This window comes from Oncorhynchus nerka, linkage group LG11 (genome assembly GCF_034236695.1).
Source record: "Oncorhynchus nerka isolate Pitt River linkage group LG11, Oner_Uvic_2.0, whole genome shotgun sequence".
Classification (NCBI taxonomy): Eukaryota; Metazoa; Chordata; class Actinopteri; order Salmoniformes; family Salmonidae; genus Oncorhynchus; species Oncorhynchus nerka.
This window is the reverse complement of record NC_088406.1, coordinates 67,393,364-67,537,542: the sequence shown is the minus strand read 5'-3', so window position 1 is coordinate 67,537,542 and position 144,179 is coordinate 67,393,364. Positions and strand designations below refer to the sequence as shown.

The 144,179-nt window shown below is 42.5% G+C and overlaps 7 protein-coding genes and 3 long non-coding RNA genes across 19 annotated transcripts in view; 8 read left to right on the top strand and 2 right to left on the bottom strand.

Moving 5' to 3' along the window:
- LOC115137380 (zinc finger protein 777-like) overlaps nt 1-8,978 on the top strand; it is a 9,198-nt gene extending 220 nt beyond the window's left edge. Inside the window, exons 1-7 of one of the 2 annotated variants that reach the window (XM_065024859.1) lie at nt 1-63; nt 575-705; nt 885-1,046; nt 3,479-3,640; nt 5,016-5,127; nt 5,358-5,485; nt 7,023-8,978. The exon at nt 1-63 is cut by the window's left edge and continues 220 nt beyond it. In XM_065024859.1, coding sequence (XP_064880931.1) covers nt 1-63; nt 575-705; nt 885-1,046; nt 3,479-3,640; nt 5,016-5,127; nt 5,358-5,485; nt 7,023-8,045 — 1,781 coding nt within the window. In that variant the 3' untranslated portion in view covers nt 8,046-8,978. Of the gene's footprint in view, nt 64-574; nt 706-884; nt 1,047-3,478; nt 3,641-5,015; nt 5,128-5,357; nt 6,788-7,022 lie in introns of those variants that run through there. The other variant, XM_029673681.2, reaches the window with a different exon arrangement.
- Nucleotides 8,979-24,006: 15,028 nt separating this feature from the next.
- Nucleotides 24,007-32,509, top strand: LOC135574051 (gastrula zinc finger protein XlCGF48.2-like). The gene is made up of 3 exons (XM_065024860.1): nt 24,007-24,496; nt 25,978-26,102; nt 26,308-32,509. Exons 1-3 carry the CDS (start codon nt 24,217-24,219, stop codon nt 27,445-27,447), a joined length of 1,545 nt encoding a protein of 514 aa, XP_064880932.1. The 5' UTR covers nt 24,007-24,216; the 3' UTR covers nt 27,448-32,509.
- A 1,431-nt stretch (nt 32,510-33,940) lies between these two features.
- On the top strand, nt 33,941-36,021 carry LOC135574052 (uncharacterized). Its single transcript, XR_010465160.1, has 3 exons — nt 33,941-34,198; nt 34,303-34,404; nt 34,529-36,021. It is a non-coding gene; the product is annotated as an uncharacterized LOC135574052 (long non-coding RNA).
- A 14,241-nt stretch (nt 36,022-50,262) lies between these two features.
- LOC135574053 (uncharacterized) lies at nt 50,263-53,738 on the bottom strand. Its single transcript, XR_010465161.1, has 2 exons — nt 53,650-53,738; nt 50,263-51,236 (listed from the first exon to the last, which is right to left on the bottom strand). It is a non-coding gene; the product is annotated as an uncharacterized LOC135574053 (long non-coding RNA).
- Nucleotides 53,722-73,170, top strand: LOC115137390 (neurotrophin receptor-interacting factor homolog). The gene is made up of 6 exons (XM_029673695.2): nt 53,722-53,968; nt 58,475-58,605; nt 58,763-58,936; nt 66,541-66,699; nt 67,218-67,329; nt 70,890-73,170. Exons 1-6 carry the CDS (start codon nt 53,722-53,724, stop codon nt 71,849-71,851), a joined length of 1,785 nt encoding a protein of 594 aa, XP_029529555.2. The 3' UTR covers nt 71,852-73,170.
- Nucleotides 73,171-86,588: 13,418 nt separating this feature from the next.
- LOC115137381 (neurotrophin receptor-interacting factor homolog) lies at nt 86,589-100,339 on the top strand. 5 transcript variants are annotated; one of them, XM_029673683.2, is made up of 6 exons: nt 86,593-87,088; nt 90,331-90,461; nt 90,668-90,835; nt 97,783-97,947; nt 98,527-98,638; nt 98,779-100,339. In XM_029673683.2, exons 1-6 carry the CDS (start codon nt 86,812-86,814, stop codon nt 99,804-99,806), a joined length of 1,881 nt encoding a protein of 626 aa, XP_029529543.2. In that variant the 5' UTR covers nt 86,593-86,811; the 3' UTR covers nt 99,807-100,339. The 5 variants fall into 5 exon arrangements, 2 of the variants coding, with proteins under 2 accessions (XP_029529543.2, XP_029529542.2); XM_029673682.2 differs by lacking the exon at nt 86,593-87,088 and adding an exon at nt 87,096-87,308; XR_010465158.1 differs by lacking the exons at nt 97,783-97,947; nt 98,527-98,638; nt 98,779-100,339 and adding exons at nt 93,757-93,915; nt 94,123-97,049 and having other exon boundaries at nt 86,589-87,088; nt 90,668-93,170.
- Nucleotides 99,844-107,207, bottom strand: LOC115137462 (uncharacterized). The gene is made up of 2 exons (XR_003864805.2): nt 107,120-107,207; nt 99,844-100,921 (listed from the first exon to the last, which is right to left on the bottom strand). It is a non-coding gene; the product is annotated as an uncharacterized LOC115137462 (long non-coding RNA).
- Nucleotides 107,208-111,982, top strand: LOC115137398 (zinc finger protein with KRAB and SCAN domains 1-like). Of its 2 annotated transcripts, none has more exons than XM_029673712.2 (3): nt 107,208-107,469; nt 108,264-108,394; nt 110,124-111,982. In XM_029673712.2, the coding sequence occupies exons 1-3, from the start codon at nt 107,208-107,210 to the stop codon at nt 111,291-111,293; spliced, it is 1,563 nt and encodes a 520-aa protein (XP_029529572.2). In that variant the 3' UTR covers nt 111,294-111,982. The 2 variants fall into 2 exon arrangements, with proteins under 2 accessions (XP_029529572.2, XP_029529570.2); XM_029673710.2 differs by lacking the exon at nt 107,208-107,469 and adding an exon at nt 107,841-107,929.
- Nucleotides 111,983-115,784: 3,802 nt separating this feature from the next.
- On the top strand, nt 115,785-124,589 carry LOC115137424 (protein glass-like). Its single transcript, XM_065024857.1, has 3 exons — nt 115,785-119,228; nt 121,137-121,276; nt 121,482-124,589. Exons 1-3 carry the CDS (start codon nt 118,961-118,963, stop codon nt 122,541-122,543), a joined length of 1,470 nt encoding a protein of 489 aa, XP_064880929.1. The 5' UTR covers nt 115,785-118,960; the 3' UTR covers nt 122,544-124,589.
- A 10,937-nt stretch (nt 124,590-135,526) lies between these two features.
- LOC115137408 (zinc finger and BTB domain-containing protein 18-like) overlaps nt 135,527-144,179 on the top strand; it is a 16,802-nt gene continuing 8,149 nt past the window's right edge. For 3 of the 4 annotated variants that reach the window (XM_065024856.1, XM_065024855.1, XM_065024854.1), the window contains exons 1-4: nt 135,527-136,024; nt 136,414-136,544; nt 136,748-136,933; nt 141,484-141,633. In XM_065024856.1, the coding sequence (XP_064880928.1) occupies nt 135,742-136,024; nt 136,414-136,544; nt 136,748-136,933; nt 141,484-141,633 (750 nt within the window). In that variant the 5' untranslated portion in view covers nt 135,527-135,741. Of the gene's footprint in view, nt 136,025-136,413; nt 136,545-136,747; nt 138,670-141,483; nt 141,634-144,179 lie in introns of those variants that run through there. The other variant, XM_029673725.2, reaches the window with a different exon arrangement.

The window sequence follows — 144,179 nt, the reverse complement described above, 5'->3', positions numbered from 1 at the left end:
GCGTCGTCGCCAGTCGTCCCAGTAGTGTCAAGATCCTCGACCGATACAGAGGAATCGCAAGAGGTAAATCAGTGGAGGCTGCTGAGGGGAGGATGGCTCATTATAATGTCTGGAACGGTGCAAATGGAATGACATCAAACACATTGATACCATTCTGCTCCAGCCATTACCACGAGCCCGTCCTCCCCAATTAAGCTGCCACCAACCTCCTGTGATGTTCATATATAGCTCAGTACAGTAGCCCCATTCCCCTCTGTACATGTGTTCAGATGTGTTACCCAGAATTTGGTCTTGGTCAGTTTTTGGACAGTATGCAATAATTCCCCTGATTACTTATCCATCATATTCTAACCAGATTCTTGATTTACTGCATTTCCTATTATTTACTCAACAATGTGATACATGGAACATAATACATACATCAATAAATAGTATATCAATAAGTTATGAGAAGTGTTACCTTACATCCTTGCCAATTCTAAATCTTGTTAAAACTGTCAATAGTCTACAACATAGAGGTAAGCATTGACAGTACCTAATTTAACCACCTCTTTTCCCCCAATCACTCTCTCAGGTGAAGGAAATCTCACTGGAGGCCACAGGAGCTTTGTGAAGCCAGCGGGACATAATACATGGAGAGATGACCAACCAATCACTGTTGATGAGGGGAGTGGAACCTCAACCCAGCATGTTATCATGATAGAGGTTAGTGTAATAGTATTACATCAAAATTACAGTACATCAAATGTGGCCAGTTTATTTCAGAAAGGCTCCCTCAGCTATTTACTTGCTTACATGTACATCCTAATTTATCTGCCATAGAGGAGCTTGTGAGACTTCCCTATGACATTGTTATCCAATAGCCTCCTCTCTTCTTGTGTCAGTCTGCAGAGGCTGAAAGTCCTGGGGTCAAGCTGGATAGGTCTGAAGTAGAAGAAGACCCACGGCACAGCAGAGACATCAAGACTGGAGGGACTGGAGCGCTCCCTGTAGCCACGGAGGACCCCGCCCCAGCGCAGCCCAGGACCCGACACAGCATCACGGAGGTCAGTGGAACGCTGAACACCGTCCTCAAGTCAGAGACCAACACAGAGACTTTAACAGTAACACAAAGGCTTTTACACACAGGATCTGACCACAGGTCAGACTCGGAGAGACTGGGGCTTGGGGGACTGGGGTGTCCTCCTGCTCCAAGGTCAGAATATTTACTTTACAGTAACCCGAGCCCGAGGACGGTTCATTCCAATCCAGATTCAGGTGATGTGTTAAATGCTGGCGATGATCCGTGTTGTTCTTACACTACAGAGATGGACCCTGGCAACATGCCCTTGGGTTTAGAGACACAGACTGATCAATCTAGAGGAGACTGGAATCGGTACAGTAGTAGTGTGTACTCTGAAGGGTGCCTAGATAAGAAAAGGAAGGGTCTAGTTGTAGATGAAGTGACCGTGAAAGTGGAGGGCGACACTCCTCCCACATGGAATGCAGATAGTCACCTAGGCGATGGACACTCACAGGGCAGAGATTTCTTAGATTACAGGGAAAGCTTAGTGTCCACGTCGATGGGGCCTTCTGATTCACACGGGCGTATCCTTTTCGATCAGGTATTGAACTCAAACGACAGGACTGGAGCCCAGACTCAGGGAGGGGGAGCCACATCAGGCAATAGTAAAGAGAAACGGTTCCTCTGCATGTTCTGTAACAAAGGCTTCAGCTGCGCCCAGAAGGTGGAGATCCACCAGAGGGTCCACACAGGAGAGAAACCATACAGCTGCCCCCAGTGTCACATGCGCTTCGCCCAGTCTGGCAGCCTGAAGAGGCACCAGAAGGTCCACACAGGGGAGAAACCCTTCAGCTGCCCTCAGTGTGATAAGAGGTTCTCCCGTCAGCACCTGCTGAAGACGCACCTGAAGGTCCACACAGGAGAGAGGCCGTTCGCCTGTACACAATGTGGGAAGAGGTTCTCAGAGAGGAGCTACCTCAAGATACACCAGAAGAAAAACCATTCCACTCTATAGCTTCTGAAGTGTTGATCACCTCCTGCATTAAAAACTACCATTAATTGTCATTGTTGTCAGCAGAAAAGATCCACAGATGCATTTGGATTAACAAGAGTAACAGATTTCAGTGTTGAATATTCCTGGGTAGAATATTCAACACTACGTAAAGGTAGACTCAGCGAGATGATGTAGATCCGTGTTCACCAACTGGCGGCTCGCGGTTCAGTTATCTAAGCAATTTAAAACGAATACATTCGTATTTGTTTTTGTTGTTGGACATAAAACACCAGCAAATCAGTTCCAATTGATTTTCATTTTGGAAATCTGTTCCTGAGTTTTCCCATGTTTAATAGAAAGATATGTGATCGTATACAAATTTAAGCAAGTTTTGAAATTATTATATTTTTGTCAAATATTATATCTGTTTGGGCTTCTTGCCTTCAATTTTCAGTCTACAAATTATAATTATGTTCCGGCCCCTTGACCATCTGCAAGAAAGATATCGGCCCACAGCTGAATCTAGTTGATGATCTCTGACTTCGATGCACAAAGTAAACAGCAGTAGTGGGTCAATTTCCGCAATAACTAAGAGTGTTGAAGCATGAGGCTGAACAAGGAATAATGAGAGTAACAGATTTCAGTGTTGAATATTCCTTGGTATAATATAGTATCCAGACATTGTGTGATATATAAGGCATATATAAGCCTAATGAGTCAGTTTCATATTGTGTTTGTACCGTACATTTGATGTTAAATCCATTACCTCCTTTCAACTACCCAAAAATTCCCAAGACACTTTTAATGAGAAAAGAAATGCAGTTTATCGAGTAAATACAGATTTGTTCCTGTGACATGTGTATGTGTGGTTTTCATATGGTGTATTTAGAACTCGTTTATGTTTAATAAACACAAAATGTGACTTTTCATTCCAAGACTGTCATTGAGACTCTTTAGTATACATCACTTCTGATCTCACCATATTCTGCATAAACATGACGTTTTACCCAATATACATTTTGCACCTACTAAATATACCTACATATACCTACCACAGCAGACTGCTGAGAGGAGAATGGCAAATGGAATGACGTCAAACACCTGGAAACCATGTGTTTGATGTATTTTATACCATTCCACCTATTCCGCTCAAGTCATTAACACAAGCCCGTTCTCCCCAATTAAGGTGCCACCAAACTTCTGTGATACCCACACACCAACAAACACCTACTGTACACATCAGAATAGTTTTGTCAGGTTTGTCTGACTTTTGACTTATCATAGCTGACTTATTTTTACCCACATCATATTTATGTCCACCATGATGGGTTTAAAAACAATGAAGTCATTCTGTAACTACAGTACAGGACTCAAATGTAGTGGGGATGGGTAAACCCTCCATGTTGAAAGTGTGTTTATTATCTGTGTGTACATACCTGAGGGAGTGTATGTCTGTGTAATCTGTATCACCTCTCATCCAGGAGGAGGAGGGTCCAGAGGTGCTGCTGGTGAAGGAGGAGGGGTGGGAGGAGGGTCTGGGGAACCCTGAGGGGACCATGGTCATGGAGGACAACCAGACTACACCTCCTGAACCCACAGAGGAACCAGCTGAGCAGCACAGGACCACACACAGTCTCACTGAGGTGAGCCCACTGAACTACTGTCTGAATGGTTTTAGGTCAGCGGCATAGCCACAAAGCCACTCAGAGTATGAGTGCTGATCTAGGATCAGTTTAGTCTTTTAGAGCATAGTTAATAAGATTTATATGGAAGGATCCTAGATCAGCAATCCTACTCTGAGACTTTGTGGATACAGGCCCAGGTTTTAATAATTGTGTCTTACGTGTGGCACCATGCCTTTGAATTGTCAAACCATTAAAGTATGTCATGGAAATTCTACACATGGGACACTCAAAGTCAATCTTAAATTAATCATTGTTTATTACCAGCATGCTGAGAGGTCAGTCAAACTTAGATGCATAAGGTATCAGTCTGAAGTGAGCTCTACCGGGGCAGTCCCGTTAGTTGTCTTAAATATTTATGCAGGCAAGTTATATTAGCATGATTTAGCTTATTCATCATTCATAATTAATTCCTCATTAACGTTTGGTTCATGCATGTGACAGACAAATACCTCACGAGGCTTCTTCTGTACAAGCTGAGACCTTGAAACTGAGATATCCTTTCGTTCTCAAAACAAAGTTCTGAGTGTACTGCCAAATTGCAGATACTGACAGTGAGGATTTGTTCAGCCAGTCACTTGTATGAACACAGAAATTGGTTATTAGAAATGCACAAACATCTCTTCAGAGTGGCGCAGTTGTCTAAGGCACTGCATGGCAGTGCTAGCTTTCCCACTAGAGATCCTGGGTTCGAGTCCAGAGTCTGTCGCAGTCGGCCGCGACCGGGAGACCCATGGGGCGGCGCACAATTGGCCCGGTGTCGTCCAGGTTAGGGGAGGGTTTGGCCGACAGGGATGTCCTTGTCCTAGCGACTCCTGTGGCGGGCCAGGCAAAGTACATGCTGACACGGTTGTCAGCTGCACAGTGTTTCGTCCAACACATTGGTGCGGCTGGCTTCCGGGTTAAATGGGCATTGTGTCAAGAAGCAGTGCAGGTTGGTTGGGTTGTGTTTCGGAGGACACACGGCTCTCGACCTTCACCACTCCCATGTCCATAAGGGAGTTGCAGCAATGAGACAAGACTGTAACTACCAATTGGATACCACGAAATTTGGGTATAAAAAAAAAATCCATCTCAACTGTCAAGTAATCAAATGAACTAATGAGGTCTTGATGAATTTTGTCTTAAGTGTGGGACCATGCCTTTTAAATGATCAAACTGTTAAAGAGTGTCAAGTAATCAAATCAACTAACACGTTTGCATAGTATCAAATAAATTGACCTGTTTGCATAGTACTCACAGCAATCCCTAATTGCCCAATCAGAAAATGCTCCATAGCAGGGTGCTCATATCAGATTTCTTGATCCAATATCCTCTCACTCTGTATCTCTTACAGCCAGTAGACATGGAGGATTGGAAGCCTGATCTGCTGCTGGTCAAAGAGGAGACAATAGAAGACGGACCAGATAGTATTGACCTGCCGAGTGGACTAAAGATGGGGGAGCAAGGTAAGGGAGAAATACATATAGCCTACATACAGTAATAGATCTACACTGGGAATAGTGATGCACCTGGCTATTCTTTTTTTTCTTCATTCATAAATACAATTTATGTTTACATATAAAAACACACATTATAATGTATATAATGTATAACCAGGTGATTGACCAGGTAAAAAAACAACATACGTAAAGTTTTCTATGCCATGTAAAGTCTATTTTGTACCCTCTTCCTGCAGGTGGTTGGCTGGAGGCTAACAGAGGAGACTGGGCTCCCATCTTGGATTCCCAGACCCAGACCAGTGCAGTCAAGCGCCCAGGGAACAACATCACTGAGCAGGCCAGGACCAGAGGTGACATAGTGGAGGTCAGTGGATGGGACAGCGTCCTCAACTCTGGGCTGGGGAACAACACTGTTAACCAGAAACAGATAGTGGGACACAAAACAACAACCAATCTTAGTCTCCATGACAACAGACTGGCTGTGACCAGGGAGAGGCGTAGATTTGGTCTGCGGGGACGGGGAGGTGTCCATATGAGGCGGGAGAGAACAGACACAGACTCGGGTAGGGATGCTCCGTCCTGCTCCAATAGTTGTGATTCAGAGAGACTGATGCCTCAGGTTAACCCCCTAACAGGTGCTGCCTTCAGCCTGCCTTCTATAGGATCTATCAACTGGAACATGGACCCTGCGACAACACAGACACTCCCTGGCCTTCATCCTCCTCACACTTTCCTAATGTTAAACCAGACCTCAGACAATGCCAGTGCCTCAAAACTAAATGGCAGCACCAGCCCATTGACAAATGACATTAGTAGTGACGTTATCAGTAGATCCGGTGGAAAAGAGAAGCGCTTCCCGTGTTCATTCTGTGGGAAAGCCTTCAGTTTCCCCAAACAGGTGGAAATCCACCAGAGGATGCACACGGGGGAGAAACCATTCGGCTGCCAACTGTGTGAGAAGAGGTTCTCCCATCAGCACCACCTGAAGAGACACCAGAGGGTCCACACAGGGGAGAAACCTTTCAGCTGCCCCCAGTGTGAGAAGAGGTTCTCCCACCAGCACCAACTGAAGATGCACCTGAAGGTCCACACGGGAGAGAGGCCGTTCGCCTGTATGCACTGCGGGAAGAGGTTCTCCGAGAGGAGCTACCTTAGGATACATCAGCAGAAAATGCACATGGCCCATGTATAGAGTATAGTAACATGTTATGTAGTACTAGATAGTATGTTTGTAGTTATTTCTGTTGGTTTTGGATGTAGGAGGGAACTGGATGAGGTGAACTGAAAAAAAATGAATATGAGGAGGCAGAGTAGATGATATGGTGATGGTTGGTGTGATGGTGTCTGTACAAATGCTTCACTGATGAAGAGTGACACATTTTCCCCCTTTAGGTTGATACTGGTGTTTTATAGTGAGATAATTATGGTGCCTTAATTAATGTTTACTTTATGTGAAGTTGTGTGTTATGTCATGTTGAGCCTTTTCCAATGTATTCAAAAAATAATAATTTAAAGTGGGGTACCAGATTTACAGAAAAGGTCAAGTGTTACCATAGTGAAAAAGTTATTATATTTGTCACGTATCGTTTTGTGCAATAAAAGTACTATACTTCAAGTTGTCTTAGTGTATGATCATTTTGTGAAATTAAATACAAAATTGACTCTGTGCTGACTGACTTGGTTATTTTTGTATCATTGCAGGGACTGAGTTTCCCTTATCTCAGTCTAACCAGAACATTATACTTCATTCTTGATTCAACACATACGGAATAGTTTTAGGCTCCATATTGTTAGGTACTTCAATCACAGTGGTTTTACATTTTATAATATCGTGTTTCTGTGTGTACAGCAGAGTTTCTTACATAAACTTTTATGCTTTTCTGTACAATTTGTGTTTACAGTCTGCTGTCCATGAGGACCTGCTGATATCCGGTGTTGCTGGCTGGAGACACTGGACCTCTGAGGCGGCTGGGAACACACCCTGGCCCCGGATCAGTACCCTGGATCAGGAGCCGTCGCTCTTCCTTCCCGAGTCGGAACCAGGACCCAACCCCGAGGGACAGAGACTCCACCACCACACAGAAGACAACCAGTGGACAGGTGGATTGAATAACCTCAATACTGGTGGTCATCAGAGAGACAGAGGGTCCAGTCAGGGATCCAGTCTGCAGCCCAGACCCTTCTCTCCACAGTCTCAGTGCAGGGATGAAGCAGGGCCTGGGGCTGATAGAGATAGAGATAGACCTTCCTGTTCCTATGATACAAACACCACAGTGTCCATGATGAACAGAGAAGGTCACCCTGGGCTTCAGCCTTCACAAACAGTGGTGAGTGAACCCCTTGGGGGTAGTCTAACAGGAAGTCTGTCTTCTCCTTCAGGGTCTCATCTAATGCCTAATGACTGGGTTCATAGGAGGCCTGGGTCTAGCCTTCCTCAGTTACCTCATGGTTACCCCACCAATACAGACAAGGTCAGGATGGGTGTTCACCACAAGAGGTACCTAGCCTATAACACGGCACCCAATCTCAACAACACCCAAACAATGGCTAGAGGTCAAGGAGGGAGCTCAAAGACTAACGACCTGAGGGTGGTGGCTCCTGCTTCTACCTCCTCTGGGTCACAACGTGGGAAGCAATGCGTTAGGACGGACGCCGACAAACCGTATGCCTGTCCCACGTGTGGGAAGCGCTTCTCTGAGGCAAACTATGTGAAGCAACACCAGACCGTTCACACCAAGGAGAGGCCCTTCAAGTGTAAGCTGTGTTACAAGAGCTTCTCCTTCCTGAGTAACCTTATCAGGCATAGGGGTGTCCACAATGAGGAGGAACCCTTCAGCTGTACCCAGTGTCACATGCACTTTGCCCATGCTGGCAACCTGAAGAGGCACCAGAGAGTCCACACAAGGGAGAAATCCTCCAGCTGACCCCATTGTGAGAAGAGATTCTCCAGCCAGCACCAGCTGAAGATGCACCTCAAGGTCCACACGGGAGAGTGGCTGTTCGCCTGTACACACTGTGGGAAGAGATTCTCAGAGAGGAGCTACCTCAGGACACACCAATAGAAAACCATTCCACTCTATAACATAGAAAGTAACCATACCACTCAAACCCTGAATTAAAGACAAACATGAATTGTCATTTTTGTCAGCTGATGCATTTGGAATAATGAGAGTAATAGTGTTGAATATTCCTAGGTAGAATATTGCATCCAGACATTTATAAGTCTAAAAAGTCTGTTACATATTGTGTTTGTACTGCGTTGGATATATGATGTTCACAAATGCCATTCAACTACTTAATTTCTTTCCAAAGACACTTAATGAGAAAATAAATGTAGTTTATCATACAGATTTGTAGTTGAGACAGGTGTATGTTGGTGTATTTAACACTTTAACACACACTTTAACACAAAATGGGACTTTTCATTCTAAGACTTTCATTGAGACTAGTATACATCACATCTGACCTCATCACACCAGTGGAGGTTCCTCAGAGGAGGAAGGGGAGGACTTTAATTTCTTTTTTTTTAAATAGTAAAAAAGTTATCCTTTTTAGACAAGACTACTAAATATATTTACGCAATCAAATCATTGATTAAAACACACTGTTTTCTAATGGAATACAACTTGGCCGCTATGAAAGTGAACTGTGTTTACTGGTGATACGGGGTGTATTCATTCTGACCATTCTGTTGAAAAACGTTTCTTAAACGGAAGCAAATGGAACGAAACGGGGATAAACATACCTGAATTTGTCCAATGGAAACTCTCGTTTGCAACTGTTGGACGAATGATTACACATTAGATCAGCTAGATGCAGGGAAGAGTGTGCAAGGCGGTATTAAATGTGTCACTCACTGTCTGTCCATGTGTAACTGTCTGTCACCTCAAATAATTCTGTCGACCTGTGTACACCTACTTTGTAAACTTTCATTCATAGGCTAGGTGGTAGCAACCTCATAATGGGTATAGGGAACATTTGAGTATCATGTAGTAGCCTAAACCTATCAATGTTACATTGAACTGGGTGAATGGAATATGAATGAAAGTCATCCAATATGCTGTAATAGAAATAAGGCCATGCTCATGAAGAAAAAAAGACATTCTGAAGCCCACTCCCAACCCTAACCCTATAGTTCATATAGAAAATGCGCTATTTGCTACAGTCAAAGACTGCAGAACGATTTTTTTGACAGGGGGTGCAGGGTTTTATTTTTTGTTGCCTGATATAGATAGGTTTCAACTTATAACGTCCGACGTTTTGGTATGCTATTAATCAACTTGTTTATAATTAGATACAATGTAGCTTCTCTTTTGCCATTATGTTGCCCCAGAATACTAACTATACCCTAGCTCAGTAGAATAACGTAATAGATCGATATAATGAATGCTTCGATTTAGTTGACATTGGTGAAGACGTTTAGGTACTTGGGAAAAAAATACAATAAATAAATAACAGGACAGATTTTCTGTGTAAAATCTTCAAATGACATCAGTTTGACAGGTTGTCAGGAAAAATAAACCTGTGAAAACGGCCCAACGTGTTTCTGATAAGATTTCATTTCGGCTTCGATGCATATTTGATGTGGTTAAAATACTATCAGTTTTTATGAGGCTTTTATGATGAAGACAGCGCCTCTACATATGGTATCTAATTGAGCATTGCATTATCTCAAGATGCAGAAAGAAATTGCCTACGTTTGGTGTATCATTTTAGTGCAATACATACTTAATTCTGCAGGAGTTATTATGAAGGCTATAGCCCTATTCTAACGGGACTAGTATTACTAGAGAACCTCGGTTATGTATTTATTATTTATTTATGTCCGTTATCCCGGTGGACGATTCAGACCGGATTCGTTTTTTGCCCCCTGTGATGCTTTCTTTTTTTTCTTCTATAAATTGACAGTTATGACGGAAGCCTATAGGTTTTTTTCTAGTCGTGAAGATTATTCAAGAAATCCAGGCGATGACAGGCTAGGCTGATAACTTGAGCTTGGTTCCCAAGTTTCTAAACCATACCAAACCATCTTTGGTAAAGTGTCGCCCTAATATTTGAATTGAGGAAGTGTGATCATAATCATTCGGATATTTTAGCTATCCGCAGTAGAATACGTCCTAAATGCCCCCAGCCTTCAGGTGTGAGCTAAACAGATAACTTGTGCTTGACATGCGTTTTTAGGCTATGGATGAGAAAGTGAACTTGTTCCAAAAGTTTAGCTCAGATGTATGCTACTTTGCGATATATTAACAGCAAGTGTGGCATTAAATAGTCGCCATATTTTCCAATGATGGATTTTGTGATTTTCAATTCATTCGCACTAAACGTATAAACAAAGGCATTCACTGTAAAAGTCGATACATGTAGACCCTTCATATATAGGCCATGAGCAGCACTTTGCTCAATTTATCGAATCAGTTATTGTTTTCTTGCTCAAATCGCGAGAAACAACTGTCAAACTCAGACATTAATCTAAAAACACGGGGATGTTGATTCGCACGGGACGACCATTATTGGAGTTTGCAAAAAAACAGATTGTTCTGGTTAGTCAATGTCCAGATTTTAGTTTCCATTTACAATTGAAGTCGGAAGTTTACATACACCTTAGCCAAATACATTTAAACTTTGTTTTTCACAATTCCTGACATTTTATCCTAGTAAAAATTCCCTGTTTTAGGTCAGTTAGGATCACAACTTTATTTTAGGAATGTGAAATGTCCAAATAATAGTAGAGAGAATTATTTATTTCAGCTTTTATTTCTTTCATCACATTCCCAGTGGGTTAGAAGTTTACATACACTCATTAGTATTTGGTAGCATTGCCTTTAAATGGTTTAACTTGGGTCAAACATTTCAGGTGGCCTTCCACAAGCTTCCCACATTAATAAATTGGGTGAATTTTGGCCCATTTCTCCTGACAGAGCTGGTGTAACTGAGTCAGGTTTGTAGGCCTCCTTGCTCGCACATGCTTTTTCAGTTCTGGCCACAAATTTTAGATGGGATTGAGGTCAGGGCTTGGCCACTCCAATACCTTGACTTTGTTGTCCTTAAGTCATTTTGCCACAACTTTGGAAGTATGCTTGGGGTCATTGTCCATTTGGAAGACCCATTTGCGACCAAGCTTTAACTTCCTGACTGATGTCTTGAGATGTTGCTTCAATATATCCACATAATTTCCCCTCATGATGCCATCTATTTTGTGACGTGCACCAGTCCCTCCTGCAGCAAAGCACCCCCACAACATGATGCTGCCACCCCGGTGCTTCACGGTTGGGATGGCGTTCTTCGGCTTGCAAGCCTCCCACTTTTTCCTCCAAACATAACAATGGTCATTTTGGCTATTTTTGTTACATTTCTCCAAAAAGTACGATCTTTGTCCCCATGTGCAGTTGCAAACTGTCTGGCTTTTTTATGGCGGGTATGGAGCAGTGGCTTCTTCCTTGCTGAGCGGCCTTTCAGGTTATGTCGATATAGGACTTGTTTTACTGTGGATATAGATACTTTTTTACCTGTTTCCTCCAACATCTTCACAAGGTCCTTTGCTGTTGTTCTGGGATTGATTTGCACTTTTCACACCAAAGTACGTTCATCTCTAGGAGACAGAACGCGTCTCCTTCCTGAGCGGTATGACGGCTGCATGGTCCTATGGTGTTTATACTTGCTTACTATTGTTTGTACAGATGAACGTGGTACCTTCAGGCATTTGGAAATTGCTCCCAAGGATGAACCAGACTAGTGGAGGTCTACAATTTTCTTTCTGAGGTCTTGGCTGATTTCTTTTGATTTTCCCATGATGTCAAGCAAAGAGGCACTGAATTTGAAGGTAGGCCTTGAAATACATCCACAGGTACACCTCCAATTGACTCAAATTATGTTTATTAGCCTATCAGAAACTTCTAAAGCCATTACATAATTTTCTGGAATTTTCCAAGCTGTTTAAAGGGACAGTCAACTTAATGTATGTAAACTTCTTGTGCTACTTGTGCTAAACTTCTTGTGATATAGTGAATTATAAGTGAAATAATATGTCCCTAAACAATTGTTGGAAAAATGACTTGTGTCATGCACAAAGTAGATGTCCTAACCTATTTGCCAAAACTATAGTTTGTTAAATCAAGAAATTTGTGGAGTGGTTGAAAAACAAGTTTTAATGACTCCAACCTAAGTGTAAACTTCCGACTTCAACTGTAACTAATCTAAACAGTAGGCCACAGTTCCCTTGACATGCCATAGGCCTATTTGAAGTCCAGTTTTGTGACTGTCAGATTTGTATTCTTCACAATCATCACACATAATATAGCTGACACTGCTATCATCCTCTTTTACCACTTCACCAAATATTTTCAGAAGATTACTTTTCTGGCCCTCCCGTCTCTTTATTTTCAACTCTTCTTTCACAGCTTTTGTCTTCTTGAATTACAATGTCCTTTTTTCAACCCACCCGCCACCCACCCAACAATATTTAATGACCCTAAATGATGTGCCGATTAGGAGTCAATCCACGCATCACTAGTGGTTATGATATGAAGGTTTGTTTGGCTTGGAAATGTTTTTTTTTGCCTGGTCACAGACAGCTGATGTGTTGTGCACTGAAGTCCACAAGCGGGAAAAGGTGAGAGGAGGAGAGCGTAGTGTTAAGTTGGCTGTATGTCCTTTGGGTGGTGGATCATTCTTGATACACATGGGAAACTGTTGAGTGTGAAAAACTCAGCAGCTTTGCCGTTCTTGACACACTCAAACAGATGCACCTGGCAACTGCTACCATACCCTATTCAAAGGCACTTAAATCTTTTGTCTTGCCCTTTCACCCTCTAAATGGCACACATATACAATCCATGTCTCAGGCTGAGTTCCTAATGTTTAGTACACTCAGTGTATGTATATACACTGCTCAAAAAAATAAAGGGAACACTTAAACAACATAATGTAACTCCAAGTCAATCACACTTCTATGAAATCAAACTGTCCACTTAGGAAGCAACACTGATTGACAATAAATTTCACATGCTGTTGTGCAAATGGAATAGACAACAGGTGGAAATGATAGGCAATTAGCAAGACACCCCCAATAAAGGAGTGGTTCTGCAGGTGGTGACCACAGACCACTTCTCAGTTCCTATGCTTCCTGGCTGATGTTTTGGTCACTTTTGAATGCTGGCGGTGCTTTCACTCTAGTGGTAGCATGAGACGGAGTCTACAACCCACACAAGTGGCTCAGGTAGTGCAGCTCATCCAGGATGGCACATCAATGCGAGCTGTGACAAGAAGGTTTGCTGTGTCTGTCTGCGTAGTGTCCAGAGCATGGAGGCTCTACCAGGAGACAGGCCAGTACATCAGGAGACGTGGAGGAGGCCGTAGGAGGGCAACAACCCAGCAGCAGGACCGCTACCTCTGCCTTTGTGCAAGGAGGAGCAGGAGGAGCACTGCCAGAGCCCTGCAAAATGACCTCCAGCAGGCCACAAATGTGCATGTGTCTGCTCAAACGGTCAGAAACAGACTTCTTGAGGGTGGTATGAGGGCCCGACGTCCACAGGTGGGGGTTGTGCTTACAGCCCAATACCGTGCAGGACGTTTGGCATTTACCAGAGAACACCAAGATTGGCGCCCTGTGCTCTTCACAGATGAAACCAGGTTCACACTGAGCACATGAGACAGATGTGACAGAGTCTGAAGACGCTGTGGAGAACGTTCTGCTGCCTGCAACATCCTCCAGCATGACCGGTTTGGTGGTGGGTCAGTCATGGTGTGGGGTGGCATTTCTTTGGGGGGCCGCACAGCCCTCCATGTTCTCTCCATAGGTAGCCTGACTGCCATTAGGTTGGGTTGTGCAGTGGGGGAGAACTTTGTGGGCTATACTCGGCCTTGTCTCAGGATGGTAAGTTGGTGGTTGAAGATATCCCTCTAGTAGTGTGGGGGCTGTGCTTTGGCAAATTGGGTGGGGTTATATCCTTCCTGTTTGGCCCTGTCCGGGGGTGTCCCCGGATGGGACCACAGTGTCTCCTGACCCCTCCTGTCTCAGCCTCCAGTATTTATGCTGCAGTAGTTTATGTGTCGGGGGCTAGGGTCAGTTTGTTATATCTGGAGTACTTCTCCTGTCCTATTCGGTGTCCTGTGTGAATTTAAGCGTGCTCTCTCTAATTATATATTTCTCTCTTTCTTTCTCTCTCTCTCGGAGGACCTGAGCCCTAGGACCATGCCTCAGGACTACCTGACATGATGACTCCTTGCTGTCCCCAGTCAACTGTTCTGCCATATTATTATTTGACCATGCTGGTCATTTATGAACATTTGAACATCTTGGCCATGTTCTGTTATAATCTCCACCCGGCACAGCCAGAAGAGGACTGGCCGAGATGAGATCCTCAGACCCCTTGTGAGACCATATGCTGGTGCGGTTGGCCCTGGGTTCCTCCTAATGCAAGACAATGCTAAACCTCATGTGGCTGGAGTGTGTCAGCAGTTCCTGCAAGAGGAATGCATTGATGCTATGGAAGGCATTGATGCTAAGCATGAGGGTGGCAGCATCCTGTTGTGGGGGTGCTTTGCTGCAGGAGGGACTGGTGCACGTCACAAAATAGATGGCTTCATGAGAAAGGACAATTGCGTGGATATATTGAAGCAACATCCCAAGACATCAGTCAGGAAGTTAAAGCTTGGTTGCAAATGAGTCTTCCAAATGGACAATGACCCCAAGCATACTTCCAAAGTTGTGGCAAAATGGCTTAAGGACAATAAAGTCAAGGTTTTGGAGTGGCCATCACAAAGCTGGCATCATTAAACTGAAGACATATTTAGTTTATCAAATCAAATCTCTGTAATTATTATTACGTGATTAACTAATCAGGTAGATGTAATTAACTAGGAAGTCGGGGCACCAAGGAAAATATTCAGATTACAAAGTTATAATTTTCCTAATATAACTTTCAGATATTTTAATATCTGATCAATTAGTCTTCTAATTGGGGGACAAAATGGCGCCGTAGAGAGAACACCGTGTTTCAGCGAGCTCCCGTGGCATTCGTAAATTTATATTTTTACATTAATCTCCTAGCTTGAAAAAGTGGTAGAATTGGCTAAATAAGTTATCCTACAATGAGTCTTGACGGGTATTTCTCAAAAATTTCCGACAACATGCCGAACAGACATACTAAGAACTCAACCAAAACCACCACCCCTGTAGATGTGCAGGAGGAGCTAGCTAACGTTAGTAAAGCTAACACCATTGCGGATCCAGGCACAATGGACCTGGTGATTCAAAAGATGACTGATAACATTACTAAAGTGATCGATGTTAAGATAAGAACGGTCTTGGAATCAATAGCAGGCCAATCAGCTGAACTACAGAGGGTTGTGAAACGTTTTGATGAGGCGGAAGGAAGAATTGCTGCAGTGGAAACTTCAACTACATCTATAGACGCTAAGATAAAAGCACTTGAGAAACAAGTGCGTGAAATGGCGGAGCACATTGACGACTTGGATAATCGAGGACTTAGATGCAATATTCGTGTTGTGGGACTCCCGGAAAATTCTGAAGGGACACGTTCAGTAAAATTCTTTGAGGAATGGATCCCTGGCTACCTACAAATGGACACTAAGGCTGGTCGTGTGAAGCTGGACAGAGCCCATCACTCTCAAGCACCGATACCCGATCCCAACCAGCGCCCACGACCAGTGGTAATAAAGTTCCACAACTTCACCGACAAGCAGCGCGTCATGGATGCGGCTAGAAACAAAGGCTCTGATGGTAGTCAACGTAAAGGTCCAAAGGTCTAATTCTTCAATGATTATTCCACAGCGGTTGTACGAAAACACAAAGCGTTTGATGAGGCGAAGGCTCGACTCAAGAGAATGAAAGATGGACTACGCACTGCTGTACCCGGCCACATTGAAGATTATGGTCAACGGATCGCCTAAAAAACTCTACACACCTGAAGAGGCTTCTGCGTTTGTTGACTTTCTCGGGTAAATAACTTTAAGCTACACCACCGCAGCATTGGATAACGTTTTTATTTTTGGTTGAATCTGATCATGAAACAGTGGTGTGAGTTCTCACGTACTCCGGTTCAGTAATATTCGTATCTTTATTATTTTTTCTTGCTAAAGTAACTGCCACTATAGCTCAGGCTGAGATATGTGTGAATCCATATCGGTGCCCAGGCTTGGTTTTAGGTGGAAGAGCCTCAATATTCTTCTATTGATTTTCATTTCCATATATATAAAGGATGAGGCTATTGAGTGGCAATGCGGACTTAAGAGTCTACATTGGAAAGTTGAAATCCCCTGCATGTTAGCTAGTGTGAAACCCCCTTTTGGATCTTTACATGTTTATTTTGGGGTATAGTTCGAGTTCAGGGTTCATATCGTTTGTTTATGCTCGGTGAGATAGAAGAGAGTTCAACACATGGAAAAAGGTACCACCCCACTTTTACAGTAGGATTCAGTCTGGATATTGAATGGTCAAGGTGCAATGGCAGGTAACAGACTGTGTGTATGTACATGGAACATTAGAGGGAGCCATAACCCCATTAAAAGGAAAATGTGATATTGCCCTGTTGCAAGAAACTCATTTGGATGATAAGGAGCACCTGAAATTACAACAAGTGTTTTTCTCATCATTTACATCCAGGATTAGAGGTGTAACAATTCTTGTGAAAAAGAACTTGCCACTTAAGGTTTTGAATTGTGTGAAAGATAAATTTGGTCGCTTTGTTATAATTAATGGTACTTTACAAGGGCAGAACATTTCCATAATGAATATTTACTTTATTTACTTACTAAGGTATTTCTAGACTTTTCAGAATTAAACTCAGACATTGGGGCGGCAGGGTAGCCTAGTGGTTAGAGCATTGGACTAGTAACCAAAAAGTTGCAAGTTCATATCCCCGAGCTGACAAGGTACAAATCTGTCGTTCTGCCCCTGAACAGGCAGTTAACCCACTGTTCCTAGGCCGTCATTGAAAATAAGAATCTGTTCTTGACTGACTTGCCTAGTTAAATAAAGGTAAAAAATCAAATAAAAACACTGCAGTGGTTGGAGGAGATTTTAATTGTTTGTTGAACCCCCTTATTGATAGGTTTCCCAGCGGTATAGCTTCACTCTCTCCTCAAGCTAAGTCACTTAAAGCTTAAAGCTATTTGTGATGATCTGGGGTATGCGGATGTCTGGAGAAATTTTCATCCCTCCAACAGAGAGTTCACTTTTTTCTCTGCACCTCATGGATGTCAGACTAGAATAGATTACTTTTTTATGCCCAGGACGTCTTTGCAGTCTGTTTTATCCGCTAGGATAGGAAGCATAGTCATATCTGATCATGCGGAGGTGATCCTGGACATAAAACTCAATGGGGCATTCAATCGGTCAAGACATTGGAGGTTGAATACAACCATTCTTAAAGACCATACATTCACATCATATTTTATTACAGAGTTTAAAGCATTTTTATCTATTAACTCTCAATCAACAGATAACCCCTTGCTCCTTTGGGAAACCTGTAAAGCGTATGCCAGGGGTCTGATTATGTCGTACACAGCCACTAAGAGACGGAAAAAGTGTGGAAAGCAAAAGGGTGAATTTGAGAACTACAGAGAAGGACTACATTAAAACTCCCACTCCTGCCCTATTAAAGGAAATATCAGTCCTTAGATCAACGTTGGACTCTCTCCTAACACAGGATGCTGAAAAGAAAATTAGATTTGTCAGGCAAAAGCTATATGAACATGGCGATAGGCCAGGAAAGTACTTGGCATACCTAGCTAAAAAGAGAGCTGTCTCTCAGTCAATTGCTACTATTGCTGATTCTGATGGCAAACATTTATATAAAAATAAATTGATAAATGACTAATTTAACAAATTTTATACAAACCTTTATGCCTCAGAACTGACAAAGGATGCACCCAAATTAATGGAGAACTTATTTTCTAAGATTGAGCAAAATGGTAAGGCCCCAGGACCAGAAGGGTTTTGCAGTGAGTTCTATAAAGAGTTCCATGGCCTGATCCTTGAGCCATTGCATGATATGTTTAACCACTTATTTTCAAATGACCAGCTCCCTCAAACGCCGAGAGAAGCCAACATATCACTTATTCTCAAAAAGGGAAATGTCCAGAGTCTTGTTCCTCGTACAGACCAATTTCCCTTCTGAATGTGGATAGAAAATTGCTTTCTAAAATTCTAGCCACAAGATTAGAGGACTCACTGCCACTAATTGTGAAAGGAGACCAAACTGGCTTCATTAAGGGCCGTAAGTCATGCAACAATGTCAGGCGGCTTCTTAATGTAATTCAAGCCTACCAACTAAGTGCTATGGATGGTCTTGTGCTCTCCCTAGATGCTGAGAAAGCATTTGATCGTGTGGAGTGGTCTTACCTATTCTTTGCTCTAAATAAATTTGGTCTCGGGGACAACTTTATAAAATGGGTGAAAGTTTTATATGATGATCCTCAGGCTGCTGTACTTACTAATGGGCTAAGGTCAAATAGTTTCTCTATATGCAGAGGTACCAGACAGGGCTGTCCTTTGTCCCCTCTCCTATTTGCACTCGTTATGGAACCACTGGCCGAGGCCATCAGGGTAACTCCTGCTATACAGGGGCTGCTCATTGGTGATGTTCACCATAATATAAGCTTGTATGCTGATGATGTCCTGATATTCATCTCTAGTCCCGAGACTTCAATTACATCTCTTATTAATATTATTGAATTATTCAGCGAATTCTCAGGCTACAAGATTAACTTAACTAAATCAGAGGCTATGCCACTTGGTAACCTACACTCTGTACCTAATACTTCTCCCCCCTTCCCTTTTAAATGGTCTCCCTCAGGTTTCATGTATCTGGGTATATTTGTAACTCCTAAATTTCAGCAAATGTACAAAGCCAATTCTGTTCCCTTGTTTGATACAATAAGACAGGATCTGGAGCGCTGGAACTCTCTCCCGATTTCTTGATTGGGTAGAATATCCCTCTTGAAAATGAACGTTTTACCTAGACTACTTTACCCAATCCAAATGATCCCAGTATTACTCTCCAATAAGGTAATAAAGGATGTAAATGGATGGCTAAGTTCCTTTATATGGAGTAAACGCAAGCCAAGACTTAAGATGGCAATATTGCAGCTGCCAAGTTCTATGGGAGGCTTGGACCTGCCCAATATCAGGTTCTATCAGTGGTGTGCCCACCTATGTTATATTTCTGACTGGATCACAAATTATGACTTCTCTATTTGGTTAGACATTGAGACTTCTTTTCAAAATACCCCTTACAGGATATTTTATTTTTCAGAAGTTTCAAGTCTGTAGAAGATCACTGCAAAAATCCCATTACACTTAACACACTCAAAGTATGGAGGTCAGTTCAACGCTTCCTGAGAAGGTCCAAACTAACCTCTGCTCTTACCCCAATTCTTAACAACCCAGATTTTAGTCCAGGATTGCTGGATGCTGGCTTTAACTTTTGGCTTAATAAGGGCATACGCAAACTAAATGACTTATTTTCTGATAAGATTTTATTGTCATTTGAGCAGATGGTCGAGAAATATCGACTCCCAAAGCAGGACTTTTTCCGCTTCCTACAAGTAAGACATTATATTCTGAAGAGCACCACCTTAATTGGTAACCCTGATATGCCTGTCATTGAAATAATGCTTTTTTTCCCCACAAAGGAAAATGTCTGTAAGTCTGTTTTATGATGCTTTAAGGTCCTTTTCTGCTGTCAACACACAGAGGGTGAATAATAAATACTGCTGTGAAAAAGAGAAAAAAAGTCAACATAAACAATATGGGGATGAGGTAGGTAGTTGGATGGGCTATTTACAGATGGGCTGTGTACAGGTGCAGCGATCGGAAGCTGCTCAGATAGCTGATGCTTAAAGTTAGTGAGGGAGATATAAGTCTCCAACTTCAGCGATTTTTGTAATTCGTTTCAGTCATTGGCAGCAGAGAACTGGAAGGAAAGGCGGCCAAAGTAGGCGTTGGCACTGGGGATGACCAGTGAGATATACCTACTGGAGCGCGTGCTACGGGTGGGTGTTGCTATGGTGACCAGTGAGCTGAGATAAGGTGGAGCTTACCAAGCAAAGCCTTATAGATGACCTAGAGCCAGAGTGTTTGGCGACAAATATGTAGCGAGGGCCAGCCGACGAGAGCATACAGGTCGCAGGTATATGGGGCTTTGGTGACAAAACAGATGGCACTGTGATAGACTGCATCCAGTTTGCTGAGTAGAGTATTGGACACTATTTTGTAAATGACATCGAGGATCGGTAGGATAGTCAGTTTTACGAGGGTATGTTTGGCAGCGTGAGTGAAGGAGGCTTTGTTTTGCGAAATAGGAAGCTGATTCTAGATTTCATTTTGGATTGGAGATGCTTGATATGAGTCTGGAAGGAGAGTTTACAGTCTAGCCAGACACCTAGGTATTTGTAGTTGTCCACATATTCTAAGTCAGAACCGTCCAGAGTAGTGATGCTAGTCGGGCGGGTGGGTGCGTGCAGTGATCGGTTGAAGAGCATGCATTTACTTTTACTAGCATTTAAGAGCAGTTGGAGGCCACAGAAGGAGTGTTGTATGGCATTGAAGCTCGTTTGGAGGTTTGTTAACACAGTGTCCAAAGAAGGGCCAGAAGTATACAGAATGGTGTCGTATGCGTAGAGGTGGATCAAGGAATCACTCGCAGCAAGAGCGACATCGTTGATATATACAGAGAAAAGCCAGAGAATTGAACCCTGTAGAGACCATAGAGACTGCCATAGATCCGGACAACAGGCCCTCTGATTTGACATACTGAACTCTATCTGAGAAGTAGTTTGTGAACCAGGCGAGGCCATCATTTGAGAAACCAAGGCTGTTGAGTCTGCCGATAACAATACGGTGATTGACAGAGTCAAAAGCCTTGGCCAGGTCGATGAAGACGGCTGCACAGTACTTTTATCGATGGCGGTTATGAAATTGTTTAGTACCTTGAGCGTGTCTGAGGTGCACCCGTGACCAGCTCGAAAACTGGATTACACAGTGGAGAAGGTACGTTGGGATTCGAAATGGTCAGTGATCTGTTTGTTAACTTGGCTTTCGAAGACTTTAGAAAGGCAGGGCAGGATGGATATAGGTCAGTAACAGTTTGGATCTAGAGTGTCACCCCCTTTGAAGAGGGGCAGCTTTCCAATCTTTAGGAATAATAGGGGTTGCAACAATGGCGGCGGATAATTTTAGAAAGAGAGGGTCCAGATTGTCTAGCCCAGCTGATTTGTACTGGTCCAGGTTTTGCAGCTCTTTCAGAACATCTATCTGGATTTGGGTGAAGGAGAAGCTGGAAGGCTTGGGCAAGTAGCTGCGGGGGGTACAGAGCTGTTGGCCGGGGTTGGGGTAGCCAGGTGGAAAACATGGCCAGCCGTAGAGAAATGCTTCTTGACATTCTCGAATGTCGTGGATTAATCGGTGGTGACAGTGTTTCCTATCCTCAGTGCAGTGGGTAGCTGGGAGGAGGTGCTCTTATTCTCCATGGACTTTACAGTGTCCCAAAACTTTTTGGAGTTAGAGCTACAGGATGCAAATTTCTGTTTGAAAAAGCTAGCCTTTGCTTTCCTAACTCACTGTGTGTATTGGTTCCTGACTTCCCGAGAAAAGTTGCATATTCACGGGGACTATTCAATGCTAGTGCAGTATGCCACATGATGTTTTTGTGCTGGTCGAGGGCAGTCAGGTCTGGAGTGAACCAAGGGCTATAGTTCTACATTTAGTTCTACATTTTTTGAAAGGGGCATGCTTATTTAAGATGGTGAGGAAATTACTTTTAAAGAACTACCAGGCATCCTCTACTGACGGGATGAGGTCAATATCCTTCCAGGATATCCGGGCCAGGTCGATTAGAAAGGCCTGCTCGCAGAAGTGTTTTAGGGAGAGTTTGACAGTGATGAGGGGTGGTCGTTTAACCGTGGACCCATAACGGATGCAGGCAATGAGGTAGTGAATGCTGAGATCCTGATTGAAAACAGCAGAGGTGTATTTGGAGGTCAATCTGGTCAGGATAATATCTATGAGGGTGCCCATGTTTACAGATTTAGGGTTGTACCTGGTGGGTTCCTTAAAACTTCTTGCGTCAAGCCATCCCGGATCCGGGATTGTGAATACAGCCTCAAGCTCATTACAATAACGCAACGTTAACTATTCATGAAAATCGCAAATGAAATGAAATAAATATGCTAGCTCTCAAACTTAGCCTTTTGTTAACAACACTGTCATCTCAGATTTTCAAAAATATGCTTCTCAACCATAGCAAAACAAGCATTTGTGTAACAGCATTGATAGTTAGCATAGCATTTAGCGTTAGCATTCAGCAGGCAACATTTTCACAAAAACCAGAAAACCATTCAAATAAAATAATTTACCTTTGAAGAACTTCTGATGTTTTCAATGAGGAGACTCTCAGTTAGATAGTATTCATAAAGTTAGCAGGCCGGGGCTAGCAGAAGCGTCTTCACCGACGTCCGGCAAAGGCCGGTTGAGGGCACATCAGACAGAATTACCTCGGCAGACCAGACGTGATGGATCGGCGGGGCTCAGTCTCGACAAAGGGTCCAGGCCAATTGGCAAAAGAGTTATTGTAGCTGGAGTAATTTTGTTTGCTAACAGGGAGATGCGCTTGGCTCGAGGCTAACTGGTGTTAGCTTCGGGACAACAGCGTTAGCCACTATAGCCACTCAGTAGCAGCTAGCTATCTGCGATGATCCGTTGCAAAGGTCCAGAGCTTACTGCAGGAATCCGGTGATGTAGTGGCTTCTAGTCGTGTTAGTGAAGAGTCCGGGAGACATCAGCTGTGTAGCCGAGTGATCATAGGGTCCACTGAGCAGTCCGGGAGATGGGCCTGGCTCAAGGCTTGCTTCAGGGTTGGGCCACTCGGTAGCAGCTAGTTAGCCGCGATGATCCGGTGTAATGGTCCAGAGCTTACGGCAGGAATCTGGTGATGTAGTGGAGAAAAGCAGTCCGATATGCTTAGTGTTGATATTGCGCTGTGAAGACTGACAGGTATTATCCAGGCTAAAAGCGGCTGGTGTCTGAGCTAAAGGTAAAGGCCGCTAGCAGTGGCTAACAATGACTAAATAGCTATTAGCTAATTAGCTGGTTAGCTTCTGATGGCTAGCTTCTGATGGAGGTTCTAGCTATAAGGTCTAAAAATAGCAGATCCGTATCACATTGCGTGATGCAGGTTGCCGGAAGGTATATTTAATTTAAAAATGAAAAAAAGTGATTGAAATACATTGAAATAAATACAAAAAAGATGGAGAGAAAACATAACATTTACACAGGACAACAATAAACACTTCCTCACATACTGGAATGGGCAGGAATGTAATAGTAGACCACATAGCCAAAAGGGCTTTAAAACTATATATAATTGATATTCCCACTCCAATGGGTAGAGGTGAAGCCGCATGCGGTGGAGGCTGGTGGGAGGAGCTATTGGAGATCAAGCTCATTGTAATGGCTGGAATGGAATAAATGGAACAGAGTCAAACATGTGGTTTCCATTTGTTTGATACCCTCAAATCATTACATTCCAACCATTACAATGAGCCCGTCCTTCTATTGCTCCCCCCACCAGCCTTCACTGGCCAAATGTAAGATTAGAGACATTGTGATATATGTGTGGCAGAACAGGTGGGACAGCGAGTCCAAGGCCGTCTAAAAGTGGGTGGACCAAGATCATGTATGGCTCTTTTTTATTTTCTTAGTAGTACAGGATAAGGTAGGACGGTTTAGTTTTTTATTAATGTTTGTTTATTTATTATTTTGGTTTGTAAACTGTGATTGACTACACACTCCAGTACAGTAGGTGGCGGCATGCACCTCTAATGGTTGTTTGTGGACCGCCATAACACCATAAACGAAGAAACCGTAGTAAAAAAAAAGTGTCGTCACCAAGAGCAATTTCCATGTTAGCTTTTTAAAATTGTTGTTAGATGTTTAACACCCTGGAACTCAAAATAAGATTAATTTAACCGCATAGCATCACATGCTTACTCCAGCTATTCTTTAAATTTCATTGGAGACAGGACTTGGATGTGAACTAGGTAACGCTAGCTAGCTGCTAACGTTAGCTAAAAATGGCTAACTGTATGGCTTTTCACAGTCAAATGGCATCCATCATGGAGGTGCTAGCGAATGCAGCCGTGGCAGAGATCTGTAAACTCGTAGACGACGACTATGCAGTGTTTCGTTTGGAAATAACTCAAAGCCAGAAAGAAAACAAGGCATTGCGGAGGAAACTACAGCAACTGGAAATTAAGGTGGCACGGGACCGCGCAGAGAGGACAATGCGAGAGCGCGTCCTCGCCAGTCCCAGTAGTGTCAAGATCCTCGACCGATACAGAGGAAAGGCAAAAGGTACATTTTGGCGGAGGCTGCGCGGGGTGTCTCCTTTTATATAGAGCTCAGTGCCTGTCGCCCCGTTCCCCTGTGCATATGTGTTGGGTCTTGGTCAGTTTTTGGATAGTATGCAACAATTCACCTGATTTAAAAATCAAATCAAATGTATTTGTCACATACACATGGTTAGCAGATGTTAAAGCGAGTGTAGGGAAATGCTTGTGCTTCTAGTTCCGACAATGCAGTAATAACCAACGAGTAATCTAACTTAACAATTCCAAAACTACTACCTTAGACACACAAGTATAAAGGGATAAAGAATATGTACATAAAGATATATGAATGAGTGATGGTACAGAACGGCATAGGCAAGATGCAGTAGATGGTATTGAGTACAGTATATACATATGAGATGAGTAATGTAGGGTATGTAAACAAAGTGGCATAGTTTAAAGTGGCAAGTGATACATGTATTACATAAAGATGCAGTAGATGATATAGAGTACAGTATATACATATACATATGAGATGAGTAATGTAGGGTGTGTAAACATTATATTAAGTAGCATTGTTTAAAGTGGTTAGTGATATTTTACATCAATTTTCATCAATTCCCATTATTAAAGTGGCTGGAGTTGAGTCAGTGTGTTGGCAGCAGCCACTCAATGTTAGTGGTGGCTGTTTAACAGTCTGATTGCCTTGAGATAGAAGCTGTTTTTTCAGTCTCTCGGTCCCTGCTTTGATGCACCTGTACTGACCTCGCCTTCTGGATGATAGCGGGGTGAACAGGCAGTGGCTCGGGTGGTTGTTGTCCTTGATGATCTTTATGGCCTTCCTGTGACATCGGGTGGTGTGGGTGTCCTGGAGGGCAGGTAGTTTGCCCCCGGTGATGCGTTGGGCAGACCTCACTACCCTCTGGAGAGCCTTACGGTTGTGGGCGGAGCAGTTGCTGTACCAGGCGGTGATACAGCCCGACAGGATGCTCTCGATTGTGCATCTGTAGAAGTTTGTGAGTGCTTTTGGTGACAAGCTGAATTTCTTCAGCCTCCTGAGGTTGAAGAGGCGCTGCTGCGCCTTCTTCACGATGCTGTCTGTGTGGGTGGACCAATTCAGTTTGTCTGTGATGTGTACGCCAAGGAACTTACTTACTACCCTCTCCACTACTGTCCCATCGATGTGGATAGGGGGGTGCTCCCTCTGCTGTTTCCTGAAGTCCACAATCATCTCCTTTGTTTTGTTGATGTTGAGTGTGAGGTTATTTTCCTGACACCACACTCTGAGGGCTATCTTGCGCATAGACACTATCATATTCTAACCAGATTATTGATTTACTGCATTTCCGGTTATTTACTAAATGAAAACAATGTGATGCATGGAACACAATTCATACAATTCATATTAAGAAGTTGTGAAGTGTTACCTTACATCCATGCCAATTCTAGACAGTGTCAATAGTATACAATATACCTAACCACCTCTTTTCCCCCAATCACTCTCAGGTGAAGGACATCACACTGGAGGCCACAGGAACTTTGTGAAGCCAGCAGGACACAATACATGGAGAGATGACCAACCAATCACTGTTGATGAGGGGATGGGAAACACAACCCATCATGTTATAGAGGTTATAATAATAGTGTTACATCAAGATCAGTTACTTTGTAAATCAAATGTGGCCAGTTTATTTCAGAAAAGCTCCCCTCAGCTATTCACTTGCTTACATGTACATCCTTATTTATCTGCCATAGGGAGCTTGTGAGACTTCCCTATGACATTGTTATCCAATTCAACCTATGTACCGGTAATAACCTCCTTTCTTCTTATGTCAGTCTGCAGAGGCTGAAGGTCCTGGGGTCAAGCAGGAAAAGTCTGAAGGAGAGGTGGACCCACGGCACAGTAGAAACATCCAGACTGGAGCAGCTGGAGCGCCCCCTGTAGCCACGGAGAACCCCACCACCGCCCAAGAGCAGTCCAGGACCCGACGCAGTATCATGGTCAGTGGAACGCTGAACGCCATCCTCAAGTCAGAGACAGACACCAAGACCTTAACGGGGCTGAACCGACTGGGCTGTCCTCCTGCTCCACGCTCAGAGTATTTACTTTATGGTAATACAAGCCCGAGAACTGTTCTGTCCCATCGGGACTCAGGTGACACTTTACAGACTGTCAATGACCCATCCTGTTCATACACTACAGAGATGATACCTGGTGACATGCCTGTGGTATTAGATGCACAGACTAATCCAATGAAAGTGGACTGGAACGAGTACAGTAGTAGTGGATACACTGAAGGGTGCCTAGATAAGAAAGGGGAGAGCCTGGTCGTAGATGAGGTGACTGTGAAAGTGGAGGGCGACGCTCCTCTGACATGGAATGCATACGAAAATCACTTAGGAGAAGGACACTCACAAGGCAACACCATTGACTTCTTAGACTACAGGGAAAGCTTAGAGACAAATCTAAATGTCATGACCCACTCCCCTTTACACACGTTTACACACGATCCATTATCCATGTCGATGGGGCCCTCCGATTCACACAGGGAACAAATGGCCAAGGCGCGGGGAGAGGGAGCCACATCGGGCAATGGTAAAGAGAAACGGTTCCTTTGCATGTTCTGTAACAAAGGCTTCAGCTGCCCCCAGAAGGTGGACATCCACCAGAGGGTCCACACAGGGGTGAAACCCTTCAGTTGTACCCAGTGTCACATGCGCTTCGCCCAGGCATGCACCCTGAAGAGGCACCAGAGGGTCCACACAGGGGAGAAACCCTTCAGCTGTACCCAGTGCCACATGCGCTTTGCCCAGGCTGGTGACCTGAAGAGGCACCAGAGGGTCCACACGGGAGAGAGGCCTTTCGCCTGTGCACACTGTGGGAAGAGGTTCTCAGAGAAGAGCTACCTCAGGTTACACCAGCAGAAAAAACACTCCACTCTAACAAACACTTTTATATCAAAAGACAAAGATTAATTTTAGTTGTCATCAGAAAATATCCAAAGATGCATTTGGATATTCCTGGGTAGAATATTATATCCAGATATTGTGTGATATATAAGGCATAGTATGTATAAACAGTGCCTACGGAAGGTATTCAGACCCCTTGACTTTTCCACATTTTGTTACGTTACAGCCTTATTCTAAAATTGATTAAATTGTTGTTTTCCCTCAATCTACACACAATACCCCACAATGACAAAGCAAAAACAGGTTTATAAATGTTTGTATATGTATTAAAAATCAACTGAAATTTCACATTTACATAAGTATTCAGACCCTTTTTACTCAGTACTTTGTTGAACACCTTTGGCAGAAATGACAGCCTCAAGTCTTCTTGGGTATGACTCTACAAGCTTGGCACACCTGTATTTGGGGAGTTTCTCAGATTCTTCTCTGCAGATCCACTCAAGCTTTGTCAGGTTGGATGGGGAGCGTTGCTGCACAGCTATTTTCAGGTCTCCAGAGATGTTCGACGGGTTCAAGTCCGGGCTCTGGCTGGGCCACTCAATGACATTCAGAGACTTGTCCCAAAGCCACTCCTGCGTTGTCTTGGCTGTGTGCTTAGGGTCATTGTCCTGTTGGAAGGTGAACCGTCGCCCGAGTCTGAGGTCCTGAGCAGGTTTTCATAATCTCTGTACTTTTCTCTTTTCATCATTCCCCCGATCCTGACTAGTCTCCCAGTCCCTGCTGCTGAAAAATGCTGCCAGGTTTCCTCCAGATGTGACACTTGGCATTCAGGACAAAGAGTTCAATCTTGGTTTCATCAGACCAGAAAATCTTGTTTCTCATTGTGTGAGAGTCCATTCGATGCTTTTTGGAAACTCCAAGTGGGCTGTCATGTGCCTTTTACTAAGGAGTGGCTTCCTTCTGGTCACTCTACCATAAAAGGCCTGATTGGTGGAGTTCTGCACAGATGGTTGTCCTTTTGGAAGGTTATCCCATCTCCACAGAGGAACTCTGTCAGAGTGACTATCAGGTTCCTGGTCACCTCCCTGATGAAGGCCCTTCTCCACTGATTGCTCAGTTTGGCCGGGCGGCCAACTCTAGGAAGAGTCTTGGTGGTTCCAAACTTCTACCATTTAAGAATGATGGAGGCCACTGTGTTCTTGGGGACCTTCAATGCTGCAGACATTTTTTTGGTACCCTTCCCCAGATCTGTGCCTCGACACAATCCTGTCTCGGAGCTCTTACGGCCAATTCCTTCGACCTCGTGGCTTGGTTTTCGCTCTGACATGCACTGTCAACTGTGGGACCTTACAGTCGTATGAAAAAGTTTGGGCACCCCTGACAATTTCCATGATTTCCATTTATAAATAATTGGGTGTTTGGATCAGCAATTTCATTTTGATCTATCAAATAACTGAGGGGGACAGTAATATTTCTGTAGTGAAATGAGGTTTATTGGATTAACAGAAAATGGGCAATATGCATCAAAACAAAATTAAAATAACAGCCTCTAGATGCTTCCCATAGCCTCTAATGAGTGTCTGGATTCTGGATGAAGGTATTTTGGACCATTCCTCCTTACAAAACATCTCCAGTTCAGTTAGTTTTGATGGTTGCCGAGCATGGACAGCCTGCTTCAAATCATCCCACAGATTCTCAATGATATTCAGGTCTGGGGACTGGGATGGCCATTTCAGAACATTGTACTTGTTCCTCTGCATAAATGCCCGGGTAGATTTTGAGCAGTGTTTTGGGTCGTTCTCTTGTTGAAATATCCAGCCCTGGTGTAACTTCAACTTTGTGACTGATTCTTCAACATTATTCCCAAGAATTTGCTGATATTGAGTAGGATCCATGCGACCCTCAACTTTAACAAGATTCCCAGTATCGGCACTGGCCACACAGCCCCACAGCATGATGGAACCCCCACCAAATTTTACTGTGGGTAGCAAGTGTTTTTCTTGGAACGATGTGTTCTTTTGCCGCCATGCATAAAGTCCCTTGTTATGACCAAATAACTCAATCTTTGTTTCATCAGTCCACAGCACCTTATTTCAAAATGAAGCTGGCTTGTCCAAATGTGCGTTTGCATACCTCAAGCGACTCTGTTTGTGGTGTGTGTGCAGAAAAGGCTTCTTCCGCATCACTCTCCCATACAGCTTCTCCTTGTGCAAAGTGCGCTGAATTGTTGAACGATGCACAGTGACACCATCTGCAGCAAGATGATGTTGTAGGTCTTTGGAGGTGGTCTGTTGGCTGATTTTGACCGTTCTCGCCATCCTTCGCCTTTGCCTCTCCAATATTTTACTTGGCCTGCCACTTCTGGCCTTAAGAACTGTGCCTGTGGTCTTCCATTTCCTCACTATGTTCCTCACAGTGGACACTGACAGCCTAAATCTCTGCGATAGCTTTTTGTAGCCATCCTCGAAACCATAATGTTGAACAATCTTTGTTTTCAAGTCATTTGAGAGTTGTTTTGAGGCCCCCATGTTGCAACTCTTCAGAGGAGAGTCAAAGAGAACAACAACTTGCAATTGGCCACCTTAAATACCTTTTCTCATGATTGGATGCACTTGTCTATGAAGTTCAAGGCTTAATGAGCTCACCAAACCAATTGTGTGTTCCAATTAATCAGTGCTAAGTAGTTACAGGTATTCAAATCAACAGAATGATAAGGGTGCCCACATTTTTGCATAGCCTATTTTTCACATCTGATTTAATATCATACAACTTAATATTGCTACACTAAAAATCTTTGTCTGGACAATATCCCAGTACTCAGCTTTTATTAGAAAATTAATGGCATGCCACTGTGATCATTTTTTGTGACGACAGAGTAAATTATTATGCAGCCTCAGAGGGGTGCCCAAACCTTTTCATACGACTGTATATAGACAGGCGTGTGCCTTTCCAAATCATGCCCAATCAATTGAATTTACCACAGGTCGACTCCAATCAAGTTGTAGAAACATCTCAAGGATGATCAATGGAAACAGGATGCAACTGAGCTCAATTTCGAGTCTCATAGCAAAGGGTCTGAATACTTGTGTAAATAAGGTATTTTTTTATTTTAATACATTTGCAATAATAAAAAAAAACGTTTTTCACTTCATCATTATGGAGTATTGAGTATTGTAATCCATTTTAGAATAAGGCTGTGAGGTAACGACGTGTAAAGTCAAGGGGTCTGAATACTTTCCAAAGGCACTGTAGCTCCTTTCATATTTGTTTTGATCCTGACCAGTGGTGGAAAAAGTAAAGATACTTTCATAGAAAATGACTCAAGTAAAATTGAGTCACCCAGTAAAATAATACTTGAGTAAAAGTATAAAAGTATTTGGTTTTAAATGTACTTAAGTATCAAAAGTAAAAGTGTTCATTTCTAATTCACACATTCTTGTTTATTTATTTATAGGGAGACAGGGGCTTACTACAAACAAAGCATTTGTGTTTAATGAGTGCGCCCAATCAGAGGCTGTAGGGATGACCAGGGATGTTCTCTTGATAAGTGTGTGAATTGGACCATTTTCCTGTCAAAATGTAACAAGTACTTTTGGGTGTTAAGGAAAATGTATGGAGTAAAAAGTACATTATTTTCTTTACGATTGTAGTAAAAGTTGTCAAATATAAATACTAAAGTACAGATACCCAAAAAAACTACTTAACTAGTACTTTAAAGTATTTTTACTTAAGTACTTTACACCACTGATCCTGACAAACTCCCCAGTCCCTACCAATGACAAGCATACCCATAACATGATGCTGCCACCACAATACTTAAATAGAGAGGGCTTCACTCTGTTGTATTGGATTTGAGACAACCCTCTTTTTTTTAAAATCCAGGCCAAAAATGTAATGTAAGTGCAATGTTGTTGATCTCTTTGTATTCAAGTATTGTGATGGCAGCATCATGTTATGGTTATGTCACCGGCAGGGACTAGGGAATTTATGATAAAAAAGAAATATGAAACGAGCAAAGAAACTCACCTCAGTCTTCTGAAAACCCTGGGATAGGGTTTTATTTTTCTGTGGGACAATTACACAGAGGTGTTGAGAGTTCCTGAGTGATCTAGTCTCAGTAGTGACTTAAATCAGCTTTAAAAAAATCGGAGACAAGGTTTGAATATGGCTGTCCAATGATTCCCAATTTTGACAACAATGGATATAGTGTTGTGCGAAGTCGGTAGAATCTTATTCCAAGTTATTCACAGCTATAATTGCTGCCAAAATGTGCTTCCACTAAGTATTAACTGGAGACTTATCCATTTTTTTCTTAATTTGGTAAATGTTCTATAACTTTATTTTACTTGAACATTTGGAGAAGGTTGTGTAGATCTGCAGGAAAATGTAATTTAATTCCTTTTTATATTTATTTAATTTTGAGGCAGCAAAATGTGAAAAGAAGTTAAAGGTGGTGTTGACTTTCGATATGCACTGTACGCCTAAAAAGTCTGTTACATATTGTGTTTGTACTGTGTAGGCTATAATGATGTTCACAAATGCCTTTTTTATTACTTCTGTTCAACTACTTGTTTTTTTCCCCCAGGACATCTTTTATTGAAAACATTTATGCAGTTTATCATGCAGATTATCATGCAGATTTGTAGTAAAGACATATGTATGTGTCGTTTTCATATGGTCTGTTTAAAACTTGTTTATGTTTAATAAACACAAAATGGGACTTAATTCAAATACTTTTCTCATTGAGACTCTTTAGTGTACATCACATCTGATCTCATCCTATTCTGCATAAATATGACAGTTATAACCAATACATATTGAACAAACATATTAACACAACATGTAAAGTGTTGGTTTCATGAGCTGAAATAAAAGACCCCAGAAATGTAACATATGCACAAAAAGCTTATTTCTCTAAAATGTTGTGCAAGAGAGTAATAGGATACGGCATGTGTCAAAATTGATTGATTGCTGACCTTATGACCTGATGACATGTCCATGGGGTATACCCCGGACTCCAGAGTGACAATTTTAGCATGTGAACAATTTGACAGGTCAAATGCTACGAAAACGGTCAGTCCATATGTATCCTCCAAAGCATGCAAGGATGTAAATTTTTTTCAAATAATGTTCAGTTTTAAATGGCGCGATTACCACATTTTCCCAACCCTGATGAATAAGCTGGACAGTCTTTTCGAAAATCGTGAACAATTACGGCGATGGCCTAGGTTATCGTTGAGACATACCCCGGAACAACAACAAGTTCGAAGGCGGATGCGCGGAAAAGACTTTGTGATGGGGAATTGGAAACGGATAATGTTCAGGGCTAACAGGACCCCATATATCTGTAAGAAATAGTTTAAATAAATGTTGAATTATAACGTGTGTTAAAATGTAGGTGTTAATTTTTGAAAATGTATACCCCCCCCATTTAACTAAGGGGTAGCGCTCTTTTCTCTCAAGCTAGGGTCTGGCGCAGACAACTGTAAGATCTGAAAAAAAACATGTATTATTTTATAGTCTATTCCTACATTGGGTATGTTATGAACATTACGTTTTATTAAAGTTTGTAATAATGTACAAAGACCTGCATCCAAGGTTTATTTTTTATTTTTACATAAAACACGTGTGCTGCATGTTTAAATATTATTCAAATGGGTTACTTAATTCAAACATGTCTTAAAGGTTGTACGAAATATTTTGGAATTCAATAAAAGGAATGTTTAAAAACGGTATCTCACCCTTTAACTATGGGAAAACCCTATTTAACAACGTCTTCCAGCTCTGTCGCGAAGTAAAATAGAATCAGAGTGTTTGTGTGTGTGTGGGGAGGGGTCTTGAGGCGGAGCAACAGGCGTGTGCAGCGGGGGTTAAACATAGATATCTCTAATCTGCGGCCCCCACACACCCCGTTTGCAGACAGAATGTCACGACATCCCCTCCTGTTGTTTGAATTCACAGCCTGTGTTCTCTAAACCAGACATACATGGGTTGGGGTGTAGCATACATCTCTCAAAAAAACTCATTCCGAACTTTTAGATAGTTAGGGACAGAACTATTTTTTAACGTTGTCAGCATTGCTTTAGCGCAAACATAAAGGCCCGAATATTGAGCTGCACGGACAGATTAAAATAATAATAATAATATTCGGAATAAGGGAATCTCGCATAATGGATATTTCTGGAGGTGAGTAAATGAAAAAAACATATTTTAAGATTTGTTTGAATATTATTGGAATATTAAACCCTAATTATTTGGGTATTTCAGGCCAAAAGCCCAATATAGGTAAAAAAAAAAAAAAAAGTGTAGATATAGCGTATAACTGTTAACATTGTCTAATGGAATCTAGGATCCCCGACATTTACGCAGCTTTTACGCGATTTACCTGATCTGGAACATGATGGGGGTTCGCAGGAGCAAAAGTCTGGCAGACAATCACCAACGGCCTTTTTCGTTGTAAGTCCTTATAATTAAACACATACCCAAGAAATATTTATATATAAACATTTTAAAAATAGGTTGTACTATTTTTTTAAACTATTTTATGTATTTACAGCCGACATACAGCCCTTTATGATAAAGGATGCGTTATGGACAGCTGACACGCAGGACTTTGATGCAATTCTACTGTTCTGTACGAGCGCTTTTTCAAACTCACCGCGAATCCAGGGAACATCGACCCCCTCCCGACATATTCCAGACCCCAACAGGCAACGATCAACTGTGGCCCAAGTACACTGCTCAGAATCAAGCCCACCCGAAAACTACTGTTGGGCCGGGAACTTGCTGCTTCACGAGCCGGCGCTCCAGGGACAAGGTATGGGACCATTATACAGTTTTGTTATTAGTTATCAGCCTTTTTATTAGTTATAGATCTGTTGATAGCCTATGTTAAAACAAGGACAAATAATGTTTTTTCAGACTGCCCGGAGACAGACCCAGCAGAATCTGGAACGCTAGAGGGAAAAAGTCACACACCCCCGGTTTCGGCGATTCGTCACAACAAGCGCCAAAAAAGCCGAGGTATTTTAACTATGTACTGTTAATATATATTATTATAACGGAAAGGTATTTGACATTTGTATGTAGCTAACATATATATTTTTATATCTAATAACGTAATTATGTATGTATTATTTTCATTCAGACTCCGCACCGGCGAAAAACGGCACAGACGACCACATAAATCTAGAGCTGGGGGATTCCGGCGCCCCGAGCATTCCGAATGAAACACCCAAGAGACCTGTTTTTAATGACATGTCAGATGTTGATGACCAGCTATTCTGTGATGCGGCCAACCTTATAGACCCAGTCAATTCTACGGCCTCAATACCTGCAGCCGAACAAGAAAGGTTTTTCACATTATTTTCCAGGGCTTTGAAATCGAGGAATGTTTTGCTATACAAACGACTGGGGGATTTAATTGAGAGACAGTACAGAGACAATATGTTATTCTGGCATAGAACAATTCCACGCATGTTAAACAGCAACCCCATTAAAAAACGCAAATACAGACGCTAAAATCATACATGTAACACCAACCATTACAGAAAGAAAAAAAAAACGAACACTCTTAATTATCCAAAAATGGCAGAACTAACGCAACACGGGGAGACAGTTGAAAGCCTCTTATCCCAGATTCCAGACGAACTCCTAGAAGTTATAAGACGTATGAACGATTCAGGAACGTTAGATGAAAGCATATTAACACAGATTCCAGCCGAACTCTTAGAAATGATTAATCGTATGAACCAGTCAGGGGGGGTTGAGAAAAACATGTTATCCCAGATTCCCGAACCCCTCATAACCTTAATTAATCGTATGAACGAGAGTCAGACAATTTCGGCCCCGACAACCCCGACAGCGATAGAACAACCCGTAACGCCTAGGACCGTAGAGTCTGAAACGCCACAAGATGTTTTTGGGGAATTGGACAATTATCTAATAAATCTGGTAGCAGATGTTCATGATAGACGTGTCAGGGTTGTGTACAGGAATAAATTCAACAATACAGAGATTCGACAGTTTTTCAATTTCCTATGTGTGAATCAGAATCTTGACTATGCTGTATTTTACATGATGATAATGGACACTCTGAATGACCTGTTAGAAACAGCAAGAGATTATGGCGAACCTCGTGATGTCTTACAGTTGGAAATATGTGGAGATAGCCTGCATAATTCAGTATCTCTTATTTTACCCAATGGCGAAGCAGATCTTGAACAATTTACAGCGCTGGTAGAACGCCTTGTTCAGTCAAATTTAGCCATCATAGCCGATCGAACCCTAGAGCTTGTAGTGCAAATAATACGTCAACCACAGGGGGGCGGTGGGCAGAGAAGGAAGCTTGATAGCCTAATGCAGTCAGAAATCATAAGCAATAAAAGGGCCTACCTCATAAACGTTCACAATCCCGATAATAAGCTATGTTTTGCAATAGGCCTAGCGCATTTACTTAACCCCGGATGTACTGATCTGACGGCATTGCAAAAGGCTAGAGAGATCCAAACGGCGGTGGGTCTCGGGATCCATGAAGGCGTGGCATTCTCAGACATTGTCAAATTTGAAAACCTTCTGAATATCAAGATTGTGGTTTTGTACCACAGTAGAGCTAATGCAGCTCTCTTGAAGTTCCAAAACACCCCCAACCGCACCCCAGATTCTGTACTTTTATGTGCAAAACGAACATTACTATGCCGTTACAAACGTCACGGCGTTCCTAGGGGCAACCTATGTGTGTAGATCCTGCCATACCGGCTACAGCCGAAAGGGGGGGCACTCGTGCCGTTATAACTGTTCTGTATGTCAGGATGCCGAGTGCCCTATGCAGACCCTAAACTTGACACCATGTGAGGATTGCCATCGCACATGTCGTTCGACCTACTGTTACGATAAACACAAAATTGAAACATGGCACCCTAAGGCCTGTAAATCTGTAAGCATTTGTGCCATTAACAAGAAATGCCCAAAATGTCATTGCAATTACAGCCTTAAAATAGATAGCCCTAAACCACATGTTTGTGGAATCCTACAGTGTCCAATCTGTAAAGGGGGTCTGAAAAGCAGAAATGCTGAAGTGGTTCAAGAAGTGCCACACGAGTGTTATATTCAGCCCTTGGCTGAAGATGAACCTTCAGAGAAATATGTGTTCTATGATTTTGAGACAAATCAACAATCGGGGGATCATTTGCCTATTTTTGTATCTACCATGACATTCACGGGGGAAAAGTGGTCTGCAGAAGGATCCAATTGTGCACTACTCTTTCTAAAACATTTTAGAAAACCACAGTACCGAAACTTTACGTTCATAGCGCACAATGCTAGAGCCTACGACTCGTACCTTCTTCTGAACCCCTTGATACAGCAAGGCATAGCGCCGAGGGTCCTAGCGCAAGGGAGTAAAATCCTGTGTTTTGTAGATCCCGCCTTCAACCAGAGATACATTGACAGTTTAAGCTTCTTACCCATGAGATTGGCTCAAATGCCAGAGGCCTTGGGTTTTGAAAACTCTGTGAAAGGCTGGTTCCCCCACTTCTTCACATCTGAGGAGAATCTACACTATATAGGATCATATCCCAGCCCAGAAATGTATGGGTGTGATCAAATGTCTCCCAAAGAGCGAGAGAGATTCATGACTTGGTATGAGACAGTAAGACATGGCACCTTTGATTTCCATAAAGAGATGGAATCATACTGTGACAATGATGTGGTTATACTTCGTGAAGGATGCCTCAGATTCAGAGAAGAGGTAATCAAAGATGCAGGTATTGACCCTTGGAGTTGTACAACGATTGCATCGGCATGCATGAAAACATACCGTACGCCGACATATGCCGACATCCTCTATAGCGATCCCCTCGCCTGACAACTACCGACGCCAGTTCAAGGCCTACTCTAGTGGGTCCATTCAATGGCTAGAGTATATGGCCCAGGATAAAGACATTTTTATTCAACATGCTTTGAATCGAGGGGAGAAGGCGTTTGGCTCTTACCATGTAGATGGCTACACCAAGATTGACGGGGTTGAGACCGTGTATGAGTACAACGGTTGTTTCTTCCATGGTTGCAAATCTTGCTTTGTGCCCCAGAACATATGTGTCCTAACCCAAAAGACTTTTGGGGAAATGTACCAAGAGTTTCAAGACAAAGTTGATTCGTTACAGGCTACTTACGGTCTAAAAGTGGTTGTTTTGTGGGAGCACGAATGGACAGCCCTCAAAAAGTCTGATCCTCATGTTCAAGCATTCCTTTCCAGCTTTGACATCCCAGAACCTCTGGAGCCAAGACAGGCCTTGTATGGCGGCCGTACCAATGCTTTGACATTGAGGTATGTAGCGCAACCCGACGAGACAATAGGCTATGTGGATTTTACATCCCTTTATCCGCATGTAATGAGTTCCTCATGCTATCCTATAGGTCATCCTGAAATTATTCATCGTGATTTTGACTTACCTCAAAACTATTTTGGTCTGATCAAAGCAACAGTCTACCCTCCAAGGGGTTTGTTTATACCTGTGTTGCCTTACAGGGGCCCTCAAGGAAAACTTTTCTTTCCCCTTTGTCGCACCTGCAGTGAAAACATACAACAAACCCCATGTGATCACACCGATCAAGAAAGAGCACTGACAGGTGTATGGGTCACAGCTGAATTCTCTAAGGCTTTAGAGATGGGGTATCGTGTGGCCAAAATCTTTGAAGTATGGAACTTTCCAAAGAAATCAGACACTCTTTTTAAAGAGTACATCAAGACCTTCTTGAGATGTAAGCAAATGGCTTCAGGCTATCCTGCATCGGTCACAGATCAAGAAAGTAAAGACAGGTACATTCAAGACTATCATGACAGAGAAGGCATCCTTCTTGACCCTGACAGAATAGAGGTCAACAAAACCAAACGAAATGTGTCGAAATTGTACCTAAATTCGCTTTGGGGCAAATTAGCGCAGAGGTGTAATATGTTGACAACGTCGATTATACATTTACATTTAAGTCATTTAGCAGACGCTCTTATCCAGAGCGACTTACAAATTGGTGCGTTCACCTTAAGACATCCAGTGGAACAGCCACTTTACAATAGTGCATCTAAATCTTTTAAGGGGGGTGAGAAGGATTACTTTATCCTATCCTAGGTATTCCTGAAAGAGGTGGGGTTTCAGGTGTCTCCGGAAGGTGGTGATTGACTCCTGGCGTCGTGAGGGAGTTTGTTCCACCATTGGGGGGCCAGAGCAGCGAACAGTTTTGACTGGGCTGCGCGGGAACTGTACTTCCTCAGTGGTAGGGAGGCGAGCAGGCCAGAGGTGGATGAACGCAGTGCCCTTGTTTGGGTGTAGGGCCTGATCAGAGCCTGGAGGTACTGAGGTGCCGTTCCCCTCACAGCTCCGTAGGCAAGCACCATGGTCTTGTAGCGGATGCGAGCTTCAACTGGAAGCCAGTGGAGAGAGCGGAGGAGCGGGGTGACGTGATTATTAAAGACCCTGAAGAATTTTTGGAATTCATTTTTTCGGACCAATACGAAATTTCACATTTTTCATTCTTGAGTCAAGACATTGCCTTGGTGCAATGGCGACGTAACAAGAAGTGGGTTCTACCCCCGGGTAATGTAAATGTGTTTCTTGCAGCATTTACCACGGCCTATGGCCGACTTGAACTGTACAAGCTCATGGAGCAGCTTCAGAGGCGGGTACTTTACCACGACACAGACTCTGTGGTCTATGTAAGCAAACCAGGGGATTGGAGCCCCCCACTCAGCAACTATCTGGGTGGCTTAACGAGCGAACTCGCAGAGGGTGACCATATCACAGAATGGTCATCCTGTGGGCCCAAAAGCTATGCTTTTAGAACGCTAAAGAATCACGTGGTATTGAAAGCCAAAGGAGTGACTCAAAACTATGAAAATGCCCAGCGTGTAAACTTGGAATCAATCACACGCTTGGTTGAGGGGTTCCTAAATGACAGGAATAGTGACTTGGAGATTTTGAGCTCCTACAAAAGATTGTTAGGGATAAAAAGGGCTTCCATCTGAGGAATGCCCCACTCATTAAAAGATTCAGGGTTGTCTATGACAAGAGAGTGCTTTTGCCTGACGGGACTACATTGCCCTATGGCTACTGACATATGCTACAAGCTACAGGGGTCTTAAAGCTTAAGATATAATGACTGCTGTAGAAGGTTTTGACCCCCGGTTGCAACTACCATTTTCGGCCTTAATCGCAGGGCCTTCGAATAGTGGTAAAACTTGTTTTGTAAAAAGTATTTTAGAGAATTCTGAACATGTGTTATCTCAAAAGCCTGATAATGTTGTGTGGTGTTATTCATGTTATCAACCTCTGTATGATGAATTGTTGAAGACAATAAAAATCAAGTTTGTTGAAGGAATACCTGATACCCTGTCTGATGATGAACTTTTACCTCCTCATAAAAACAATCTGTTGGTTTTGGACGATATGCTATTTGCAGGTAGCGAACATCCCGAAATTGCCCGAGTGTTTACCCAATATACTCATCATAGAAACCTGTCCGTGCTTTACTTGGTGCAGAATGTGTTTCACCAAGGTAAAAATAGCCGCACCATCAGTTTGAACGCCAATTACATGGTTTTGTTCAAAAATCCTAGAGACAAACTACAAATTAACACTCTAGCTCAGCAGATGTACCCGGGAAGGAAATCCTACTTTATGGAGAGCTACGAGGACGCAACCCAAGCGCCATTTTCTTATTTAATCGTGGATTTAAAAGCAAATACTCCAGAACACCTGAGGCTACGAACCGGTCTGTTCCCGTGGGAGTGGCCGGCTGCGTACATTCCTAAAAAAAAAAAAGTAGCCGCTATGTCTCTGCGTTTAAAAAGAAACTTGCCCCTCTTGAGAAGCCTAGTTGGGGCTACATCTAATGAACGGAAGGCCATCTTGGGTCACTGTTCTTCAGATCTCATATTATCCCTATGTGAGATTGCTTTGAATCTTCTCAAAGGACGCATTCCACTCACCCTGACACAATTGAAAAATTAAAGAGACAAAAGACCTCGATCAAGCTCTTTGCCAATAAAAGGGTCAGTCTTCAAAAGAAACGACATAGCATACAACAGTCTGGCGGTTTTATTCTACCTTTACTAAGTATAGCCGTGCCCTTCATCACCAGCCTTATTGCAGCCCGACGTGGTGGTTGAACACATAGGGTGATGGCCAATAAAATGTATCTCGTGCCACAACAAGAGTTGGATAGACTTAAAAAAACAAATGCAGGGGCCCCCGAAAATATCAGACAAACAGCGGAAAATGATTTGGATACGGCCATGAAGGATATTTTGAATCAAAAAGGATTGAACCCCTATGATAAGGTCCAAAAATACACAAACCTCTTGCAAAGGTATTTGTCCTTGGTGAAACAAGGGGGAGAGAGAGACAGGCCATTTAACTATTTCCCTACAGGACCCTTTAAAAGATGACGAGCCTCACGAGAGCCACGCCCCTGTAAGGTCTGTACCTGCGAGCTTACCATCTGAAGATCAAATGCCTGTTGAAGATAAAGTTATGCATGACTTGTTAACCCATGTTCCGGCACGTAACAGGAAAAATGTTAGCTACATTATGAACAAGCTAAAAGACTCAAATGGGGCAGCTACTTGGAATGACAAAGGAGAGTTTATCCTTCAGGGGGCTGTTGTCAAGGGTTCACATATACTTGACTTGCTTAAAAGTACCACATCTGCCCACAAGGTGGCTGATGACCGAAGACCTCCAGGGTGGCTTCAGTTTCTTAAGGCCCTGGCCATCCTCAACATACCCCTCTCGGGTGTACCCAACTATAAGATTCGGCAACAGATTCACTCTTTAAAACACAAACCGTCACCGAGATACAGCACCCCTAAAGATGCCCCAAAACCCTCGCATCCTTATGAAATGAATGACGATAACCCATTTACCCCCCTGAACGCCTCTGGACCTTTCCCTAATCCCGATCTCTCTGGGTGGTTAGCCTTTTGAATGACTTTTGAATGACTATGATTAAATTCAATAAATTTTATTTGAAAAATAAGCAATTTAACATTTGTGGCATTCTTGAAACATTTGGCGTGAGCATACGCCTTGATTACACGTTCTTAGAGGATACACATTTGAACACTTTTGATATTTTCTAACAAAACAAGCTACAACTTTATCATTACTTCTTAAATCATCCTTATAAAGAGACATAACATCTTCAAAAGAAACTCCCCGGGCTCTTTGGCATAGGTAGAATACACAGTGTTGACCGCATGTCGTTGAAAGGGTATCTTGCACCTGTTTGATATTGTAGTATATCTTTGAGCCATTTTTGGTCAGAAATTCTTTAATAGATTTGGGGAAATGTGAAAAACCGGGTGGGAAACCATAGGAATCAAAAAAAGTTGAGATTTTTCTTCCTCCTTCCTCTTCTAAGGTCACAGCTAGCCAATGTTCACCCGGCATGTTTTTAGGATGGGTATTGACAATAAACATTGCAGGCCGCACCTTCCATTTCTCCATAGGTAATTCATCACAAGCCAACACTCCGCAAAATTGTTTTCCAATCAGTCGGCTCATCAGCCCTTCCAACTCTTGGGTATTCATGTCTTTTGCTCAACGATCCTTAATAATAATCTACTAAAACCTGTCTTCGGCTATTCACCTCCAAGATTGAATCAGAGCAGGCATAAACAATCATGCTAACCGTACAGGCTAAAGGTGTACGGAAACGCATTTCCAGCCTGAGGTTACCTTGGGACACCACAGAAAGATTTCCTGAGGTGTCATCATCTGGGGATAAATTGAAAGCATACATTGTGTAACCCTCGGCAAAATCATTTCTGTCAATAGGTAAAGAGAGATCTTTTAGATGCCTCCCGGTAGCCAGGAATAGATTGTAAAATTCTCGCACAGATATGTTGTTATTAAATTGCGGTTGGAAAGCCTTAGCAGGGACCTGACGTCCGTCCTGACACAGAGCGACATACTCTGCATTGAAGTGTTGAAAATTAAAGTTTTTTTATTTAAGCTGCCCGTATTGGAGGCGTGATCAACCAAACCTATAACTACGTATCGCGGTAAAGGGCCTAGAAATAGGTTTTCTTGACTGCAGATTCTGCTGCCCACAGGTATGCTAAAGGTTTTCATGGTAATTCTTTGGAGAGGGTAAAGGGCATTTCCTTTCAGCAAAGCCTGTGAGTGACCCAGACGAACTGCCGGAGATACCGATACTTTTTTAATAAAAAGCGTGGCCCCCAACACTTTTAAGCTAAAGTCCCCATCCGTTGCAGACATTAGGCAAAACTCATCCTTGGCCCTGGTTAATTTTAGTCTTAAATCAACCGCATTTAAGAGTAAACGTTCTTGAAAGAAAATGTCAGAGTGTATAGGGCCTAGCAGATGAAACTCTCGAGATTCTGCACAGTAGCGAGCCCGGGCGGCCAGGCCTTTATTTGCACCTGTGGATGGGTCTGTCGATTCCATAGAGCCTCCTGCAGTATCCTTGCTAAAAAGCCCTGCGCTGAATTGGGTCTTGAGAGTGTCTTCAGAGTAGTTGAGTAAGCATTCCATGATGGCACGGTAGGGGTATGTGGCACTGCTTTGACTGATTAGCCGTTCCCCCAAAGTCACATCCACTTGGGAGAAGATGGTGGCCACTGGGTAATTAATGAGACTCACTTTGGCATCGTTTGCAATATCAGTACCATCTCTTTTGGTTACTTTTAGACGCAAATGCACCAAGGTGTTGTTGAGGTCCAGATAGTTGTCACCGTGGCCTGGTATGAAAAACTCTATGGGGCCGTTGTCTGTAATGGCAGAGAGTGGGGCTATCTCCACATAACTGGACCTCTCTACTGAATGTTGGGTTAAGGGGGCCGTGAAAAGATCGAGCTCTGTTTTTATAGCTTCAGAGGACATGCGGTGTAAAAGAGCCATGGTGCTTGTTCTTTTAGAAAATACTTCCGAGTATTCTTTTTACCGTTTTTGGTCCAGACCTCCTCACTTTACCCAGTCTTTGACTAACTGAGTTTCTTTTAACCGTTAACCTCCGTTTTTTAGGCTCAAGTCTTCGCCTTATACCGGGCGGTCTCTTTTTCGGTCTTCGAGACAACATCATCAACCCCGAGCCTTCTTGACTCTCGACATCTGGTGACGCCCTTCTGGTTATCGCATTGGCGACAACCTCACTTACTATATTTTTTGCTGCTGATTTTAAATGCGGTTTGGCTATGCTGAAGCCTCTCTTCATAAACGGTAAAACCATCCTAAAGAGATTACGAAATATCCCTCCGATCCCGAACCATACATGGTGGGCGATCCATAATATCCTGGTAACCCATTACCCACTTGATCCACATAGTATGTGACATACCGGTTAGGGTCGAGATGTCGGTGTTCCATAATTTTAATTTAGATGTATTATGTATATAAAATATATAATACTAATATTATATATGTAGAGAGGTTTTGGTGGGTCTAAAGTGGAGTTTTACAATCGTTTTACCATAAGTAAATTCAATGTTTTCGTTCTGATCCGTTTTAAGCTCAACAAGAATGTTTTCAATATATTTCTTGCTTACAGGTACGTAGTGTGGCTTGTCGTAGGTGACAGTGACGATGTCCCCATCCTTTCCATCTATATGAACCGTTCTCAGGAGTGGCACACAGCTGTCTCCGACCCTTTGATATGATATGATGTCGGTATACACAAATATGTTGTAAAATCCTGCATGTATATCCGCGGGGAATGGGAATAATTTATCTCTCACATACGTCCATGTATTGGGCCCCATCCCTAACATGTAGGCTAAATTACCACTGGTCTTTATCCCCCCGGAAGCATCTCCTGAGATTTGTACCCTTTTATGTATAGGGTTGTACATCAGGAATATTTCCATACTGTTCTGCGATAGCCGTTCATTCAACTCGGAGACGAGCCTTTCGACGGTTCTATAGAACCCTTTTTTAACCTTAATAAATTTAGCAGGTTCCGTTAACTTTTGAAATAAAATTCCCGGTCCTTATCTTTGATATTATACCAGCTATGGGGGTATGTAATCTCGCTGAGCCCTACTTCCCAGGCCTCTGATAACTCTATAGGCTTTGGAAAATTGGTTGTATAATTAGAACTCTGATTATTACGATATATGTGTGCGGACGCATTACTGGGGAGAGTCAGGTAGAAGCCGCTGTGTTCCATTATGCCCTCCGGTGTACACCCGAATGAGGATGTATTTTATCATGCATGGGGGTTTAAATTAACCCCTGATGCCTCCACTACATCCTTCTCTAATACCCAGCTGTTGAATTTTAGCGGCCAGTTTTTCCAGCGGACCAGCACCCATTTTTGACCTTTCTCTCTCTTTTGATCTAGAATCTCATCTACGTGAAACACCTTGTCTTTACCAACCGTTACCTTCTGTAATTCCTGCTCATAAAAAGATCCCGTTATAAGTTCCCCGTCATAATCTTTTAATATGTAGACCGGGGGTATGCGCGGCAGACATTCTGTAACCGTGAAAAGCTCATCACTGTATCCTTGCACGTATTTTTTATCGAAAACACCCCTCAACTTGGATATACGAACCAAGTCCCCCACAATAAATTTAAAATGTATTTTTTTCTTACGGCGAAGAGGGAGCAAACCATACAGATTTTTAAAGACTTGAAAAGAGTTTTCCGAAGAGACTTCGGAGGGTTTCATCCTTATACTTTTATGATAACTATTGTTATACGCAATTACTAAATCTTGAACTATATCGATATATCTATGCGTGTTGTGCGCTGTAAAATAGCGCCACATCCTCTCCTTCAGAGTCCTGTTAAAGCGTTCAACCACAGAAGCTTTCAAATCCGATCCTGTAGCAAAATGTACTATATTGTGCTTTTTCATTAGTTTCTGAAAGGTCTTATTAAAAAATTATTTTCCGCCATCGGTCTGCACTTTCTTGGGGGCGCCTCCTTCCTTCAAGATAGAGGCAAATGCCCTGGTCACCTCAGCGCCGCCTTATTCTTTAAGACCCGGACAAAAGCTATTTTAGAGAAAATATCTATGACCGTTAGCATGTAGCGGTTTCCTTCATTTTTATCTGCAAGGGCCTGCATGTCACATAGATCCGCCTGAAATTGGGACAATGGGTGTGTAGAAAAAACTCTATTTCTAGGAAAATGTTTTCTCACGGGTTTATGTAGAGTGTGCGCATCTTGTTCGGATAGCCACTCAGTGACTTTAGCATCGCTTAACCTGTGACCTGTTTCTTCGGCTAAAGCGCGCTGTAAACGCTCCTTACCACCATAAGACCCCGGGTTAGAGGGATTATAATAAATGTTTTTCAAAATCTGCTCTGCCATCCTTGTTGCCTCTCTGAGGTACAATAATGTTAATGAGCCACTTTCAAATAACAACAACATTTCATTTTCATTTTTGGGATTTTTATTTTCATGAAAACATTAGGTATTACGTATACAGACAATCCCTAATTCGTTGCAGGATACATGCCCCCCCCTTTCTCTATGATCGAATCATGTAAAACCTTGTATATTTGGGTTAGATTAACAGGTTTGTTTCGCTGAATTTTTACAACAGACACATCCGCTATAAAAGTATATAAACAACAAATATGATACATGGTACAATTAAAGGGTGTTTCAAACAAATAAAGTAAAATCTTAGACAAGGTTGTTTCTAGTTCTTCAGAATCACCACCAAGCCGGGTTACCATTTGTGTCCATTGTAGAACCTCGCCAGCATGGCGTACATGAGTCATGATTTGGTCCATTTTCAAAACACGCTCTACATTAGCCCCGGAATTGGGGGTTTTGTAGAACGAGACATTGTTCACTTTATTTTCAATAATTTGATGCATAACACTTGTAAGTTCTCTCAAAAGAAAAAATGTATTTATTCTATCTAACATCGTATACATATAGTTACCCATTGCTCTACATCTAAATAACAAAAATGTCACTCGGGCTCTTGGGGTTTATTGAGCCAGAAAGCCAACACATCCGACACCACAGCCTCCCTGTATTTGTTATCCTCCACCAGGGTGTGTCGGATTTCTTTGAGTTTCTAGTGTATGTGAATCGCCTCCTTCAGCTCGTGTAGGAATGCTTCGGTTACCCCGTAAACTCTGGGGATAGACGGCACAAGGCCCATAGCCTCCAGGGCTCTGACCAGCGATGGTATAAACCGGCGGGACCAAAGTCTTTTCACCAGCGCCTCAAAATTGTTGAAGAAGTAGTATCTTGGGGATCGTATAGGCAGGGGTGCCTTCGCTGGCTGGGGTGATTAATCTCACAACCGATGCATTTTTCTCGTATATATTCTCCAATCACCACGTCTAAAAGCGCGGCTACTGAGGCCTTGATTGTGTCAACAAAAATAGTACTGACCACCCCATCAAACACGTCCTCAGGTTGTGTACAGGTAGGGGGTGTCGAGGGTCTTGCCAGGGGGGAGTAGAATGGAGGGCTGCGAGGCATACAATCCTTAGTGTCGGGAGCCCAGGCCGTTTCGGTTCGGGAAATATCCATGGTCAATGCGTAGGTTAAGAACTGTAGGTTTTAAGAACCAGCCTTTTATTCTTGAACCAACCCTCGGGGTATCTGGGCGGGGTTAACAACACAGCTTACCTCGCTTTCTTTGGGGGCTGCCTCTCCTGACGTTGTATCTTCTTGGGGTTGCTTTGAGTCGTAATCCTCAGGATTCGTATATATTATGCACTTCTTTATCCGTACAATGCTCTGGCGCTTTTGGCTCTGTACAAACAGAGCGTCCAACAGCTCCAACATTTGCAATTCCATTAAAGGCCAGCTTTTAAGGGGTATAAGCATTCGAAGCCGGAAATCCCCGTCCGAACCGCCAGCCCTGATGTTTTGGTTTCGGATTTCCGCGGTGCTGACGTAAAATTCCACGCACCCGCAAAGCCGTCCATTTATACGTTGTAATTTAACTCTGTGAAATACTCTTCCTGAGGTGTCCGGGGTACCTTCCCAACGGGTCTCGTAGCCTGTGAACAAGCTGTAACCCTTGGTGATACGGCTCAGTTCGGGACACAAAACCTGTCGAAAAACCGCCCAGTCTTCAACATCATAAGTCACGCCTAATTTCTGGTCGGTATATTCTTCTCCTTCGGCTAACGTATAGAGTTTCACGCTACAGGCCAAGTAATCAAACAGATGCCCCCAATGCTGTCCGTTAGACATCAACACTTCATCTTTCAGCGCCGTTGCGGGCGGTATTTGGGTTCTATACACGTTTAAAAAACGCTTTTTTGGTGCATCGTATATTGCGGCTGTATACTTTGCCCTTTCTCGATGTTTCAGACGCGGTCCTGCCTCCGAGGCTACAGTCATCACAGCTTTGCCACTGATCGCAAAATCCATGTTTAAAAAATAGGGTTTACGGTTCTGGGTTTCGCAAGCCTTGTTCTGGACATTTATAATGCTGAGCCCCCAGCGCTATCTATAGCCCCAGACATTCCTGCTTCATAGATAACAACCATAAGGGAGATAAAACTGGGGGGTGGAGGGGGGCATGGGCCCCAAAAGTTCAAACACCCTCTAACACATGACCACACGAACAGGGGGGGGGGGGGGCGGGGCGGGGGCACATATTCTGTACATGTCATCAGGTCATAAGGTCAGCAATCAATCAATTTTGACACATGCCATATCCTATTACTCTCTTGTGCACAAATTTCTTTACATCCCTGTTATTGAGCATTTCTCCTTTGCCAAGATAATCCAACATCCAACTGGCAGGTGTGGCATATCAAGAAGCTGATTAAACAAAAACCATTCCACAGGTGCACCTTGTGATTGGGAACAAAAGGCCACTAAAATGTGTGATTTTGTCACACAACACAATGCCACAGATGTCTCAAGTTGAGGGAGCGTGCAATTGGCATGCTGACTGCAGGAATGTCCTCGAGCGCTGTTGCCAGTGAATTGAATGTTAATTTCTCTACCATAAGCCGTCTCCAATGTCGTTTTTAGAGAATTTGGCAGTTCGTCCAAACGGTTCACAACCGCAGACCACATGTATGGCGTCGTGTTGGCGAACGGTTTGCTGATGTCAACATTGTGAATAGAGTGCACCATGGTGGCGGTGGGGTTGTGGTATTGCCAGTCATAAGTTAGGAACACAATTGCATTTTATCGATGGCAATTTGAATGCACAGATATACTTTGACAAGCTCCTGAGACAAGCTCCATTGTCGTGCCATTCGTCAGCCACCATCATCTCATGTTTCAGCATGATAATGCACTGCCCCATGTTGCAAGGATCTGTACACAATTCCTGGAAGCTGAAAATGTCCCAGGTCTTCCATGGCCTGCATACGCACCAGACACGTCACCCATTGAGCATGTTTGGGATGCTCTGGATTGATGCGTATGATAGCGTGTTCCAGTTCCCGCCAATATCCAGCAACTTCGCACAGTATTTGAAGAGGAGTGGAACAACCTTCCACAGGCCACAATAAACAGTCTGATCAACTCTATGCGAAGGAGATGTATAAACTGCATGAGGCAAATGGTGGTCACACCAGATACGGACTGGTTTTCTGATCCATGCCCTTACCTTTTTTTTTGTCATTGCCCAATGAGAAGATGCTCCATAGCAGGGTGCTCATAACAGATTTCTTGATCCAACATCCTCTCACTCTGTACCTCTTACAGTCAGTAGACTTGGAGGATGGGAAGCCTGATCTGCTGCTAGTCAAAGAGGAGACAATGGACAACAGACCAGAGAGCATTGATCTGCTGAGTGGACTAAAGATGGAGGAGCTAGGTAAGGGAGACATACATATACAGAACATAATAGATATACTTCAATGGGAATAGTGATGCACCTGGCTATTTTTTTCCAATAAAACTCCATATGTAGACTTTTCACTGCCATGCTTATAAAGTCTATTTTGGAATCTCTTCCTGCAGGTGGTTGGCTGGAGGCTAACAGAGGACACTGGGTGGCTATCTTGGATTCCTAGACGGGTTTAGCCAAGATCCAAGGGGGACAACATTACTGAGCAGGCCAGGATCAGAGGCTAAATTAGTAGAGGTCAATGGATGGGAAATAGTTCCAATCATTTTTCCACCATTAATTTTTGATTTTAGAAACACTTAAAATAAGGGCTGTGTCGTGTAGGCTTACCGTGGGGTGACGTTTTGATAACCATGTAAATCTCTCTCGGACAAGGTGAATTTTATCAATATATTCAGCCCTATTTACTCTCAGATTCTAAAATGCTAATTAGCATCAAAGTAGACATCATGCAAGACTACAAATCCCTGCAAAGCCTTCTCTATCTGACACCTTTGCTAACTGGTTTGTGTCCATTTAAAACTTGCAGAAGACAGTGCACAGAATTGTAAATTTAAAGAAATGTAGCCAATTTATTCATGACTAAATTTAGCTAACATTAGATAGTTGATCCATAGATTCTTACCTTTGCCTCAATTCAGCAGTCTCGTCCAGATCATCATGGCATTTGTAGGTCTTTATGATAGCCACATTAGCAATTTATTTTGGGGGGTTAAATACTGGCAAAAATATTAAGTCACCTTGTCCGAGAGAGATGTACAGTTATCAAAACGTCACGTCAGGGTAAGTCTACACGAAACACAGCCCTTATTTGTAGTGTTTCTTATATCCCCTATGGGGAAAAACAACTGGAAAAATGTACTTGTTTGACCGCTAGGTTATATGGGTATTATGACTCATACTGTGGTACTCTATATGGAACTGGATGAGGTGAACTGAAGAAAGAATGAGTATGATGAGGCAGAGTAGATGATATGGTGATGAATGGTGTCTGTAAAAATGCTTCACTGATGAAAGTGACATCCTTGTCCTGTTGTTTGATGCTGGTGTTTTATAATGAGGAAATTATAGTGCCTTAATTCACGTTTAATTGATATGAAGTACTGAAGATGTATGTAATGTTAAACCTTCTCCAAAGTATTCAAAAATGTATTTTATCAAAGGGAGGGTACCAGATTTACAGAAAATGTAAAGTGTTACCATAGTGAGAAAAGTTATTCTACTTGCCACAGGTATAGTTTTGTGCAGTAAAAGTACATTGATGAAATTAAATACAAAATTGACTCTGTGCTGACTGACTTGGTTATTTTTGCGTCATTGCTGTGACTGAGTTCTGTATATCAGTTGAACCAACACATTATACACTGCTCAAAAAAATAAAGGGAACACTTAAACAACACAATGTAACTCCAAGTCAATCACACTTCTATGAAATCAAACTGTCCACTTAGGAAGCAACACTGATTGACAATAAATGTCACATGCTGTTGTGCAAATGGAATAGACAACAGGTGGAAATTATAGGCAATTAGCAAGACACCCCCAATAAAGGAGTGGTTCTGCCTTAATTTTGCTGGACTCCAGCTAATGGGGATCCATAATAAATAAAAATACAAACCACAAGGGATAAAAACTCCATCACCACCACACAAAACAATGGACAGGTGGACTGAACAACCTCAGTCCTGGTGGTCATCAGAGAGACAGAGGCTCCAGTCAGGGATCCAGTCTGCAACCCAGACCCTTCTCTTCACTGTCTCAGTGCAGGGATGAAGCAGGGCCTGGGGCTGATAGAGATAGACCCTCCTGTTCCTATGATGCAAACACCACAGTATCCATGATGAACAGAGCAGGTCACCCTGGGCTTCAGCCTTCACAGAGGGTGGTGGGAGACCCCTGGTGGTAGGCTTTCAGGAGGTGCCTAGTGTCTCAGTTCATAGAAAGCCTGGGCCTGGACCTGGGTCTAGCTTTCCTCAGCTACCTCATGGTTACCGCACCGATACAGACCAGGTCAGGATGGGCGTTCACCAGGAGAGGTACCTAGCCTAGAACACAACACACAATCCCAACAACATCCAAACAATGGCAAGAGGTCAAGGAGGGAGCTGAAAGACTAACCACCTGAGGGTGGTGACTCCTGCTTCTACCTCTGGTGTAATTGGGTCTCAACGTTGGAGTCGAGCATTAGGACGGACGCAGACAAGCCGTACAGCTGCCCCACGTGTGGGAAGAGCTTTACTTAGGCGACCTATGTGAAGAAGCAACAGACCGTTCACACCAAGGGCAGGCCCTTCAAGTGCAAACTATGTTACAAGAGCTTCTCCTAGCTGACTAAGCTTACCAGACATAAGTGTCCACAATGGGGAGAAATCGTAGCATTGTGGCTTTAGCTGACATATTATAGTCATCATGTGAAGTGTCTTGGAGTAAGAGTTTTTTGGATGACTAAATCCCTCAGTTGAGCATCTGGGCATGCCGTCTTTCTCACATTATACATACTTGTTTGGTGTGCTGGCATAGCCAAAACCCTGTAATTGAAGTGGAACACTATATTTCCCCTCTAAATTTAGTTTTGCCTGTTCTTTTCATAACAAATATGATGTCCCTCTTTTTAAAAGTATTTTTAGGTAATTTATGGTAATCTTTCTAAACAACTCTGCTCGGAGTTGAAAAGATACCAGAGGCTAAATCTGTTCACGAAAATAAGCCCACAAAGTGAGACATTTTTGTATGGAGGTAAATTATTTTTATTCCTCGTGTTACTATTTTATTTTTAAACTCTGCATCGTTGGGAAGGGCTCATAAGCAAGCATTTCACAGTAAAGTATACACCAGTTGTATTCGGCGAATGCCACAAATAACATTTGATTTTTAGATTTTACGAGTGTTGAATTCAGTTAACAAAAATGTAATTGCTAATTTGCTACATGAGGCTTATTTGACTGAATATCAGTCTCGTAATTGTTAGGTTACGAATGCACTGATGGGTGGACCCAAGTGGCATTTCGTCAACTTATGCAAAAATATGTTAAATTAGAGTTGTGCCTGTTGTCAGAAATAGAGGACTCATCATGGATATAATCCGTTTTAGCATGGACATTGAAGGCTTCCACCATTTTTAAAGTAGTCAACTGGGTAGGGATTCCTATGGGTGGGGATTCCTAGGAGTTGGGAGCAATCAGCCAATTAAGAAGAAAATGTACTACTTTAAAATGGAGATAGCCTCAATGGCGCTGGCATAGACTAAAAACATGCCCATACTGTCACATACGCTATAATAGCACAGATACCAAGATGACGCCACGTTCAAAACAACTGGGAACTCGGAAATCTCAGACTTCACACTTCAGAGCGTTCAAGAAGACTGTGAACTCAAAATAAAATGAGCTCAGACTGGGAAAAATCGTTTTGAGCGGTCATCCAACTTGGAATTCCAAGTCTGGGAACTCGGGCCTCTTCTAGTGCTCTGACTTTTTAACCTTTAGATCACTAACATCATGATTTGAGTTTTTTCCCCAGTTGTCTTGAAAGCACCACCAGTCCTCTATTTAGCTTTTTATTCTATTATTTGTGTACTTGTTTGACATTTTACTGCATTGTTAGGAGCTAATAACATAAGCATTTTGATGCGCTCGCTATATCATTGGCTAAATTGTGTACACAAACCAATAAACTTTGATCTCCTATTGTTCGCACTTGCATCTGCCTTCACATTAGCTAGAATGTTCCCACCTGATCTCGCCTCCTCTCATCTATGGACAAGTCTTTCCATTTTTAGTAAGACTATCTTGAATATCTTGTCAATATAATACACAATCGTTGAAGAGTTTGAATGTGTAATGTATTAAGCAGTACCCCATTTCCAGTGCTGTAAAGTAAACACGTTTTTTAAAATACTATAAAGTACTACTTGAGTCGTTCTTCTCTGTACTTTACAATTTAAATTTGACAACTTTTACTCCACTACATTACTAAAGAAAATATGTACTGTTTTACTCCCATATTTCATGACGTCAAAAAGTACTCCTTAAATTTAGAATGCTCAGACAGGACAGCAATATCGTCCAATTCATGCACATATCAATACAAGGGTTTGACATCCCTACTGCCTCTGACCTGGCGGAATCACTAAACACAAATACTGCATTTGTAAATTATGTCTGAGTGTCGGAGTACTGTCTGGTTTGCTTAATATAAGGAATTTGATGTATAGCATTTACTTTTACTAAAGTATGGCAATTGAGTACTTTTTCCATCAGTGTATATTTTAAAGAACAGCGCAAATACCGTTTTTATTTAGCCACACCCTTTGACCTATGACGCCAACCAATAACAACTTATATTCCGTGTAAACAATGACCAAGAACTATTTCCACGTTAGCGTTTTTCTTTAGACGTTTATGAACACAATGGAAGTCAAAATATGACTAATTTAACTGCACATCATTGCATATTTACCCCAAGTAGTGTTTAATTCGCGCTGGAGACTGGACTTAGTTGATAGATGTTATCTAGGTAGGGCTAGCTGCTATGGTTTTTCACACTCAAATAGCCTCCATCATGGAGGTGCTAGCGAATGCAGCCGTGGCAGAGGTCTGTAAACTCGTCGACGACGACTATGCAGTGTTTCGTTTGGAAATAACTAAAAGCCAGAAAGAAAACAGGGCATTGCGGAGGAAACTACAGCTACTGGAACTGAAGGTGGTACGGGAGCGCGTACTCGTCAGCCGTCCCAGTAGTGTCAAGATCCTCGACCGATACAGAGGAATGGCAAGAGGTACATTTTGTAGAAGGTCGAGGCTGCGGGGCCTGTCGCCCCATTCCCCTCTGCGCATGTGTGACCTTAGATGCATTAACCGAGAGAGGAAGCGGCGAAACGATAATTTTTCTCAACCCCAAATCTGTCCACGAAAATGAGCCCAGGAAGGCTTATTTTTGTATGGAGGTAAATGAGTGTCAAATTTGGTCAACAAAAAATGTAATGGCTAATTTGCTACTTGAGGCATATTTGATCAATATAAGTTTCATAATGGTGAGGTTGTTACCGAAGCACTGATAGTGTCATTTCTGCAAATTTGGAAAAAAATGCCTTTATATCAGAGTTTTGCCTGTTGTCATTGAGATAGAGGACTCCTCATGGACATTGCCATTGAGGGTTTCCACCATTTTAAAGTAGTCAACGGGGTGGCGATTCCTATGAGTTGGGCGCAATCAGCCAAAGAGGAAGAAAAAAAATGGACTACTTTCAAATGAAAGGAAAGGGGGATACCTAGTAGAGGTCGACCGATTATGATTTTTCAACGCCGATACCAATACCGATTATTGGAGGGCCAAAAAAGCCGATACCGATTAATCGGACGATTTAAAAAATTTACAAAAGTGTATTTATTTGTAATAATGACAATTACAACAATACTGAATGAACACTTATTTTAACTTCATATAATACATCAATAAAAATCCATTTAGCCTCAAATAAATTATGAAACATGTTAAATTTGGTTTAAATAATGCAAAAACAAAGTGTTGGAGAAGTAAAAGTGCAATATGTGCCATGTAAAAAAGCTAACGTTTGAGTTCCTTGCTCAGAACATGAGAACATATGAAAATTGGTGGTTCCTTTTAACATGAGACTTCAATATTCCAAGGTAAGAGGTTTTAGGTTGTAGTTAGTATGGTATTTATAGGACTATTTCTCTCTATACCATTTGTATTTCATATACCTTTGACTATTGGATGTTCTTATAGGCACTATAGTATTGCCAGTGTAACAGTATAGCTTCCGTCCCTCTCCTCGCCCCTACCTGGGCTCGAACCAGGAACACATCGACAACAGCCACACTCGAAGCAGCATTACCCATCGCTCCACAAAAGCCGCGGCCCTTGCAGAGCAAGGGGAATAACTACTCCAAGTCTCAGAGCGAGTGACGTTTGAAACGCTATTAGCGCACACCCAGCTAACTAGCTAGCCATTTCACATCGGTTACACCAGCCATTAGGCTGATAGGCTTGAAGTCATAAACAGCGCTGTGCTTGCGAAGAGCTGCTGGCAAAATGCATGAAAGTGCTGTTTGAATGAATGCTTACGAGCATGCTGCTGCCTACCATCGCTCAGTCAGACTGCTCTATCAAATCATAGACTTAATTATAACATAATAACACACAGAAATACGAGCCTTTGGTCATTAATATGGTCGAATCCGGAAACTATCATTTCGAAAACAAAATGTTTATTATTTCAGTGAAATACGGAATCGTTCGGTATTTTATCTAACGGGTGGCATCCCTAAGTCTAAATATTCTTGTTACATTGCACAACCTTTAATGTTATGTCATAATTACTTAAAATTATGGCAAATTAGTTCGCAATGAGCCAGGTTGCCCAAACTGTTGCATATACCCTGACTCTGCGTGCAATGAACGCAGAAATTACAGGGTCCATCTCAAATTACACAATTTCACCTGGTTAATATTGCCTGCTAACCTGGATTTCTTTTAGCCAAATATGCAGTTTTAAAAATATATACTTCTGTGTATTGATTTTAAGAAAGGCATTGGTGTTTATGGTTAGGTACAGTCGTCCAACGATTGTGCTTTTTTCGCAAATGCGCTTTTGTTAAATCATGCCCCAGTGTTGCATCGACTATATGCAACGCAGGACACACTAGATAAACGAGTAATATCATCAACCATGTGTAGTTGTAACTAGTGATTATGATTGATTGATTGTTTTTTATAAGATAAGTTTAATGCTAGCTAGCAACTTACCTTGGCTTCTACTGAATTCGCGTAACAGGCAGGCTCCTCGGAGTGCAATGAGAGGCAGGTGGTTAGAGCGTTGGACTCGTTAACTGTAAGGTTGCAAGATTGGATCCCCCGAGCTGACAAGGTGAAAATCTGTCGTTCTGCCCCTGAACAAGGCAGTTAACCGACCGTTCCTAGGCCGTCATTGAAAATAAGAATGTGTTCTGAACTGACTTGCCTAGTTAAATAAAGGCATTAATTAATAAAAAAATGTAATCTGCAAAATCGCCGCCCAAAAATACAGATTTTCGATTGTTATGAAAACTTGAAATCTGCCATTCCGATTAATTGGTCAACCTCTAATACCTAGTCAGTAGTACAACTGAATGCCTTCAACTGAAATGTGTCTCCGCATATAACCCAACCGAATGTTGAATCAGAGATAGCCTCAATGGCCCTGCCCATGCTGTCACAGACTCTATAATGGCACAGATACAAAGATGAGTCGTCTATACAGTGGGGAGAACAAGTATTTGATACACTGCCGATTTTGCAGGTTTTCTTACTTACAAAGCATGTAGAGGTCTGTAATTTTTATCATAGGTACACTTCAACTGTGAGAGACAGAATCTAAAACAAAAATCCAGAAAATCACATTGTATGATTTTTAAGTAATTAATTTGCATTTTATTGCATGACATAAGTATTTGATCACCTACCAACCAGTAAGAATTCCAGCTCTCACAGACCTGTTAGTTTTTCTTTAAGAAGCCCTCTTGTTCTACACTATACCTGTAATAACTATACCTATTTGAACTCGTTACCTGTATAAAAGACATCTGTCCACACACTCAATCCAACCTTCCACAATGGCCAAGAACAGAGAGCTGTGTAAGGACATCAGGGTTCAATTGTAGACCTGCACAAGGCTGGGATGGGCTACAGGACAATAGGCAAGCAGCTTGGTTTGAAGGCAACAACTGTTGGCTCAATTATTAGAAAATGGAAGAAGTTCAAGATGACGGTCAATCACCCTCTGTCTGGGGCTCCATGCAAGATCTCACCTCGTGGGGCATCAATGATCATGAGGAAGGTGAGGGATCAGACCAGAACTACACGGCAGGACCTGGTCAATGACCTGAAGAGAGCTGGGACCACAGTCTCAAAGAAAACCATTAGTAACACACTACGCCGTCATGTATTAAAATCCTGCAGCACATGCAAGGGCCCCCTGCTCAAGCCAGCGCATGTCCAGGCCCGTCTGAAGTTTGCCAATGACCATCTGGATGATCCAGAGGAGGAATGGCAGAAGGTCATGTGGTCCGATGAGACAAAAATAGAGCTTTTTGGTCTAAACTCCACTCACCGTGTTTGGAGGAAGAAGAAGAATGAGTACAACCCCAAGAACACCATCCCAACCGTGAAGCATGGAGGTGGAAACATCATTCTTTGGGGATGCTTTTCTGCAAAGGGGACAGGATGACTGCACCGTATTGAGGGGAGGATGGATGGGGCCATGTATCGCGAGATCTTGGCCAATAGCCTCCTTCCCTCAGTAAGAGCATTGAAGATTGGTCGTGGCTGGGTCTTCCAGCATGACAACGACCCGAAACACATAGCCAGGGCAACTAAGGAGTGGGTCCGTAAGAAGCATCTCAAGGTCCTGGAGTGGCCTAGCCAGTCTCCAGACCTGAACCCAATAGAAAATCTTTGGAGGGAGCTGAAAGTCTGTATTGCCCAGCGACAGCCCCGAAACCTGAAGGATCTGGAGAAGGTCTGTATGGAGGAGTGGGCCAAAATCCCTGCTGCAGTGTGTGCAAACCTGGTCAAGAACTACAGGAAACGTATGATCTCTGTAATTGCAAACAAAGGTTTCTGTACCAAATATTAAGTTCTACTTTTCTGATGTATTAAATACTTATGTCATCCAATAAAATGCGAATGAATTACTTAAAAATCATACAATGTGATTTTCTGGATTTTTGTTTTAGATTCCGTCCCTCGCAAATTAAAGTGTACCTATGATAAAAATTAGACCTCTACATGCTTTGTAAGTAGGAAAACCTGCAAAATCGGCAGTGTATCAAATACTTGTTCTCCCCACTGTATATCTCTATTGACTAGAATGGTCCCACCTGATCTTGCCTCCTCCCGTATATCTTCCATCTTCGAGGACATGTTTATATTATCAGAGCTGTCACTCTAATATTTTGTCAATATAATAGACAATCTTTGGTTAACCAGAATTGGGTCTTGGTCAGTTTTTGGATTGTTTGCAATAATTCCCCGGATTACTTAGCTATCTTGCACAAAGACACAATATCATTTGTTATACCAGATTCCTGATTTACTGCATTTCCTAGTATTTAATCATTGAAAACAATAAGATGCATGGAACATAATCAATCTATGAATAGTATATCAAGCAGTTATGCGAAGTGTTACCTTATCTAGAATTCTAAAACTGTCAACAGGGTGTAGCGTTGAGCATTGACAGTAGCTAAACTAACCACCTCTTTTCCCCCAATCACTCTCTCAGGTGAAGGACATCTCACTGGAGGCCACAGGAGCTTTGTGAAGCCAGCGGGACACAATACATGGAGAGATGACCAACCAATCAGTTTTGATGAGGGGAGTGGAACCTCAACTCAGCACATTATCGTGATAGAGGTTAGTGTAATAGTATTACATCAAATGTACAGTATATCAAATGTGGCCAGTTTATTTCAGAAAGGCTCTGCCATTGGGGAGCTTGGAAGACTTCCCTATGACATTGTTATCCAATTCAACGCATGACCAGTAATAACCTCTTCCCTTCTTGTGTCAGTCTGCAGATACAGAGGCTGCAGGTCCTGGTGTCAAGCAGGAGAAGTCTGAAGGAGAAGAGGACCCGCGGCACAGTAGAAACATCCAGACTGAAGTGGCTGGAGTGCCCCCTGTAGCCACGGAGGTCTCCACCTCCGTCCAAGTGCCGCCCAGGACCCGAGGTAACATCACGGAGGTCAGTGGAACGCCGAACGCCATCCTCAAGCCAGAGACAGACACCGAGACGTTAACTGTAACACACAGGCTCTTACACACAGGATCTGACCACAGGTCAGACTCGGAGAGACTGGGGCTTGGGAGACTTAGCCGTCTTCCTGCTCCTGGCTCAGAGTATTTAGCAGTATTTCACCAGAGCCAGAGGATGGTTCATTCCCATGGAGAAAGTGATGGTGACGCGTTAAACACTGGCGGTGAGGATCCGTCTTGTTCTTACGCTACAGAGATGGACCCTGGCGACATATCCTTGGGATTAGAGACACAGACTGATCTGTCTAGAGGGGACTGGAACCGATACAGTAGTAGGGTACCTGAAGGGTGCCTAGATAAGAAAGGGGAGGTTATAGTCGTAGATGAGGTGACTGTGAAAGTGGAGGGCAACGCTCCTCCCACATGGAATGCAGATAGCCACCTAGGAGACGGACACTCACAGGGCAGAGATTTCTTAGATAACAGGGAAAGCTTAGACACAAATCTAAATGTCACAACCCAGTCCCCTTTACGCGCGTTTAGGGAAAGCGACTTAGAAGGCCCCACCGATGTTGACACTAATTCACACGGCCGCATCCTTTTCGATCAGGTATTGAACTCAAACGACAGGGCTAGAGCCCAGGCTCGGGGAGGAGGAGCCACATCAGGCAATAGTAAAGAGAAGCGATTCCTCTGCATGTTCTGTAACAAAAGCTTCAGCTGCTCCCAGAATGTGGAGATACACCAGAGGGTCCACACAGGGGAGAAACCCTTCAGCTGTACCCAGTGTCATATGCGCTTTGCCCAGGCTGGCCACCTGAAGAGGCACCAAATGGTCCACACAGGGGAGAAACCCTACAGCTGTCCCCAGTGTGAGAAGAGGTTCTCCCGGCAGGACCAGCTGAAGAGCCACCTGAATGTCCACACAGGAGAAAGGCTGTTTGCATACAAACGCATTGCGGGAAGAGGTTCTCAGAGAGGCTCTACCTCAGGATACACCAGCAGAAAAAACAATCCACTCTAGAACATAGAAAATAACCATTCCACTCAATAGCTTCTGACCTTTAGATCAAACCCTGCATTAACAACAAATAGGAATTTACAGTTGAAAAAAATCCACAGATGTATTTGGAATAACAAGAGTAACAGATTTCAGTGTTGGATATTCCTGGGTAGAATATTGTGTGATATGCAGTGGGGTCAGAAATGATTGACACACTTGATAAAGATGAGCAATAGTGACTTTGTAAAATAAAACATTCATACTGAGCTATATTGTATGCAATTTAAAAAAAAATCAAAATATAATTTATATGTTATTTTATACTAATAAAATTGCTCAGTGAAAAATATTTTGTTTAACAAGTAATACTTTTTAAAAAAAATATAGGGTTCAAAAGGATTATCACAGCTAAAGATTCTTATAGATAAAGTAGTCAAAAGTTTGATATTTGGTCCCCTATACCTAGCACTCAATGTCTAAATCAAACTTGTTGGATGCATTTGCAGTTTTGGTTGTGTTTCAGATTATTTTGTGCCCACTAGAAATGAAAGGTAAATAACCTTTTACTGCAGTGGGCTAAATCAGGGTCACACAGTGTTTGTAGGTAGTCTTAAACAAATCTACTTTGAAACAAAAGTATTCTCCTCACTCACATGGTTATGAGCTTTAAAAAAAGAAGGCACTTGTACCATGTCTGATATAGAGTTGACATGTTTAAATGTTTGGCTTTGCATCACAATATTATACTTTATATACAACAAAGAGGACTGAAATATAACAAAACCGTTTGAAATAGAAACACCGGATTTGACTTTTTTTTTTTATTAAAGAATGTCTATTGATAATATTCCACCCATGAGGTCACTAGATGGCGATTTGGTCAGTTGACTGCAGAAATGAAGCATTTTGTCCCATATTCATAGCAGGCCATGACTACATCAAGCTTGTGACTCTACAAATTTGTAGATTTCAGATTTTGTGCCGACGATAAATGAATAGTAAATAATGTATTGTGTCATTTTGGAGTCACTTTTATTGTAAATCACAATCGAATATGTTTCTAAACACTTATACATTAATCTGGATGCTACCACGATTACGGATAATCCAAAATTAATCGTGAATGATGATGAGTGAGAAAGATACAGAGGGTCAAAGACCCCCAAGACATGCTCACCTCCTCTATTATTGGTAATGGTAAGAGGTTAGCATGAATGGGGTTATGATCTTTGACCCTCTATGTCTTTCTCACTCATCATCATTCACGATTCATTTAGGATTATCCGTAATCGTGGTAGCATCCACATTAATGTTGAAGTGTTTAGAAACATATTCTATTGTTATTTACAATATAATTGAATCCAAAATGACACAATACATTATTTACCATTTATTTCTATTGGGCACAAACAAAATATTTTCCCCAAGACACTTTTAATGAGAAAATTAATGCAGTTTATCAAGTTCATGCAGATTTTTAGTTGAGACGTGTATGTGTGGTTTTCATATGGTGTGTTGAGATTTAAAAACATGTTTAATAAACACAAAATGGGATTTTTCATTCTAAGATTTTAATTGAGACTCTTTAATATACATCACATCTGGACCCCTATCCACAAAGCATCTCAGAGTAGAAAATTGGTCATAAATGCTGAGAAGAGAGACATTTTACTCCTACTCTGATGGGTAAAAATAAAAGCTATGCATGAAGCACTTTAAGATATTAGAGTCCCACCTAGTCGACCGATATTTAGAAAACCTAATTGTCCTAATCAGTTAACAGCAGGTGTCTTGATAATAGAAAAAGGTAAAGAATCCGTGGTTTCTTTGACGTGGTTCTTTGGCATGTAATGGCTGTGCTCAATGCAATGGCACTTATAAATGTAGATCCTTCAAACAGGGAAATCGATCCCAATCAAAGGTGTTATTACGTGCTCCACTAAGGCAGTTATTTATCTTATAACTTGTTCTTGTGGTAAACAATATGTGGGTAAAACAAAGCACGAATTAAAAGTACGTATCTCAGAGCATCGTATCACCATTAGGTGTAAAAACTTTACTTACCCAGTTGCGGCCCACTTCTTGGAGGCAGGCCACTCGATTTCGTTTCTGCGTTATATTGGCATCGAACATGTCACCCTCCCTAGGAGAGGGGGTGACCTTGATAATTTATTGTTAATATGAGAGGCTGCCTGGATCTTTAACTTAAAGACCCGTGTTCCCTTCGGTCTCAACGTAGACTTTGATCTGAAGCCATTCTTGTGATTATTGTGACTTTGCCATTGTAATTGTTTGTAAGCTTGTGTAGTCTAAAAGGAATTTATGATCGTATGCTATCCATTTGTTGTTTGTATGCTGTTCTTTGTATGCCATTTTACTATTTGATAATTAACCAATGATATTAGGCCACTCTTGGCCATGATTACAGACACCTGTGTCTTTTGACACTACATAAACGAGTCATCTCGCAGTGTTTGTGATTATACCCTGATGAAGACAGCTTGGCTGTCGAAACGTTGGTAATTACATTTTTGCATCTGAGCTCCTAGAGTGTGCGGCTCACTTTTATTTTCAAGTTTTCTACTCCGCTAGCCAGCACCTCGCCTAAATAGGTGTGCGTTTCTTTTTCTTCTAGATTCTTTGGCGTGGTTAAATAATGTTAATGTTAAAATAATGTTTTTATATTTCTATATGATCAATTCATAAATAATCTAGACCTACAGTACCATTCAAAAGTTTGGACACACCTACCCATTCAAGGGTTTTTCTTTATTAGTACTATTTTCTACATTGTAGAATAATAGTGAAGACATCAAAACTATGAAATATGCATATGTAGTAACCAAAAAAGTGTTAAACAAATCAAAATATATTTTATTTGAGATTCTTCAAAGTAGCCACCCTTTGCCTTGATGACAGCTTTGCACACTCTTGGCATTCTCTCAACCAGCTTCATGAGGTATTCACCTGGAATGCTTGAAGGAGTTCCCACATATGCTGAGCACTTGTTGGCTGCTTTTCCTTCACTCTGCGGTCCAATTCATCCCAAACCATCTCAATTGGGTTGAGGTCTGGTGATTGTGGAGGTCAGGTCATCTGATGCAGCACTTCATGACTCTCCTTCTTGGTCACACAGCTTGGAGGTGTGTTTTGGGTCATTGTCCTGTTGAAAAATAAATGATAGTCCCACAAGTGCAAACCAGATGGGATAGAGTATCACTGCAGAATGTTTTGGTAGCCATGCTGGTTAAGTGTGCCTTGAATTCTAAATAAATCACCATCACATCTCCTCCTCCATGCTTCATGGTGGGAACCACACATGTGCAGATCATCTGTTCACCTACTCTGCGTCTCACAAAGACACAGCGGTTGGAACCAAAAATCTCAAATTTGGACATCAGACCAAAGGACAGATTTCCACCGGTCTAATGTCCATTGCTCATGTTTCTTGGCCCAAGCAAGTCTCTTCTTCTTATCGGTGTCCTTTAGTAGTGGTTTCTTTGCAGCAGTTAGACCATGAAGGCCTGATTCACGCAGTCTTCTCTGAACAGTTGATGTTGAGATGTGTCTGTTACTTGAACTCTGTGAATAATTTATTTGGGCTGCAATCTGAGGTGCAGATAATTACTGATTTCTGACTCTAATGAACTTATCCTCTGCAGCAGAGGTAACTCTGGGTCTTCCTTTCCTGTGGCGGTCCTCATGAGAGCCAGTTTCATCATAGCACTTGATGGCTTTTACAACTGCACTTGAAGAAACTTTAAAAGTTCCTGAAATGATCCATATGGACTGACCTTCATGTCTTAAAGTAATGATGGACTGTTGTTTCTCTTTGCTTATTTGAGCTGTTCTTGCCATAATATGGACTTGGTCTTTTACCAAATAGGGCTATCTTCTGTATACCACCCTAACTTACCAAAACACATCTGATTGGCTCAAATGCATGAAGAAGGAAATACATTCCACATATTAACATTAAACAAGGCACACCTGTTCATTTAAATGCATTTCAGGTGACTACCTCATGAAGCTGGTTGAGAGAATGCCAAGAGTGTGCAAAGCTGTCATCAAGGCAAAGGGTGGCTACTTTGAAGAATCTCAAATATAAAATATATTTTGATTTGTTTAACACTTTTTTTGGTTACTACATGAGTCCATTTGTGTTATTTCATAGTTTTGATGTCTTCACTATTATTCTACAATGTAAAAAATAGTACAAATAAAGAAAAACCCTTGACTGAGTAGGTGTGTCCAAACTTTTGACTGGTACTGTACATGCAACAGTATCTCTTACGCTTTTGACAATGATTTCACATGAGGCCTTTTTTCACAATATATACATTCTTATAACCGCTAGGCTAATAAATAAACTTGTTTTTCTTTCAATTATTTAATTACCTACAGTGCAGTCATGTTATATCTTTGGCGCGCAATATCACGTTCTTAAAAATGATGCCTAAATTGGGCATTTCTATATGGGCAATTGAAGGCATCTCGGGCTAATGTTAACTTTGATTGTGTTCAATAAAAATGATAGACCTTCTAAAAGTTGTATGCAACATTATCGGCAAGTGCCTTGATGACTACTGTGCCAGAGCGATTTAGAGTTGTTAAACGGGAGTGGCGAGAATGTTGATATAAAGGTTATATTACCCAAAACTGTGCTTTTAACAACCAGCAGAATTGATTAAAAATGTTATGCATGCTAACATATTAGGCAAGCATTACAAATAAGAAAAGTTATCGTGTTAAGCGAAAATGTTCAAACATTTTACCATTGCAACATTTGAACGCCCACAGCAGTAGAAATCCACTTTTTAGAGGTGAAAAAACGACAACCAGATCTTACCCTTGATGTTGCACAACGATATAAGTCATTGTTTTATTCAAAGTATGATATTTTTGGGCTTGAAGTGACAAATCCGAACTGCCCATGTTGTGCAAATCCGTGTGAATGTGGTGCATTTTCCTATGATATGACATACAAATTATTTTCAACCTACGTTTAATTTCAGGGCTAGGTTTTATTTAACCTCTCTTGGGTAGGGGGCAGTATTTTTGAATGAATGAAGTGCCCAATGTAAACTGCCTGTTACTCAGGCCCAGAAGCTAGGATATGCATGGTAGTATTGGATAGAAAACACTATAAAGTTTCCAAAACTGTTAAAATAATGTCTGTGAGTATAACAGAACTGATATGGCAGGCGAAAACCTGAGGAAGATCCATCCAGGAAGTGGGATATTTTTGATGTGGGTACTTTTCTATTGAATGCCGATACAGTATCTGTTGGGTTAGGACCCATGTTGCAGTTCCTATGGCTTCCACTAGATGTCAACAGTCTTTAGACATTGTTTCAGGCTTGTATTCTGAAAAATGAGGAAGAATGAGACCATTTTCTATGTAGAATGAACCAGAGCTGTTTTGCACGCGTGACCGATTGCTCGCCGTTCGTTGTTTTTCCTTTCTATTGAAGACGCTATTGTCCGATTGAAATATTATCGATTATTTAGACAATAGACAACCTGAGGATTAATTATAAACATTGTTTGACATGTTTCAACGAACTTTACCGGTACTATTTGGATGTATTCATCTGCACGTCGTAACCACCTTTGAGCCAGTGGATTGCTGAACAAAACGTGCCAACAAAACAGAGATTTTGAGACATAATGAACATTTATTGTGTAACGTGGACTCTCTCTGCAAACATATGAAGATCATCAAAGGTAAGTGATTAATTTTATCGCTATACAAATGTTTGTATGCTTTTGTAAGCGGGGCGCTGTTCTCAGATAATCGCATGGTATGTATTCGCTGTAAAGCCTTTTTGAAATCTGACACAGCAGCTCGATTATCAACCACGTGGAAATCCCCACACCCAATTCGTGAATATGTATAAGTAGCCTTTATCATTCTTTGGAGGTGGAACCTAAACCTGCATTTCCTCTCTAGGACAGGAAATTATGTTGAAATTGTGGCAGAACTTCCTCTGGAGGGGAGGTCCTTTGATGTACAGTCACATTCACCGTAACCTCTTCCCCAGGCTATTGCTCACAGCACATAAGAGGAAGTGTCTGGGGACGAGATTACATCACGGTAGTTGTCAGAGAGGAAGAGGTGACATGAGAGGATTTACTCCACCCAAAATCTGTACACGTTTGGGGTTTGAACTGGTTCAGGGAACAGAACCGAAAAACGGAAAATGACCACATTTTTTGAGGAACAGAATAAGCATACACCAGACAGTGCTTTATAACCAATATACACTTTCTTAATAAATATACCTACACACTAATAAACATCTACTGTACATGTCAAAATAGTTTAGTCAGGTTTGTCTGATGATGACTTTTGACTTATCATAGCTGACTTATTTGTACCCACAACAACATATTTATGTCCACCATGATGTGTTTAACAACAATGAAGTCATTCTGTAACAACAATGAAGCCATTCTGTAACTACAGTATAGGACTCAAACATAGTGGGGATGGGTCAACACTCCATGTTGAAAGTCTGTTTATTATCTGTGTGTACGTACCTGAGGGACTGTATGTCTGTGTAATCTGTATCACCTGTCTCTTCCAGGAGGAGGAGGGTCCAGAGGGGTTGCTGGTGAAGGAGGAGGAGGAGGGTCTGGGGAACCCTGAGGGGACCATGGTCATGGAGGACAACCAGACTACTCCTACTCCTGAACCGACAGAGGATTCAGCTGAGCAGTACAGGACCACACACAATCTCACTGAGGTGAGCCCACTGTAAACTACTGTCTGTATCCACAAATTGTCTTAGAGTAGGAGTACTGATCAACACTCCTTCTCTGAGACTCTTTGTGGATACGGGCCCAGGTCTTGATTAATTTTGTCTTAAGTGTGGGACCATGCCTTTGAATTATCAAACCGTTAAATGGGTAGTTGGGGATTTTGGCAATGAAGACTGGAACACTTCCATTCTTTGCGCTAAGCTAGTTAGCATTACTGGATGCAGATACATAATAATGGTATCCACGAGTTCATCGGACTCTGGGGAAGTATAAGAGTGTCTGCTAGATGACTAAAATTGAAATGTAGATAAAAGGCATTGCCAAAATCCTGAACTATCCCTTTAAAGAGTGTCAAGTAATCAAATCAACTAACACTTTTGCGTAGTATGAAATCAACATGTTTGCATTGTACTCATAGCAATGCCTCATTGCCCAATTAGAAGATGCTCCATAGCGGGGTGCTGATATCAGATTTCTTGATCTCACTCTGCATCTCTCACAGTCAGTAGACATGGAGGATGGGAAGCCTGATCTGCTGCTGGTCAAACAAGAGACAATAGAAGACAGACCAGAGAGCATTGATCTGCTGAGTGGACTACAGATGGAAGAGCAAGGTAAGGGAGACATACATATACAGAACATAATATAGAGAGATATTCTAGAGAGATGGCGCAGACAGAGATGGTCGCCTCGCTTCATGTTCTTAGGAAACTATGCAGTATTTTGTTTTTTTTCATGTATTATTTCTTACATTGTTACCCTAGGAAATCTTAAGTCTTATTACGTACAGCCGGGAAGAACATTTGGATATAAGAGCAACATCAACTTACCAACATTACGACCAGGAATACGACTTTCCCGAACCGGATCCTCTGTTTGGACCACCACCCAGGACAATGGATTTAATCCCAGTAGCCGAACCAAAACAATGGCGCCGCAGATGGAGCGGCCTCCTGGTCAGGCTCCGTAGATGTGTACATCGCTCACCGCTCCCGAGTATACTACTCGCCAATGTCCAGTCTCTTGACAACAAGGTATACGAAATTCGAGCAAGGGTTGCCTTCCAGAGAGACATTAGAGATTGTAACATTCTCTGTTTCACGGAAACCTGGCTCACTCAGGATATGTTATCAGAGTCGGTACAGCCATCCGGTTTCTTCACGCATCGCACCGACAGAAACAAACATCTCTCTGGCAAGAAGAATGGCGGGGGTATATGCCTTATGATTAACGATTTGTGGTGTAATCATAACAACATACAGGAACTCAAGTCCTTTTGTTCACCTGACCTAGAATTACTTACAATCAATGCCGACCGCATTATCTACCAAGAGAATTCTCTTCGATTATAATCACAGCCGTGTATATCCCCCCCAAGCAGACACCTCGACGGCCCTGAAAGAACTTCATTGGACTCTATGTAAACTGGAAAACATATATCCTGAGGCTGCATTTATTGTAGCTGGGGATTTTAACAAAGCTAATCTGAAAACAAGGCTCCCTAAATTTTATCAGCATATCGATTGCGCGACTCGAGCTGGCAACATACTGGATCATTGCTACTCCAACTTCCGCGACGCATACAAAGCCCTCCCCTGCCCTCCTTTCGGCAAATCTGACCACAACTCCATTTTGTTGCTCCCTGCCTATAGACAGAAACTAAAACAGGAAACACCAGTGCTCAGATCTGTTCAACGCTGGTCTGACCAATCTGATTCCACGCTTCAAGATTGCTTCGATCACGTGGATGGGGATATTTTACGGATAGCCGGACAGACAACAACATTGATGTATGCGCTGACTCGGTTAGCGAGTTTATTAGCAAGTGCATAAAATGCAATTGAATTACTTAAAAATCATACAATGTGATTTTCTGGATTTTTGTTTTAGATTCCGTCTCTCACAGTTGAAGTGTACCTATGATAAAAATGACAGACCTCTACATGCTTTGTAAGTAGGAAACACTGCTGATTTTGCAGGTTATCAAATACTTGTTCTTCCCACTGTATGTATATACTGTACTCTATACCATCTACTGCATCTTGCCTATGCCACACGGCCATCACTCATCCATATATTTTTATGTACATATTCTTATTCATCCCTTTACACTTGTGTGTATAAGGTAGTTGTTGTGAAATTGTTAGATTACTTAGATAGATATTAGATATTACTGCACTGTTGGAACTAGAAGCACAAGCATTTCACTACACTCGTATTAACATCTGCTAACCATGTGTATGTGACAAATACATTTTATTTTATTTTATATATATATACTTCAATGGGAATAGTGATGCACCTGGCTATTATTTTCTCTTCATTCATAAAATGAAATCAATACAATTTACACTCAGTGACAAGTTTATCTAGTACTGGGTCGGACCGCCCTTTGCCTCCAGAACAGCCGGAATTCTTTGAGGAGTGGATTCTACAAGATGTGGTATTCAAACGTTGCTCAATTGGTATCAAGGGACCTAACGTGTGCCAAGAAAACATTCCCCACACCATTACACCACCGCCACCAGCCTGTACTGTTGATTCAGGCAGGATGGGGACATGGACTCATGCTGCTTACACCAAATCCTGACTCTGCCATCAGCATGACGCAACAGGACCCGGGATTTGTCGGACCAGGTAATGTTTATCCACTCCTCAATTGTCCAGTGTTGGTAATCGCATGCCCCACTGGAGCCACTTCTTCTTGTTTTTAGCTGATATGAGTGAAACCAAGTGGGGTCGGCTGCTGCAATAGCCCATCCGTGACAAGGACTGACGAGTTGTGAGTTGCACGTTTCTTGCCATTCTCCTTCGACCGCTCTTATCAACGTGCTGTTTTCGGCCACAGGACTTCCACTGACTGGATGTTTTTTGTTTGTTGGACCATTCTTGGTAAATCCTAGACACTGTCTTGCGTGAAAAGCCAAAGAGGCTGGCTACTTCTGCGATACTGGAACAGGCGCACCTGGCACCGACACTCATACCACGCTCAAAGTTGCTTAGGTCACTCGTTTTGCCCATTTTTTTCTCCCCCTTTTCGTGATGTCCAATTGGTAGTTACAGTCTTGTCCCATCTCCCCTACGGACTCGGGAGAGGCTAAGGTTGAGGGCCATGCATCCTCCGAAACACGACCCGCTTAACCCGGAAGCCCGCCAAACCAATGTGTCGGCGGAAACACTGTACAACTGGCGACCGAAGTCAGCGTGCATGTGCCCGCCACAAGGAGTCGCTAGAGCGGGCGGGACTGAGGGTTGAATGAAGCTGAAGGGTGGGGCTAATAACAAGATAACCAATGTAAAACATAGAGGTCTGTAAAATGTTTATAGGTTCAGAAATTTTGTGAAATAGCAGTTACAAATAGAAATCAAACTGGAAATAGAGGAAGGACTAAAAACAAACAAAATATAACTATTGTAAAATAGATTGTGTCTGTAAAATGTGTATAAGATGTAGAAACTGAAGGTAGAAGCGTAAGTGTTTATTAGTTTACTCCAATTGGGGGAAGGGTGGTAGGGTTTGCGGGGAATAATAAAGGTATTTTCTTTCAAAAAGTATGTATATCTATATAGGTATGTGTGTGTATGTATTTATATGTATATGTATGCATACGTGTATGTATATGGATATATATTTACCCCAAAAATATGGGGGAATAGAAATGATGCAGACAATTACATTGATGGAAGCAGCAATCTTTCCGCAATATTAAGCTGATCCACCCCTTAAAAAGTCTTTAGAGCGCGATGGGACAAGGGTGACCAAACCCTCCCCTAACCCAGACAGCGCTGAGCCAATTGTGCGCTGCCATGTGCACCACCTACTGACCCGGGATTGAACCCGGGTCTGTAGTGATGCCTCAAGCACTGCGATGCCTCAAGCACTGCGATGCAATGTCTTACACCGCTGCGCTACTAGGGAGGCCCCCGTTTTGCCCATTCTAACGTTCAATCAAACAGTAACTGAATGCATCTATGCCTGTTTGCCTGCTTTATATAGCAAGCCACGTCCATGTAAATCACTCTCTGTAGGAGCAAACCATTTTCGTGGGGGGGTGTACCTAATAAACACACATTATAATGTATGACCTTGACCAGGTAATTGACAAAACAATGATAAGTAATAAAGTTCTCTCTGCCATGTTTGTAAAATCAATTTTGTAACCTCTTCCTGCAGGTGGTTGGCTGGAGGCTAACAGAGGAGACTGGGCGAACATCTTGGATGCCCAGACCCAGATGAGTGCAGCCAAGGGCCCAGGGTACGACATCACCGAGCAGGCCAGGACCAGAGGCGACATAGTGAAGGTCAATGGATGGGACAGCGTCCTCAACTATGGGCTGGGGAACAACACTGTTAACCACAACCAGAAACAGAGAGTGGAACACAAAATAACATCCGAACTTAGTCTCCATAAAAGATTGGCTGAGACCAGGGCGAGACGTAGATTTGGTCTGCAGGGACAGGGCGGTGTCCATATGCAGCTGGAGAGAACAGACACATACTCGGCTAGCAATGCTCCCTCCTGCTCCTATAGTTGTGATTCAGAGAGACAGGTGGCGCCTCAGGTTGACCCCCTAACAGATTCTGCCTTTAGCCTGCCTTCTATAGGATCTATCAACTGGAACATGGACCCTGCGATAACACAGACACTACCTGGCCTTCATCCTCCTCACACTCTCCTAATGTTAAACCAAACCTCAGACAATGCCAGTGCATCAACCCTAAATGGCAACACAATCCCATTGACAAATGACAGTAGTAGTGACGCTATCAGCAGATCTGGTGGGAAAGAGAAGCGCTTCCCTTGTTCATTCTGTGGGAAAGTCTTCCGTTTGCCTAAACAGGTGGAGATCCACCAGAGGATGCACACCGGGGAAAAACCGTTTGGCTGCCATCTGTGCCGGGCCAAATTCTCCCACTCGTCCAGCCTGAAGAGGCACCAGAGGGTCCACACAGGGGTGAAACCCTTCAGCTGTACCCAGTGTCAGACGCGCTTTGCTCAGGCTGGTCATCTGAAGAGACACCAGAGGGTCCACACGGGAGAGAGGCCGTTCACCTGTACGTACTGCGGGAAGAGGTTCTCAGAGAAGAGCTACCTCAGGATACACCAGCAGAAAATGCACAGGGCCCATGTATAGAGTATTGTGACATGTAGTTAGTTTGTTTGTAGTCACTTCTGTTGGTTTTGGATGTAGTGGTGAACTGAGGAAAGAGTATGATTAAATAGATGATATGTTACGCCTGCTCCCGCTTCTCCTCTCTGGCGTTTGAGGGCACCAGGCTGCCCATCATTACGCACACTTGTCACCATCATTACGCACATCAGTACTCGCTGGACTCACCTGGACTTGTTACCTTGTTGATTGCCCCTCCTATATCTGTCTGTTCCTCGGTTAGATCCCTATGTCAGCATTACTGTCCGTGTTTCATTAAATGTTCACTCCTTGTACTTGCTTCTCGTCTCCAGTGTCTGTCCTCATAGAATGCTGACACCCATATTTGAAACATCAGGGAGGTTTTTGTTTTACTGATAACATCGGGTCCGGGTGACGCTGCTGTAGGAACCAGGGGTACCTCAGCTGGTTCGTTGGGCTTCCACCGCCTTAGCTGGCTCGAGAGGTTTCCTTGCCTCGGTTGGTTCGGCAGGCGCCCATCCCACATCATGCCTCAGTCAGCTCGTTGGGCTCCCACGCCTCAGTCGGCTCATCAGGCTCACATCCCCCTTCACGCCTCAGTCGGCTCATCAGGCTCACATCCCCCTTCATGCCTCAGTCGGCTCATCAGGCTCACATCCCCCTTCATGCCTCAGTCGGCTCATCAGGCTCACATCCCCCTTCATGCCTCAGCCGGCTCGTCGGGCTCCCTCGCCTCAGCCGGGTCGCCCGGCACCCATTTCTCGGCCGGCCCATCAGGACTCATCTGGACTCCATTACTTTGTTGATTGCCCCTCCTAAATCTGTCTGTTCCTCTGTTAGATCCCTGTGTCAGCATAATTGTCGTTTTTGTTTTCCCCTGTCCAGACGCTGTCTGTATTCTGTTCCTGTCCGTATTTCATTAAATGTTCCCTCCTTGTACTTGCTTCTCATCTCCAGCGTTTGTCCTCACGATATGGTGATGGTTGGTGTGATGGTGTCTGTAAAAATGCTTCACTGATGAAGAGTGACAACCTTTAGGTTGATACGGGTGTTTTATAGTGTGATACGGATGGTGCCTTAATTCATGTTTAGTTGACATGAAGTGGTGAAGATGTGTGTAATGTAATGTTGAACCTTTTCCAAAGTATTTTTAAATACATTTTAATCAAAGCAAGGGTACAAGATTTACAGAAAATGTCAAGTGTTACCATAGTGAGAAAAATTGTTATACATGTCACGTATCGTTTTGTGCAATAAAAGTACTGTACTTAAGTTATGAGTACATTACCATTTTGTTGAAATTAAATACAAAATTGACTCTGTGCTGACTGACCCGGTTATTTTTGTTTTTTAGAAGTTGTGTAGAGTATGCCCAGTATTACCATTACAAGGTTCCATCATACTTTTCTTATTTGCTGTGAAGTCCTTTTTTATGAAGAAAAAAAATGTGAATCTATAGCATTATTTAGGATAGAATCTTATACTCAACAAAAAGAAGAAACTGTATTCTGAGGCCAAGATCAATGATATAAATGATGGATAAAAACTGGAGTACTTTAATTAAATGAAATTATGGGCAGAAAGACATAGAATCAGATGGTTTATTCATCACAAAACTATTTGAATGATTACTTCATTAGCAAAGTGGGCAAACCTAGGCAGGAAATGGCAACAACGAAAAGTGAGCCATCATATTCATACATAAAAAAATTTAAAAAATGAAAGAAGCTTTGTAAAGTTATTGTGGGAGAAATGGAAAAAATATTGTTACCAAGGCAGCGCAATGCCGTCGGGGGTATGCCAAATAAAAATGTGTTTCACTTTTTCAAACAGCCCATTTAAATTTTGCAACGGGGCTATACATTTGGGTGATGTTTTTTTAGTAGCATCGTTTCATTGCCCCAAATCAAATTAAACCATCACGTGTTCAGCGAAATAGCAACACAATGTCAAATCACATTAGCCCTTACACTCTTGCGGGAATTCCACTAACAGTCCGTATGTAGTGTTGCCAATTTAGCGACTTTGTCCCTATATTTAGTGAGTATTCAGCCCCCTCTAGCGACACATTTTCAAAAGAGTGACTAGCGACAAATATAGCGGCTTTTTCTGGTGTTATTTGAGACTTTTGGAGACTATGACGTAAAGCACGTATGGTTCTTACACTTCTCAACGAGCAGCGGGTGCTGCCGTGGGCTCCTCACTTGCGGCTCAGTCCTCGCGCTGCAGTCAGAGCAGGAGATGTTCACCCCTCCGCGTCCAGACTCCAAAGGAAACGCGCATGCGGGAAGCCGCTGCAGGCTGATCCCGCCCTGGTTTACATATATATATATATATATTTTTACCTGAATTAGGGCCAGGCTAGTTACCATAATTTTCTCACATTGCCATTGACAGTTTTGTCTATTGTCTCTTTTTGGTCCATTTAGATTGTTAATGTAGATTGTATACAAAAACTTTTTTTTTAATGTTATGTTTTACTGTGACTTGTAGGCTCCTAAGTGGACCATAAGGTTAAAAACCAAACCAAATTAAGAAAACGAAACTAAAAAACATTTAATAAAAAACATTTAAAATTAAGTAACTCGGCCAGAGTTTCTCTTTTGGGTCACTTTTGCCGGTCCCAAGCCCGGAGTGTTGGAATTGTGACATTAAAAAAAACAAGAATCAACAGAAGAAAGTTAATTTGTAGTACATTATTCTTCTCTCCTACAGCGTCCATCAGAATTACATACACGTGGCCAATTATGCAAATTAGGTGAAGGCGCCATTTAGCGACTTCTAGCGACTTTTAGGACAGCCAATAGCTACTTTCCTTACTGAGGAGTTGGCAACACTGTCCGTATGTAGCCAAAAGTAGCTGCTGCTCATCCTGTTTTGCTCGAAAATTGATAAATGGTTCAAAAAAAGTAAGACGCGTCCATAGAGACACATACCAGCAGTACTACACCTGCACCTATGACACAACTTGTTTTGCTTCCACGAGTACATCCAATGCTAGCATCAGTAATTCTACATTTGTTGCTAGACCAGCTAGCATGGTGTTAGAGTTGCGTCAATTCGAATCTGGTATCAGGATAAATATGAAAATGAGTCACCGATTGTATACTATGTATTTTTTATTAGCTAAGCAAGAAGTGGTAAATGCAATGTTCGTATATCCGGTTCTCTGTCCCACCTCGCAGGGCAAACAGAGAACTGACTTGTTCCTGACAAAGGTATTATAATATACTCTGATGACAGAAGTAGTTCCTGCTTCCGAGCCGGCCTGTCAGAGTAGAGACTGGACATGGTTTAGACTCACCCAGCCTATCGTTGATTGTTGGCACAGAGGCTGGTCCCAGCCCCCTAAGCGCTTCAGTTGATAGATGTAACTGTTGCTGTGAAGAATATCTATGCGCTCATGCTCGATACCTTTATCTCGCACCTGGCTCCTGTTATATAACAAAAGACTGTTTGTTCTTGCAACACTACGTTCTGAATGTGCCCCGTCCCAACTCATTGCACAGTTCCTGTCTTCGTGTTATTCTGTATTTTTCCATCATGAGAAAGGCCCATGGCCCTGAAACTGTTAACAATGTCTCAAGTCAGCTATGTTGCATAACACATACATCCACACAAGCCAACAGCAGATAATATTCAATCACATATATGGTAACGGGCTATAATGCATAACACAGAATCCTCATAATGGACACTGCCAGTTGTGAATCTGATGCAGCCGAAGAGCTACTGCCTCCTTACCCGGGAAAGCACCGAACAAAAGACAGGGACGTTGGTCTATCGAAGAGGCGCAAATAGGATGAGAACTACATTGATTTGGGGTTCACATATATTTTCCTTAGCCACAGTGTATTATATGTGCAAAAGTACTATCTCACAACTCGATGAAACCTTCACGCAGACATTTAGAAATGAAACATGACAATTTGAAAAATAAGCCACAAGTTTTTTGAGCAAGAATTAAAATGACTTTCGAATAATAAGACATGTATAAAAGCAACAGATATCATTAATAAGAAGGGGCTAGAAGCATATTATATGGTGAGCTACCGAGTGGCTAGGACAGGCAAACCCCATACGATTGTGGAGGACTTAATTCTTCCTGGTGCCGCGGATATGGCTGGAACAATGCTGGGTGAAAAGGCCAAAAAAACTATACAGACAATGCCTTCATCAAACAACACTGTTTCACGACGCATCAGTGACATGGCAGGAGATGTTTGGAAACAATTACTGCTTCGCATACAAGCCAGTAAATTCTATGCGTTACAGATGGATGAGTCAACAGACGTGGCAGGCCTGGCACAGCTCCTGGTATATGTCCGTTACGTTTATGGGGGGTCAATTAAGGAAGACATCCTCTTCTGTAAAGAACTGGAAACCAGGAGGAGAGGATATTTTTAAAGTACTAGACAGCTTTGTGACATCAAATGGACTTTGGTGGTCAAGATGTGTTGGTATCTGTACAGGGAGACATAGTGGAGTGGTAACGCGCGTGCAAGCAGTTGCTTCCAATGCCACTTGATAACTTTGTTAAAGCAAGGCTCCAGAACTCTCGTGTATTTTCTGCATTATGCAATGATATGGGCAGCGGCCATGTAACACTTTTACAACATACAGAAGTGAGCTGGTTATCAAGGGGCAAAGTATTGTCCCGTTTTTTTTACTTACTTCAAAGGCAATTATAGTCAATGAACTAATCACTGATCATAATCTTGATGTGATTGGCCTGACTGAAACATGGCTTAAGCCTGGCTCACCTCCTGGCTACACTAGTGACCATATCCCCCGTGCATCCCGCAAAGGCGGAGGTGTTGCTAACATTTACGATAGCAAATTTCAATTTACAAAAAAAATAAAGACGTTTTTGTCTTTTGAGCTTCTAGTTATGAAATCTATGCAGCCTACTCAATCACTTTTTATAGCTACTGTTTACAGGCCTCCTGGGCCATATACAGCGTTCCTCATTGAGTTCCCTGAATTCCTATTGGACCTTGTAGTCATAGCAGATAATATTCTAATCTTTGGTGACTTTAATATTCACATGGAAAAGTCCACAGACCCACTCCAAAAGGCTTTCGGAGCCATCATCGACTCAGTGGGTTTTGTCCAACATGTCTCTGGACCCACTCACTGTCACAGTCATACTCTGGACCTAGTTTTGTCCCATGGTATAAATGTTCTGGATCTTAATGGTTTTCCTCATTAATCCTGGACTATCTGACCACCATTTTATTACGTTTGCAATTGCAACAAATAATCTGCTCAGACCCCAACCAAGGAGCATCAAAAGTTGTGCTATAAATTCACAGACAACACAAAGATTCCTTGATGTCCTTCCAGATTCCCTCTGTCTACCCAAGGACGCCAGAGGACAAAAATCAGTTAACCACCTAACTGAGGAACTCAATTTAACCTTGCGCAATACCCTAGATGCAGTTGCACCCCTAAAAACTAAAAACATTTCTCATAAGAAACTAGCTCCCTGGTACACAGAAAATACCCGAGCTCTGAAGCAAGCTTCCAGAAAATTGGAACAGAAATGGCGCCACACCAAACTGGAAGTCTTCCGACTAGCTTGGAAAGACAGTACCGTGCAGTACCGAAGAGCCCTTACTGCTGCTTGATCATCCTATTTTTCTAACTTAATTGAGGAAAATAAGATCAATCCGAAATTCCTTTTTGATACTGTCGCAAAGCTAACTAAAAAGCAGCATTCCCCAAGAGAGGATGGCTTTCACTTAAGCAGTGATAAATTCATGAACTTCTTTGAGGAAAAGATCATGATTATTAGAAAGCAAATTACGGACTCCTCTTTAAATCTGCATATTCCTTCAAAGCTCAGTTGTCATGAGTCTGCACAACTCTACCAGGACCTAGGATCAAGAGAGACGCTCAAGTGTTTTAGTACTATATCTCTTGACACAATGATGAAAATAATCATGGCCTCTAAACCTTCAAGCTGCATACTGGACCCTATTCCAACTAAACTACTGAAAGAACTGCTTCCTGTGCTTGGCCCTCCTATGTTGAACATAATAAATGGCTCTCTATCCACCGGATGTGTACCAAACTCACTAAAAGTGGCAGTAATAAAGCCTCTCTTGAAAAAGCCAAACCTTGACCCAGAAAATATAAAAAACTATTGGCCTATATCGAATCTTCCATTCCTCTCAAAATTTTTAGAAAAGGCTGTTGCGCAGCAACTCACTGCCTTCCTGAAGACAAACAATGTATACGAAATGCTTCAGTCTGGTTTTAGACCCCATCATAGCACTGAGACTGCACTTGTGAAGGTGGTAAATGACCTTTTAATGGCATCAGACCGAGGCTCTGCATCTGTCCTCGTGCTCCTAGACATTAGTGCTGCTTTTGATACCATCGATCACCACATTCTTTTGGAGAGATTGGAAGCCCAAATTGGTCTACACGGACAAGTTCTGGCCTGGTTTAGATCTTATCTGTCGGAAAGATATCAGTTTATCTCTGTGAATGGTTTGTCCTCTGACAAATCAACTGTACATTTCAGTGTTCCTCAAGGTTCCGTTTTAGGACCACTATTGTTTTCACTATATATTTTACCTCTTGGGGATGTCATTCGAAAACATAACGTTAACTTTCACTGCTATGCGGATGACACACAGCTGTACATTTCAATGAAACATGGTGAAGCCCCAAAATTGCCCTCGCTAGAAGCATGTGTTTCAGACATAAGGAAGTGGATGGCTGCAAACTTTCTACTTTTAAACTCGGACAAAACAGAGATGCTTGTTCTAGGTCCCAAGAAACAAAGAGATCTTCTGTTGAATCTGACAATTCATCTTAATGGTTGTACAGTCGTCTCAAATAAAACTGTGAAGGACCTCGGCCTTACTCTGGACCCTGATCTCTCTTTTGAAGAACATATCAAGACCATTTCAAGGACAGCTTTTTTCCATCTACGTAACATTGCAAAACTCAGAAACTTTCTGTCCAAAAATGATGCAGAAAAATTAATCCATGCTTTTGTCACTTCTAGGTTAGACTACTGCAATGCTCTACTTTCCGGCTACCCGGATAAAGCACTAAATAATCTTCAGTTAGTGATAAATACGGCTGCTAGAATCCTGACTAGAACCAAAAAATTTGATCATATTACTCCAGTGCTAGCCTCCCTACACTGGCTTCCTGTCAAGGCAAGGGCTGATTTCAAGGTTTTACTGCTAACCTACAAAGCATTACATGGGCTTGCTCCTACCTATCTCTCTGATTTGGTCCTGTTCATACCTACACGTACGCTATGGTCACAAGATGCAGGCCTCCTAATTGTCCCTAGAATTTCTAAACAAACAGATGGAGGCAGGGCATTCTCCTATAGAGCTCAATTTTTATGGAATGGTCTGCCTACCCATGTAAGAGACGCAAACTCGGTCTCAACCTTTAAGTCTTTACTGAAGACTCATCTCTTCAGTGGGTCATATGATTGAGTGTAGTCTGGCCCAGGAGTGGGGAGGTGAACGGAAAGGCTCTGGAGCAACGAACCGCCCTTGCTGTCTCTGCCTGGCCAGTTCCCCTCTTTCCACTGGGATTCTCTGCCTCTAACCCTATTACAGGGGCTGAGTCACTGGCTTACTGGGGCTCTTTCATACCGTCCCTGGGAGGGGTGCGTCACTTGAGTGGGTTGAGTCACTGATGTGATCTTCCTGTCTGGGTTGGCTCCCCCCCCCCCCCCCCTTGGGTTGTGCTGTGGCGGAGATATTTGTGGGCTATACTCGACCTTGTCTCAGGATGGTAAGTTGGTGGTTGAAGATATCCCTCTAGTGGTTATGGGGGCTGTGCTTTGGCAAAGTGGGTGAGGTTATATCCTTCCTGTTTGGCCCTGTCCGGGGGTGTCCTCGGGTGGGGCCACAGTGTCTCCTGACCCCTCCTGTCTCAGCCTCCAGTATTTATGCTGCAGTAGTTTATGTGTCGGGGGCTAGGGTCAGTTTGTTATATCTGGAGTACTTCTCCTGTCCTATTCGGTGTCCTGTGTGAATTTAAGTGTGCTCTCTCTAATTCTCTCTTTCTTTCTCTCTCTCGGAGGACCTGAGCCCTAGGACCATGCCTCAGGACTACCTGACATGATGACTCCTTGCTGTCCCCAGTCCACCTGGCCGTGCTGCTGCTCCAGTTTCAACTGTCCTGCCTTATTATTATTGGACCATGCTGATAATGTATGAACATTTGAACATCTTGGCCATGTTCTGTTATAATCTCCACCCGGGACAGCCAGAAGAGGACTGGCCACCCCACATAGCCTGGTTCCTCTCTAGGTTTCTTCCTAGGTTTTGGCCTTTCTAGGGAGTTTTTCCTAGCCACCGTGCTTCTACACCTGCATTGCTTGCTGTTTGGGGTTTTAGGCTGGGTTTCTGTACAGCACTTTGAGATATCAGCTGATGTACGAAGGGCTATATAAATACATTTGAATTGAATTGAATTTTTTTAAATTGAGAGTGAGCTTAACATTTTCTTTACTGACCATAATTTTCACTTGTCTGACCTCTTGCATGATGACGAGTTTCTCACACGACTGGCCTATCTGGGTGATGTTTTTTCTCACCTGAATGATCTGAATCTCGGATTACAGGGACTCTCCGCAACTATATTCAATGTGCGGGACAAGATTGAGGCTATGATTAAGAAGTTGGAGCTCTTCTCTGCCTGCATTAACACAGACAAGACAGGTCTTTCCATCATTGTATGATTTTTTTGTGTGCAAATGAACTCAAGCTTACGGACAGTGTCAAATGTGATACAGCAAAGCACATGAGTGAACTGGGTGCTCAATTACGCAGGTACTTTCCCGAAACGGACAACACAAAAAAGTGGATTCGTTATCCCTTTCATGCCCTACCTCCAGTCCACTCACCGATATCTGAACAAGCGAGCCTCATCGGAATTGCAACAAGCGGTTCTGTGAAAATTGAATTTAATCAGAAGCCACTGCCAGATTTCTGGATTGGGCTGTGCTCAGAGTATCCTGCCTTGGCAAATCGAGCTGTTAAGACACTGGTGCCCTTTGCAACAAGTACCTAGGTGAGAGTGGATTCTCGGGCATCACTAGCATGAAAACTAAATACAGGCACAGGCTGTGTGTGGAATATGATTTAAAACAGATTCTCTCCAATACAACCCAACATTGCAGTTATGTGCATCCTTTCACGCACACGCTCATTAACCTGTGGTGAGTTATTCACAATTTTTTATGAACAAATAACGTTTTATATGTAAGATGGCTAAATAAAGAGCAAAATTATTGATTATTATTATATTATTTGTGCCCTGGCCCTATAAGAGCTCTTTGTCACTTCCCATGAGCTGGGTTGTGACAAAAATTCAAACTCATTCTTATGTTTAATAAATGTATCGTATAGTGTGTGTGTGACAGGCTTACAATGATGGCAAAAAAACAACATTTGAGAGTGCGCTGACCCTGGTGCAGGAGGGGGTACACAGCTGGAGGTTGAATGTTTGAAGAGGTACGGGACTATAAAAATTTTGGGAACCACTGGCCTGGAGGAAAGGCTTTGTCCTCAGGCCTGGAGGGAAGCCAAAGTCATTCTGCTACCCAAGAGTGGTAAAGCGGCCTTTACTGGTTCTAACAGCAGACCTATTAGCTTGCTGCCAGCTCTTAGCAAACTGTTGGGAAAAAATGTGTTTGACCAAATACAATTCTATTTCTCTGTAAACAAATTAACAACAGACTTTCAGCATGCTTATAGAGAAGGGCACTCAGGTACTGCACTGACACAAATGACTGATGATTGGTTGAAAGAAATTGATAATAAGATGATTGTGGGAGCTGTACTGTTAGATTTGAGATATTATTGAATATTATTGACCGTAACCTGTTGTTGAAAAAACGTGTATCTGTTATGGCGTTCAACCTCTGCCATATCATGGATTCAGTGCTATCTATCTAATAGAACTCAAAAAGTTTTCTTTAATGGAAAGTTCTCTAATGACAAACATGTAAAGTGTGGTGTACCGCAGGGCAGCTCTCTAGGCCCTTTACTGAAGTCACTGAAACCCTTAAAGAGTTGCAGTCTTTTTTGGAATGGGTGGCCAATAATAAACTGGTCCGGAACATCTCTAAAACTAAGAGCATTGTATTTGGTACAAATAGACCTCAGCTGAATCTGGTAATGAATGGTGTGGCTGTTGAACAAGTTGAGGAGACTAAATTACTTGGTGTTACCTTAGATTGTAAACTGTCATGGTCAAAATATATAGATTCAATGGTTGTAAAGACGGAGAGAGTTCTGTCCGTAATAAAGAGATGCTCTGCTTTTTTGACACCATACTCCAAAAAGCAAGTCCTACAAGCTCTAGTTTTATCTTATCTTGATTATTGTCCAGTCGTGTGGTCGAGTGCGGCAAGGAAAGACCTAGTTAAGCTGCAGCTGGCCCAGAACAGAGTGGCACATCTTGCTCTTCATTGTAATCAGAGGGTTAATATAAATACCATGCATGCCAGTCTCTCTTGGCTAAGAGTTGAGGAGAGACTGATTGCATCACTTCTTTTTAGAAAAAACCTTGTGTTGAAAATGTCAAATTGTTAGCATTGTCAGCTTACACACAGCTCTGACACACACACTTACCCCACTAGACATGCCACCAAGGGTCTTTTCACAGTCCCCAAATCCAGAAAAAAAATCAAGAAAGCAGACAGTATTATATAGAGCCATTATCGCATGGAACTCCCTTCCATCTCATTATGCTCAATTGAACAGAAAACCTGGTTTCAATAAACAGATAAAGCAACACCTTTCATCACAACACCTCTCCCTATTTGACCTAGATAGTTTGTGTGTATGGGACGGCCTGGGCAAAGGCCGTCCCGGGGGCCGTATACGGCCGGCGAATTGATTTAATACGGCCCGTGGAATCATGCTCAGATTACATAAAGAATTTGCAATAGTAAAGTTTTGAAAAACATATTGTTATTCAAATTAAGAGCCCAATGAATACTCGCCTTTGTGTAATGATTTAACTCCCACCGCTTGTGGGACATATATTTTGAAAGCACGTATGAATAACAACTTGCACGAGGACCGACAGTGACTGACAGGCTGACACACATGTCACAGTTACAAATAGTAGCAAGCTCGAAGTTGCACAAAAATGCATCGAAAGAGTTGCTTTCTCAGTTGCAAAAGCAGCAAGGACTTTTCGCAAAACTGCATTCAGAAAATGACGGAATTGCGAGAGCTAGCTATGTACTGTCCCACAAAATTGCAAAACAATTTTGAGGGTGAAATTTGGTAAGATGGATTTAAGTTACCCTGCATTAAAGTCCCCGGCTAGTAAGAGTGCCGCCTCTGGGTGAGCGTTTTCCTGTTTCCTTATGGCGGAATACAGCTCATTCAGTGCGGTCTTAGTGCCAGCATCAGTCTACGGTGGTATGTAGAGAGCTACGAAAAATACAGATGAAAACTCTCTAGGTAGATAGTGTGGCCTACAGCTTATCATGAGATGGTTTTGCTCGCCTGAGGTAGAGGAAAATCTTGAGCCTTGCAGTGATGCACGTGACACGGCGCAGCTGTTAATATTCTTGTGAGGCATAACCCCAGACTTTGAAATTACAGAGGAGCTTGCTTTAGTGCAGTCAATGAAGAGCACAACCACAGGGAAATATTTATTGTAGGAGGTTAATAAGTGTGTGGAGTTTTGAAAAGTTATCCAATGTGACCACTGATGGGTGCCCAAACTTGACAGGGAAAAATGTTGGCCTTTTTGAAAAGGATACAAGATCAGGTAGCTGAGCTGAACCCAGATCAGAAAATGATTTTCCTGCATTGCATTATTCATCAGGAGGTGCTCTGTAAATGTGTTCTGAAAATGAGCCATGTTGAGAATACAGTCACTAAAGTGCTAAACTTCATAAGAGCAAAATCTTTCTTCAATTTTCACCTAAAGTGACATACCCAAATCTAACTGCCTGTAGCTCAGGCCCTGAAGCAAGGATATGCATATTCTTGGTACCATTTGAAAGGAAACACTTTGAAGTTTGTGGAAATGTGAAAGGAATGTGGGAGAATATAAAACATTAGATCTGGTAGAAGATAATACAAAAAAAAATACAAAAAATGTATTTTGTTTTTAAATATACCATCATTATCTAATGTATTGTCTCGTTGTTTGAAGAGACAGAGTTGGGTCATGTAGATCTCCCTTACCACACAAACGTGAGATGGCCGAGTTTGGGGAAGGTGCTTAAAAAATTTGCCAAATGGATGTTGGGGTGTTGGGGCCTGAATTAGGAGATTGCTGAGTTGTTGCAAATGAAAGGAAAATATGTGGATTTCCCTCAACTGCAAGATAAAGAATGGTTGGCTGATTTTGCCTTCACCGTGGGCATCATGGCCCTCATGAATTAACTGAATTCCAAACTACAAGGGATGGGCCTTTTTGCACATCTGATGTACAGCCTTGTCAAAGCCTTTATGGGAAAATGACTCCTCCTGACCCAACAAGCAGAAGCCAACAATCTCACCCACCTTCCGACACTAATAGTCTGTTCCCTATCAGATGACCAGTGGGGGAAGTATACATCGCTACTGCGTCCTTTGAATGGTGAGTTTTCTTGTTGTTTGAGGATTTCAATGTGTTGGAAAATGACATGCTGTTGGTTTCCTCTCTTTTCACCTTCAATGTGAATAACGCTCCCACTGACCTGCCACTTGAGCTTATCGATCATCAGTCTGATGCAGTGATTGGAGAACTATTAAAAACAATGTTACTGACGAGGTTCTCTGTATCTCTCGATGAACAAAACTTTCCAAAGATTGGGAGTCATGCTCAGAAGATGTTTGTACTGTTTGGGTCAACCTATGTATGTGAACAGACATTTTCAGTGATGAAATATAACAAGTCAAGGCACAGATAATCTCTTACTGACTCATTTCTCATCAATCCTGCACATAGAGACGTCAGAAACTATACCTGCCTTCACTGCTCTAGTCAATGCCCATCAAAGACTTCACTCTGATGGGTAGTTTAAATGTAATGTTGAGCTCTCTCTCTTTTTTGTGTTTTGTGCATTCCCATTAACAAGAGTTCTGTCCATGGTGCTGAATGCACAGTGTACTTTTCCCTCTGTGTAGTTCATTCCATGCTTAATAATGAAAATACCTACCAAAAGGAGAACATGGATGTGGTTGATTTTTGTGCATGTTAAAAAAGTAAAATATGTAGCATATCTCGACGTGATTGACAGTAGCTATATCTGTCAACAGTCATACACATGTATAATCCTGTAATATGATTCTGGCCAGCGATGGCAAAAATATATATATTCTAACTAAGGTAGGTTTTCTGTTGGTCTCAGCTCATGTTGGGGTAGGGAGAAATGAGGCAGCGGATAAGGTAGCTCTGAAGAGGGAGGAGGTGTGGTGGTCCCATTAGGGGGGATGGAATGTAGGAGCATCATAGCAGAGGGTTGGACCAAGGAGGAAGATCAGTAGGTATCTGGGGAGTGAAAGGAGGGATGTTAGTGGGGAAACACCCAGATGGGAAGTATGAGGAATGTGGGGAGGTAGAGACTGTAAAGCATGTCCTGTTATATTGCAAGAGGTATGTTGAGGGTAGCAGGATATTTTTCTGTGAGCTGGCCGAGTTGGGTGTAACCACATTTTCGCACATTTACACGATATGACTAAAAGTATGTGGACACCTGCTTGTCGAACATCTGACTCCAAAATCATGGGCATAATATAGTTTTGGTCCCCCCATAACAGCCTCCTCTCTTCTGGGGAGACTTTCCACTAGATGTTGGAACATTGTTGAGGGGACTTGCTTCCATTCAGCCACAAGAGCATTAGTCAGGTTGGGAATTGATGTTGGATTAGGCCTGGCTTACAAGTCAGCGTTCCAATTCACCCCAAATGTGTTTGATGGGGTTGAGGTCAGGGCTAAGTGCAAGCCAGTCAAGTTATTCCACACCGATCTCGACAAACCGTTTCTGTATGGACCTCGCTTTATGCACAGGGGGCATTGTCATGCTGAAACTGTTGCAACAAAGTTGGAAGCTCTGAACCGTCTAGAATGTCATTCTATGCTGTAGCGTTAAGATTTCCCTTCACCGGAACTAAGGGACCTGGCCTGAACAATGAAAAACAGCCCCAGATGATTATTCCTCTTCCACCCAACTTTACAGTTGGCACTACGCATTGGGGCAGGTAGAGTTCTCCTGGCATCCACCAAACCCATATTTTTACGTCAGACTGCAAGATGGTGAAGCGTGATTCATCACTCTCCAGCTAAGCGCTTCAGCACTTGGCGGTCCAGTTCTTTGAGCTTGTGTGGTCTACCACTTCGCGGCTGACGCTCCTAGATGTTTCCACTTCACAATAAAAGCACTTACAGTTGACTTGGGCAGCTCTAGTAGGGCAGAAATTTGACGAACTGACTTGTTGGAAAGGTGGAATCCCAGGACGGTGCCACGTTGAAAGTTACTGAGCTCTTTAGTAAGGGCATTCTACTGCCAATGTTTGTCTATGGAGATTGCATGGCAGTGTCCTCGATTTTATACACCTGTCAGCAATGGGTATGGCTGAAATAGCAGAATCCACTAATTTGAAGGGGTGTCCACATACTATTGTATATATAGTGTATATTGACTTATCTAGTCCACCGGGCCTGCACCAATGGGTGTGAGGCTATTAGATATTTAACTGTGTGTTTCACACTCCGGCCAGAGAATGGCAATAATACGCAATACAGCGTGTTGTCTGAAGGAAACGGACAAGTAAACGGAAGAGAAAAATAACTTCCACGTTAGCGAAGAACAACTTTCACGTTAGCGTTTTTATTTAGACGTTTTAACGTCCTGGAACTCAAAATATGATTAATTTAACTGCAAATCCCATGTTGTGTTTAGTTCGAGTTGGAGACAGGATTTGTTTGATAGCTAACTAGCTAGCTGCTCAAGTTAGCCAACAATGGCTAACTGTATGATGTTTCACACTCAAATAGCCTCCATCATGGAGGTTCTAGCGAATGCAGCCGTGGCAGAGATCTGTAAACTCGTAGATGACGACTATGCAGTGTTTCGTTTGGAAATAACTCAAAGCCAGAAAGAAAACAGGGCATTGCGGAGAAAACTGCTGGAATCGAAGGTGGCACGGGAGCGCGCAGAAAGGACAGCCCGAGAGCGCGTCCTCGCCAGTCGTCCCAGTAGTGTCAAGATCCTCGACCGATACAGAGGAATGGCAAGAGGTACATTTAGACGACGGTCGAGGATGCACGGCCTTAAGCAGTTCATAGCGTAACGTTAGTGCCTGTCAACCCGTTCACCACTGCACATATGTTCAGATGTGTTACCCAGAATTAGGTCTGTACAGCCAGGCTGGGCAGCGAGGTAGAGACATTGACAGACAGGCCACGGAGCTCTTCATCTTGCACCTCGTCTTCAATTGTCACAGCTCCTCCTTAGTAGGTAGGCTGGATCATCCACCACTGAAATGTAGCACCCACCTGGGTGATGGTTCGGTGACTGTAAAAGCGACAGTAAGACCACCACACTCACTACAAAAGGGAGCCTCTGCATCCCCTCACACGGCTAGGAATTGGGGCAGGGGGGCAAAAAGCGATGCTGTTGATCTGGTGTTGCTGCATCATTGAAATCATATCAACGAGCTAGCTAGCCAAGTCAAATATAAACTGACTTGCCATAATCAGTTCTGCAATTCCGTGGGTTACCACCAGATATTTCAGTTAATTTATCAACACATTATCAAAACCAAAAGTTGATGAAAAAAATGCAATAAAAAAACACTTAAACAATACAATATTTACAGAGATCTCTGCCTAGGATGGTCTCAGTTGGAATGGTTACCCTCAGTGCCTTAAAAAAGTATTCAAACCCTTTGACTTATTCCACAATTTGTTGTGTTACAGGTTGGATTCAAAATTCGTTTGAATTACTCTCAACCATCTCCACACAATACCCAGTAATGATAAAGTGAAAACATGTTTTGCTAATTTATTGGTAATGAAATGGACATTTCTAATTTACATAAGTATTCACACCTATGAGTCACCTTTGGTCACGTTTACAGCTGTGGGTCTTTCTAGGTACACTACAGTTAAAAAGTTTGGGGTCACTTAGAAATGTCTTTGCTTTTGAAAGAAAAGCACAATTTTTGTCCATTAAAATAACATCAAATTGATCAGAAATACAGTGTAGACATTGTTAATGTTGTAAATGACTATTGTAGCTGGAAACGGCTGATTTTTAATGGAATATCTACATAGGTGTACAGAGGCCCATTATCAGCAACCATCACTCCTATTTTCCAATAGCACGTTGTGTTAGCTAATCCAAGTTGATAATTTAAAAAGGCTAATTGATCATTAGAAAACCCTTTAGCTATTATGTTAGCACAATGACAACTGTTGTTCTGATTAAAGAAGCAATAAAACTGGCCATCTTTAGACTAGTTGTGTATCTGGAGCATCAGCATGTGGGTTCGATTACAGGCTCAAAATGTCCAGAAACAAATAATTTTATTCTGAACCTCGTCAGTCTATTCTTGTTCTGAGACATGAAGGCTATTCCATGCGAAAAATTGCCAAGAAACTGAAGATCTTGTAAAACGCTGTGTACTATTCCCTTCACAGAATAGTGCAAACTGGCGCTAACCAGAATAGAAAGAGGAGTGGGAGGCCCTGGTGCACAACTGAGCAAGAGAGATATTCAATGTCTGCTTTCTAAATGTTTTACCTATCTGCCAATAGGTGCTCTTAGCGAGGCATTGGAAAACCTCCCTGGTCTTTGTGGTTGAATCTGTGTTTGAAATTCACTGCTCGGCCTTACAGATAATTTTATGGGTACAAAATGAGGTAGTCATTCAAAAATCATGTTAAATACTATTATGGCACACAAAGTGAGTCCTTGCAACTCATTGTGACTTGTTAAGCAAATCTTTACTCCTGAACTTATTTAGGCTTGCCATAAAAAGGGGTTGAATACATTGACTCAAGACATTTCAGCTTTTAATTTGAAGTATTATTATTTATTTTTTAATGACAAACATAAAACATTATGGGACACTGTGTATAGGCCAGTGACAAAAAAAACTCAATTTGATCAATTTTAAATACAGGCTGTAACACAATGTGAAAAAAGGCAAGGGGTGTGAATGCTTGTAGGTAACCCCATTGACTCACAGCAAAAACCTGACCCTTTTCAAACACAATTTTATTGTCTGCTGTTTTAGTAAATTACAAAACTACATTAAAGAAAAGTGCATTAAAAAAAATCATTTTTGACATTGCCTGCTTCAGAGGGTTCTCACTAGTAATGTTGTAGGGCTTTCCTCATAACACTTTTCATGACGTCGCTTGCAGCCACGTGAGTGGAGTGAGTGCTAGCTAGTTACCGTCCGGAACAGCTAGCCAAGATCAACAACACAAAAATGTATTATACAGCTACAAGTAGTGAGTGGAGTTACACATGGACTATACTAAACAAGCTAAATGTTTTACATGTGATGAAATGTTTTCCACACACATAGCTCCTACGTGTAACCTACTTGAACACCGGGTCCCCACATTTCCCAAGCCGAATCGTCTGAAGCCACAGGGCTCTTTTCGCAGGCTCTTTTCCTAAGTGGCGATCCAATTTTGGACCTGTTTACATGTGCATTGAACAACACCGTAGCTTTTCGGCATGTTTTGTTATTTCTGTATACACAAAAATCGGCTACGAAGTTGTCTCTTTTACAGTAAAGGTACATGGGAAAGAATGTTTGTTTTCTCAAATTTGTGGGCGTGGTAAAGGGGAATTCCTTATTACGTGAATATTGACTTTGAGTATACCTCACAGCGCCATGGCAACCACGGAGCAGTATGCGTATGCAGTAACTTAACTGATTAGATTACTTACTTGGCTAGCTAGCTATCTTGTAGCCTGGTTGCTGTCTCTGTTAAGCTACTTAATTCCACTCCTTGTGCTCCATAGATGTGACAAGGAGTGTAATGTTAGCTAAAACAACTGGTACGAAGACTAACTCTCTTGCACAAAGAAACAATATATTCTAACCCGATTCTTGATTTACTGCATTTTCTGTTATTTACTAAATGAAAACAATGATACATGGAACATAATATAGAAATCAATAAATAGTATATCAAGAAGTTATGAGAAGTGTTACCTTACATCCTTGCTAATTGTAGACAGTGTCAATAGTGTATAATATACTGTTGACAGTGCTTGACTTAAATAGGTACCTGTACTCATTTTGGGTGCAGGTACTGTTTATTATTATATATATATATTTGTATGTGTGTGTGTGTGCAGGATTTCCACAATACCTTTGAGCTAATATTCTATAAGAGGAACAGGAGTTCAAGCAGTAGAACATTTGATTTGCCGGTTCTCAGCTCTGGTCAACCACTGATGTTGAGCATTGACAGTAGCTAACCTAACCACTGCTTTCCCCCAATCACTCTCTCAGGTGAAGGACATCTCACTGGAGGCTACAGGACCTTTATGAAGCCAGCGGGACACAATGAATGGAGAGATGACCAACCAATCACTGTTGATGAGGGGAGTGGAACCTCAACCCAACACGTTATTGTGATAGAAGTTAGTGGAATAGTGTTGCATAAAAAATTAGGTACTTTGTAAATCAAATGTGGCCCATTTATTTAAGAACGCTCCCTTCAGCTATTCACTTGCTTACATGTACAGTATATCCTCATTTATCTGCCATAGGTGAGCTTTGTGAGACTTCACATTGTTATCCAATTCAACTAATGTACCGGTAATAACATCCTCTCTTCTTGTGTCAGTCTGCAGAGGCTGAAGGTCCTGGTGTCAAGCTAGAGAGGTCTGAAGGAGAGGAGGACCCACGGCACAGCAGAGACATCCAGACTGGAACGGCTGACACGCCCTCTGTAGACAGAGAGGACCCCACCACCGCCCAAGCACAGCCAAGGACCCGTCGCAGCATCATGGAGGTCAGTGGAATGCCGAACACCGTCCTCAAGTCAGAGACAGACACCAAGACTTTAACTGTAACACACAGTCTCTTACAAACAGGATCTGATCACAGATCAGACCCAAAGAGACTGGGGCCGAGGAGACTGGGCTGTCTTCCTGCTCCCGGCTCAGAGTACTTACCAGTATTTCACCAGAGCCAGAGAACGTTTAATTCCCGTGGGGATGGTGATGGTAACGCTTTAGACACTGGCGGTGATGATTCATCTTGTTCTTACGCTACAGAGATGGGCCCTGGCAACATATCCTTGGGTTTAGAGACACAAACTGATCTGTCTAGAGGGGACTGGAACGGGTACAGTAGTAGTGTATACTCTGAAGGGTGCCTAGATAAGAAAGGGGAGAGTCTGGTCGTAGATGAGGTGACTGTGAAAGTGGAGGATGACGTTCCTCCCACATGGAATGCAAATAGTCACCTAGGAGACGGAAACTCACAGGGCAGAGATGTCTTAGATTACAGGGAAAGCTTAGAGACAAATCTAAATGTCACGACCCACTCCCCGTTACACACGTTCAGGGATTGTGACCCAGTGTCCACATTGATGGGGCCTTCCGATTTACACAGCCATGTCCTTTTCGATCAGGTATTGAACTCAAACGACAGGGCTAGAGCCCAGACTCAGGGAGGGGGAGCCACATCAGGCAATGGTAAAGAGAAACGGTTCCTCTGCATGTTCTGTAACAAAGGCTTCAGCTGCCTCCAGAAGGTGGAGGTTCACCAGAGGATCCACACAGGGGTGAAACCCTTCAGCTGTACCCAGTGTCACATGCGCTTTGCCCAGGCTGGCACTCTGAAGAGGCACCAGAGGGTTCACACAGGGGTGAAACCCTTCAGCTGTACCCAGTGTCACATGCACTTCGCCCAAGCTGGTGACCTGAAGAGGCACCATAGGGTCCACACGGGTGAGAGACCCTACAGTTGCCCCCAGTGTGAGAAGAGATTCACCCGCCAGCATCAGCTAAAGATGCACATGAAGGTCCACACGGGAGAGAGGCCATTTGCCTGTACGCACTGCGGGAAGACATTCTCAGAGATGAGCTATCTCAGGATACACCTGCAGAAAAAACATTCCACTCAATAGCTTCAGATTTTTAGATGTATTAAATATAAAGATTCATTTTCATTGTTGTCAGCAGAAAAATACTCACAAATGCATTTGGAATAATGAGAGTAACATATTTCAGTGTTGAATATTTCTGGGTAGAATACTGCATCCAGACATGATTATATCTATATATATATATATATATATATATATATATATGTATGTTTGTGCCTAAAAAGGTTATTACATATTGTGTTTGTACTGTGCAGGCCAGGGGTGGGCATCTTTGATGGGGGCGGGGGCCACAAAATATCAGAACTCAGTCAGAGCTGGCTCTAGCCTTTTGGAGGCCCTAAGCTACATTTAGCAAGTAAAGCATTTTAGCAGCCCCCTTCTTGACAGCAAAGATAACATTTTTTTAGTTTTAGAGTTAATTTTCTGCAGTTCTACACATTTTGCCATGGGTTGAAGAGACGGGGTTAATCCACAGACAAAAGGGGCGCTGTCAGTTGCCCATCCCTGGTGTAGGCTATATGTGGCGCGCTCTATCATAATCAGTCGGTAGTCGCAATGACTAATTTGCATATAAATTGTGTTTTTGTCCAAATGTAAACTTTTTGCTATTTGGGGGTTTCATTTGGTTTTAACAAAACAATGTCTTTGCTTTCAATATCTGTATGTATTATTGCCAAATTCAGTATAAATATAGTTTTAGTCGTATACATGTAGGATGAAACGTAGCACTTTCCCATCCGTTTGGTGGATGCTAGCTTGTAACACACCAGGCTTTTGCGGCACTAGTTTATCTGCACTATCAAAACCCTCCTCTATTCCGAAATCATGAATGAATTACAAAATAGTTAGCTCGCTATATATTTTGAATCAAACTACAATAGGCTATTCAATCGAATTATTTTCCTGTTTTCCCAATCAAAGCTACTGTATTGTATCATCCTCGGGAAAAGAAAATGTACCTCAGGCTACACTCTCTTGCACTTCAAAACCCACACTGTCACTACTGCCTACACCTTAGCTAGCTAGCGTAGCTTTCTACTGCGTTGATGGATTCCCGGGAGAAAGAAATCGCTTGATTAATTAAGGTGCTTCAGTCGGTTGAGGGGAAATATGGTGCTGGGCAAGAAATTGAAAAGGCTTGCGAGTTCAATAAAGGGAAGCCGTGATATTTTATTTTTACCCCTGAGGAGATGGTCAAGAGACGTGACCAGATGAATTGGCTAACTCAACAATGGTAAGTGCTTGCCATTCAACTATTAGTCAAGTTTATATGACTGAGTGTGTAATGTGTGCGTGTTTTCTGTGTCTGTATCTGTCCGTGTCTGGGTGTGATGAGGCACACGTAGATTGACTAGCTAACTGTTAGTGTATTAAATCCAACTGTGAGAGAGTGAGTGAATGTGTGGCTTGGAAGGGAGAGCTGAAGTGGGGGATGTGTAGCCCATGCAACCTACATATCTAGATAGTAACTTATGGGACCTGTGTGTGGTGTGGGAGAGAGAGAGAATGTGTAACCCATAAAACATTTGCAGTAACTTATGGGACCTGTGTGTGGTGTTGATATTTGTCCTAAAGACAGGTTACATAAATGCATGAAATGGCCATCTACAAAGTTATGACATTTCTTTATATCAAACCTGACCCATTTACACTACTAGTAAAAGTGTGTGTGATTCACACATGCATTTCAAGATGTGCAGGTTGCGTAGGTTTGTGTGTTTTATTGAACATGTTTATATTACTTTAAAATGTATTGTCTAGAATAGATGACGACGATGACTGAATGTTAAAGAATGATATATTGTTGTCTTATTGTTCAGATGAAAAACATCTAGTGCTCATTGGCGAGATCTCTGGTTCCATGAACCTCTGCAAGGAAACGGTCACCTCGAACAGGAACTAACAAAAAGGAAACATCAGAGGACATATTTCTTTGATAGCCAGCAAATCTGCAGAGAAACCTTCAACTTCCGACACGTGTAAGTTTTCATTAGAGTAATACAACTTAATGTTTTCTGTTCTTATTGGAGCTGCAACAATATTAAGTTCCATGAGGTATTTAAGAAAAATTGTGGTAGGCTGTATCATGAATAGAAATAAAACAGCGGAGAATACATTGTACCTTTCAGCACATAAAGGCATGTTTAAAAATAATTATTTTCTGATTTCATCATTTCTACAAAAAGCTGACTGCAGTGATAAAGTTCTACAAGGAACATGGTGAGGCTCCAAGGAAGAAGAGGTGTGGTGGTCTCGCCAGAAAACAGGTGCTGTCCTACGAGGACACTCGGCGAATCGTCCACTAGGTCAACAACTTTGCCGATGTCCATGCGATGCCTCTCCCGGGACAGAGCCCTGGATTTAAGAGGGCAGACATCCTGGTGCTTCTGACATTTGAGACCAAGTCCTGTGTGTGTTACAAAAACATTAATGCGTGTTCATGGTGAGTGTTTTCCTAAATCTTGATACTTATGTTTGTACCAAACGTTTGTCAGCGGCAAAGACTCTAACCAAAGCCCACATGAACCGGATCCAAAGAGACTGTCAGACCTTACTCTCTGGTGACGTGTGTATGTTGTCAGATTTTCTTTAACATTTCTCATTTTAGTTGTTGCTTACTTTGACCAATTTTAGCTCATTCTGTTGCTTGTATACTACATGAACAAAAGTATGTGGACACCTGCTTGTCAAACATCTCATTCCAAAACCATGGGCATTAGTATAGAGTTGGTCCCCCCCCTTTTGCTGCTATAAAAGCCTCCACTCTTCTGGGAAGGCTTTCCACTAGATCAGTGTTCGCCAACCGGTCGATCTTCAAGGCATTCCTAGTCGATCACCATATATTTCTGTAGAAAAGCCAATGAATGATAAAGGCTTGCTCTCCTTTAAAAAAAATCGTGTTGAGCTGTTGCCGGCAGGTGCACTTGATTCAAAAGTCCTGCTCCGGGTAAACAAAGTGTTCCCACGAGACAAACTCCGCCTTACCCGGCTGACCGGCAAATCTGTAACAAAATCGGGTGGACCTACTGCACTGCTCAATCGGATAGCTCAAATCACTGTGGCTACAGAGCTTCCATGACCCTGGCCACAGCCAAGTGTAATAAGCTTCTAACCTACGTAAGATTTAATAATTTTTAAAACCATGACCACAGAGAGACTGTCACCGAATACAGCAAAGAGCTGCATTTTTTTGTGAGTAAGTTTATATTCAGCACTGGCACTGTTTTTATTCAACACATTACAAAACATGCTTCTCCGTACTTCCGCTCGGGCTGCAGCTGCAATGAATGAGTAGCCAAGTATCGATAGCCCTGCATTTGATTATATTTATTAGCAGCTCGTCGTGTTGATTTTAGTATTAAGGAATATTTAACTTTCTCTGGTCATAGGAACAACATGAATTTGTGCATGAGGCAGATGCGGTGCAACTCGAGTTTCGCCATCAGGTGGAAGACGATGTCCCCTCTCTCTGGTCATCCAACTCGGAATTCCAAGTCGGAAACTCGGGCATCTTTCTAGAGCCCCCGACTTTTCGACCTGAAGATCACTGATGTCGTGATTTGACCTCGTTGACCATCAGATGCAGGTACCATCAGTCCAGTAGAATAAAAAAAACTAATTATTTAAATTAATGCCTCAAGTGCTAAACCAACTGATCTATTTTGAAATATAATATGGTCTGATTAACAATATTGGCAGGCCAATCATATAGCCAATATGCTGTAATAATGTATTAGGCCTACTGCCCAAACCTCATTCCTACAAAACTGTGTGAGGTTAATATAAAAAAAAATCTGAGCAGTAGACCCCAGCTTGCTTTTTGACTGCGAAAATGATCTTGACTCAAAGGTTGGTGACCACTATTGGAACATTGCTGCGGGGACTTGCTTCCATTCAGCCACAAGCATTAGTGAGGTCAGGCACCGATGTTAAACGATTAGGCCTAGCTCGCAGTTGTCGTTTTAATTCTTCCCAAAGGTGTTTTGATGGGGTTGAGGTCAGGGCTCTGTGCAAGCCAGTCAAGTTCTTCCACACCAATCTCAAAAATAAATTTCTGTATGGACCTCGCTTTGTGCACGGGGGCATTGTCATGCTGAAACAGGAAAGGGTCTTCCCCGAACTGTTGCCACAAATTTGGAAGCACAGAATCATGTAGAATGTCATTGAATGCTACAGCGTTAAGATTTCCCTTCACTGGAACTAAGGGGCCTAGCCCAAACCATGAAATACAGCCCCAGACCATTATTCCTCCTCCACCAAACTTCACAGTTGGCACTATGCATTGGGGCAGGTAGCATTCTCCTGGTGTCCGCCAAACCCAGATTCGTCCGTCGGACTGCCAGATGGTGAAGTGTTTCCACTGCTCCAGAGTCCAATGGCGCAGCGCTTTACACTACTCCAGACGACGCTTGGCGTTGCGCATGGTGATCTTAGGCTTGTATGCGGCTGCTCGGCCATGGAAACCCATTTCATGAAGCTCCCAACGAACAGTTATTGTGCTTCCAGAGGCAGTTTGGAACTCAGTAGTGAGTTCTGTAACTAAGGACAGACGATTTTGAGCTTCTCGTTCTTTGAACTTGTGTGGCCTACCACTTTGCGGGTGAGCCGCTGTTGCTCCTAGACGTTTCCACTTCACAATAACAGCACTTACAGTTGACCAGGGCAGCTCTAGCAGGGCAGAAATTTGACGAACTGACTTGTTGGAAGTGTGGCATCCTATGACTGTGCCGTATTGAAAGTCACTGAGCTCTTCAGTAAGGCCATTCTACTGCCAATGTTTGTCTATGGAGATTGCCTGGCTGTGTGCTCTTTTATACACCTGTCAGTAATGGGTGTGGCTGAAATAGCCAAATCCATTCATTTGAAGGGGTGTCCAGATACTTTTGTATATGAAATTTGTGTACAATTGTGTGCACATGTGCATCCATATGTGTGTGTGCGCAACGACAATGTAGACAGACACTATATCTGTATAGTTGGAGCAAGATGTAATTTAAATAATGTGTGTGCATAAGAGAAAAAGAACATGGGCACTCATGTCAATGGATTTCATGTATTGTTTGTATTAAGTAAATAGTTATTCATTATTTTAATAAATGTCTTTTAAAAGTAACTGCAAACTTTGACTGCGTTTGTTTCCAACATGGACTTGGTGATACTCCGCATGCAATGGCCTGTCATTTTCATGTAATTTTGAGTAGAGTTGGCCATGATGGTCTCATTAGAAAGCTAACATTCTCCCTTTTCAGCGCTGCATAACACTCAGAATGTGTTTTGGGGTCAATGGGACTGATTATGATAAAGCAAGTCACACACAATTTTCACAAATACCTACTTCATTATTTCCGTTCAACTACTGAATTATTTTCCCAAAACACTTAATGAGAGAATTAATGCGGTTCATGACGATAAAAAAAATTCATATGGTGTATTTGTTTTAATGAAACAATTGGACGTTTCATTCTAAGACTTTCATTGAGACTCTCTTTAGTATACATCACATCTGATCTCACCCTGTTCTACATACACCCAACAGGGCTTTATAACTAATATACACTTCCTAAATATACCCACACACTAACAAACACCTACTGTACACGTCAAAATAGTTTAGTCAGGTTTGTCTGATGATGACTTGACTTATCATAGCTGACTCATATTTACCCACATCATATTTATGTCCACCATGATGGGTTTAACAACAATGAAGTCATTCTGTAACTACAGTACAGGACTCAAACGTAGTGGGGATGGGTAAACACTCCATGTTGAAAGTGTGTTTATTATCTGTGTGTACGTACCTGAGGGAGTTTATGTCTGTGTAATCTGTATCACCTCTCATCCAGGAGGAGGAGGGTCCAGAGGTACTGCTGGTGAAGGAGGAGGGTTATGAGGAGGATCTGGGGAACCCTGAGGGGATCATGGTCATGGAGGACAACCAGACTACACCTCCTCCTGAACCCACAGAGGAACCAACTAAGCAGCACAGGATCACACACAGTCTCACTGAGGTGAGCCCACTGTGAACTACTGTCTGAATGGTATTAGGTCTCCCGAGTGGCGCGGAGGTCTAAGACTGCATCTCAGTACAAGAGTCGTCACTGCAGTTCCGGGTTCGAATCCAGGCTGCATCACATCTGGCTGTGATTGGGAGTCCCATAGGGCGGCGCACAATTGGCCCAGTGTCGTCCGGGTTTGGCCGGGGTAGGACATCATTGTAAATAAGAATTTGTTCTTAACTGACTTGTCTAGTTAAATAAAGGTTCAATAAAAAATAAAAAATGTCAGCCTATATCCACGAAGTATCTTAGAGTAGGAGTGCTGATCAGTTTCACCTTTTAAAGACTATGTAGGCAGGTGGGGACCTGATCCTAGATCAGCACTCTTACTATGATACAGGCCCAGGTGTTGATTAATTTTGTTTTAAGTGTCCGACCATGCCTTTTGAATGATAAAACCAGTAAAGTGTCATGTAATCAAATCGACTAGCACGTTTGCATAATACTCAAAGCAATCCCTCATTGTCCAATCATAGGGTGCTCATATAAGATTTCTTGATCCAACATCCTCTCACTCTGTATCTCTTACAGTCAGTAGACATGGAGAATGGGAAGCCTGATCTGCTGCTGGTCAAAGAGGAGACAATTGAAGACGGACCAGTGAGCATTGATCTGCTGAGTGGACTAAAGATGGGGGAGCAAGGTAAGGGAGAAATACATATAACCTACATACAGTAATAGATCTTCAATGGGAATAGTGATACGCCTGGCTATTATTTTTTCCATTAAACTCCATATGTAGATTTCTCTGACATGTTTCTGAAGTGTAACCTCTTCCTGCAGGTGGTTGGCTGGAGGCTAACAAAGGACACTGGGCGGCCATCTTGGATTCAAAGACTGGTGCAGCCAAGATCCCAGGGGACAACATCACTGAGCAGGCCAGGGCCAGAGACAACATAGTAGAGGTCAGTGGATGGGACAGCGTCCTATACTCTGGGCTGGCGAACAACCCTGTTAACCACAACCAGAAACAGACAGTGGAACACAAAACAACATCCGAATTTAGTCTCCATGACAATAGACTGGCTGAGACCAGGGCGAGGTGTAGATTAGGTCTGCAGGGAGGTGTCTGTATTCAGCTGGAGAGAACAGACAAAGACTCAGTTAGCGATGCTCCTTCCTGCTCCTATAGTTGTGATTCAGAGAGACTGATGGCACCTCAGGTTAACCCCCTAACAGATGCTGCCTTCAGCCTGCCTTCTATAGGATCTATCAACTGGAACATGGACCCTGCGACAACACAGACACTCCCTGACCTTCATCCTTCTCACACTCTCCTCCTGTTAAACCAGACCTCAGACAATGCTTGTGCACTAAATGTCTACACAAGCCCATTAACAAATGACAGTAGTAGTAACGCTATCATCAGATCTGGTGGAAAAGAGAAGCGCTTCCCGTGTTCATTCTGTGGGAAAGCTTTCAGTTTCCCCAAACAGGTGGAGGTCCACCAGAGAATACACACGGGGGAGAAACCATTCAGCTGCCATCTGTGCCGAGCCAGTTTCTCACACTCATCCAGCCTGAAGAGGCACCAGATGGTCCACACAGGGGTGAAACCCTTCAGCTGTACCCAGTGTCACATGTGCTTTGCCCAGGCTGGTGACCTGAAGAGGCACCAGAGGGTCCACACAGGGGAGAGACCCTTCAGCTGCCCCCAGTGTGAGAAGAAGTTCACCCGCCAGAACCAGCTGAAGAATCACCTGAAGGTCCACACGGGAGAGAGGCCACTTACCAAAACGCACTGCAGGAAGAGATTCTCAGAGAGGAGCTACCTCAGGATACACCAGCAGAAAAATCATTCCACTCTATAACATAGAAAGTAATCATTCTTCTGGATAGCTTCTGATGTTTTGATCAAACCGTGCAATAAAGACATATTAATTTATTGTTGTCAGCAGAAAAGACCCACAGATGCATTTGGAATAACGACAGTAACAGATTTCATTGTTGATTATTGCATTCAGACATAAAACATCTGTTACATTGTTGTGTAGGCTGTATTATTTTCATTACATCCAATCAACTATCCGCCCCACCCAATACACTTTTAATGAGAAAGTGAATGCAGTTTCAAGTTCATGCAGTTTTAGTTGAGACGTATGTGTGATTTTTATATGGTGTATTTTAAACTTGTTTATGTTGAATGCAAAATGGAACTTTTCAGTCTGACTTTCATTGAGACTTTCATCCCTTAATAGACAGTGTACAAAACATTAGGAACATCTCTTTCCATGACAGACCCACCATGTGTAAGATATGATCCCTTATTGATTTCACCTGTTAAATCCACTTCAATCTCTATAGATGAAGGGACAGATTAAAGAATGTTTAAGCCTTGAAAAAATGTAGACATGGATTGTGTATATGTGCCATTCAGAGGGTGAATGTGCAAGACAAAATATCTAAGTGTGTTTGAACGGGGTATGGTAGTAGATAGTGATGGGGAAACAGGTTTTTGAAGCACTGAGTATTTCCAGCCAATTATGTTCAAAATCGGTTCATTACTTGAGGCTTTGATCAACACAGTGTACACTAGTGGCACCTGCTGATCAAAAGAAATTAGAACAGCCAAATTATTATAGATGACGTCACACACGCTGTAGCATATGATAGCCTTTTTGTCTTCTACAGAAACCAATACCAAACCAATCAGGTGGCTAATCGACAAAACAAAGTTTCGGACGTCATTGATCACGTGCTTCTGATAAAATTATACAAGCATCGGCACACTGCTTCGAAGTAAACTGCTTAGAGATTTCAACGCATGCCTCGGAGCTCTGGTATCAAACGCAGCATCACTAGTAGTAGGTGCCTTCCAGCCAACCTGACAACTGTTTGGAAGCATTGGAGTCAAAATGGGCCAACATCCCTGTGGAACACTTCCGATGCCTTGTAGAGTCCATGTCCCCGATGAATTGAGGCTGTCCTGAGGGCAAAAGGGGGTGCAACTCAATATTCTGAAGGTGTTCATAATGTTCTGTACACTGTGTACATCACATCTTTCACCCTATTCTGCATACACACAACAGCGCTTTATAACCAATATACACTTACTAAATATACCTACACATACCCACACTAACAAACAACTACTCTATATAAAGGGAGTCCATATGCTGCTAACAGCTTAGCTTCCTCCACTGTTTGACCGCCCCATACTGGGCTTGAACCAGTGATCCTCTGCAACACTCATGACTGCCCTCCTTGACAACGTGCAAAACTCCTTCACCATACAACAGGTACCTCTAGAATGGCTTCATCTGCAACATTTCAAGGTAGCTGTGGAGTGAGCTTACGGTACGTTCTTAACTTGGTTACATGTACACTTCAAAATAGTTTAGTCAGGTTTGTCTGATGATGACTTAACTTATCATAGCGGACTCAAATTTACCCACAACATCATATTTATGTCCACCATGATGGGTTTAACAACAATTAAGTAATTCTGTAATTACAGCATAGGACTCAAACGTAGTGGGGATGGGTAAATACTACATGTTAGAAAAGTGTTTGTCTGTGTGTACGTACCTATGTCTGTAATCTGTATCACCTGGCTATTTAAAAAAATATATATTATTACCTTTATTTAACTAGACATGCCAGTTAGGAACAAATTCTTATTTTCAATGATGGCCTAGGAACAGTGGGTTAACTGCCTTGTTCAGGGACAGAACAACAGATTTTTATCTAGTCAGCTTGGGGATTCAATCTTGCAACCTTTCGGTTACTGGCCCAACACTCTAACCACTAGACTACCTGATGCTCCACTCCCAGGAGGAGGAGGGTCCAGACGTGCTGCTGGTGAAGGGGGAGGGGTGTGTGGAGGGTCTGGGGAACCCTGAGAGAACCATGGTCATGGAGGACAACCAGACTACACCTCCTCCTGAATCCACAGAGTAGCCAACTGAGCAGCACAGGACCACACACAGTCTCACTGAGGTGAGCCCACTGTGAACTACTGTCTGAATGGCATTGGGTCAGAGCCAATACTGGTCAATACAGTAAAGACCGGTGGGGATCCTAGATCAGCGCTCTTACTCTGAGACTGTGGATACGGGCCCAGGTCTTGATTCATTTGTTTTTAAGTGTGGGATAATGCCTTTGAATTATCAAACCATTAAATAGTATCAAGTAATCAAATCAACTAGCATGTTTGCATAAAACTCATAGCAATCCCTCATTGCCCAATCAGAAGATGCTCCATAGCAGGGTCCTCATATCATATTTATTGATCCAACATCCTCTCACTCTGTATCTCTTACAGTCAGTAGACATGGAGTGTGCAAAGCTGTCATCAAGGCAAAGGGTCGCTACTTTGAAGAATCTCAAATATAACATATTTTGATTTGTTTAACTTAACACATGATACATGATTCCAAATGTATTATTTCATAGTTTTGATGTCTTGTGACAAACTTGTGACTGGTACTGTATAGTATAATGAGGCAGAGTAGATGATATGGTGGTGGTGGTTGGTGTGATGGTGTCTGTATAAATGGTTCACTGATGAAAAGTGACAACCCTGTGCTGTTGTTTGATGCAGGTATTTTATGAGGAAATTAGTGCCTTAAAAAACCTTAGGGATAAGTGTCCCGTTAACGGGACAGTTGTAAATCATGCAGCTCCTTGTGTCACGTCATGATCGCAGATTTTAGAGAAACAACAAAACTTGATACAAGTGTCTTATATCGGCTGAAAGCTTAAATTCTTGTTAATATAACTGCACGGTCCAATTTACAGTAGCTATTACTGCGAAAAAATGCCATGCTATTGTTGGAGGAGAGCTCCAAACAACAAAACACTTTTTCACTGCGATAGGTTTGATAAATTCACCTCTGAAGGTGAAATGTGAACTTACATTCTGAAATCTTGTTCTGATTTATTATCCAAAGGATCCCAGAGATAACATGAAGTGTCGTTTTGTTAGATAAAATCATTTTCATATCCTAAAAAGGTCCATATAGCATGCATGATCAATTTTGTATTTCCACTTGTTCAATTTGCAAAGAAAGGAATCTGTGAAAATCTATCCCTAAATGTTGTTTCAACTGGTCAAATCACGTTCATATGTATTCCTTAGAGAACCTAGAACGTAACCAGACTTCACTATATCATTAGGGGTATTGGTATATCCTATAGGACACCACATTTGGTCAGAGAGCTACGCCTTCATGGCTCGCAGATGACGGTCTTCATTTGATTGACTGTATCTTTGTCAAATAAGCACCAATCGGGGTCAAACAAAGCTAGCTAAATTGCCAATGAGCTGGGCTGTATGGGAGTATCCGGAAACCATGTATGTTGCAAAATGTAGGTGCTAACCTTTTGCGACAGCATGCCTTTTCCTTTCGGACAAAAATTATAAAAATATTCAGAGTTATGAAGTTATGAAAGCTTTTCCAACATTTGCAAAACAACCAGTTAAGTCAAGTATACAGATTTGATCATATTCTTGCATAAAAATGTAATATGAATGCAAATGTCTCCTTTACGATTTGCCCAAATGTACCTGGGTGACTTCACACTAAATCTCTTGTAGTTACTTCAAGTTATCTGTTTGCACATACACTGCTTCCATCTTGTGGACACCATCGGAATTACAACCAGAGTGATGGCTGGAACAGGGACCTTTCTGTTGTATTTCAAAGATGGTGTTTTTTTTCTTTGTATTTTCTTCTACCAGATCTATTGTGTTATATTCTCCTACTTTCAATTCACATTTCCACAAACGTCAAAGTGTTTCCTTTCAAATGGTACCAAGAATATGCATATCCTTGCTTCTTCAGGGCCTGAGCTACAGGCAGGTAGATTTGGTATGTCATTTTAGGCAAAAATGTTAAAAAGGGGGTCTATCCCTAAGAAGTTCATGTTTACTTGACATGCAGTAGTGAAGCTGTGTGTAATTTAATGTTGAACGTTTCCAGTGTATTCTAACATTCATTTTATCAAAGTGAGTGTACCAGATTTAACATAGTGAGAAAATGTATACTTCTTGTCACATATCATTTTGTTAAATAAAAGTACTGCACTGCAAGTCCCTTATGTTAGAGTATGACCATTTTGTTGAAATTAAATACAAAATCAAATCTGTGCTGATAATACATGATTTTTTGGGGGAAATAATATGAGGGACTGAGTTTCCCTTATCTCAGGCAAACCAAAACATTATACTTCATTCATGAATCAACACATAAGGAATGTTTTATAATAAACTACAATGGCTCCATATTATTAGGTATTTGAATCACAGTGTTAGCGATGGGCTTGACTGTGGTTAACATTTTATTATATCATGTCATGTTTGTGTGTACAGCAAAGAGTTTCTTATATAAACCGTCATGCTTTTCTTTTCAATGTGTGTTTACAGTCTACAGTCCATGAGGACCTGTTGATATCCGGTATTGATGACGGGAGAGACTGGACCTCTGAGGTGGATGATCATAAACCCTGGCCCCGGATCAGGAGCCGTCGCTCTTCCTTCCTGAGTCGGAACCAGGACCAAACCAAGAGGGACAGAGACTCCACCACCACACAGAACACAACCAGTGGACAGGTGGACTGAACAACAACAGTCCTGGTGGTCATCAGAGAGACACAGGCTACAGTCAGGGATCCAGTCTGCAGCCCAGACCCTTCTCTTCACAGTCTCAATGCAGGGATGAAGCAGGGCCTGGGGCTGATAGACCCTCCTGTTCTTATGATACAAACACCACAGTATCCATGATGAACAGAGCAGGTCACCCTGGGCTTCAGCCTTCAGAGTTTGGTGGGAGACCCCCCTCGTGGTAGTCTTTCAGGTAGTCTGTCTTCTCTTTCAGGGTCTCGTCTAATGCCTGATAACTGGGTTCATAGAAAGCCTGGACCTGGGTCTAACCTTTCTCAGCTACCTCAAAGTTACCCCACTAATACAGACAGGGTCAGGATGGGTGTTCACCACAAGATGTACGTAGCCTATAACACAGCACACAATCCAAACAACACCCAAACAATGGCTAGAGGTCAAGGAGGTAGCTCAAATTCTACACCTGAGGGTGGTGGCTCCTGCTTCTACCTCCTCACGTAATCACTGGATCACAACGTGTCAGGCCGAGCATTAGGACGGAGACAAGTGGCTTCACTCAAGCAAACTATTTGAAAGAGCACCCGGCCTTTCACCCCAAGGAGAGGCCCTTCTTGTTCCAACTATGTTCAAATCAAATCAAATTTATTTATATAGCCCTTCGTACATCAGCTGATATCTCAAAGTGCTGTACAGAAACCCAGCCTAAAACCCCAAACGGCAAGCAATGCAGGTGTAGAAGCACGGTGGCTAGGAGAAACTCCCTAGAGTTACAAGAGCTCCTTCCTGACTAACCTTACCAGACATAGTAGTGTCCACAACGGTGAGAAATGATAGCAGTGTGGTTTGAGATGTACACAGGGGATGTCTGGGCACTATTCATTAGCTGACATATAGTTATCATGTGAAGTGTCTTAGGGTAATAAGGTAATTAACCACATAACCCTCATTGACCCTTTATTAACTTGTCATTTGAAACTGGGTTGTGTAAATAACTTTTTAGAGCGACAGTAAACCTAGGCTAGAACAAGGACAGTTGAATATTTATCTTACTGAGGTGATGTAGATGGAATAAATTAATTCTAATATTTTCTACTCTATTCTTGCTAACACAGTTCTTTCTAAACAATTCTGCTCTCAGCTTGAAAGATAGCAATCATAGGAGATTTTGTGTAAAAACCCTCTGAATTTGGCATTCCAGATTGTGTTCGTAATTTCAATCAATTGTTTATATTTTTAAATCCCCTTAAAAACCAAGTTAGGAATAGGCTACCTCATTTCAAAATAGGCCATCGCTGTCAACCATGTATGATAATTTGTCACATTATACCAAACGTCCAAACAACATCTCCATCACAATAATTGAATTAATCTCAATCAGTTTAATGGGAATATGCATTTACACTGAACAAAAATATAAACGCAACATGTAAAGTGTTGGTCCCATGTTTCATGAGTTGATAAATATTCCAGAAATGTTACAATACGCACAAAAAACTTATTCTTTAAAATGATATGCACAAATTTGTTTACATCCCTGTTAGTGAGCATGTCTACTTTTCCCTGGCAGACATTCCTGCAGTCAGAATGACAATTGCACGCCCCTTAACTTGAGACATCTGTGGCATTGTGTTGTGTGACAAAACTGCACATTTTAGAGTGGCATTTTATTGCCTCCCCAGACAACGTAACATGCCCTCTAAAATGTGCAGTTTTGTCACACAACACAATGCCACATATGCCTCAAATTTAAGGGAGTTGTTTGGACCCGTGGTTTGCTGATGTCAACGTTGTGAACAGAGTGCCCCATGGTGGCAGTGGGGTTATGGTATGAGCAGACATATGCTATGGACAAGGAACACAGTTGCATTTTATCATGATTTGAACGCACTGAGATACCGTAAGATCTGTACACAATTCCTGGAAGCTGAAAATGTCCCAGTTCTTCCATGGCCTGCATATTCACCAGACATGTTACCCATTGAGCATACTCTGGATCGACATGTATGACAGCGTGTTCCAGTTCCCGCCAATATCCATCAACTTCGCATAGCCATTGAAGAGTGGGACAACATTCCACAGGCCCCAATCAACATTCTGATCAACTCTATGCAAAGGAGATGTCGCGCTGCAGTAGTCAAATGGTAGTCACACCAGATACCGACTGGTTTTCTGATCCACGCCCCTACTTTTTTTTTTTTTTTTTACATATCTGTATTCCGAGTCATGTGAAATCCATAGATTAGGGTCTAATGAATTCATTTCAATTGACTGATGTCCTTATATGAACTGTAACTCAGTCAAATCTTTGAAATTGTTTCATGTTGCGTTTATATTTTTGTTCAGTATATAGAGCAGTACCGTGTTTCAAAGAACACTGCGCGTACCTTTTTCATTTAACCACACCCTTTGAGCCATGACGCCAACCAATAAGATACTTTCATTTCAAGTGTAAACGGAAGTGAACAGTGACCAACAATTTCCCCGTTAGCGTTTTTATTTCGACGTTTATTAACACGCTGAATTCAAAATATGACAAATGTAACTGCACAGCATCAAACTTACCACAGGTAGTGTGTAATTCGCGTTGGAGACAGGACTTTGTTCATATGTTATATTCGTAACACTAGCTTGCTAGTTGCTGACGTTAACAATGGCAAACTGTGACGGTGTGGTTTTTCACACTCAAATAGCCTCCATCATGGAGGTGCTAGCGAATGCAGCCGTTGCAGAGATCTGTAAACTCGTAGACGACGAATATGCAGTGTTTCGTTTGGAAATATCTCAAAGCCAGAAAGAAAACAGGGCATTGCAGAGGAAACTACAGCTACTTGAACTGAAGGTGGCACGGGAGCGCGTCCTCGCCAGTCCCAGTAGTGTCAAGATCCTCGACCGATACAGAGGACTGGCAAGAGGTATATTTGCAGTGCCTGTCGCCCCAATCCTCTGCACGCATGTTCAGATGTGTTACCCAGGATTGGGTCTTAGTTAGCCCATTGAAATAGACGATAAAGGTTATTTAAGCAATTACGGCCCGAAGAGGTGTGGTTTATGGCCAATATACAACAGAGTGCCTAGATACAGCTCTTAGCCGTGGTATATTGGACATATATATCACAAACCCCCGAGGAGCCTTATTGCTATTATAAATTGTTTACCAACGTAATTAGAGCAGTACAACTAAATGTTTCATATAAGCAATATATTATTTTTCAAATATAAAGTGTACACTTGCAAAGTTGCACCCGGATGTATTTTGAGAAACACAGGAAATGTGGAATGGTCCAATGGAAATGCGAGCGCAAGGTGAGAGGATATGTCGTAGCCGAGGCAATGTTTGAAAACAGCCAGGTGCAACTTGCTAAACTGTGCACAGTAAGTGTATATTTTTTTATTTGAAATATTATTTCTCGCATAAATTTAAGTTAAAAATGTTTCCAAAGATATAGCAAGTGAGGCGCATTTGCGTTTAGAGAGTGTCTGGATTAAACAGCGTCGAGATTAGAGTTCACGAGGGAGCAAACTGGGGTCAGTACCATCAACTGAAAACCCGGGGGGGGGGTGCTATAAACTGGGTATACTCCACCTGGGATCCATGAGAGCTTGTTCTTGAATAGTAGGCAATAATTCACCAGATTAATTTACTTAGTTATCTTGCGCATATCGGTCGGGCTCTACTAAGCACCTCTTTTCCCACAATAACTCTCAGGGGAAGGACATCTCACTGGAGGCCACATGAGCTTTGTGAAGCGAGCTGGACACAACACATGGATAGATGACCAACCAATCACTGTTGATGAGGGGAGTGGAACCTCAACCCAGCACGTTATCTTGATAGAGGTTAGTGTGGCCAGTTTATTTCAGAAAGGCTACCCTCAGCTAGAGATGGGCATGGTTATTTGAATATCCAAATGCATGTTAGTATTCGATTATTAGGGAGATTCATTTAAGATTTTTTTTCAAGGCAGTGTCTATAATTAAATAATGATCTATGTGACACTGCTACATAGCCTACAAGGATAGATCATTACATTCAACGTTTTATTAAAACTGTTATGTCAGAGTGCCTCATAAAAAAGACTGCACCGGTAGCTTACACACGTTTCACACTGGTGTAGCTTGTTATTGTCGGTCAATCAAGAGGAACCATGTGTAGTAAGTGAAGTTGGAGCAAAAGGGAATTAAAGTTACGGAATTAAGCTGGCTAGATGAGATGTAGGCTACAATGATCAACCAACAGCTCCTGTTTCATATGAATGGAGTTGTAAACAAGGATGGGAAACACAGCAAAATAGCCTCAATTAGCCTTGCTACTTTAGCTGGCTAATTTAGCTGGCTACTGTAGCTAGCTAGCTTTTTTTTTACAACGATGCAATCATTACATGCACTACAGGATGGCATGACAGAAACTATGGCAGCACACAAGTTTCTCTAACTAGCGCGAGTTGGTTTGGCTACTTTCTCTTTGTCCCTCAGTGCTACACACACCGGACCCTGCTCTTCTCTCAAATCTCAATTGAAGTAAACCAATAAAAATACATTCTTTAAAACGCATGAATCCGGATATCCTAAAAATATAATATTATTAAAATAGTGAAATTATTTCAAATGCCCATCACTACCCTAAGCTATTCACTTAAATATATATATATATTTAACCTTTATTTAACTAGGCAAGTTAAGAACAAATTCCTATTTACAATGACGGCCTACCAAAAGCCTCCTGCAAGGAAGGGGGCTGGGATATAAAATAAATATAGGACAAAATACACATCAAATCAAATTTTATTTGTCACATACATACACACATCACGACAAGAGACGACACTACATAAAGAGAGACCTAAGACGACAACATAGCATGGCAGCAACACATGGTACAAACATTATTGGGCACAGACAACAGCACAAAGGTCAAGAAGGTACAGACAACAATACATCACACAAAGTAGCCACAATTGTCAGAGTGTCCATGATGTTATCTTTGAATTAAAGAATTGAGTTAACTGTCCAGTTCGAATATTTGTTGCCGCTCGTTCCAGTCAGTAGCTGCAGCGAACTGAAATGTACATCCACATTTATCTGCCATAGCCCCCAGAGATCCATGAAGTTTGGACATAAAAAATGCATTTGGGTGAAAAAACAAAGAAATTATATTCATATTTTTTTATTGTATGTGATCTGTAGTGGCCATTTGACTCAATTGATAGTAAATATGAACAGACTATTTATTAACAAGCACTTATTTAGATCTTATTTCATGTGAAAATTATTCCATTGCTCTGAAAACTTTCACTATTCCTGACCTGTTAGAAACAAATTGAATATCAAACTCAAATTATAATTACACAATTACACACAAGAAAGAATTATGAAGGTGGCACCTCTCATAGGTACAACAGGACCTGACAGAGTGGCATGTATGGCCTTAGCGATACGATCAAAAACTAATGTCCATTAAAGAACATAAAAATGAATTGCTGGGTCTCAGGAGGGTATGGGAGCTTGTGATACTTTCCTATGATGTTGTTATCCAATTAGACTCCTGTACCACCTCTCTTCTTGTCAGTCTGCAGATGCAGAGGTTGCAGGTCCTGGAGGATCGTCTCTGGTCAAGCAGGAGAAGACTGAAAGAGAGGACCCACCACACAGCAGAGAGACCCAGACTAGAGCGGCCCCTGTAGCCACGGAGGACCCAGCGCTGCCCAGGATCCGATGCAGCATCGGGTCAGTGGAACACCGAACACCGTCAGAGATCAACACTGAGACTTTAACTGAAACACACAGGCTCTTACACACAGGATATGACCACAGATCAGACCCAGAGAGACTGGGCTGTCCTCCTGCTCCCGGCTCAGAGTACTCACCGGTATTTCACCAGAGCCAGAGGACAGTTTATTCCCATGGAGATGTTGGTGACGCTCTAGACACTGGCGGTGATGATCTGTCTTGTTCTTACACTACAGAGATGGACGCTAGCAACATATCCTTGGGCTTAGAGACACAGACCGATCTGTCTAGAGGGGACTGGAACCGGTACAGTAGGAGTGTATACTCTGAAGGGTGCCAGGACAAGAAAGTGGAGGTTATGGTGGTAGATGAGGTGACTGTGAAAGTGGAGGGTGACGTTCCTCCCACATGGAATGCAGATGGTCACCTAGGAGACGGACAGTCCCAGGGTAGAGATTTCTTAGATTACAGGGAACGCTTAGAGACCAATCCAAATGTTGCAATCCAATCCCCTTTACAATCGCTCAGGGATCGCGACCCAGTGTCCACGTCGATGGAGCCTTCCGATTCACAAGGCCGCGTCCTTTTCGATCAGGTATTGAACTCAAACGACAGAGCTAGAGCCCAGGCTCAGGGAGCCACATCAGGTAATGGTAAAGAGAAACGGTTCCTCTGCATGTTCTGTAATAAAGGATTCAGCTGCCTCCAGAAGGTGGAGATGCACCAGAGGGTCCACACAGGGGTAAAACCCTACAGCTGTACCCAATGTCATATGCGCTTCGCCCAGGCTCGTGACCTCAAGAGGCACCAGAGGGTCCACACAGGGGAGAAACCCTACAGCTGCCCCCAGTGTGAAAAGAGGTTCTCCCGCCAGGACAATCTGAAGATACACCTGAAGGTCCACACAGGAGAGAGGCAGTTTGCTTGTACGCAATGCGGGAAGAAGTTCACAGAGAGGAGCTACCTCAGGATACACCAGCAGAAAAACCATCCCAATCTATTAACATAGAAAGTAATCATTCCACTAGATAGCTTCTGAAGTTTAGATCAAAACCTGCATTAAAGGGTAGGTAGCATAAACATAACTGAATGTAACATGGATTTGCATTAGTATACACAACAAAAGTCCCAATGCAAAGTTACCTCACTTTTGAATTTTTTTAGTTATTACATAAAACCCATAAAAATGCCGAAGTCATCCTGGAAGATGTTTTCGCGGGGTGTGACGTAAGATGGAAGCCCCAGGAAAGTCAGCCTATTCCCCTTAAATGTAAACTCCAACAGAAATAACTTTATATTAAACAATATTGTTTACACTCATTACTACTGGTTTCAATTACATTTACTTTATGAATGTATTATTACAAATCAGCTTGCAAGGTTGCTAGCCAACTAGCCTGCTAACGTCAGTGGTGTAAAGTATTACTTAGGTAGTTTTCGGGGTATCTGTACTTTACATTTTGGACAATTTATAATGTACTTTTTACTCCAAACATTTTCACTGAAACCAAAAGGTATGTTACATTTTGAATGCTTAGCAGGAGAGGAAAATGGTCCAATTCACACACTTATCAAGAGAACATCCCTGGTCATCCCTACTGCCTTTGATCTTGTGGACTTACTAAACACGAATGCTTTGTTTGTGAATTATGTCTTATGAAGAGTGCCCCTGGCTATCTGTAAAAAAATCAAATCAAATGCCGTCTGGTTTGCTTAATACTTTGATACTTAGGTATATTTCAGCAATTACATTTACTTTTGATACTTAAGTATATTTAATACCAAATATTTTTTAACTTTTACTCCGTAGTATTTTACTGGGTGACTTTTACTTGAGTCATTTTCTATTAAGGTATCTTTACTTTTACTCAAGTGTGACAATTGGTTACTTATTCCACTACTGGCTAACGTTAGCACTGCATGAGTCAGCCAGTTGCTATCAACACCTAACTTCCAGCTACATTAATGTAGACCAAAGTTTTGGGAAAGCATAACGCCATCTAACCAGTTATCAAATAATGTTACCAGTTTATGCAGCAGTGGAGACTCGTTTGAGGAGGAAATGGAGGACCATCCTCAGTGAAATTTCATAAAAATCCAAATGGTGAAACATTAAGTTATTTTTTTTAGATAAAACTATACTAAATATATTGAAATAACTTGCACTAACAGGACAAAAATATAGTTCTAATACCAAGAAAACTATTTATAAATCTACCTCCTGTAATTTGAAGGCCAGCATCCCGGAGTCGCCTCTTCACTGTTGATGTTGAGACTGGCTTCTGTTTCTTGACACTAATGTACTTGTACTCTTGCTCAGTTGTGCACTGGGGCCTCCCACTCTTCTTTCTATTCTATTTAAAGCCAGTTTGTGCTGTTCTGTGAAGGGAGTAGTACACAGCGTTACATTTACATTTAAGTCATTTAGCAGACGCTCTTATCCAGAGCGACTTACAAATTGGTGCGTTCACCTTATGACATCCAGTGGAACAGCCACTTTACAATAGTGCATCTAAATCTTTTAAGGGGGTGAGAAGGATTACTTTATCCTATCCTAGGTATTCCTGAAAGAGGTGGGGTTTCAGGTGTCTCCGGAAGGTGGTGATTGACTCCGCTGTCCTGGCGTCGTGAGGGAGTTTGTTCCACCATTGGGCGGCCAGAGCAGCGAACAGTTTTGACTGGGCTGCGCGGGAACTGTACTTCCTCAGTGGTAGGGAGGCGAGCAGGCCAGAGGTGGATGAACGCAGTGCCCTTGTTTGGGTGTAGGGCCTGATCAGAGCCTGGAGGTACTGAGGTGCCGTTCCCCTCACAGCTCCGTAGGCAAGCACCATGGTCTTGTAGCGGATGCGAGCTTCAACTGGAAGCCAGTGGAGAGAGCGGAGGAGCGGGGTGACGTGAGAGAACTTGGGAAGGTTGAACACCAGACGGGCTGCGGCGTTCTGGATGAGTTGTAGGAGTTTTATGGCACAGGCAGGGAGCCCAGCCAACAGCGAGTTGCAGTAATCCAGACGGAGATGACAAGTGCCTGGATTAGGACCTGCGCTGCTTCCTGTGTGAGGCAGGGTCGTACTCTGCGGATGTTGTAGAGCATGAACCTACAAGAACAGGCCACCGCCTTGATGTTAGTTGAGAACGACAGGGTGTTGTCCAGGATCACGCCAAGGTTCTTAGCGCTCTGGGAGGAGGACACAATGGAGTTGTCAACCGTGATGGCGAGATCATGGAACGGGCAGTCCTTCCCCGGGAGGAAGAGCAGCTCCGTCTTGCCGAGGTTCAGCTTGAGGTGGTGATCCGTCATCCACACTGATATGTCTGCCAGACATGCAGAGATGCGATTCGCCACCTGGTCATCAGAAGGGGGAAAGGAGAAGATTAATTGTGTGTCGTCTGCATAGCAATGATAGGAGAGACCATGTGAGGTTATGACAGAGCCAAGTGACTTGGTGTATAGCGAGAATAGGAGAGGGCCTAGAACAGAGCCCTGGGGGACGCCAGTGGTGAGAGCGCGTGGTGAGGAGACAGATTCTCGCCACACCACCTGGTAGGAGCGACCTGTCAGGTAGGACGCAATCCAAGCGTGGGCCACGCCGGAGATGCCCAAGCATTGTACGAGATCTTCAATTTCTTGGCAATTTCTCGCATGGAATAGCCTTAATTTCTCAGAACAAGAATAGACTGACGAGTTTCAGAAGAAAGTTCTTTGTTTCTGGCCGTTTTGAGCCTGTAATCGAACCCACATGCTGATGCTCCAGATACTCAACTAGTCTAAAGAAGGCCAGTTGTATTGCTTCTTTAATCAGAACAACAGTTTTCAGCTGTGCTAACATAATTGCAAAAGGGTTTTCTAATGATCAATTGCCTTTTTAAAATGATAAACTTGGATTAGCTAACACAACGTGCCATTGGACACCTACAGTGCCTTGCGAAAGTATTCGGCCCCCTTGAACTTTGCAACCTTTTGCCACATTTCAGGCTTCAAACATAAAGATATAAAACTGTATTTTTTTGTGAAGAATCAACAACAAGTGGGACACAATCATGAAGTGGAACGACATTTATTGGATATTTCAAACTTTTTTAACAAATCAAAAACTGAAAAATTGGGCGTGCAAAATTATTCAGCCCCTTTACTTTCAGTGCAGCAAACTCTCTCCAGAAGTTCAGTGAGGATCTCTGAATGATCCAATGTTGACCTAAATGACTAATGATGATAAATACAATCCACCTGTGTGTAATCAAGTCTCCGTATAAATGCACCTGCACTGTGATAGTCTCAGAGGTCCGTTAAAAGCGCAGAGAGCATCATGAAGAACAAGGAACACACCAGGCAGGTCCGAGATACTGTTGTGAAGAAGTTTAAAGCCGGATTTGGATACAAAAAGATTTCCCAAGCTTTAAACATCCCAAGGAGCACTGTGCAAGCGATAATATTGAAATGGAAGGAGTATCAGACCACTGCAAATCTACCAAGACCTGGCCGTCCCTCTAAACTTTCAGCTCATACAAGGAGAAGACTGATCAGAGATGCAGCCAAGAGGCCCATGATCACTCTGGATGAACTGCAGAGATCTACAGCTGAGGTGGGAGACTCTGTCCATAGGACAACAATCAGTCGTATATTGCACAAATCTGGCCTTTATGGAAGAGTGGCAAGAAGAAAGCCATTTCTTAAAGATATCAATAAAAAGTGTATTTTAAAGTTTGCCACAAGCCACCTGGGAGACACACCAAACATGTGGAAGAAGGTGCTCTGGTCAGATGAAACCAAAATTGAACTTTTTGGCAACAATGCAAAACGTTATGTTTGGCGTAAAAGCAACAGCTCATCACCCTGAACACACCATCCCCACTGTCAAACATGGTGGTGGCAGCATCATGGTTTGGGCCTGCTTTTCTTCAGCAGGGACAGGGAAGATGGTTAAAATTGATGGGAAGATGGATGGAGCCAAATACAGGACCATTCTGGAAGAAAACCTGATGGAGTCTGCAAAAGACCTGAGACTGGGACGGAGATTTGTCTTCCAACAAGACAATGATCCAAAACATAAAGCAAAATCTACAATGGAATGGTTCAAAAATAAACATATCCAGGTGTTAGAATGGCCAAGTCAAAGTCCAGACCTGAATCCAATCGAGAATCTGTGGAAAGAACTGAAAACTGCTGTTCACAAATGCTCTCCATCCAACCTCACTGAGCTCGAGCTGTTTTGCAAGGAGGAATGGGAAAAAAATGTCACTCTCGATGTGCAAAACTGATAGAGACATACCCCAAGCGACTTACAGCTGTAATCGCAGCAAAAGTTGGCGCTACAAAGTATTAACTTAAGGGGGCTGAATAATTTTGCACGCCCAATTTTTCCGTTTTTGATTTGTTAAAAAAGTTTGAAATATCCAATAAATGTCGTTCCACTTCATGATTGTGTCCCACTTGTTGTTGATTCTTCACAAAAAAATACAGTTTTATATCTTTATGTTTGAAGCCTGAAATGTGGCAAAAGGTCGCAAAGTTCAAGGGGGCCGAATACTTTCGCAAGGCACTGTATGTAGATATTCCATTAAAAATCACCCGTTTCCAGCAACAAAAGTAATTTACAACATTAACAATGTCTACACTGTATTTCTGATCAATTTGATGTTATTTTAATGGACAAAAATGTGCTTTTCTTTCAAAAACAAGGACATTTCTAAGTGACCCCAAATATGAACAGTAGTGTACTTTCTTCCTCCTACCCCCATAATGTCAAGCTTGATTAACAACCCCTCCTTCCACATAACATATGCTTTCTCCACATCAAAAAAGATCGCTACTACAGTCTCCTTGTTCACCTGAGACTTCCTGACCTCTGCTTCTAAGTAGAGCACTGGGTCCATAGTTCCCCTTCCTGAACCCACTCAGATGTGGCGATAGTAGCCCCCTGCTCTCCCGGAAGTAAGTTAGCCTCTCTGTAATCATATGTTCCATAATCTTACATACATATGATGTTAAAGCTATTGGCCGATAGCTTGATGGGTCCTTCCCTGGCTTCCGGATTGGTACCACTACTGCCTCCTTCCAACTGCCTGGTAGTTTCCCCTCCTCCCACACTGTGGAGAAGGCACAAAAAAAACTATTCCCCCTCAGGAGACTGAAAAGATTTGGCATGGGTCCTCAGATCCTCAAAAGGTTTTACAGCTGCACCATCGAGAGCATCCTGACGGGTTGCATCACTGCCTGGTATGGCAACTGCTTAGCCTCCGACCACAAGGCACTACAGAGGGTAGCGCGTACAGCCCAGTACATCACCGGGGCCAAGCTTCCGGCCAACCAGGACCTCTATACCAGGCGGTGTCAGATGAAGGCCCTAAGAATTGTCAGACTCCAGCCAACCTAGTCATAGACTCTGCTACACGGCAAGTGGTACCGGAGCGCCAAGTCTATGTCCAAGAGGCTCCTCAATAGCTTCTACCCCCAAGCCATAAGACTCATGAACAGCTAATCAAATGGCTACCCAGACTATTGGCATTGCCCCCCCGGAACGCTTCTGCTACTCTGTTATTCTCTATGCATAGTAACTTTAATAACTGTACATACATGTACATGTTACCTCGACACAGGTGTCCCTGCACATTGACTCTGTACCGGTAACCCCTGTATATAGCCCCGCTATTGTTATTTACCGCTGCTCTTTAATCATTTGTTATTCTTCTCTTTTTGGTGGGTATTTTCTTAACTGCATTGTTGGTTAAGGGCTTGTAAGGTCTACCTACACCTGTTGTATTCAGCGCATGTGACAAATTAAATTTGATTTGATTTTGTTGTACAACACCAAAACCTTACCCAGTGCCTCATCACTAAGATGGGACAACATAACATAGCACACCTCATCTTTTCCAGTTGAAGTTAACCCAGCCTTACCTATTGTCCTTTTCATCTCTGCCATGGTAAATGGTGCATTCAATGCATCCTTTACATCCTCCCTCATATCCAGCACTCCAGGATATTCCTCTCTTGTTCTCTCTCTCGCCCCCTCTGCCCATCCTCTGACAAATTTGCCAAGCTAAATGGAAACTCCTCTGGAAAGCATGGAGTTTATTAGGCTACAGATTAAATAAATTATGAACTTCACATGGTGGTGAATGTGCAAGATACTCCTTTCCAATAAATATCGAGGGTCTTATTCTGGTGACATGATTGATGCTTGGCTGCCGTTTGACAAATAATATCGCTCTTATCCATAATAATCTCATAATGTAGATAGCCAACCTCCACTGTATGTGCGAGCTTGTTAGCTAGAGCGCATGTGCCAAGACCAGTGGGCACATTTGCTATTTTAACAGTCAGTAGAGTTGAAAATGTGATGGAAACGCATTTAACTTGTATTTATTTGTATTCGGTACATGGGAATTTAACAGCAAAAGTTATTTTTCATCTGCAAACAGACTGATGGAAACGTATTGCCGGTGGGAAAATGCGCATATTGTTTCATGCAGATTGTATATTCGTAATGAAAATCTGTCTCAAATTGAATGGAAACCTACCTAATGTCTAGGAGTGCAGTGATGCGTAACATATTTTGGAATGCTGTTCCTTTCATTCAAGGTTTACAAATGCTATCATCTAATTTCCCCATCAATCTTTCTAGGCCGATCCACTATTTAAACTTACAGGCTGCAAGTAAATTGAGGACTTTCTGGTCTCAGTGAAGCATGGTCGGGAATGTCTTCCTGCCTAGCTGGTAGACTGGCAGAAGTCTTAAAGCGATGTCACCTTGTGTATCTGGAGAGAAGAATATTTAGTGAATAACTTGATTGTTTCAGGCAAAACAAATGAATGAGCATCTGACGCACCACTAGCTGGGTATTTTCAAACTAGATTTGCACTTCGAAGAGAAGATCTTGGGCCTGCTTCTCTCGGTTGGCGAAGCAACCTTTTTTGTCCTTGAAGATCGCTACTACTTATGAATGGACGGAATAGCAGCGGAATAGCCTCAATTATCCTTGCTACTTAGGTGTCTACTGTAGCTAGATAGCTAGCTTCTTTACAATGATGTAAAGACATGCACTACAGGATGCCAAATATTTCCAGCGGATGAGTTTTAGTTAGGTAAGATTTAATGTTTTTTTTTTGTTGCTATGGTTATTAATTATACTGCACTGATAGAGCGTAAACCCCAGAAAACAGATTTGATCGTGGCAGCAGCAGAGATATGAGTGTAAGAGATTTTAGAGCAGAAGATCTAAAGGGGGTTTTAAGAAAAGGGGTCTGTCCCATCCTCCCAGTTGTCCTGGAGTAAGATCTGGGAGGACTAGAGTACTGGGATAGGGGTGGTGAGTTTTTTGGGATATAGTGGTGTATAAAATGTGTGGGTTAGATGGTGGTGCAATTTATTTTCTCCGTTTCCCTTATTTTTTGTGACAATGTGCAATTCACACTCCGACCTGTGAAAGGAAACGATAACCAACACAGCGTCCAGTCTACCGGAAACTCACACGAAGAAGTAAACAGAAAGTGAACAGTGACTAAGAACAATTTCCACTTTAGCATTCATTGTTATTTAGACGTGTATTAACACCCTGGAACTCAAAATATGACTGATTTAACTGGACAGCATCACATACTTACAGCGTGTAGTGTTTAATAAGCGTTGGAGACGGGACTTGATTGATATACGTGATCTCGGTACCGCTAGTGAAACAATGGATAACTGTATGGTTTTTCACACTCAAATAGCCTCCGTCATGGAGGTGCTAGCGAATGCAGCTGTAGCTGAGCTCTGTAAACTCGTAGACGACGACTATGCAGTGTTTCGTTTGGAAATAACGCAAAGCCAGAAAGAAAACAGGGTTTTGCGAAGGAAACTACTGGAACTGAAGGTGGCAAGGGAGCGCGCAGAGAGGACAACGCGGGAGCGCGTCCTCGCCAGTCGTGTCAAGATCCCCGACCGAAACAGAGAAATGTCAAGAGGTACAGTTTGCATACCAGTGTGTTGTGAACAACATTAGCGTGCAAAACAATAGTGGAATCGGCGGATCGCATTCAAATAAAAGTAACCCATTGAAACTGATTCAAACGGATAAAAATAGTGGAATCATGCCACAATAGATAATGCTATACCAGGTTGTAATGTTATGATAATTTGACAAAGTACAAATCTGTTGAAATCGCACTGTGGATGTATAGACTACAGAATTAAATTGGGGCGTTATTATATTGCAGTGTACATACAGCCTTACTTCTGGATTCTGGGTCTATGAAATGGGGTACCAGCCTACTCAGTGATGCCCACAGATTACAATTGTGAAGAGTTTGCAGAAATATTAGAGTTGTAGATCTTATGGTTGAACTGTGGAAAATCACTTCACTATTCAGCCTCTCCCAGAAGGTGGTGCACAATTGGCCCAGCATCGTCCGGCTTAGGGTTTGGCTGTCATTGTAAATAAGAATTTGTTCTTAACTGACTTGTTTAGTTAAATAAAGGTTAAATAAATATTGTGCATAATTAACATTAATATTGCAATGTACAATCAAATGTTCAATCATTTATTTATAAAGCCCTTACATCAGCTGATGTCAGTGCTGTACAGAAACCCTGCCTAAAACCCCAAACGGAAAGCAATGCAGGTGTAGAAGCACGGTGGTTAGGAAAAACTCCCTAGAAAGGCCGGAACCCCGGAAGAACCATAGAGAGGAATCAGGCTATGTACACCCTTACCTCTGGATCTTGAGTCCATAAAATGGGGTATTAGCCTACTCAGTGACACACACAGAACACAACTGTAAGTAGTTTAAACAAATATTAGCATTATAGCTCATATTGTGTAACTTTAACTGTGGGAAATCACCTCATTATACAGCATATTCCTTCCCAAGATCATAGGCATAAGGGTATACATTGCAAAATTAATGTTCAATACAATAGGCTGAATAGTGAGGTGATTTTCCACAGTTAAAGTAACACAATAAGAGCTACGCCGCTAATATGTGTAAACTCTTCAGAATTGTAATCTGTGGGTGTCACTGAATAGGCTGATAGTCCATTTCATGGACCCACGATCCATAGGTAAGGCTGTACAGTGCATATAAGTATGCCCCCAATGCAATTCTGAAGTCTACATCCCTGTGCGTTTAAAAGTTGTTGTTTTTTTGCTTTAAATTACATTTTTGTCTTTTGTTGAATTTGTATAACAACATTCCAACCTTGTTTAGAATTATCTTGTCCAATTGTGGCATGATTCCACAATTATTATCCGTTTGCATCCATGGGGGACTTTTAGTTTGAAGGCAAACCATTCAGCTATTGTTGTTCATGACACACACATATTTTACAGAAGGCTGAGCAGCCTGTCATATATAGCGGCACTGCCTCTCCCCTCTTCCCTTCTGCATGTGTTCAGATGTGTTACCTAGAATTGGGTCTTGCTGGTCACTTTTTGGATAGTATGCAATAATGGCCCTGATTACTTATCTATCTTGCACAAAGACACTATCATATTCTAACCAGATTGTTCATGTTCTGCATTTCCTATTATTTACTCAATGAAAACAATGTGATGCATGGAACATAATACATTGATCAATAAATGGTATATCAGGAAGTTATGAAAGTGTTACCTAGTGGTTAGAGCGTTGGACTAGTAACCGGAATGTTGCGAGTTCAAATCCCCGAGCTGACACGGTACAAATCTGTCGTTCTGCCCCTGAACAGGCAGTTAACCCACTGTTCCCAGGCCGTCATTGAAAATAAGAATGTGTTCTTAACTGACTTGCCTGGTTAAATAAAGGTAAAAAAAAAAAAAAAAAAAAAAAATTGTAGACAGTATCAATGGTGTACAAAATACCGTTGACAGTACCTAACCACCTCTTTTCCCCCAGTCACTGTCTCAGGTGAAGGACGTCTCACTGGAGGGCACAGGAGCTTTGTGAAGCCAGCGAGACACAATACATGGAGAGATGACCAACCAATCACTGTTGAGGGGAGTGGAACCTCAACCCAGCACGTTATCGTAATAGAGGTTAGTGTAATAGTGTTGCATTAAAAATGACAATCACTTTGTAAATCAAATGTGGCCGTTTACTACCGGAAGGCTCTCTTCAGCTATTCACTTGCTTACATGTACATCCTTATTTATCTGCCATAGGGGAGCTTGTGAGACTTCCCTACAACATTGTTATCCAATTCAACTAATGTACCGGTAATAACCTCTCTTCTTGTGTCAGTCTGCAGATGCAGAGGCTGCAGGTCCTGGGGTCAAGCAGGAGAGGTCTGAAGGAGAGAAGGACCCACAGCACAGCAGAGCCATCCAGACTGGAGCGCCCCCTGTAAGCATAGAGGACCCCACCAGTGCCCCAACGTCTCCCAGGAACCGACCCAGCGTCAGGGAGGTCAGCGGAACGCAGAACGCCGTCCTCAAGTCAGAGACCGACACCAAGACTTTAAATTTAACACACAGGCTCTTACACACAGATTCTGACCACAGATCAGACCCAGGGAGACTGGGCTGTCCTCCTGCTCCCGGTTCAGAGTACTTACCGGTATTTCACCAGAGCCAGAGGATGGTTCATTGCCGTGGAGATGACTCGATAGACACTAGTGGCGATGATCCGTCTTGTTCTTACACTACAGAGATGGACCCTGGCAACATGACCTTGGGTTTAGAGACACGGACTGATCTGTCTAGAGGGGACTGGAACCGGTATAGTAGTAGTGTATACTCTGAAGGGTGCCTAGCTAAGAAAGGGGAGGTTATAGTGATAGATGAGGTGAAAGTGGAGGGTGTCGTTCCTCCCACATGGATTGCAGATAGTCACCTAGGAAACAGACACTCACAAGGCAGAGATTTCTTATATTACAGGGAAAGCTTAGAGACACATCCAAATGTTGAGACCCACTCCCCTACACACACATTCAGGGAATCCGACTCAGTGTCCACGTCGATGAGTCCTTCCGATTCACAGGTATTGAACTCAAAGGACCAAAGGGCCAAGGCTCGGGGAGCAACATCAGGCAACGGTAAAGAGAAACGGTTCCTCTGCATATTCTGTAAGAAAGGCTTCAGCTGCTCCCAGAATGTGGAGATCCACCAGAGGATCCACACAGGAGAGAAACCCTACAGCTGCCCCCAGTGTCACATGTGCTTTGCTCAGTCTGGCAGCCTGAAGAGGCACCAAAGGGTCCACACAGGGGAGAAACCCTACAGCTGCCCACAGTGCGAGAAGAGGTTCTCCCGCCAACACCTGCTGAAGACGCACCTGAAGATCCACACAGGAGAGAGGCCATAGCGCCTGTACGCCTTGCAGGAAGAGATTCTCAGAGAGGAGCTACCTCAGGATACACCAGCAGAAAAAACATTCCACTCTATAACATAGAAAGTTTGTTTAGATCAAACCCTGCAATGAAGGTAGACTCAGCGAGATTACTTAGATGCACAAAGTAAACAGCAGTAGTGGGTCAATTTCTACAACAACTAAGAGCGTTGAAGCACAAGGCTAAATTTCTGATGTTTTGGTCCTGCGGCTACCACGTTGTAGCAGCGTAAAGCGAACTCATGTACATGCGCAGATACTGTGTGACTGTGAAAGCAAAGTCTAGCATCACGCTCATCACAATATCTGGGGTTCTGCTCGTGGCAACCTCATAACGCTGAGTCTTCCTTTAAAGACAAAGGTTCATTTTCATTGTTGTCAGAATAACATTTCAGTGTTGCATATTCCTGGGTAGAATATTGCATTTAGGCATTGTGTGATACACATAATTACATTGCCTTCAGAAAGTATTCACACCAGTTGACGTTTTCCTAATTTTGTTGTGTTACTGGCCTACACACAATATCCCATGATGTCAAAGTGGAATTATATTTTTAGACATTTTTACAAATTAATAAAAAATTAAAAGCTGAAATGTCTTGAGTCAGTAAGTATTCAACCCCTTTGTTATGGCAAGCCTAAATAAGTTCAGGAGTAAAAATGTCACTTAAGTTGCATAGTTAACATGATTTTATATGACTACCTCATCTCTGTACCCCATACCTACAGATACAAGGTCCCTCAGTCGAGCAGTGAATTTCTAACACAGATTCAAGACCAGGTAGATTTCCAATGCCTCTGAATGAAGGGCACCTATTGGTAGATGGGTAAAATAAAAAAGCAGGCATTGAATATCCCTTTGAGAATGGTGTAGTTATTAATTACACTTTGGATGGTATATCAATACACCCAGTTACTACAAAGATACAGAAGCCCTTCCTAACTCTGCCGGAAAGGAAGGAAACCACTCAGGGATTTCACCATGAGGCCAATGGTGACTTTAAAACAGTTACAGAGTTTAATGGCTGTGATAGGAGAAAACTTAGGATGAATCAAGAACTTTGTAGTTACTCTACAACACTAACCTAATTGACAGAGTGAAAAGAAGGAAGCCTGTACAGAAGAAAAATATTCCCCCCAAAATATTTTTAAAAACTCCAAAAAGGCACTAAAGTAAAACTGCAAAAAATGTAGCAAAGAAATTAACTTTATGTCCTAAATACAAAGCGTTGTTTGGGGCAAAACCAACACATCAGTGAGTATGACTCTTCATATTTTCAAGCATGGTGGTGGCTGCATCAAGTTATGGGTGTGCTTGTCATCGGCAAGGACTAGGGAGTTTTTTTTTATCATAAAAATAAACGAAAAAGCTAAGCACAGGCAAAATCCAAGAGGAAAACCTGGGTCAGTCTGCTTTCCAATAGACACTGGGAGATTAATTCACCTTTCAGCAGGACAATTACCTAAAACACAAGGCCAAATATACACTGGCATTGCATACCAAGACAACATTGAATGTTCCTGAGTGGCTTAGTATCAGTTTTGACTTAAAAAAAAAAAAAGTAAGAATAATGTGCAAATATTGTACAATCCAGGTGTACAAAGCTCTTAATAAGGACTTACCCACAAAGACTCACAGCTGTAAATCGCTGTCAAAGGTGATTCTAACATGTTCTGACTCGGGTTGAATACTTATAATCAAGATGTTTTTTTTTTTTTTTTTACAAATGTATAATTTTTCTTCCACTTTCAGAGTATTTTGTGTAGATCGTTGACCAAAAAAAATACAATTAAATCAATTTTAATCCCACTTTGTAACACAACAAAATGTGGAAAAAGGGGTGTGAAGGCCGCACTTAATTTTTATATTGTGCTTGCACTGTGTAGACTGATGTTCAAATGCCATTGAAATACCCCAAAAATTTCCGAGAAAATTAATGCAGATTTGTTGTTGAGATGTGTGGTTTTCATATTGTGTATTTAAAACTTGTTTCTGTTTAATAAATACAAAATTGGACTTTACATTCTAAGACATTCATTGAGACTCTCTTTAGTATAAATCTGATCTCACCCTATTCTGCATACACTCAACATCGCTTTATTACCAATATACACTTACTAAATATACCTACACACCTACTGTACACGTCAAAATAGTTTAGTCAGGTTTGTCTGATGATGACTTTACTTATCATAGCTGACTTGATTTTACCTACGTATTTATGTCCACTATGATGGGTTGAAATTAAATTCTGTAACTACAGTATAGGACTCAAACATAGTGGGGATGGGTAAACACTCCATGTTGAAAGTGTGTTTATTATCTGTGTGTACATACCTGAGGGAGTGCATGTCTGTGTAATCTGTATCACCTCTCATCCAGGAGGAGGAGGGTCCAGAGGTGCTGCTGGTGAAGGAGGAGGGGTATGAGGAGGGTCTGGGGGGACCATGGTCATGGAGGACAACCATACTACACCTCCTGAACCCACAGAGGAACCAGCTGAGCAACACAGGACCACACACAGTCTCACTGAGGTGAGCCCACTGTGAACTACTGTCTATATGGTATTAGGTCAGAGCTCATATCCACAAAGCCTCAGAGTAGGAGTGCTGATCTCGGATCAGTTTTGCATTTTAGATCAAAATGAATAAGATTATATGTAAATATCCTAGATCAGCAATCCTACTCTGAGATTGTTTTGTGGATACGGGCCCAGCTATTGATTAATTTTGTCTTAATTTTGGGACCATGCCTTTGAATTATCAAACCATTTTTATTTAACTAGACAAGTTATTTAAGAACAAATTCTTATTTTACGACACCCTACCCCGGCCAAATCCTACCTTAACCCAGACGACGCTGGGCCAATTGTGCGCCGCACCTATGGGACTCCCGATCACAGCCAGTTGTGATACAGCCTGGGATCGAACCAGGGTCTGTAGTGAAGCCTCTAGCACTGAGATGCAGTTCCTTAGACCACTGCAACACTCGGGAACCATTAAAGAGCGTAAAGTAATCAAATCAACTAACACTTTTGCATAGTATCAAATGAACTGCATAGTTATCATAGCAATCCCTAATTGCTCAATCAAAAGATATTCCATAGCAGGTTGCTCATATCAGAATTCTTGATCCAATATCCTCTCACTCTGTATCTTTTACAGTCAGTAGACATGGATGATGGGAAGCCTGATCTGCTGTTAGTCAAAGAGGAGAGAATAGAAGACGTAACAGAGAGCATTGACCTGCTGAGTGGACTAAAGATGGGGGAGCAAGGTAAGAGAGAAATACATAAGCCGACATACAGTAATAGATATTCAATGGTAATAGTGATGCATCTGTCTATAGTGTTTTCTTCATTCATAAAATCAAATCAATACAACTTACATAATGTATTAACTTGACCAGGTTAGAAAAAACTTCATATGTAAAGTTTTCTGCCATGTTTGTAAAGTCTATTTTCTAACTTCTTCCTGCAGGTGGTTGGCTGGAGGCTGACAGAGGAGACTGGGTGGCCTCATGGATTCCCAGACTCAGACGAGTGCAGCCAAAGGCTCAGGGGACAACATCACTGATCAGGCCAGGACCAGAGATGACATATTGTAGGTCAGTGGATGGGACAGTGTCCTCAATTCTGGGCTGGGGAACAACACTGTTAACCACAACCAAAAACAGACAGTTAAAAAAATTAAAAAAAATAATAATAATTTGTCTCCACGTCAACAGACTGGCTGAGACCAGGGCGGGGCGTAGATTTGGTCTGCGGGGACGGGAAGGTGTCCATATGAGGCGGGAGAGAACAGACACAGGCTAGCGATGCTCCGTCCTGCTCCTATAGTTGTGATTTAGAGAGACTGCCTTCTATAGGATCTATCAACTGGAACATTGACCCTGCTACAACACACACACTCCCTGGCCTTCGTCCTCCTCACACTCTGCTAATGTTAAACCAGACCTCAGACAATGCCAGTGCCTCAACACTAAATGGCTACACAAGCCCATTGACAAATGACAGTCGTAGTGACGTTATTAGTAGATCCGGTGGCAAAGAGAAGCACTTCCCGTGTTCATTCTGTGGGAAAGCCTTCAGTTTCCCCAAACAGGTGGATATCCACCAGAGGATGCACACAGGGGAAAAATAATTTGGCTGCCAACTGTGCCGGGCTAGTTTTTCAGACTCGTCCAACCTGAAGAGGCACCTGAGGGCCCACAAAGGAGAGAAATCGTACAGCTGCCCCCAGTGTGATAAGAGGTTCTCCCATCAGCACCACCTGAAGAGACACCAGAGGGTCCACAGGGGAGAAAGGCCGTTCACCTGTATGCACTGCAGGAAGAGGTTCTCAGAGGAGATACCTCAGGATACACCAGCAGAAAATGCACACATGTAATGTAGTATTAGTTATTTTGTAGTTAATTCTGTTGGTTTTGGATGTAGTAGGGAACTGGATGAGGTGACTTGAGGGAAGAATGCGTATGATGAGGCAGAGTAGGTGATATGGTGATGTAGGGCTGGGCGATATGGCCAAAATCTCATATCCTGATAATGATACATATCACGATATACACATTTTCTGTAAATTCAATGAATAAATAGTTTATATAAAATGACCACATGTAAAGGCCTATTTCTTATTACATTTTTAATTATACTCAACAAATTAAAGGTATTTACTCATATTTGATTTTCGATTTTCGGGGGGGCTTGCCTGTTTTGCATGTTATTTTGGCATTAATACGTGTCACATATCAATTTGCATTTGGTTCCTTGGGTCGAGTGTAAGCACATTATACTTCATTCTTGAATCAACACAGATTTTTTTAAATAATAAACTTCAATGGCTCCATATTGTTAGGTACTTGAGTGGTGCCAGGACAATAACCTCTCTCTCAACGCCAACCAAACCAAGGAGCTGATTGTGCACTACAGGAGAGGGTCAAAAGGTAGCTGCACCGCCCTAAACCAGATGGCTCTTCAGAGGTTGGTGCGGTCAGCCCAATGCACCATCGGGAGTACGCTGCCTGCCCTCCAGGTCATTTATACCACTCTGTGTCGATGGAAGACCAAGAAGATCATTAGGGTCCTCAGCCAACCAAGCCACGGACTTTTCACTCTACTACCGTCTGGCAGACAATACAGGAGCATCAGAGTCCAACAGCCTCCGTGATGGCTTCTAACACCAGACCATCAGACTGTTGAACAGCCATTACTAGCTGTCTGCCTGTCCTGAACCTTAGACACTTTTTTGGCACACATTATCCCACTGACTCACACAAAAACACACACCCATACTTACAAATACAAACATACACACACAGTCAACTCTGCTGTCCTATGTACAGTATATGGAGACACTGGACACTTCCTGTTTTTTATACTGTTTATACACACTATTTACATAGTGTATTCTTGACACAGCTCACTCTAATACATCTGCTGCTGTACATATCATTCTAAGCATATCCTTTGGGTGCATTCATCCTGTGTATATAAGCACAGATTGCTATTTGGATTATTGATATAGTATTATTTGGATTGTAAATTGGATTCGTACTGTTATTTCTTGGTTTACATTTTGGATGATTTAATGATTTGATTTGTTTGACATTATAATGTTAGTAACACAAGCATTTCACTGCACCCACTAAGACACTAGGCAGAGTTGCAAAGTAAAATCCATATCTCAGACTGGTAAATGAAAAGAAAAGATTAAGATGGGCAAAAGAACACAGACACTGGACAGAGGAGTTCTGCCTAGAAGGCCAGCATCCCGTTATCGCCTCTTCACTGTTGAAGTTGAGGACTTGTGAGGTGTCTGTTTCTCAAACTAGACAATTTAATGGACTTGTCCTCTTTCTAGTTTGTGCACCGGGGCCTCCCACTCCTCATTCTATTTAGAGCCAGTTTGCGTTGTTCTGGAAAGGGAGTAGTACAGTCGTGGCCAAAAGTTTTGAGAATGACACAAGTATTAATTTATACAAAGTTTGCTGCTTCAGTGTCTTTAGATATTTCTGTCAGATGTTACTATGGAATACTGAAGTATAATTACAAGCATTTCATAAGTGTCAAAGGCTTTTATTGACACTTACATGAAGTTGACGCAAAGAGTCAATATTTGCAGTGTTGACCCTTCTATTTCAAGACCTCTGCAATCCGCCCTGGCATGCTGTCAATTAACTTCTGGGCCACATCCTGACTGATGGCAGCCCATTCTTGCATAATCAATGCTTGGAGTTTGTCAGAATTTGTGGGTTTTTGTTTGTCCACCCGCCTCTTGAGAATTGACCACAAGTTCTCAATGGGATTAAGGTCTGGGGAGTTTCCTGGTCATGGACCCAAAATATCGATGTTTTGTTCCCTGAGCCACTTAGTTGTCACTTTTGCCTTATGGCAAGGTGCTCCATCATGCTGGAAAAGGAATTGTTCTTCACCAAACTGTTCCTGGATGGTTGGGAGAAGTTGCTCTCAGAGGATCTGTTGGTACTATTCTTTATTCATGGCTGTGTTCTTAGTCAAAATTGTGAGTGAGCCCACTCCCTTGGCTGAGAAGCAACCCCACGCATGAATGGTCTCAGGATGCTTTACTGTTGGCATGACACAGGACTGATGGTAGCGCTCACCTTGTCTTCTCCCGACAAGCTTTTTTCCGGATGCCCCAAACAATCGGAAAGGGGATTCATCAGAGAAAATGACTTTACCCAAGTCCTCAGTGTAGTATCTGGGATCTACATCTGTTTATATTAGTTACTGTGCTGTTACTAAGCAGTAATGCATTACGGCAGTGTTACGTTACTACACCTAATAGGAAATGCACATGCGCACTGGAATGCCGCGAACTGTAGAGCACGAGGGGTTTTTGACTAAACGAAAACTAACTGTACTCCCGTCTCCTGCCTGGTCATTTCTCCACAACACAAATATTACACTCAGCAGTCCAATCCCTGTACCTTTTGCAGAATATCAGTCTGTCCCTGATGTTTTCCCTGGAGAGAAGTGGCTTCTTTGCTGCCCTTCTTGACACCAGGCCATCCTCCAAAAGTCTTTGCCTCACTGTGCGTGCAGATGCACTCACACCTGCCTGCTGCCATTCCTGAGCAAGCTCTGTACTGGTGGTGCCCCGATCCCGCAGATAAATCAACTTTAGGAGACGGTCCTGGCACTTGCTGGACTTTCTTGGGCGCCCTGAAGCCTTCTTCACAACAATTGAATCGCTCTCCTTGAAGTTCTTGATGATCTGATCGATGGTTGATTTAGGTGCAATCTTACTGGCAGCAATATCCTTGCCTGTGAAGACCTTTTTGTGCAAAGCAATGATGACGGCATGTGTTTACTTGCAGGTAACCATGACTGACAGAGGAAGAACAATGATTCCAAGCACCATCCTCCTTTTGAAGCTTCCAGTCTGTTATTCAAACTCAATGAGCATGACAGAGTGATCTCCAGCCTTGTCCTCATCAACACTCACACCTGTGTTAACGAGAGAATCACTGACATGATGTCAGCTGGTCCTTTTGTGGCAGGGCTGAAATGCAGTGGAAATGTTTTTTGGGGATTCAGTTAATTTGCATGGCAAAGAGGGACTTTGCAATTAATTGCAATTCATCTGATCACTCTTCATAACATTCTAGAGTATATGCTAATTGCCATCATACAAACTGAGGCAGCAAACTTTGTGAAAATTAATATTTGCATCATTCTCAAAACCTTTGGCCACGATTTTACACAGTGTTGTACGAGATCTTCCGTTTCTTGGCAATTTATCGCATGGAATAGCCTTCATTTCTCAGAACAAGAATAGACTGACGAGTTTCAAAAGAAAGTGCTTTGTTTCTGGACATTTTGAGCCTGTAATCGAACACACAAATGCTGATGCTCCAGATAGATACTCAACTAGTCTAAAGAAGGCTTCTTTAATCAGCACAACAGATTTCAGCTGTGCTAACATAATTGCAAAAGGGTTTTGTAATGATCAATTAGTCTTTTAAATGATAAACTTGGATTAGCTAACACAACGTGCCACTGGAACACAGGAGTGATGGTAGCTGATAATGGGCCTCTGTCCACCTATGTAGATATTATTATCCATTAAAAATCTGCCGTTTCCAGCTACAATAGTCATTTACAACATTAACACTGTCTACACTGTATTTCTGATCAATTTGATGTTATTTTAAATGGACAAAACATTTTTTGCTTTTCTTTCAATAACAAGGACATTTCTTAGTGACCAAAAACTTTTGAACGGTAGTGTAGTATATAGGGCAGCAGACTCTAATGTGCTAGTGATGGCTGCAGTATGATGACCTTGAGATAGAAGCTGTTTTTCAGTCTCTCGGTCCCTCTGCTGTTTCCTGAAGTCCACAATCAGCTCCTTTGTTTTGTTGATCCTGGCACCACACTCCCAGGGCCCTCACCTCCTCCCTGTAGCATGTCTCGTCATTGTTGGTAATCAGGCCTATTACTGTTGTGTCGTCTGCAAACTTGATGATTGAGTTGGAGGTGTGCTTGGCCACGCAGTCATAGGTGAACAGGGAGCACAGAAGGGGGCTGAGCACGCATCCTTGTGGGGCCCCAGTGTTGAGTCAGCTAAGTGGAGGTGTTGTTTCCTACCTTCACCACCAGGATGCGGCCCATCGCGAAGTCCAGGACCCAGTTGCACAGGGCGGGGTTCAGACCCAGGGCCTCAAACTTAATGATGAGCTTGGAGGGTACTATTGTGTTGAATGCTGAGTCAATGAACAGCATTCTTACATAGGTATTTATCTTGTCCAGATGGTATAGGGCAGAATACAGTGCGATGGCGATTGCATCGTCTGTGGATCTATTGGGGCGGTAAGCAAATTGAAGTCGGTCTAGGGTGTCAGGTAAGGTAGAGGTGATATGATCCTTAGATGGTCTCTCAAAGCACTTCATGATGACAGAAGTAAGTGCTACGGGCAGTAGTAATTTAGTTCAGTTACCTTAGCTTGCTTGGGTACAGGAACAATGGTGGACATCTTGAACCATGTGGGGACAGCAGACTGGGCTAGGGAGAGATTGAATATGTCCGTAAACACACCAGCCAGCTCATGCTCTGAGGACGCGGCTAGGGATGCCGTCTGGGCCGGCAGCCCTTGGAGGGTTAACATGCTTAAATGTCTTACGTCGGCCACGGAGAGCCCACAGTCCTTGGTAGCAGGACATGTCGGTGGCACTGTGTTATACTGAAAGTGGGTGAAGGTGTTTAGCTTGTCCAGAAGCAAACGTTGGTGGTTTTCCCTTTGTAGTCCGTGATTGTCTGTAGACCCTGCCACATACGTCTCGTGTCTGAGCCATTGAATTGTGACTCCACTCTGTCTCTATACTGACCTTTTGCCTGTTTGCTTTACGGAGGGAATAACTACACTGTTTGTATTCGACCATATTCCCTGTCACCTTGCCATGGCTAAATGCAATGGTACGCGCTTTCAGTTTTGCTCAAATGCTGCCATCTATCCACGGTTTCTGGTTAGAGTAGGTTTTAATAGTGGGTACAACATATCCCATACACTTCCTGATAGACGAATACGGTGACTGAGTTTATGTTGTTCTCGGAGGCTACCCGGAACATATCCCAGTCCACGTGATCAAAACAATCTTGAAGTGTGGATTCCGATTGGTCAGACCAGCGTTGAATAGTCCTTAGCACGGGTACTTCCTGTTTGAGTTTCTGCCTATAGGAAGGGAGGAGCAAAATTGAGTTATGATCAGATTTGCCGAAGGGACGTTGGGGGGGGGGGGGGGGCCTTGTAGGCATCCCGGAAGTTGGAGTAGCAGTGGTCGAGTGTTTTAGCAGCATGAGTACAACAGTCATTTTGTTGATAGAACTTCAGTAATGTTTTTCTCAAATGTACCTTGATAAAATCCCCAGCTAGTATAAATGCAGCCTCGGGATATGTGGTTTCCAGTTTGCATAAAGTCCAGTGAAGTTCTTTGAGGGCCGTTGTGGTATCGGCTTGAGGGGAAATATACACAGCTGTGACTATAACAGAAGATAATTATCTTGGGAGGTAATACGGTAGGCATTTGATTGTGAGGTATTGTAGGTCAGGTGAACAAAAGGACTTGAGTTCCTGTATGTTATCACAATCACACCATGAGTTGTTTATCATGAAACATACACCCCTGCCCTTCTTCTTCCCAGAGAGATATTTATTCCTGTCTGCGCAATGAACTGAGAACCTAACTGGCAGTACGGACTCAGACAGAATATCCATGTTTCTGTGAAACAGAGTATGTTACAGTCCTTGATGTCTCTCTGGAAGGAAATCCTCGCCCTGAGCTCGTCAACTTTATTATCCAGAGACTGAACATTAGTGAGTAACAGATTAGGAAGTGGCGGGTGGTGTGTGCACTTCCTGAGTTGGACTAGAAGTCCACTCAGAGTCCCTCTTTTCCGTCGGTGGTGTTTTCGATCAGCCACTGGAATCAGCTCAACCGCCCAGGGGGTACGAACAAAGGATCCGATTCGGGAAAATCAATGCTGGTAATGCTTTTGAGTTACCGCCGCTCTGATATCCAAAAGTTCTTCCCGGCTGTATGTAATAACATAAAACATTTCCTGGGCTAATAATGTAAGAAATATGACAAAAAAACGAAATACTGCAAAGTTTCATAAGAGCTAGAAACACGGCAGCCCTATCCGTCAGCTCCGTTTTCGAGTCACGCCCCTCAGGGATCGACCCTTGTCGTGCTTTGCTCTCCAGAGCAGGGCACCGTTCAAAGGAGTGATCAATGGGGTAGCATTGAGTGTAGAAGTGGATCAAATAAATAAAAAATATTCCTGGTGTTTGTCATGCCCTCCGTTTGGTGAGACGCAGACCTGGTGGCAATGGCAAGACTGAGAACCCGGTCTGTCTTGTTGAGATTTGAGACAGTTTCTACCAGGTTAGGTCATATGTGACTCACCACCTTGATTTGGTCTTATGTAGTAAAATTGTGAAATTGTGTTTTTTTTTACATTGGATAAAAGTATAGATTCAGCTACAAAACGGTATATCATACAATGCATTTTTGAGGAACAATGGGAAAGTAATTCTGCTTTGAAAGTTGCTAAACTTTTGAGAAAATGGCCTTTGAATGTTTTGGTATCTAGTGAAGAGCTCTTCTTTGTCTACACCCATTCAGCATTGTTCACACCCTCTTAAGCTTTAGTCCCACCCATCTCGTTTCGCTCTCAGTGCTTTCAGAGCCCACACTTGACACTGGGTGATGATTTGTTTACCTCTGGATAACATGAAAAACAGCCTAACCAGCTCTGCTGGCAACAATTTCATTACGCTTTTTTTGCCGGCATCTACTCACACCTGCAATATTCAACAGGTGTTGTACACTTTAGCTTAAGACATGTACAGTGTTTCATTCTGGAAATGGTCCTCTACAAGCCAGAATGTTGAATACAGTTATATTTGAATTTACTCTGCCAATTTTCCGTGGTGTTGGTCCTTCAGACAAAATATTCACAGGAAAGTATTGTTTTCCTGACTTGTTAGAGAACCGGTTCTGAAGTAGAAATGTATGTCACCTGCACAAAACTTTGTAAACTCCTGCAAGACTTCAGTTAGTATGCGTGGTTCTGGTGTGTGTACTTCCGTCTTGTGCACCTGCCTTCGGTCACGAGCAAAACATATTAACTGCCACACACATAAACCCGCATTTTGAAGTTGGTTTAATAATACTTCATTGTGGATAACTGGCAGAGTAAGTTTAAATATAATTGTATTCAACATTCGTTGTCTACATAATTTAGTGATAAGGATAGAGAAAGCACTGAGAAAGAACTGTGTGTCAACTGTTGGGGCGCCGAAGATCTACTCTTAAGTCTAAATCGATTCTCAATTGCCGCGCGGTTCTAGAAACAACGCCCTTTACTTTAATACCACATCAAAGTAATTTCACAAATGTAAAATATACACATACTGTTTTAATTGGCTTTATCACAGTTGCAGCCAACAGTATTTTTCAGTTACATGTTTCTGGCAGCCTTCTTCCGTTACACACAGGTGTTCAGAGCACGCTATATAGCTAATTAGCACAGGAGGTCCCTCTGTCTTCTATAAACACGTACTGTAACATGGATATATGGACGTGTGGGAACACTAATCCTAATCCTATAAAGGCCTGTTGTAATTTAACCTTGTTTTTTGCGTACCGCAAGCGATACTTGTTAACATTGAGAGCAAACATCGGTTCTATCATCAATAGGTGATAAAGGTAGTTCGCGTCTATGAATGGGGTAGTGGCACCCATGCAACTGGGGATACGAAGTGCTCTTTGAGAGGGAGACGAGTTTGAGTGGGGCAGAAAGTTTACTATGCTTAAGGCAGTGAAGAGAGCAGAGGATAGGCCAAGGTTAAGTGTTCGACCGGGAGCCCCCCAGTGAGTAGGCCTGAAGAGAGCAATCCATAGAGGATGAGTATTAGTAAGGCAGGATTTCTTGCTATGGTTATTAATTGTCTGCACTGATGGAACATAAATCCCAGAAAATAGATGTGGTAGTGGCAGCAGCAGGAATTGGTAGGGCTAAAGTATTGGTATATGTGTAGGGTTAGATAGTGGTGCGATTTATTTTTCACCCTTCTTTTCGGTGATATAATGTGCAATTCACACTCCAACCTGTAAAAGACAGCAACACAGCATCAAGTCTACCTGCCGGAAACTCACAGGAAGGAGTAAACCTATGCTAGGACAGTTTAATATTTACCTTTCTGAGTCTTTGGAATAAAGTTGTATTATTTTCTATTATATTCTAACACACTGTTCTTTGTAAACAAGTCTGCTTTGAGCTTGAAAGAGACTGATCATACGTGTAATGTAAGAAGTGTGTCATGTAAAATTATGTGTAATGTAATAAGCAGTACCGTAATTCAAAGAACAGCGCGCATACATGTTCATTTAACCACACCCTTTAAGCTATGACGCCAACAAATAAAATCATTTCTCTTCTGTGTAAACGGAAGTGAACAGGTGACCAAAAAACATTTCCACATTAACGTTAATATTGTTGTTATTTAGACGTTTATTAACTCACTGGAACTTTACAATATGACCCATTTAACTGCACAGCATTACCTCGTGTAGTCTTTAATTCGCATTGGAGACAGGACTTGATAAATGTTATCTAGGTAACGCTAGCTAGCTGCAAAAGTTAGCAAACAATGGCTAACTGTATGGTTTTTCACACTCAAATAGCCTCCATCATGGAGGTGCTAGCGAATGCAGCCGTGGCAGAGATCTGTAAAGTCGTAGACGACGACTATGCAGTGTTTCGTGTGGAAATTTCTCAAAGCCAGAAAGAAAACAGGGGATTACGGAGGAAACTACAACTACTGGAACTGAAGGTGGCACGGGAGCGCGCAGAGAGGACCATTCGAGAGCGCGTCCTCGCCAGTCGTCCCAGTAGTGTCAAGATCCTCGACAGATACAGGGGAATGGCAAGAGGTACATTTTGCAGAAGGCTGCAGATACATTCCCCTCTCTGCATGTGTTCAGATGTGTTATCCAGAATTGGGTCTTGGTCAGTTTTTGGATAGTATGCAACTTCCCCAGATTACTTGACTATCTTTATTTTACCTGGCAGATCAATTAAGGACAAATTCTTCTTGCACAAAGACAATATCATATTCTAGCAAAATTCTTGAATTTCCTATTGTTATACTCAATATATATTTTTTGATGCATGTAATATAATTAATCAATAAATACTATATAAAAAAGTTATGAATAGTGTTATCTTACATCCTTGCCAATTGTAGACATTGTCAATAGTGTACAATATAGCATTGACAGTACCTAACTTAACCACTCCTTTTTCCCACAATCACTCTCAGGAGAAGGACATCTCACTGGAGGCCACAGGAGCTTTGTGAAGCCAGCAGGACACAACTCTTGGAGAGATGACCAACCCATATCTATAGATGAGGGGAGTGGAATCTCAACCCAGCATGTTATCGTAATAGAGGTTAGTGTGCAATAAACATGTTATTTGTAAATTACTGTACATCAAATGTCGCCGGTTTATTTTAAAAAGGTAACCCTCAGCTATTGACTTGCTTACATGTACATCCTTATTTATCTGCCGTAGGGGCACTTGTGAGACTTCCCTACAACATTATTATCCAATTCAGCTCATGTACCTGTAATAACCTCTTCTCTGCTTGTCAGTCTGCAGATGCAGAGGCTGCAGGTCCTGGAGGATCGTCTCTGGTCAAGCAGGAGAGGACTGAAGGAGATGACCCACGACACAGCAGAGACATCCAGACTGGCGCAGTGGCTGAAGTGGCACCCCTTTTAGCCACGGAGGACCCCGCCGCCACGCCCCAGCCCAGGAACCGACGCAGCATCACGGAGGTCAGTGGAATGCTGAACGCCGACCTCAAGTCAGAGACAGACAGCGAGAATTTAACTGTAACACACAGGCTCTTACATACAGGACCTGACCAAATGTCAGACCCAGAGAGACTGGGGCTGGGACCACTGGGCTGTCGTCCTGCTCCTGGCTCAGAGTATTTGCTTTACGGTATCCCGAGCCCGAGGATGGTTCATTACCATCGGGACTCAGGTGACACGTTGGAGACTGGCAATGATCTGTCTTGTACTTACACTACAGAGATGGACCCTGGCAACATGCACTTGGGCTTAGAGAGACAAACTGATCTGTCTCGAGAGGACTGGAACCAGTACAGTAGTAGTGGATACACTGAAGGGTGCCTAGATAAGAAAGGGGACGATATAGTGGTAGATGATGTGAAAGTGGAGGGCGACACTCCTCTGACGTGGAATGTAGACAAGACTCACTTAGGAGAAGGACATTCAAAAGGCAGAGATTTTTTAGATTACAGGGAAAGCTTGGAGACAAATCCAAATGTCGCGACCCACTCCCATTTGGACGTGCTCAGGGATCGTGAACCTGTGCCCACGTCGACGGGGCCATCCAATTCACATGGCTGCATCCTTTTTGATACGGTATTGAACTCAGAGGACCAAAGGGCCAAGGAGCAGGGAGGGAGACCAACATCTGGCAATAGCAAAGAGAAACGGTTCCTCTGCACGTTCTGTAACAAAGGCTTCAGCTGCCCCCAGAAGGTGGAGATCCACCAGAGGGTCCACACAGGAGTAAAACCCTTCAGCTGTACCCAGTGTCAAATGCGCTTTGCTGAGGCTGGCAACCTGAAGAGGCACCAGAGGGTCCACACAGGGGAGAAACCCTTCAACTGTACCCAGTGCGATATGCGCTTCACCCAGGCTTGCCACCTGAAGAGGCATCAGAGGGTGCACACAGGGGAGAAACCCTACAGCTGCCCCCGGTGCGATATGCGCTTCGCCCAGGCTGGCAACCTGAAGATGCACCTGAAGGTCCACACGGAAGAGAGGCCGTTCGCCTGTACGCACTGCGGGAAGAGGTTCTCAGAGAGGAGCTATCTCAAGATACACCAGCAGAAAAACCATTCCACACGATAGCCTCTGATTTTCATTGTTGTCAGCAGAAAAGATCCACAGATGCATTTGGAATAACGAGTCACACATTTCAGTGTTGAATATTCTTGGTAGAATATTGCGTTTAGACATTGTGTGATATATAAGCCTAAAAAGTCTTACATATTGTGTTTGTACTGTGTAGGCTATATGATGTTCAGAATTGCATGTTTCATTACCTGCATTCAACTACCTAATTTTACTTAATACTATTTCTATGAGAAACTACTATTTCTATGAGAAAATGTATGCGGTTTATCAACTTCATGGTGATTCTTTTGTTGAGACATTACATTTACATTTGAGTAATTTAGCAGATGCTCTTATCCAGAGCAACTTAAATCACAGTTATAGCAAGTACAGTTTCCCTCAAAGTAGTTATCAGTAATATCTGTGCAAGTAGGAAAATACTATTTGTATTTATTTATTTTAATGATTCGGGGGGCTTTCTGATTAATTTAAGATTATATTTGAAGAGGTAGGGTTTCTGAAGATTGTCAGTGAATATGCTGTCCTTACTTCAGGGGGAAGTTGGTTCCACCAATCGGGTGCCCGGACAGAGAAGAACATTGCCTCGGCTGGCCGTGGGACGGCCAAGAGACCATAGGTGGCAGAACAGAATGCTTGGGTTGAGGTGTAGGGTTTGATTATAGCCGGAAGGTAGGGAGGGGCAGTTCCCCTTGCTGCTCCGTAAGCAAGCACCATGGTCTGCTAGTGGATGCAAGCTTCAACTGGAAGCCAGTGGAGTGTGCTGAGGTGTGGGGTGACATGGGAGAACTTGGGAAGGTTGAACACCCGGTGGACTGCGGAGTTCTGGATACGTTGCAGGGGTTTGATGGCACAAGCAGGAAATCCAGGCAACAGAGTTGTTGTAGTCTAGACAGGAGGTGACAAGCGCAGGGATTAGGACCTGCATCGCTTCCTGTGTGAGGAAGGGTCGTACTCTATAGATGTTATAGAGCTCGTGTCAAACTCATCACCCATGTTGTAGAGCATGAACCTGCAGGAGCGAATCACTGCTTCGATGTTCTTTGCACTCTGGGAGGGGGACACCATCGGGGTGCAGCTTCGTCTTGTTGAGCTTGAGGTGGGTCGACATCCAAGCTGAGATGTCTGCCAGGCATGCAGAGACGTGTATGTGTGGTTTTCATGTGATGTATTTTAACACTTAAATGTTTAATAAACACAAAATGGGACTTTTCATTCAAAGACTTTCATTGAGACTCTTTAGTATACATCACATCTGATCTCACCCTATTCTGCATACACTCGACAGCGCTTTATAACTGTAGTGGGGATGGGTAAACACTTCATGTTGAAAGTCTGTTTATTACAGGGCCGGCATTATGGGCGGGTCTTAGGGGGGCCTGCCATACTGTATCTCCATAATCGTCCAAACAAAATATTTTAATATTTATCATTTATTTGACCGAGAAGCGCGCCGACAGAAAGACCCATCACTGTCAGATAGAGTATCCGAGCAGCCAAAACAGCACCCCTCTGTCTCAGTATGTGTAGCCCATGTATCTGATACTGTCTGGACTAAAAGAGTATGGCATGACATTCTCTTTTTTGACCGCATCAGATAAATGGGCCACATATTGTAAGACAGAAAGGAGCTGTTTCAGTCGTTCGGATGCTATTTTGGACTAACGTGTGAAGGTAACCTACTTTCAAAGTGATTTGTTTTACAATCAGATGACAACATCATGACGTGTTGTGTTTATGCCACATTAAAAGGCAGACTAATACATTTTTACAGTTAAACTACATGCATTACTATACAACCCACAATACAAGTGCAAAATCAGTCTTTTGCACTGCTCATGAATACAAAAAAAAATGCATTAGGCTACTCTGCTACTTTTAAAGTCATGCCCCCCTCCGTCCTAGACTTTTCCTAAATAAGTCTATAATACACATGGTCAGAATCTTAATATCACAAACAAAATTGGTGTTATAGACCATTTTAGGAGGCCCCCACAATATGGCCTGCTCCCTACCTTCTCCCGATTAGTTGAAGATGCCATGCCCAGTTGATAATCACGCAGATAATTGTCTCGAAGCTGAACCTAAACTATACCGAAACTAAATTCAAACGCATAAGAGATTAAATAAATTAAGTAGGCTACAGTATGATGGGGGAGAATGGATGGGTTGATGAGCAAGGGGAAGCGAACAATGCATAATTACAGTGGGGCAAAAAAGTATTTAGTCATCCACCAATTGTGCAAGTTCTCCGACTTAAAAAGATGAGAGAGGCCTGTAATTTTCATCATAGGTACACTTCAACTATGACAGACAAAATGAGAAAAAAATTCCAGAAAATCACATTGTAGGATTTTTAATGAATTTATTTGCAAATTATGGTGGAAAATAAGTATTTGGTCACCTACAAACAAGCAAGATTTCTGGCTCTCACAGACCTCACAGACCTGTAACTTCTTCTTTAAGAGGCTCCTCTGTCCTCCACTCGTTACATTAAAAATCATTAAAAATCCTACAATGTGATTTTCTGGATTTTTTTTCCTCATTTTGTCTGTCATAGTTGAAGTGTACCGATGATGAAAATTTACAGGCCTCTCTCATCTTTTTAAGTGGGAGAACTTGCACAATACTTTTTTGCCCCACTGTATGTAATCACCAATTGTTAATGAAGGACAGGGCGGGCAATTCTATTGTATTGATCTATTTTAATTCTAATCTGAACATGGTATGTACTCTATCAGTGTATTCTGGATCTCTTGGAGTACACTGTGAGAGTGTGTGCAATTTACAATGGCAAGAAGGCCAAGATGAATGAATGCACTCGTTAGCGTTCCTGCAAAATCTGAATAAAAACAACTCAGATGGTGTGGAAGAATGAATCATAAGCACATCTCTGATGAGTCTTCCGATTCTGAGCCTCAACCTGAACCTATTCCTCCGAGTCCAAAGCGCAAAACATACCTAATTGTGCTCACTGAGCAGGTGGTTGCGCCACCACCAAATGAAATGGTGAGACAGGAAAGCGTACGGCACTATTCGGAATAGAACAAGCCGGTGAGAATTCTACAGGCCTTTATCAGCACAAAATGTCTTCACTGAGAGAGCAGGCCCTACATCTCAAGCAAGAAACCAATTCAGCAATGCACTCCACAGCTTTCGTTTAGGATGTGTGACATGGACATGCTCCAACTGATAATTAACTTTTTGACTGTCAACACTTACAATTTACTGAACACTTGAAAATTATATATATATATTTTTTACATATATCCACATAGGTCCCGAAAAAAACATGCCCCCCTATGAAAAAATCTAATGCCCATCAAACGGATTCGTTCTGGCACCCACCCTGGTTTACTATCTGTGTGTGTGTGTGTTTAGATTATGTATCTGATGGAGTGTATGTCTATTTAATCTGTATCACCTGTCTCTTCCAGGAGGAGGAGGGTCCAGAGGTGCTGCTGGTGAAGGAGGAGAGTCTGGGGAACCCTGAGGGGACCATGGTCATGGAGGACAACCAGACTACACCTCCTGAACCCACAGAGGAACCAACTAAGCAGCACAGGACCACATACAGTCTCACTGAGGTGAGCCCACTGTGAACTCCTGTCTGAATGGTATTAGGTCAGGGCCGTATTCACAAAGCCTCTCAGAGTAGGAGTGCTGATCTAGGATCAGTTTAGTCTTTTAGATCATAATGAATAAGACTATGTAGTCAAGTGAGGACGATCAGCACTCTTACTCTGAAATGCTTTGTGGATTTTATTTTGTCTAAACTGTGGTTTTTAATGATTGAACCATTAGTGTAAAGTAATCAAATTAATTAACATGTTTTTTTAATTTAACCTTTATTTAATCAGGGAGTCATACTGAGACCAAGGTCTCTTTTACAGATGAGCCCTGAATTACAGAAATTAGAGAAAATACACACATCAAAATATACATCCAAAATGCAACCAGAAATTAAAGTCATAAAACAAAACACATTAATCAGTAACAAGGTCCTCAATCAGCCTTCTGAATTGCCCTAGAGGCACCAAAGTATAAATGTAAGAACATTTGGAAGATTGTTCCACATATACGATGCAAGAAAACTAAAAGCTGATTAACCTAACTTAGAGACCAAAGGTATTCCCGGAGTTAGCCAACCCTGACACCGGGTGTAGTAACTCATAAGTCTAAAGTTTAGCAATAATGTTAGGTACAGTGGGAGTTTTTGTACAAGGGCTTTATAAATGAAAATGTATCAACCTATGTGACATCAGAGGGCCAACCAACTTTCTGATAGAGATGGCTTTGATGAGTACTAAATCTGACACCCGTATTAAAGCACTATGATAACAGCATCTAACAGCTTTAATGAAGTGGCAGCTGTGTTCATGTAGATGATGTCGCCATAGACTGAATAATTTGCTGTCTACTATTTAGCGAGAGGCATGATCTATTTCTTTAGAAGAAGCCTATTTTTATTCTCAACTTCTCCATATTATTTTTAAAAGACAGCTTTTCAGCTATCCAGATGTCCAGACATTTGTAGGCAGGGACACGATCAATATGGACACCGTCCAAAGTACATGAGTTATTTTTATGCACTCTAGATAACAACATATTCTTAGTTTTACCTGCATTCAATACTAATTTCAGGTCAATAAAGTTTTTTGGTAATACGATGAAGACCGACTGTAGTTCAGATAAAGCCTGGTCAAACGTGGGGGAAATAGCATACACAACAGTATCATCAACTTGCAGGTTACAATTTTTTGTAACCTGCAACAATATTGTTAATGTAAACAGTAAAAAGTACAGGACCAAGTAATATTTAAACCAGTTATACTGAACAAAAATATAAACGCAACATGTAAAGTGTTGGTCCCATTTTTCATGAGCACAAAAAGCTTATTTCTCTCAAATGTTGTGCACAAATTTGTTTACATCCCTGTTAGTGATAATTTATCCTTTGCCAAGATAATCCATCCACCTGACAGGTGTGGCATATCAAGAAGCTGATTAAACGGGATGATCATTACACAGGTGCAACTTGTGTTGGGGACAATAAAAGAACATTCTAAAATGTGCAGTTTTGTCACACAACACAATGTTGAGCTAGTGTACAATTGGCATGCTGACTGCAGGACAGTCCAACAGAGCTGTTGCCAGAGAATTGAATGCTAATTTCACGACCATAAGCCTCCTCCAATGTAGTTTGAGAATTTGTCAGTATTCAGTACTCCGACTAGAAGTGGTAGGCCACAGGCCTCCCGGGTGGCGCAGTGGTCTAAGGCACTGCATTGCAGTGCTAGCTGTGCCACCAGAGACTCTGGGTTCAAGCCCAGGCTCTGTCGCAGCCGGCCATGACCGGGAGTTCCACAGAGTCCCACGGGGCGATGCACAATTGGCCTAGTGTCGCCCGGGTTAGGGAGGGTTTGGCCGGTAGGGATATCCTTGTCTCATCACGCACTAGCGACTCTTGTGGTGGGCCGGGCGCAGTGCGCGCTGACCAGGTCGCTAGGTGTACGGTGTTTCCTCCGACACATTGGTGCAGCTGGCTTTCGGGTTGGATGCTCGCTGTGGTAAGAAGCAGTGCGGCTTGGTTGGGTTGTGTTTCGGAGGACTTCGTCTCTCCCGAGCCCGCACGGGAGTTGTAGCGATGAGACAAGACAGTAACTACTAACAATTGGATACCACGAAATTGAGGAGAAAAAAAGGGGTTAAAAAAAAGAAGTGGTAGGCCACAAAATCTCACAGAACAGGACCGCCCGCCGAGTGCTGTAACGCGTAGAAATCCTCTGTCCTCGGTTGCACTACCGACGTCCAAACTGCCTCTGGAAGCAACGTCATCACAATAACTATTCATCGGGAGCTTCATGAAATGGGTTTCCATGGCCTAAGATCACCATGCGCAAGGCCAAGCGTCGGCTGGCCTAAAGCTCTCCGCCATTGCAGTTCTCTGGCGTAATTACGCTTCACCATCTGGCAGTCTGACGGACGAATCTGGGTTTTTACGATGCCAGATGCATAATGCCAACCTGTAAAGTTGGGCTAGGCCCTTTAGTTCCAGGGAAGGGAAATCTTAATGCTATAGCATACATTTAACGATTCTGTGCTTCCAACTATGTAGCAACAGTTTGGGGAA

Coding starts and splice junctions, on each gene's coding strand:
- LOC135574051 (XM_065024860.1), top strand. CDS start 24,217: ATGGCTAACTGTATGGCTTTTCACAGTCAAATGGCATCCATCATGGAG. Junction 24,497..25,977: donor ATACAGAGGAAAGGCAAAAG/GTACATTTTGGC, acceptor AATCACTCTCAG/GTGAAGGACATCACACTGGA. Junction 26,103..26,307: donor CAACCCATCATGTTATAGAG/GTTATAATAATA, acceptor TTCTTATGTCAG/TCTGCAGAGGCTGAAGGTCC.
- LOC115137424 (XM_065024857.1), top strand. CDS start 118,961: ATGGATAACTGTATGGTTTTTCACACTCAAATAGCCTCCGTCATGGAG. Junction 119,229..121,136: donor AAACAGAGAAATGTCAAGAG/GTACAGTTTGCA, acceptor CTTTTCCCCCAG/TCACTGTCTCAGGTGAAGGA. Junction 121,277..121,481: donor AGCACGTTATCGTAATAGAG/GTTAGTGTAATA, acceptor TTCTTGTGTCAG/TCTGCAGATGCAGAGGCTGC.
- LOC115137381 (XM_029673683.2), top strand. CDS start 86,812: ATGGCTAACTGTATGATGTTTCACACTCAAATAGCCTCCATCATGGAG. Junction 90,462..90,667: donor AACACGTTATTGTGATAGAA/GTTAGTGGAATA, acceptor TTCTTGTGTCAG/TCTGCAGAGGCTGAAGGTCC. Junction 97,948..98,526: donor TCACACACAGTCTCACTGAG/GTGAGCCCACTG, acceptor TATCTCTTACAG/TCAGTAGACATGGAGAATGG.
- LOC115137398 (XM_029673712.2), top strand. CDS start 107,208: ATGGCAAACTGTGACGGTGTGGTTTTTCACACTCAAATAGCCTCCATC. Junction 107,470..108,263: donor ATACAGAGGACTGGCAAGAG/GTATATTTGCAG, acceptor AATAACTCTCAG/GGGAAGGACATCTCACTGGA. Junction 108,395..110,123: donor AGCACGTTATCTTGATAGAG/GTTAGTGTGGCC, acceptor TCTTCTTGTCAG/TCTGCAGATGCAGAGGTTGC.
- LOC115137390 (XM_029673695.2), top strand. CDS start 53,722: ATGGTTTTTCACACTCAAATAGCCTCCATCATGGAGGTGCTAGCGAAT. Junction 53,969..58,474: donor ATACAGAGGAATGGCAAGAG/GTACATTTTGTA, acceptor TCACTCTCTCAG/GTGAAGGACATCTCACTGGA. Junction 66,700..67,217: donor CCACACACAATCTCACTGAG/GTGAGCCCACTG, acceptor CATCTCTCACAG/TCAGTAGACATGGAGGATGG.